Source organism: Pinus tabuliformis, chromosome 3_2, assembly GCF_031772625.1.
Source record: "Pinus tabuliformis cultivar Carrire ecotype Pingquan chromosome 3_2, CPIR1, whole genome shotgun sequence".
Taxonomy (NCBI): domain Eukaryota; kingdom Viridiplantae; phylum Streptophyta; class Pinopsida; order Pinales; family Pinaceae; genus Pinus; species Pinus tabuliformis.
The window spans coordinates 191,904,294-192,048,472 of NC_142302.1; the positions used below are offsets into that span (position 1 = coordinate 191,904,294).

The following is a 144,179-nucleotide window of genomic DNA, read 5'->3' on the forward strand; positions in this document are numbered from 1 at the left end:
ATTGCAAAAACGAACCAAATGAAATGAATCCGGAAGAAGATCTAAAGAGTTATGGCGATCGTAGAATCGAACCGAATGCGATGAATCCTGAAGAAGATCTAAACAGTTATGGCGATTACATAAACGAACCCAATGTGATGAATCCGGAAGAAGATGTAAACAGTTATGGTGATCGCAGAAACGAACCCAATGCGATGAATTCAGAAGAAGATCTAAACAATTATGGCGATCGCAGAAATGAACCGAATGCGATGAATCCAGAAGAAGATCTAAACAGTTATGGTGATCACAGAAACGAACCTAATGCGATGAATCCGGAAGAAGATCTAAACAGTTATGGCGATCGTAGAAACAAACCCAATGCGATGAATCCGAAAGAAGATCTAAATAGTTATGGCGATCGCAGAAACAAAAGCAATGCTATGAATCCGGAAGAAGACCTACACAGTTATTCCGATCACAGAAACGAACCGAATGCCATGAATCCAGAAGAAGATCTAGACAGTTATGGTGATCGCAGAAACAAACCCAATGCGATAAATCCGGAGGAAGATCTAAACAGTTATGGCGATCGCAGAAACGAACTGAATGGATGAATCCGGAAGAAGATCTAAACAGTTATGGTGATCGCAGAAACGAACCCAATGTGATGAATTCGGAAGAAGATCTAAACAGTTATGGCGATCGCAGAAACGAACCCAATGTGATGAATCCGGAAGAAGATCTAAACAATTATGGCGATCGCAGAAATGAACCCAATGCGATGAATCTGGAAGAAGATCTAAACATTTATGGCAATCGCAGAAATGAACCAATGCGATGAATCCAGAAGAATATCTAAATAGTTATGGCGATCGCAGAAATGAACCGAATGCGATGAATCCAGAAGAAGATCTAAACAGTTATGGCGATTGTAGAAACGAACCGAATGCGATGAATCCGGAAGAATATCTAAACGGTTATGGCGATCGCAGAAATGAACCCAATGCGATGAATCCAGAAGAAGATCTAAATAGTTATGGCGATCGCAGAAACGAACCGAATGCAATGAGTCCGGAAGAAGATCTAAACAGTTATGGCGATCGTAGAAACGAATCGAATGCTATGAATCCGGAAGAAGTTCTAAACAGTTATGGCGATTGCAGAAACGAACCCAATGTGATGAATCTGGATGAAGATCTAAATAGTTTTGGTGATTGTAGAAATGAACCCAATGCGATAAATCTGGAAGAAGATCTAAACAGTTATGGCGATCGCAGAAACGAACCCAATGCGATGAATCTGGAAGGTCTAAACAGTTATGGTGATCGGAGAAATGAACTGAAGAAGATCTAAATAGTTATGGCGATCGCAGAAACGAACCCAATGCGATGAATCTGGAAGAAGATCTAAACAGTTATGGCGATCGCAGAAACGAACCCAATGCGATGAATCCGGAAGAAGATCTAAACAATTATGGCGGTCGCAAAAACGAACCCAATGCGATGAATCCGGAAGAAGATCTAAATAGTTATGGCGATCGCAGAAACGAATCGAACGCGATGAATCCAGAAGAAGGTTTGAACAGTTATGGTGATCATAGAAACAAACTGAACGCGATGAATCCGGAAGAAGGTCTGAACAGTTATGGCGATCGCAGAAACGAACCGAACGCGATGTATCTGGAAGAAGGTCTAAACAGTTATTGTGATCGCAGAAACGAACCAAACGCAAAGAATCCGGAAAAAAGTCTAAAAAGTTATGGTGATCGCAGAAAAGAACCGAACGCGATGAATCCGGGAGGTGGTCTAAACAGTTATGGCGATCGCAGAAACGCACCGAATGCGATGAATCCGGATGGTGGTCTAAACAGTTATGGCGATCGCAATAACGAATCGAACGCGATGAATCCGGAAGAAGGTCTGAATAGTTATGGCGATCACAGAAACGAACCGAATGTGATGAATCCGGAAGAAGATCTAATCAGTTATGGCGATCGCAGAAACGAACCAAATGCGATGAATCCGCAAGAATATCTAAACAGTTATGGCGATTGCAGTAACAAACCCAATGTGATGAATCCAGAAGAAGATCTAAACTGTTATGGCGATCGTAGAAACGAACCCAATGCGAATAATCCGGAAGAAGATCTAAACAGTTATGGCGATCGCAGAAACGAACCGAATGCGATGAATCCGGAAGAAGATCTAAACAGTTATGGAAATCGCAGAAACGAACCGAATGCGATGAATCCGGAAGAAGATCTAAACAGTTATGGTGATCGCAGAAATGAACCCAATGCGATGAATCTGGAAGAAGATCTAAATAGTTATGGCGATAGCAGAAACGAAGCCAATGTGATGAATCCGGAAGCAGATCTAAACAGTTATGGTGATCGCATAAATGAACCCAATGCGATGAATCCAGAGGATATCCACCATCAACAAGAAACAATAACTAGCAAACATGGTGTTGTGGAGGTAAATCCCCTCTGCGGACAGAGGCGATCCCTACTAGCCCAGACAGGGTCTAGCAACAATCAAACAATGCTATCACGCAAGTTCCTAATTGCAAATTAAAGGTGGATGATGAGAACTTACTTGGATTCCAACGCTATTATCCGTAGAAGAGACATCGCTCTCGTTCCTTTGCCTCGGCCGGTCATGATCCCCACGATCTCCATGATTGGACACCTGCACATGCAAAGAACAACACAAATACAAGCATAAAATCCAATAGATGCAATTATATATCAGTCAGAAAAGATATAACTCAACATCAATCATTACAAAGGAAAATGAGAGTGGAACCATAATGATATTCATCTATTATTGATAAACAAAAAAGAAGAATACAACCATAGTTCTGACATCAAATCCTCCTTTGGCTGGGTGATCAGCTACACAAGTCTTGCAAATCTTGTTGGGATGAGGAATAAGCCTCTCTCTCTTTGAGTGACAAGAATCTCCTTACTTAGATTTGGCCTTATGGGTGCAAAGAAGGCTCTTGCAGCTTCAAACTCTCTATCACTATACTAGAACTGGAACTATTGTAACTAGCTTGCTCAAGGCATAGAGGCAAGCTTTTATAGATAGAGAAGAAAGAGATAGGATCAACCACATTATTCATGGGATTGGCTTTATCACTTGGAAACTTCCATGAAAGGTGGAAAACCACTTTCCCTTCTATGGAGATTCGAAGCCAAACCATCCTAGCTCAACATAGATTCAGTTGGTGAATGGGTTGAAGAGAACCTTCGGGAGCTTGTTGGTTAAAAAATTTACTCAATTCCATTGGCGCGAGTGCGACTCTGAGACAGAGTGCCAATGGCGCGCCCCTTTTAGAGGATTTCCCTCATTGGCGCGGGCAGTGAACTGTGGACCCGCGCTAATGCAAAAAGAGCTGTTTTCATGGGTATTTTGTAGGAGATGTCTTCAGGGCAAATGAAGCTCATACTTAGAGGAATATGATGCAAGTGGTTTCAGGTCATGTCACTTCTCACAGGTCCCGGAATGAGTCCTCCAGTGTGCGGGTGAGGGGTAACAGGGACGGTGACAAATTTTTGTGTAACAGATGCCCCCTAAAGCATGAGGCCTAAGAGAGAGAGGGGTGAAATGCTTTACAAGAACATGCGTGACTGAAAACACGGCCGTCGGAGAATATGCGTAAAGAAGTACAACTGATATCTGAAGTACATGATAAATGTGGTATGGGCGCAGCCATCCATAGCAGAGTACATAATGCTCTAGATCCAAGGCATGGACGCAGCCATCTAGAGAGGATCGATAAATAGACTCAGGCATGGTCGCAGCCATCCAGTGAATGAGTCATGTAGTGATCATAATAATCCACAAATCGCAGCCTGGATTCTAACAAACAAAATCCAGGGTCTTGCGCTGCATCTCGACCCGAACAGAGTACAAGTCCAAGCATGTGAATACATGAGTTGAAGTCGAACATGCATGAACATCGTCTGATTACCAGTCAATGATGAAAATTGTTAACAGACGCGAGAGGTACCACCAATAATGACAATGGCCCTCAAGGTACTATAGGTACAATCTACGGCGTGCGAATGAGTGAGCTGGCATCGAACACCCGTAGAATCATTCGATCGGAGGCCAATGATGAAAACCTCTCGTCGAACACGAAGAACCTGCCATTGAGGCATGCAGGCTCCAAGGCACTAGAAGGGAGTCTCTAGATTAGCTTCCTGGATAATGAGCTGAAGTCGACAGGAAGTGACCTTGATCAAAGGTGGGCCATAGTGTTTCCCACATCATTGACACGAGACAGAGGAAAGATGTTGTGGTGAATCAGAATTATGTGAGGTATCAGAGGGAGGTTGTAATTCTGCAGAGGTCAACTTCTCTTGAACATATCGACGGCACGATAGTGGACTTGGCAGTATTTGACATCAAATGAGTAGAGGTCATGCTGACAAGGCAATGAGCAGATGAGAGGTCAAATAGGATAACCCAAACCCATGGAGGCAAGTGAAAATCGAGATGAGATGTCCCCACCCAGACATGAATGCAAACAAGTGCCATGTTCAAGAGCGACATACTGCCGACACGAAAATAATTATGGGTCCATTTTCCCCCACCATTTCTGGCGAGTACCCCAGTTATTTTTAACAAGCTTGACGGGGATAGCATATGCTTGTGAGGCATCATTCCGACGGGATTCGATGTCATCAGGTTTTAACGAGCCTGACAAAGGAAGAACTCGTCGTCTTTTCATGTTTAGAGAGTTTGAAAAGACAACAGAAAAGAAAACTCCAGGGGGGTCCTTTTTCGTAAAGTTGTGTCTCTCGAGCCCGAAAAAGTATAAAACAACGCTCGAAAGAACCGCCCGATCATTACGATCGAGGAGTACTTTTCATGAGTAGTGATTGTGATCTGAAAAAAGTAAAAAAGTGATTGAAACCACGCCGCTTCGTAACCGTTAACGAACCGGAAACGACAAGGGTCCGACGATCTTTTCGTTTTTACACGGTCGGAAAAGGGTTCAAAGACGACCGCCTCTTATTTCCATTTAACGATTCAAGAGGGAACTCGGCAATCTTTTCATCTTTAAACGGTCGGAAAAGAGCTGAAAGAAGACCTCCATTTTTATTCTCTTTAACGAGTCAAAAAGGGAAAAATACGCGGCAATCTTTTCATCTTTTACGAGTCAGAAAAGAGCTTAAAGGAGACCCGTCCTAGAGGAACGAGTGGTATAAAGGGTAGCAACTGGTTCCGGCAATGGTGGAACTGCTCAAAACATGTAATGGTCAAGAGGCTGGCTAATAAAACCACTCATCGCTGCGGTTCCTCAGGAGAGGAAAAACAACCAAGTGAGAGCATATGATCGGCCAAAGAGATGACGGCGATGGAATGAAAAAAACCAAGGCTCATCTAGCAGAATTTAGCAGATAAAGATAGCAATCACGAGATGTAAATCAGGTATGGGTTCATTTTTACACAAGCTTGAACCATGGAGAACTTTGCTTGGATTCGGTTTCATGTTTACACAAGCTTGAAACAAAAAACTATGCTTGTTATAAGCTCGCATGCCCCCAGCATAATGACGCAAATCGAGGTACATGCCCCCCAAGCTTCATTGCATTCAACGAGGTGGATGGAATGAAGGTTCACTTTCGAGATCTGGGAAAGACTCGACTTGGATTTTACGAGATCTTAATCAAAGACTCGATTTGGAAAAGGAGGAGTTGTTTCATTTTTTAATGAGGTTGACATAGGAAAAGAACTATCCTCATAACCCTTATTTCATTTTTTAACAAGGTCGACATAAGATCAAAACTATCCTCATCCACCTTGTTTCGTTTTTTAATGAGGTCGCCACAAGATCAAAACTATCCTCGGGACACATTGTTTCGTTTTTTAACGAGGTCGCTACAAGATCAAAACTATCCTCGAACCAAACCTAGTTTCATTTTTTAAGGAGCTTGACACCGGAAAGGAACTATGCTCCAACCAAACCGAGTTTCATTTTTTAAGGAGCTTGACACCGGAAAGGAAATATGCTCCGACCAAACCTAGTTTCATTTTTTAAGGAGCTTGACACCGGAAAGGAACTATGCTCCACCCGAACTTCATCATAATGAATAGAAAGTCGAGGCTTCCAAGATTGCCACTCCCAGTGGAAGGGAAACATCTTGGAAGTCAGGGCCCAATGCCCCCAGGACACTATGCACGATGGCGGCATCACTGGATTCAGGCATGGGATAGGTGGCCACGTAGTTGATCTATGGTGGGGTAGATGCAACTGGTGGATGAAAACTAGGAGGGGACGACAACGGTGCAGGAGGCATCGGGGGACTAACGAATGACACTTGATCGATAGTCACAATTCTTCCATCGTGCAGAAAGCAAACCACACGAAAAAGTGAAGAAACGAGGGCCCCCATGGCGCAAACATAGTCGCGACCAAGGAGAATACTAAAGTCTAAAACACCTTGGGTAACCAAGACGTCTATATAGACGGTTTTGCCTCCCAAAGTAATAGGGAACTTCGGGAGAACTCCTAGAGATGGACAGGCTCCTCCGTCGAAGGCCAACAGATTCTGAGTGACTGGCCCAAGCTGCGGGGAACCTAAAGCTTGCCAAATAGTGTACGACATAAGACTGATAGATGCCCCTTCATCCAAAACAGTGCCAGGTACTGCCTTAGCACATGCATGTACTGTGATCAGGAAAGGCATATGGGATGGAAGGCGACCGGCGAGCAGGCGATTCCAATCAAAGGAAGCGACCAGACTACTTGGTGGGGGAATCGTATGATTGCCCCCATGTGCTAAAGGAACCGAAGGAGAACCTTCGGGAGCAGCTGGGTTAGGAGAGTCATTTCGGGACTCAGGAGAATCTGAATAGACGAGAAGAACATGGGCGTGATGCTCGTCCGAAACAGAGTGATCGACGGGTGGTGAACTCGAGTCGACACTCTTTTCGACCAATGGTTGATCTGGAACAGGCTAGGCATAGCCAGGTTCGGGAAGAGGAGGTTGGACAAGAGAAGAATATGAATCAATCTCTTTGTCAGCAGGGGAACGATCTGTGGCTATAGAGAGACATTGATAACCAACGGGAAGTTGGGGTGAAGGAGCTGTAAGACTTTCCAAGACAACGGAGGCTTTATCCATGAGTGGACAAAGGTGAAGGGGATGATTTCCTTCACAAAGTCTACAGGGGATTCGAATCTTCCCTTTTCCCTTACCATTCCCAACTAATAAGGTAGCATCGTCGTGAGCTTCAAAGGACGAGGAGGGGTGGGCCGGATCGCAAGACCATACTTCTAGTACCCTGGGAATGCCAGGACAATCGTGAAGAAGATGGTCCTCCTTGCATAATCAACAAGGAAACTTGAACTTCCGCGGAGGAGTGGAAGGGGGCCCGACTTCAGGTGTACTCGAGGGGGTAGATGCACTTGTAACCTCTCCTTTAGGATCCTTCATCTTCTTCGTCGTCTTCTTCTTCTTCTTCTTAGCCACCTGGTTACTCGAATCTAGACTTTCACTAGGTGAAGTAGAAGATGAGGACGTAGAAGTGGGCGTAGAAGGGGAGAGATCCACCTTAGAATCAACATGATGTTGTTCAGGTGGAGGGACGGATTGACTAGACGGTGATATGGTAGGGACCAAAGAGGTTGAGAACAACCAAACCGGCAACCCAACAGTTAACCCTGAGAGGGACAACGTTTCCATATAAGGAGCACCAACATTTCCAAAAGGAGCGAAATGACCAGGGTTCCCGTCAGAGGGGATCCTTGGGTTGATGAACCCCGGAAAAGTTGCCATCGAGAACGAAAAGAAGCCTACTCAAGCTAACGCAAACAAGATCTAACCAGATAAATGTGAACGCGGCCGAATAAATTTTAAGACAAAGGAACTGAACTTGACCTTTTCATGTTTTAAGAGTTGAGAAAAGGACAAAAAGGTGACTCTAGTCGCCTTCGAATGTTTTGTGAGCCCGAAGTGACAAGTGCTCAAGTGAGCCTTTTCTTTTAAGGAGTCTGAAAAGGATCAAAAGTGACTACTCTGGAGAACTAGGCAAAAAGGTTTACCAAACAAATCTGTAAAACTGCATATACACCTTGGCAGTCATATGAAAACCAAGGACTTTCCGTACGGCAGTCAATCTTCCCGAATGCTGTGTTCGGTGCATTACGACTTGTAAGGCGGCAGACACGGCGTCCTGTGGATAAAGGATGATAACCTAGTGGGGTCTCCCCATATACTCGACGGTACGTGGGAGCTCAAGTCCGTGCTAGACCACTTGTTGTGTCACGGAAGGAGGAATCAACCAACCTTAAGTGAAACAAAAGTGACTAGGTTTAACGACGCCAGAGCACGTCTCTAGCCTAGACCTATAGATGTTTGCGTTAAGTTCCAATGCGTTTTTAAGTTCATTCAATTCATTTTATGGTTTATCTTTGATTAGGTTTCGATTTCCAGGTCCTACCATATGTAATGTCTCACAATTCCCTAAATGCAAGCTATATGCCAAAAAGTATCATTTCGTTCGATGAACACTAACTACGAGAGAGTTGAGAGCTTTCACACAAACAAAAATGACCATAAAACAATCAGCAATAACTCTAATGCAGCTAATGGCAATAAACGAAACTTTTCTTTAAAGTTACTAATCGCTAATAACAACGAAAAGCTTTATTTTCCATTAACTAATGCAAAGCAAAAGAGATTGTTTGTTTCTTTTTTGATGGCAAAATGCACTAAACAAATTTTGAGAAACAATAACAAAGAGTGAAAGAGACAAATTTCACTCAATGAGAACGCAATCAAGTCCCCAAAACACTAAGGTAGTCCTTCAAACCAAAAAGAAAACACAAAGACCTGAATGGGCAATGTAATCTAAACCCAAAGCGAAGCCAAGCAAAATCCAAGTGAAAAGAAGAGAATCACTCGAATAACGCAATAAAAAGTTTAACAATCACTAAACAAGTGCAAGAGAGTAACCAAAAAGTTGACTGGACCAACAGAAGACCAAAACTCCTAAGGAAGGCTTGATGCACAAAGCCACTAGATGCCCTAGGGCTAAAATGTGAAATCGGTGGAAAATGGCAAACACCCAAAGTATGCAAATGTAATCTATGCACACTTTTCATTCATATCCTGAAAATGAGAATTCTAATCATGCAAGTGTGATCTATGCAAGATAATTCTCAAACACACGATGATTCTAATGTAATCTAAGAACCAATCAAGTGCAAATCAAGAAAAACGGGTGTGAGTTCCAAAGATCATAAACTAAAAACACTCAAAGGCGATTAACACTCATACACAATTTAGCCCCCCCCAGCGAATGAGGGGGAAATTTTTTTGCAAAAACAAAAGCAAAAAGATGCAAAATTGTGAAAAGACTGAGACAAGCCTCCAAGTAATGATCAAAGGAAATCAAATTGATAATTTTCCAAAAAAAACTCAAAACCAGTCAAACAAGATTCTGACACACTCAAGTGATTGAAAAAGGTGTAGCTAGACACAAAACCCAAGCTTGGAAGGCTGCAAAAAAGCAAACTAGAAAAGTTCACAGGCTTGGCGCGATTGTCAGGCGGAAAACTAGCGCCAATTGAGGATTGGCACGGGCTGTACACTGGCAAGTGGCGCCAATTGGTGCGACTGTCATGCAAAAAAGAGCGCCAATCAAGTTTGCTAGCTTAAAAATAAAAACAAGCAGTCCAAGGCTTGGTCGACAGTATCCAGACAGACCAGGTAGCAAGAGACAACAGAGCATCCAACCCAGAAAGCTATCTAAGCAATCAAAACAAGAGAAACCAAAGAGAAAAGACAAACTCCAAGTTGTTTAGTTCGTAAACCAAACCGGAGATTGACTGAAGTGGCGTTGATCTACTTCGCTAATGCAAAGCAATAGCGTTTCGAAGGCTATCTGGCCGTACTTCAGGCTCCTTCTAAAGTTTACAAATCGAACAACAAGCCAACTCCCCAGCGGAGTCGCCAAATTGTTGTGGAGGTAAATCCCCTCTACGGACAGAGGCGATCCCTACTATCCTAGACTGGGTCTAGCAACAATCAAACAATGCTATCACGCAAGTTCCTAATTGCAAATTAAATGTGGATGATGAGAACCTACTTGGATTCCAATGCTATTATCCATAGAAGAGACATCGCTCTCGTTCCTTTGCCTCGGCCGGTCACGATCCCCACGATCTCCGTGATTGGACACCTGCACATGCAAAGAACAACACAAATACAAGCATAAAATCCAATAGATGCAATTATATATCAGTCAGAAAAGATATAACTCAACATCAATCATTACAAAGGACAATGAAAGTGGAACCATAATGATAGTCATCTATTATTGATAAACAACAAAGAAGAATACAACCATAGTTCTGACGTCAAATCCTCCTTTGGTTGGGTGATCAGCTACACAAGTCTTGCAAAGCTTGTTGGGATGAGGAACAAGCCTCTCTCTCTTTGAGTGACAAGAATCTCCTTACTTAGATTTGTCCTTATGGGTGCAAAGAAGGCTCTTGCAGCTTCAAACTCTCTATCACTATGCTAGAATTGGAACTATTGTAACTAGCTTGCTCAAGGCATAGAGGCAAGCTTTTATAGATAGAGAAGAAAGAGACAGGATCAACCACATTATTCATGGGATTGGCTTTATCACTTGGAAACTTCCATGAAAGGTGGCAAACCACTTTCCCTTCTATGGAGATTCGAAGCCAAACCATCCTAGCTCAACATATATTCAGTTGGTGAATGGGTTGAAGAGAACCTTCGAGAGCTTGTTGGTTAAAAACTTTACTCAATTTGGTTGGCGCGAGTGCGACTCTGAGACAGAGCGCCAATGGCGGCCCCTTTTAAAGGATTTCCCTCATTGGCGCGGGCAGTGAACTGTGGACCCACGCTAATGCAAAAAGAGTCGTTTTCATGGGTATTTTGCAGGAGATGTCTTCAGGGCAAATGAAGCTCATACTTAGAGGAATATGATGCAAGTGGTTTCAGGTCATGTCACTTCTCACAGGTCCCGGAATGAGTCCTCCAGTGTGCGGGTGAGGGGTAACAGGGACGGTGAAAAACGGTGACAAATTGCTGTGTAACACATGGTATAGGAAGGCATCTTACTAAGCCACTTGTAGCCACTTCAAAGGGTGCCCAACGATCAATCCAGAAGAAGATCTAAACAATAGGGTATCCACCATCAACAACAAACAATAACTAGCAAACATGGCATAGGAAGGCATCTTACTAAGCCACTTGTAGCCACTTCAAAGGGTGCCCAACAAACTAGCATGAATATCACAAAGCCGACTATTAATTTCTCACTTATCTCTTCACCACATATCCTAGTTCCTTGTCACCCAAATATATCAAACCCTAGTAGATCATGCCTTCTCTAGATTTTGGTTGTCAAAAATCCTAGCTCCTTCAACCCTCACATTAATACAAATATAATGACTCTAATATAGTCTCATTAACGAAACACAATTATTTGTTGACTCCTATATTCAATTTACAATGATGGGCACAAGATGCTAAATTAGCATATATGAGCAACACCATAAACTACTCTAGTCTCTATGTGAATATATGGTAAAAATTAGATCCTCAACTACAGAAATTGTGGATAGCAATGTACTTCATTTCTACAAACAATAAAGTTAGAAGTACAGGCCAATTAGCCTATGACAAGTTGGTACATGTCGTTCATGCTTGTCATAGGATAGGACACTTCAAATGTTTCCAAACACTAGCTAGGGCATCCACCATCAACAAGAAACCATAACTAGTGAAGATGGCCTAGCAAGGCATCACACTAAGATACTTGTAGCCACTTCAAAGAGTGAACAACAAACTCGCATGAATACCTACAAGTCCACCCTTGATTCCCCACATGCATAGCCCGACGAACCTTAGGTGCAGAAAAGGGTGTACATTGCCTATGTGCAGGTTGATGGGGGATGTGAACTAGGAGGTTGGAGGATTCAAGGGTTTGATATAAGGACTTGGAGCATACTTGGCAAGGTCAAAGAGCAGCAACAACTCTTCGAGCCGCAGGATTTTGAGAACGTCTCTTTCCGGTTGAGTAAGATGCCCTGGAGGTAGTGGCATAGGTTGAGGGATCGCAAGTGCAGAGAAGGGTGTGCATTCTTGGGTGCAGGTTGATTGGGGGTGTGAGCCTATAGGTTGGAGGTTCCTACGATTTGGCACCTTAGTATGTTAATGGTACCAGATGTGTACACAGATTTGGCTGAGTTATTACCCAATGGTGTCGAATCCCCAACTTGGGGATGACCCATTGTTGAAAGAAAAAGAACAATGTGGACACCTGGAATGCTTCCAAACCCTAGCTAGGGTATCCACCATCAACAACAAACCATAACTAGAAAACGTGGTCTAGCGAGGCATCACACTAAGCCACTTGTAGCCACGTCAAAGGGTGCACACCAAACTAGCATGAATACCACCAAGTCCATCATTAATTTCTCACTTATATCATCCAAGTCCTCTAGGAGATTTTCTAAGTTTACATTATAAAAGCTCTTCCAGCATAGTGATCCAAGGATCCACGTGAATAATCTAAGGGCTAATTGGGGGCTAAGATGCATTCTAGGTTTCTAGGGCAAGTCATGCAAGCTAGTTTGTGTCCAATGTGAAATAAGGAACCTCAATTAGTACAAGAAGTTATCTTTTCGTGAAGCAGAGCCACAAAGGGGAGGCCCATACGTCTAAATATAGTTACAAAACTTCGTTACAAGTAGATTTGATTAGAGGAGTAAAATAATCGAAATGTTTGCCAAATTTTCTGAATTTTCTTTAATTTCTTGAATCATGTGCCTAATCTAGAAGATAAGGTATCGAATTCAAGCGTTCACTTTCCAACTTGTACACATGTAAAGAGATAAGTCCTCCAGTGATGCTCTCTACGTTAATGGGCTTGAAGTGTTAGACAATTCACATGATGAGGATTCTTGTTGTCCAAGCTAAACATATAGTGCACGAATGCTCTTACTCAACGCATATGCTCCAATGCAATATAATATTTACTTGGTCAAATATCCTTTAGGCCAAAATTCCGTATTTGATTCCCCACGAGAATGTTAAAGGAAAATGTTGTGGATGTGTTGGCGATTTCTTATTTTTGTTGCCAAGGAATTCTTAAGGTGGATGTTGTTGAGTTGGCTGCTTTGCCTAACATATGATCCTAATGGAGATATGCTAATTGTTGCCACCTTATTACCTTTTGGAGAAATATTGGCAAAGCTTGACGTAGGGATGCAACGACCCTTGGATGTCATTCATTAGACACCCTTAGTTTAAGGCTATGGACCACATTATTGTTAGTGGGCACCCACTAACACTAATGTGGCCCATAGCCTTAAACTAAGGGTGTCTAATGAATGACATCCAAGGGCCATTGCAATATACAAGAGAAAGAGTCAGGCTCTCACTCTCCAAGGTGTACACATGTCAAGAGATCAATCCTCAAGTGTTGGACTCTCCAAGCATGGGTTCCAAATGTCAAGCACTTCTCATAGAAAGGATCCTTGTTGTCTGATTCAAGCATCCAATCGTCCAATCATCTTACTCAACAAATTCTACTCACTATTATATTAAATTAGCATTTGTACCCAACATTAGAAACTTCTTAATTTCCATGGGAATATACTCTAAAAGTCAGATCTACATGTATAAAATGTGTGGACATCAGGGTACTTTTGTTATACAACAAATGAAGTTACAAGTACATACCAACTAGCTTATCAAAAGTTGGCACAACATGTCCATTAAGCTTGAAAAATACTAGGACACTTGGAATGCTTCTAAATCCTAGATAGGGTATCCACCATGAACAACAAACAATAACTAGCAAACATGGTATAGGAAGGCATCTCACTAAGCCACTTGTAGCCACTTCAAAGGGTGCCCAACAAACTAGCATGAATACCACCAAGCCGACCATTAATTTCTCACTTATCTCTTCGCCACATATCCTAGTTCCTTGTCACCCAAATATATCAAACCCTAGTAGATCATGTCTTCTCTATATTTTGGTTGTCACAAACCCTAGCTCCTTCAACCCTCACATCAATACAATTATAATGACTCTAATATAGTCTCATTAACGAAACACAATTATTTGTTGACTCCTATATTCAATTTACAATGATGGGCACAAGATGCTAAATTAGCATATATGAGCAACACCATAAACTACTCTAATCTCTATGTGAATATATGGTAAAAATTAGATCCTCAACTACAGAAATTGTGGATAGAAATGTACTTCATTTCTACAAACAATAAAGTTAGAAGTACAGGCCAATTAGCCTATGACAAGTTGGTACATGTCGTTCATGCTTGTCATAGGATAGGACACTTCAAATGTTTCCAAACACTAGCTAGGGCATTCACCATCAACAAGAAACCATAACTAGTGAAGATGGCCTAGCAAGGCATCACACTAAGATACTTGTAGCCACTTCAAAGAGTGAACAACAAACTCGCATGAATACCTACAAGTCCACCCTTGATTCCCCACATGCATAGCCCGATGAACCTTAGGTGCAAAAAAGGGTGTACATTGCCTATGTGCAGGTTGATGGGTGATGTGAATTAGGAGATTGGAGGATTCAAGGGGATGATATAAGCTCTTGGAGCATACTTGGCAAGGTCAAAGAGCAGCAACAACTCTTCGAGCCGCAGGATTCTGAGAACGTCTCTTTCCGGTTGAGTAAGATGCCCTAGAGGTAGTGGCATAGGTTGAGGGATCGCAAGTGCAGAGAAGGGTGTGCATTCTTGGGTGCAGGTTGATTGGGGGCGTGAGCCTATAGGTTGGAGGTTCCTACGGTTTGGAACTTTAGTATATTAATGGTACCAAATGTGTACGCGGATTTGGCTGAGTTATTACCCAATGGTGTCGAAGCCCCAACTCGGGGATGACCCACTGTTGAAGGAAAAAGAACAATGTGGACACTTGGAATGCTTCCAAACCCTCGCTAGGGTATCCACCATCTACAACAAACCATAACTAGAAAACATGGTCTAGCAAGGCATCACACTAAGCCACTTGTAGCCACGTCAAAGGGTGCACACCAAACTAGCATGAATACCACCAAGTCCATCATTAATTTCTCACTTATATCATCCAAGTCCTCTAGGAGATTTTCTAAGTTTACATTATAAAATCTCTTCCAACATAGTGATCCAAGGATCCACGTGAATAATCCAGGGCCTAATTGGGGACTAAGATGCATTCTAGGTGTTTAGGGCAAGTCATGCAAGCTAGTTTGTGTCCAATGTGAAATAAGGAACCTCAATTAGTACAAGAAGTTATCTTTTAGTGAAGCAGAGCTACAAAGGGGAGGCCCGTATGTCTAAATACAGTTACAAAACTTCGTTACAAGTAGATTTGATTAGAGGAGTAAAACAATCGAAATGTTTGCCAAATTTTCTGAATTTTCTTTAATTTCTTGAATCATGTGCCTAATCTACAAGATAAGGTATCGAATTCAAGCGTTCACTTTCCAACTTGTACACATGTAAAGAGATAAATCCTCCAGTGATGCTCTCTACATTAATGGGCTTGAAGTGTTAGACAATTCACATGATGAGGATTCTTGTTGTCCAAGCTGAACATATAGTGCACGGATGCTCTTACTCAATGCATATGCTCCAATGCGATATAATATTTACTTGGTAAAATATCCTTTAGGGCAAAATTCCATATTTTATTCTCCATGAGAATGTTAAAGGGGAATGTGGTGGATGTGTTGGCGATTTCTTATTTTTGTTGCCAAACAATTCTTAAGGTGGATGTTGTTGAGTTGGCTGCTTTGCCTAACATATGATCCTAATGGAGATATGCTAATTGTTTCCACCTTATTACCTTTTGGAGAAATATTGGCAAAGCTTGACATAGGGATTTAACAATCCTTGGATGTCATTCATTAGAGATCCTTTGTTTAAAGCTATGGACCACATTATTGTTAGCCAGTGCCCACTAACACTAATGTGGCCCATAGCCTTAAACTAAGGGTGTCTAATGAATGACATCCAAGGGCCATTGCAATATACAAGAGAAAGAGTCATGCACTCTCTCCAAGGTGTACACATGTCAAGAGATCAATCCTTAATTGTTGGACTCTCCAAGCATGGGTTCCAAATGTCAAGCACTTCTCATAGAAAGGATCCTTGTTGTCTGATTCAAGCATCCAATTGTCCAATCATCTTACTCAACAAATTCTACTCACTATTATATTAAATTAGCATTTGTACCCAACATTAGAAACTTCTTAATTTCCATGGGAATATACTCTAAAAGTCAGATCTACATGTATAAAATGTGTGGACATCAGGGTACTTTCGTTATACAACAAATGAAGTTACAAGTACATACCAACTAGCTTATCAAAAGTTGGCACAACATGTCCATTAAGCTTGAAAAATACTAGGACACTTGGAATGCTTATAAATCCTAGATAGGGTATCCACCATGAACAACAAACAATAACTATGAAACATGGTATAGGAAAGCATATCACTAAGCCACTTGTAGCCACTTCAAAGGGTGCCCAACAAACTAGCATGAATACCACCAAGCCCACCATTAATTTCTCACGTTTCTCTTCGCCACATATCCTAGTTCCTTGTCACCCAATTATATCAAAGCCTAGTAAATCATGTCTTCTCTAGATTTTGGTTGTCACAAACCCTAGCTCCTTCAACCCTCACATCAATACAATTATAATGACTCTAATATAGTCTCATTAACGAAACACAATTATTTGTTGACTCCTATATTCAATTTACAATGATGGGCACAAGATGCTAAATTAGCATATATGAGCAACACCATAAACTACTCTAATCTCTATGTGAATATATGGTAAAAATTAGATCCTCAACTACAGAAATTGTGGATAGAAACAATAAAGTTAGAAGTACATGCCAATTAGCCTATGACAAGTTGGTACATGTCGTTCATGCTTGTCATAGGATAGGACACTTCAAATGTTTCCAAACACTAGCTAGGGCATCCACCATCAACAAGAAACCATAACTAGTGAAGATGGCCTAGCAAGGCATCACACTAAGATACTTGTAGCCACTTCAAAGAGTGAACAACAAACTCGCATGAATACCTACAAGTCCACCCTTGATTCCCCACATGCATAGCCCGACGAACCTTAGGTGCAGAAAAGGGTGTACATTGCCTATGTGTAGGTTGATGGGGGATGTGAACCAGGAGGTTGGAGGATTCAAGGGTTTGATATAAGGACTTGGAGCATACTTGGCAAGGTCAAAGAGCAGCAACAACTCTTCGAGCCGTAGGATTCTGAGAACGTCTCTTTCCAGTTGAGTAAGATGCCCTGGAGGTAGTGGCATAGGTTGAGGGATCACAAGTGCAGAGAAGGGTGTGCATTCTTGGGTGCAGGTTGATTAGGGGTGTGAGCCTATAGGTTGGAGGTTCCTACGGTTTGGCACCTTAGTATGTTAATGGTACCAGATGTGTATGTGGATTTGGTTGAGTTATTACCCAATGGTGTCGAAGCCCCAACTCGGGGATGACCCATTGTTGAAAGAAAAAGAACAATGTGGACACCTGGAATGCTTCCAAACCCTAGCTAGGGTATCCACCATCAACAGAAAACCATAACTAGAAAACGTGGTCTAGCGAGGCATCACACTAAGCCACTTGTAGCCACGTCAAAGGGTGCACACCAAACTAGCATGAATACCACCAAGTCCATCATTAATTTCTCACTTATATCATCCAAGTCCTCTAGGAGATTTTCTAAGTTTACATTATAAAAGCTCTTCCAACATAGTGATCCAAGGATCCATGTGGATAATCCAAGGCCTAATTAGGGACTAAGATGCATTCTAGGTGTTTAGGGCAAGTCATGCAAGCTAGTTTGTGTCCAATATGAAATAAGGAACCTAAATTAGTACAAGAAGTTATCTTTTAGTAAAGCAGAGCTACAAAGGGGAGGCCCGTATGTCTAAATACAGTTAGAAAACTTCGTTACAAGTAGATTTGATTAGAGGAGTAAAACAATTGAAATGTTTGCCAAATTTTCTGAATTTTCTTTAATTTCTTGAATCATGTGCCTAATCTACAAGATAAGGTATCGAATTCAAGCTTTCAATTTCCAACTTGTACACATGTAAAGAGATAAATCCTCCAATGATGCTCTCTACATTAATGGGCTTGAAATGTTAGACAATTCACATGATGAGGATTCTTGTTGTCCAAGCTGAACATATAGTGCACAGATACTCTTACTCAACGCATATGCTCCAATGTGATATAATATTTACTTGGTCAAATATCCTTTAGGTCAAAATTCCATATTTGATTCCCCATGAGAATGTTAAAGGGGAATGTTGTGGATGAGTTGGCGATTTCTTATTTTTGTTGCCAAGGAATTCTTAAGGTGGATGCTGTTGAGTTGGCTTCTCTACCTAACATATGATCCTAATGGAGATATGCTAATTGTTGCCACCTTATTACCTTTTGTAGAAATATTAGCAAAGCTTGACGTAGGAATGTAACGACCCTTGGATGTCATTCATTAGACACCATTATTTTAAGGCTATGGACCACATTCTTGTTAGTGGGCACCCACTAACACTAATTTGGCCCATAACCTTAAACTAAGGGTGTCTAATGAATGGCATCCAAGGGCCATTGCAATATACAAGAGAAAGAGTCAGGCTCTCACTCTCCAAGGTGTACACATGTCAAGAGATCAATCCTCAAGTGTTGGACTCTCCAAGCATGGGTTCCAAATGTCTAGCACTTCTCATAGAAAGGATCCTTGTTGTTTGATTCAAGCATCCAATCGTCCAATCATCTTACTCAACAAATTCTACTCACTATTATATTAAATTAGCATTTGTACCCAACATTAGAAACTTCTTAATTTCCATGGGAATATACTCTAAAAGTCAGATCTACATGTATAAAATGTGTGGACATTAGGGTACTTCGTTATACAATGAATGAGATTACAAATACATGCCAACTAGCTTATCAAAAGTTGGCACAGCATGTCCATTAAGCTTGAAAAATACTAGGACACTTGGAATGCTTCTAAATCCTAGATAGGGTATCCACCATCAACAACAAACAATAACTAGCAAACATGGTAGAGGAAGGCATCTCACTAAGCCACTTGTAGCCACTTCAAAGGGTGCCCAACAAACTAGCATGAATACCACCAAGCCCACCATTAATTTCTCACTTATCTCTTCGCCACATATCCTAGTTCCTTGTCACCCAAATATATCAAACCCTAGTAGATCATGTCTTCTCTAGATTTTGGTTGTCACAAACCCTAGCTCCTTCAACCCTCACATCAATACAATTATAACGACTCTAATATAGTCTCATTAACGAAACACAATTATTTGTTGACTCCTATATTCAATTTATAATGATGGGCACAAGATGCTAAATTAGCATATATGAGCAACACCATAAACTACTCTAATCTCTATGTGAATATATGGTAAAAATTAGATCCTCAACTACAGAAATTGTGGATAGCAATGTACTTCATTTCTACAAACAATAAAGTTAGAAGTACAGGCCAATTAGCCTATGACAAGTTGGTACATGTCGTTCATGCTTGTCATAGGATAGGACACTTCAAATGTTTCCAAACACTAGCTAGGGCATCCACCATCAACAAGAAACCATAACTAGTGAAGATGGCCTAGCAAGGCATCACACTAAGATACTTGTAGCCACTTCAAAGAGTGAACAACAAACTCGCATGAATACCTACAAGTCCACCCTTGATTCCCCACATACATAGCCTGACGAACCTTAGATGCAGAAAAGGGTGTACATTGCCTATGTGCAGGTTGATGGGGGATGTGAACCAGGAGGTTGGAGGATTCAAGGGTTTGATATAAGGACTTGGAGAATACTTGGCAAGCTCAAAGAGCAGCAACAACTCTTCGAGCCGCAGGATTCTGAGAACGTCTCTTTCCAGTTGAGTAAGATGCCCTGGAGGTAGTGGCATAGGTTGAGGGATCGCAAGTGCAGAGAAGGGTGTGCATTCTTGGGTGCAGGTTGATTGGGGGTGTGAGCCTATAGGTTGGAGGTTCCTACGGTTTGGCACCTTAGTATGTTAATGGTACCAGATGTGTACGTGGATTTGGCTAAGCTATTACCCAATGGTGTCGAAGCCCCAACTCGAAGATGACGAATTGTTGAAAGAATAAGAACAATGTGGACACTTGGAATGCTTCCAAACCCTAGCTAGGATATCCACCATCAACAACAAACCATAACTAGAAAATTTGGTCTAGCGAGGCATCACACTAAGCCACTTGTAGCCACTTCAAAGGGTGCACACCAAACTAGCATGAATACCAGCAAGTCCACCATTAATTTCTCACTTATATCATCCAGGTCCTCTAGGAGATTTTCTAAGTTTACATTATAAAAGCTCTTCCAGCATAGTGATCCAAGGACCCACGTGAATAATCCAGGGCCTAATTGGGGACTAACATGCATTCTAGGTGTTTCGGGGAAGTCATGCAAGCTAGTTTGTGTCCAAGGAGAAATGTTGGCTAAACTTGATGTAGGGATGCAATGACCCTTGGATGTCATTCATTAGACACCGTTAGTTTAAGGCTATGGACCACATTATTGTTAGTGGGTACCCTCTAACACTAATGTGGCACATAGCCTTAAACTAAGGGTGTCTAATGAATGACATCCAGGTTGATTTGGGGTAGCATCGGATGTGCTCTAGCCACAAAATTTGGTGGAGAGGTTGGGGCACATGAGATCTCCAATACCCAGAAAGGGTTTGGACAAATTCTAAACAGATCAGGAGATATTAAAATAATTAATATTTTTAATGGAGTCCCTAAGTCTAAACTTAGGGAAAATAAAATATTAATGTGTATTAATATGAATTTGTGTTAGAGTGGTCCAAAAGACATGGATCAAGCCAGATCTAATCTTAGCCATTAATTAAGGACTTAATCTCGGCCGTTGAATCGTCAAGAGGAAAGGTATAAGAGGAGTCCTGAGGGTCACTTGGAGGGGTACGCCAGATGATCAGTCATTCTATTCCTTAGAGCGGGGTTTGCTAAGAGAGATAGAATCAGTGATCGGGAGAGCAGCTGAGGGGCATTGAGTACAAAGAGACAGAGAAGTAGAGATAGTGTCGGGATAGTAGCAGAGCAGCCAGAGAGAGAGATGCAGGAGCAGCCAGTGCTCACGCAGGGCCACGCAGAGGCAGCTAAGTGCTGCGCAGAGCACCAGAGGGGCCAGCGTAGCTGACGCAGAGGCTCAGAGAGCTGACGCAGGGCCAACGCTGGGCTAGGAGAGGCTGACACAGTCCAGATTGGGCAAATGCTGGGGTTTCAGGGGCAGATTGGTGCTGAGTAGCTGCCGGAAGGATTATCTGGGGTTTCAGCCAGTAGATTTGTCTGAAACAGAGAGGTATTACTGCTAAGGAAATTCTCTGTTGGGTAGGCCAGTTTCGGCTCCCAGATTGTACTCTGATATTGCTTAATAAGAAAACCCTCAGATAGCTGCACTGGTTTTCCCACATTGGGTTTTTCCGGGGACATTGGTCCAAAAATAATGGTGTCATATGGTGTATTTGTTTCTGTTTCTTTTAGTTGCTGATCTGTAATATGTTGAGCATGCACTAGTGTTTATTTTCAGTATTTACATTGTAAATCACTTGTTAAGTAAAATAACAAGTAGGTAGGAATAAATCAGATAAAGTGCATGGAGGGTTTCTAACTTAAGTAAAGTTAGAAACTTCAACATGGTATCAGAGTGTGATTGCAAATCATAGGAGAACTAAGAGACATCAGCCGAGCGGAGCAATAGCAGCAGAAAACAACTGTCCCGAGGTGACAGAAGTTGTTTCTAGCAGCGCAGAAGCCAGAAAGTGTGACGCAGAGCCAGCCAGAGCCACGCAGAAGAAGTCGGGAACTGCGCAGAGCCTCAGAAAGGCAAGTGTTGTTGACGCAGAGGGCCAGAGGGCTGACGCAGGGCATCCCAGGGCTGACGCAGACCCATCCGGGGTGACGCAGAGAAGGGCTGACGCAGTTCACAGAGAGGCAGTTGTTGGGGTCTAGAAGGCTGCAGGAACATTGCAGAGTGGAGCTGGTGAGGTACTGTAGTCAGAACAATACTTGACAGAGCAAGGCTAGAGGAGTTGTTACCAAGGGTTTCTAGCCGAGGAACCTGGATCAGCAGTGTAGTTGCACAAGACGATCAGAGTAGGGGGTATCTCGACAAGTGGCAGGAGAATTTCCAGGAGGGAAATCATGACTCAGAGGGAGTCCAGAAGAGAACTTCTAGACAGGAATTAGAGACTCAAAGGAGTCGAACAGAGAACTTCCAGGAAGTAAGTAGAGGAGTGCCATGGCACTGCACGGGGTAAGAGACCAGGATAGACTGGACAGAGCATCGAACTTCGCAGTCTGGAAGGCCAGAATCTTATCAGTGCTTGACAGGAATCGTGTCAAGAACTCCGCCTTGAAGATTATAGCTATCCCAGCCTACCCAAATGAGAACGACAAGTACGAGGAGGCAATGGCGAGGGCCAAGTGCATTATCCTTGACGGGGTCAAGGATCATGTGGTACCACATATAGCCGAGAAGGAAACGACAGTTGAGATGTGGGAGGCTCTCAAGAACCTGTACCAGCATACTTCTGTACAGAGAAGAATGTTGCTCAAGAACCAGACGAGGTCGTATCAAATGAAGAAGGGTCAATCGATTGACACCTTCCTCGGAGGACTGAATGAGATCCGAGACCAGTTGACTGCTATAGGAGCGACTCCGGATCAGGAGCTTGTGGTGAGGACAGCCCTGAATGCTGTCTCAGAAGAGTGGGAAGTGTTTGTCCAGAGCATCTTGGGCAGAGGGACTCTCCTACCTTGGGACGAGATGTGGGCAACTCTTCGCTAGGAAGAGATCAGACGACAGTCGAAGACAGGTAGCAGCAACAAAGGGATCAAGGTCAAGGAGGAGGAGGAGGATGTGGCCCTAACATTTGAGGGAAAGCAGGAGAAGCGGAAGAAGAAAGATCTCTCCAAGATCAAGTGCTTCCACTATGGGGAGATGGGTCATTATGCGACCCAGTGCCCAATGAAGAAGAGTAAGGGAGAGTCTTCTGAAACTAAGGTAGTGTCAGCATGGGCAGAGAAGGAAGTTTTGACAGACGATGACTGTGCCATGAGTGCACACACACTACTTGAGAAGAAGTGGGGAGACATCGAGCTATAGTCAGGTGGAATACAGGCAATGAGGGGTAGAATCCTCGAGGTACCCAACCTCTTCGATTAGACCTTGCTACGTGAGCCCCAACGAGGAGTAGCAGGACTGTATGAGTGGGTAGACACAGATGCGGATGGAGCAGCAGAGAGAGCTATAGTGCAGGAGTCCCAAGACAGTGCAGAGCTAGCAGGCTGCAGTAGTGCGAGAGGCACAGGAGTGTTGCACCAGTGCAGGAAGGCACAACGAGGTGTGCAACGGTGCGAGATGCAGGGAGTTGTTGCAACAACGCAGAAGTCAGAGAGAGGGAGCACTTGTCAGCGACAGAGGGAGCTTCAACATTAGTGGGTGTTTCTAGCCCAACAGGGAGGTCAGTTGGAGGATCAGTTACTTACTTCTCAGTAATTGAGTTGCAGTGCAACAATGGGCAACACGATGCAACATTATGAGAGGAGGTGCAACGCATATGCAGTGCTGGGAGGAAGGACCAGCAGCAGCACGAATGCAGAGGGAGCTGTCGTACAGATGCAGCAGTGCAGAGGATGTTGGGCAGGAAGGCTTAGCATCAACACAGGTACCGATGCCATATGATCAGAGTAATACTCAGTGAGGAGTATTGCTAGAGCACAGTCCTCGCTAAGAGGAAGTGTTGATTTGGGGTAGCATCGGATGTGATCTAGAAACAAAATTTGTTGCAGAGGTTGGGCCACATGAGATCTCCAATACTCAGAAAGGGTTTGGACAGATTCTAAACAGATCAGGAGATATTAGAATAATTAATATTTTTAATGGAGTCCCTAAGTCTAAACTTAGGGAAAATAAAATATTAATGTGTATTAATATGAATCTTTGTTAGAGTGGTCTAATATTAGCCATTGATTAGGGACTTAATCTCGGTCGTTGAATCGTCAACAAGAAAGGTATAAGAGGAGGCTTGAGGGTCACTTGGAGGGGTACACCAGATGATCAGTCATTCTATTCTCTAGAGCGGGGTTTGCTAAGAGAGATAGAATCAGTGATCGGGAGAGCAACTGAGGGGCAGTGAGTACAGAGAGACAGAGAAGCAGAGATAGTGCCAGGACAACAGCAGAGAAGCCAGAGAGAGATGCGGGAGCAACCAGTGCTCACGTAGGGCCACGCAGAGGCAGCTAAGTGCTGCGCAGAGCACCAGAAGGGCCAGCGTAGCTGACACAGAGGCTCAGAGAGCTGACGCAGGGCCTCCTGGGCCTGGCGCAGGCCAAGATAGGCTGATGCAGGGCCAACGCTGGGCTAGGAGAGGATGACACAGTCCAGATTGGGCAGATGCTGGGGTTTCAGGGGTAGATTGGTGCTGAGTAGCTGCCGGAAGGATTATCCGGGGTTTCAGCCAGTAGATTTGTCTGAAACAGAGAGGTATTACTGCTAAGGAAATTCTCTGTTGGGTAGGCTAGTTTCGGCACCCAGATTGTACTCTGATATTGCTTAATAAGAAAACCCTTAGATAGCTGCACCGGTTTTCCCGCATTGGGTTTTTCCAGGGACATTGGTCCAAAAATAATGGTGTCATATGGTGTATTTGTTTCTGTTTCTTTTAGTTGCTGATCTATAATATGTTGAGGATGCACTAGTGTTTATTTTCAGTATTTACATTGTAAATAACTTGTTAAGTAAAATAACAAGTAGGTAGGAATAAATCAGATAAAGTGCATGGAGGGTTTCTAACTTAAGTAAAGTTAGAAACTTCAACAATCCAAGGGCCATTGCAATATACAAGATAAAGAGTCAGGCGCTCACTCTCCAAGGTGTACACATGTCAAGAGATCAATCCTCAAGTGTTGCACTCTCCAAGCATGGGTTCGAAATGTCAAGCACTTCTCATAGCAAGGATCCTTGTTGTCTAATTCAAGCATCCTTATTACCTTTTGGAGAAATGTTGGCAAAGCTTGACGTAGGGATGCAATGACCCTTGGATGTCATTCATTAGACACCCTTAGTTTAAGGCTATGGGCCACATTAGTGTTAGTGGGCGCCCACTAACACTAATGTGGCCCATAGCCTTAAAATAAGGGTGTCTAATTATTGACATCCAAGGGCGATTGCAATATACAAGATAGAGAGTCAGGCGCTCACTCTCCAAGGTGTACACATGTCAAGAGATCAATCCTCAAGTGTTGCACTCTCCAAGCATGGGTTCCAAATGTCAAGCACTTCTCATAGCAAGGATCCTTGTTTGTCTAATTCAAGCATCCAATCGTCCAATCATCTTACTCAACAAATTCTACTCACTATTATGTTAAATTAGCATTCATACGCAACATTAGAAACTACTTAATTTCCATGGGAATATACTCTAAAAGTCAGATCTACAAGTATAAAATGTGTGTACATAAGGGTACAATTATTTGATGACTGCTCTATTCAATTTACAATGATGGGCACAAGATGCTAAATTAGCATATATGAGCAACACCATAGTTGTAACCTGCTAGTGCTACTGGCCTCATCTATGCATGTCTGAGTAGGGGTGCCCCATCGCTCCAACGTGCACTCCAACTGAACGATTAGGGAACCCCGTTGTTCCCCAACGCAAGTCTGTTTGGCCGCTGACTTAGCACAAACCGCTCTCATGCCCTCCAACTCCTCGTTCTGCTGAAGAATGGCCTCTCGCCCTGTCGTGGCCTTCTTTCTCAACGTTAGAAGGCTAGCTCGGAACTGATGAAACTGTGGAGGGCGGCTAACCTCTATAAACTTGGTCACCGCTCTGGACCCCTCCGTCTCTTCTGGTACCTCCTCAATGACAAGTATGCCTCCAGGCACCTCATCAACCTGCTGCTGTGGGTGACCATCGCCTAGAAACTGGGTCATAGCACTGGGTACCTGATCAACTGTTGGCATCTCATCAATAGATGGCCCTTCGAGTGTATGCTCACTCCCTCAACCAAGGTGTCTGCTAGAGCTATCAAAGAGGCCTCCAACAATGGTGACTCTTGCGCCACACCGGGTATATCGATGTGCCCCTCACCATCTTGCATGTCCTCCTGATCAACCTCCTCCTCAAGCTCCTGACATCTAAATCTCGGTCTCCACCAATAGAAACGCCCCCTGCTCTCACCCTCTAACTGTCCTCGTCCTGCCCACTCCCTTTGAGGGGGTCTAGCGTCCTTTCGGTCAAATCTCTCCACGAGCCTCTGTGTGAACTTTGTGTAGGATGTGATACGTGCATGACCCAAAGGGATCAACCCTCGGTACCACCACTCAATCATTAAATCATCCAATAATCTTACTAAAGAAATTCTACTCACTAGTATATTAAATTAGCATTTGTACCCAACATTAGAAGCTACTTAATTTCCATGGAAATATACTCTAAAAGTCAAATCTACAAGTATAAACTATGTGGACATCAACGTACTTTGTTATACAACAAATGAATTTACAAGTACATACCATCGAGCTTACCAAAAGTTGGCACATGTCCATTAAGCTTGACAAATACTAGGACACTTGGAATGCCTCCAAACCCTAGCTATGGTATCCAAGTGTAAAGAAGGGTGTGCATTCTTGGGTGCAGGTTGATTGGGGGCGTGAGCCTATAGGTTGGACTTTCCTACGGTTCAGCACCTTAGTCTATTAATGGTACCAGATGTGTACATGGATTTGGCTGAGCTATTACCCAACGGTGTCGAAGCCCAGCTCGAGGATGACCCATTATTGAAAGATAATGAACAACAATGTGGACACAAGGCATCACACTAAGTGTTATAGACATTTTTGTGCCTTACAGCTATAAGCATGAAATGTCCATAATCCAAGGGATCCAAAGTCCCTAAACATGTTGTTCTTACCCCTAGAGGAACAAGGCTAACAAACCACAGCAATTCACAGAAGTTCTCCACCAGAAACTGCTCAAAAACAAGTCAAGTTAGGATCAATTCAGAGGCTCCACTAGCTGTCTGCGCTGAAATGCAGAGATTGCACTGGCTGGGTGCACTGCAACGCAGGTAGAAGCACTACCAGGGTGCGCTGAGCGGGAAGTGACAAATGGCAAGTTCATTCAACGAGGTGGAAAGACCCTGGAAGCTTCCAGAATCTTCTCCAATGACACTTGCCTCAAGGAATTCGACTAGTGATGAGTAAGAGACTCTTAGTCTCCAAGTGGAAGCAAGAACTGACAAAGGGAGAGGACACTAGTCATATCTCAAGCTGACTCATCCTCTCTCCAAACATCTATATATGGATCTCTCCTCCATGAAATCTGGAGGCTGGAATTTTGTTGTTGCAAAGAATTGTTGTTGGTTTGAGACTGGAATCACTGGGTGCTTAATGCTTTGAAGGAAGGTGAAGATAGGAATTTCATTTGCTAGGAAGGAGATGCTGGATTGGAGCCCTCTGGGTTGTATCTCTTCCTGAAACTTTTTATTCATCAATAAAGCTATCTTGGTTTCTCCTATATACTGATGTATCTTTGATGTATGATTGCATTAGTATGTTTAGTTTATTTCTAATCCTGAACTAGTTATGAATATGAATCTATGTCTTTGTGTAGTGTTCTCTTATTGTGATCTTGCAGAAACCTGTTGAAGCTGGGCGAGCAAGAAGCCAAGCAGCTGGGAACTCTCAAAGAGAAGAGAAACCGGATCGAGGGACAAACGGAAGACACCGGTTAGTCCATCCATCTCTCTTCATTCTTAATTCATAAAGGAAGAATATTAGAATAACTGTTTCTGTTTGTTGCTAAGGCACTGTCACACCTTAGGTGGATAGGATCGTCCTGCATAGGCATTTTTCCCCACAACAAATTGGCGACTCCGCTGGGGAGATCTGCTTAGTCATTTTATTTGTGTCTCTATCATTGTTTGTTTCATAGACTCAACAACAACAATCAAACTGCATCTGCCATTCTCAGATGCAAAGTAGACAGCTGCTGCTTTGATCCAATCACTGGATTAGTCTATGATCTGAACAATGGACTCACAAATGATTTGATGATCCTTTGTGATAGATCTTAGCCCTCCCTCAAAGCATCCCTTTGATTGTACCTTGCTTGTTGCTTTGATTTGGCCTGAAACTGTAGATTAAATAGCAAACTGTGACCCATAACCCAGTGAGAAACTCTCGTTTCTCCTTCAGCGCAGACTCTGTGAAGAGGTTCTGCATTTCAACGCAGGTCCTGTGAAGGCTACCTGCACTGAATGTCAAAACCTCTGTGTTAGGGGTGCGTTGATCCAGTTAGGCCTTGTGCAGCTGGGGTTCTCTGCTCTATTTTGCCTTGTTTTGATCTCTGATTTTTGCAGCCTGTAACCAGCATAGGTACCTGTCTGATAACTCCTTTTCTCTGCTTAAATTCCGCCTCCTTTTGTACAAAAAGACTGTGAGTTTTTTTATGTGTTTGTGGCATCATTTACAGTTTTCCTTTGCAAGAGTGAAATAGTCATCCTGTAGCCCTTGATTCAGATCTGTTGATTGTGATCTTAGGAGAGAGTTCATTGGCTGTTTACAGTTGGTTATACATTCATTTTTGCTTTTGGTTTGAGTTTGTCTCTTTTAAGTGTCGAAACAAGTGTTCATTTCGAAAATCGTTAAGTGTTGTAATCTCTTCTACCCTTTCTGATTTCGAAAAAGTAAACTTGTTTGTATTTTTCATTTAAAAGCAAATTCAAAGTTGTACAAAAAGCTTTCTTTTTAGGCATCAATATTAAGAGAGCAGAAAACAAACACCTGCATTGTGCATTTGCATCTTGATAGTTTGCATGTTTGATTTAGGAAAAGTGCATTAGAGTGTGCTGATTGCTCTTTGAGAAAAGATGGTGTCTTTCTTTTCCCTTTGTAGCTAGGATTTTCATGGTTGAAAAGATATAAAAAGCTTGCTTATCATTTTTAGACTGCATTTAGGAATTGTATCATACATCTCGTGGTGAACCTCAAAAGGAAAACTTCTAAAAATATCAACCTAAAATAAATTGAATGAACTTAACAACGCTTTGTAACTTAACGCACAACATAGAGGTCTAGGCTAGAGACGTGTTCCGGTGTCGTAAAGCCTGGTGACTGTCGATCCCGCTGATGGTGGGTGATTCCTCCTGACAGACGATAGCGCCAGTACGGATTGTGCTCCCACGTACCGTCGAGTATATATTGGGAGACCCCTATAGGCATAAAACCTTTATCCTTAGGAAGCCGTGTCGGCCGCCCTACTGATCGCAATGCAGTGAACACAGCATTCAGGAAGATCGACCGCCCGTACCTTAAAAAGTATTCTGCGGTTTTGCGAAAAGTTTGGCACACCCTCTACCTAGAAATCCAGAGCAGTTCCTTTTGGCCTTTTTCAGACTCTATAACGGAAAAAGTCCATCCGAGCATTTGTCACTTCGGGCTCGTTAAAACATCGAAGGAGACTAGAGTCATCTTTAGCTTTTTCTCGACTCTTTAAAATTGAAAAAGCAAGTTGTGTCTAAAGCGTCGTTAAAATTTATTTTAAACGGAACAATCACCCCTTCTTCCTGCATTGATCTTTAGGTTGAGAAAATGGAGCACACCAACCAAGGAATTCCCCTTGGTGGAAATTCTAGTCTCTTCTCCTCTTGGGGAGATGTTGGTGCGCCCCATATGGCCACATTGTCACTTCCAGGACTGACAATTGGCTTGCCGGTCTGGCTCTTCTCAACCAATGTTGTTCAGAACACCACTATTCCTAAACAGTCGAATCAACAGCTAGACCAGACCAGAGTTACCCACTAGCCTTCTACTTCATCTAATTCTTCCTCTCCTCCTTCCTCTTCGCTTGACGGAACTGGTAAAACAAAAAACCAAGTTCCTAAGGAGAAGAAGGAAAAGAAGAAGAAAGAGAAGAAGAAGAAGGAGCCAAAAGCGACTGGGGGCAAACAAGTGTCGTCTGACAAAAATCCACACACAGCACTGACTAGGCCTAAATCGCCATGTGTCATATGCAAGGGAGACCACTTCCACAGAAATTGTCCCTGCATCCCTCAGATACTAAGGGACTGGTCTCCCCGTTTGCAAAATTCGGTGGCGTCAACCTCTGATAGCCATGTTGACAGCACACCGTCAACTAGTGAAAGTGAAGCCACAGGACAGAGAGGGAAAGCTAGATTTCCCTGCAAACTGTGTGAAGGCGACCACGCCATCCACCGTTGTCCCTTCTTAGACGAGGCTAAAAGAGTTTTGGAAGATCGCCCGATTTTACGAGTGCAACTTCCTCCTGGATATCAAAAACTCCTGCCGAGTCCTTCACCAGTTGAGAACCCGGCTGGTCCACTCAGGTGGTCAGCCGAAGCACCTATCATTGAGGATGAACTGTCTGAATCCATACCTAACAAAAGTCAAAAGGTTGAGGCGGCAGTTGACCCGGTTTTGCCTTCAGAGGCTCTATCTTCGAATGATACCGTCACAGAGGAGAATAAAGACGACACCGTCCAAATTCTCTTCATCAACACAGACTCCGACGAACAAGGGGGCAATTTGCCCATTCCTTTATCGCAGGAAGGAACTTCGTCAGAGTCATACCCGGCTGTATATTCGGTCCCACCACCAAGCAACCTAGTTGTCTCGTTCGACTGGAACCAACTAGGCAGACCCCGTTTGCCAGCAAGCATACCATTCAGGATTATCGTTCAAATATACAGAATGGTAATGGCTGGCACCATCATTGATGAGGGGGAATCTGTGAGTATCCTTTCCTCTATTGCTTGGAAAGCACTTGGTTCGCCAGCGCTTTTGCCTGAAATGAGAAATCTAACAGGCTTTGATAAAGGAACCAGTTGACCTTTAGGGATCCTCCCCAATGTACCTATCACATTAAAAGGGAAGACCGTTCAAATGAACGTGATGGTCGTTCAAGGACCCTTGGATTATAACCTACTCCTTGGACGAGACTATATATATTGCATGGGAGCCATCGTCTCCTCACTCTTTAGAGTAATTTGTTTTCCGCACGAAGGAAGAGTGGTCAAGCTCGTAGACCAGCTTTCATTTCCCGGATCACGCATCGCAAATAGTCATATACCATCCCTAAATGGTCTCTTCACGCAAGAAATGTCTCAACCCACGGTCCGTCTTCCTGATGAGCACGAGTAATCCAGGAGGATATGACTGGAACCCAGGGGGCATGCGTCCTGGTCTGCTTCGGCAGGAAAACTTTGGGTATAGGGTAGGTTTCCGCGGGAGAATATGACTAGTCTGTACCCCGTCCGTCTAGGAAGAGGGGTTATTCTAGAATAAGATTCTCTTTTCAAAGCTACGTGTTTGGCACTAAGGTCATTCACCTTTTTCTATCTCGGTAGACACCGCCGAAGAAGTGTTTTGTTTGAAAGATTAAGGAAACAATCTTTGGGTAGCCTGAAAGAGGTAGGCCTTTCCTGCTTAAACAAATGTTTTGGCGGACAAAGTAAGGGTAACCTTGAAATCATATTTTATACCTGGGGGCATGCAAACCTTTTGGAGTGCAAGCAAGGGGCGGCTATTTATTTTTTAAATTTTTAGGTCCTCCCTTTAAACCTGTAGGTATAACCCTTTAAACTCGTAGGATTAGTCGTTTCCAAGCTTGCATAACGAAAGGATCCGGAGCAAAGCTTTGTAAGATCTAAGCTCCATAAAAAATAGCATCTTCAGTGAGACATTCTTATCATATGACTGGATTAATCGAGTAGTTTTAGCACACAGTTCATGCTCGTTAAAAAATAAACGCAAGATTCGAGCAGTTTTAGCACACAGTTCATGCTCGTTAAAAAATAAACGCAAGATCCGAGCAGTTTTAGCGCATAGTTCATGCTCGTTAAAAAATAAACATAAGACTGAGCAAATGTTTCCACCCGCATTTAAGCTCGTTAAAAAATGAACTATCCCGGTAAATAACCACAATGAATGTAATATCATCAGCCATTAAAGCCTTGGTCGTGTTTGCACCGTCACCTCCACTTTTCCATTGGCCGATCGTTCACCTCCATATGATTGTTTACCCATTTTGAGGAATAGCTGCGAAGAGTGATTTCACTAGCCATCCTTGTGACACTGCCGTGATTGGAAAATTCCAACCCGTACCTGGAATCAGCTGCTAACCCGTTTTATCACTCATTCCTCAAAAGACGAGTCTTCTTTAAGCTCTTTTCATCTGACTCGTAAAATATGAAAAGATTGCCGAGTTTTGGCCTTCTAACTCGTTAAAGCGACCAGAAGTGCTATCCCTCCTCTAGATTTTAATCTTTTTGGACCTGAGGGATTATTGCACAAAAAGATCGAGCGCTTGTTTTGTTCGGCTCGTTAAAACTATCGAAAACTCATCCCTTCTGTATTGTTTTATACTTTTTCGGACTTAAGGGATTAGATGACGAAAAAGGACTTTCGGAGTTGACTTTACATACCATTTCAGACTCTCTAAAAATGAAAAGGACCGAGTTATCTTTGTCGTTAGACTCGTTAAAAGCATTAAATAGCGACAAACTTGTCTTTAGACAAGAACGAGTTTCACTATCGCTAGGCTCGTTAAAACATAGCGATGGGCTTGCCCGAAGGGCAAGTTATAGAACAAGCATATGTTATCCTCCTCAAGCTTGACAAAAATAAAGAGGTACTGGTCAGCAATGACTGGGGAAAAATTGGGAGAAACTCAAGAAAACTTTGATGGTAGCAAGCGCTCTTGAACATGACACTTTTCCTCCGTACCACAGTCGGGTTGGGTTGTTTCATTCACCGGTCACATCACCATGGTCTCGCCATACCATCCATATTTGGGTTAATGCTACCGATCCATCGCATAAGTGTCATCATATGTTCAAGAGAAGTCGTTCAGAGAAGTCAACCGTGTCCCATCCACTGCCATACATTATCCTTCATCCTTTCATGACTGCCACCCTGAATCATATGTCATCAGATCGTTTTCACCTCCATCAAAATCATTTGCTCCGTTCCGTGTCACTGATGTGGGATTCATCAAGGCCCTCCTTTGACGGATCGCTTCTTGTCGACATCATCTCATTATCCAAGAAGTTGATCTAGGAACAACCCCTTCAGTACTTTGAAGCTTGCATGCCTCAATGGCAAGTTTCTCACTTCCGGCAACAGGTATACATCAATGACCTTCGACCGAAAGATTTTGCATGGTGTTCGACGCCAAGTCCTTTATTCACACCACGTGAATTGTACTGCAGTACCTTGAGGGTCATTATCATTATTGGTGATTCCTCTCGCACTTGTTAACGGTTTACCTCATTGACCGGTAATCAAGCGATGTCTTTCCATGTTCGACTTCAGAGCATTTCTCACATGGATCGACTTGTACTTAGAGTGAAGATCGAACGAGTTTGAAGACCCCGGATCTAGTTTCATCCATCCGGGCTGCGATATATATTCAGGAAAGATAAAGACATTGACATGTACATCATTGCAGCAGATAATCATCCTACACAAAGGATGATAATTTCATCAAAATTATCAGTCTACCATCAGACGATTGTCTGTTCTATGTACAGAAAAATGAATTTATAAAGCTGAGCATGGGAATGCCCGCCTCAGCTAGATCATGAAAGCAGTATGAAAAATAATGTATTGTATTGTATTGTATTACAGGTCTCCTCCCAGCAATGAATGAACTTCGGATCCTCCTGATAAATCATTTCACCCGATAAACAGCCTCATACTTTAGGGGGCAACTGTTATAGACATCTTTGTGCCTTACAGCTATAAGCATGAAATGTCCATAATCCAAGGGATCCAAAGTCCCTAAACATGTTGTTCTTACCCCTAGAGGAACAAGGCTAACAAACCACAGCAATTCACAGAAGTTCTCCACCAGAAACTGCTCAAAAACAAGTCAATTTAGGATCAATTCAGAGGCTCCACTAGCTGTCTACGCTGAAATGCAGAGATTGCACTGGCTGGGTGCACTGCAATGTAGGTAGAAGCACTACCAGGGTGCGCTGAGCGGGAAGTGACAAATGGCAAGTTCATTCAACGAGGTGGAAAGACCCTGGAAGCTTCCAGAATCTTCTCCAATGACACTTGCCTCAAGGAATTCGACTAGTGATGAGTAAGAGACTCTTAGTCTCTAAGTGGAAGCAAGAACTGACAGAGGGAGAGGACACTAGTCAGATCTCAAGCTAACTCATCCTCTCTCCAAACATCTATATATGGATCTCTCCTCCATGAGATCTGGAGGCTGGAATTTTGTTGTTGCAAAGAATTGCTGTTGGTTTGAGACTAGAATCATTGGGTGCTTAATGCTTTGAAGGAAGGTGAAAATAGGAATTTCATTTGCTGGGAAGGAGATGCTGGATTGGAGCCCTCTGGGTTGTATCTCTTCCTGAACCTTGTTATTCATCAATAAAGCTATCTTGGTTTCTCCTATATACTGATGTATCTTTGATGTATGATTGCATTAGTATATTTAGTTTATTTCTAATCCTGAACTAGTTATGAATATGAATCTATGTCTTTGTGTAGTGTTCTCTTCTTGTGATCTTGCAGAAACATGTTGAAGCTGGGCGAGCGAGAAAGCAAGCAGCTGGGAACTCTCAAAGAGAAGAGAAACCGGATCTAGGGACAAACGGAAGACACCGGTTAGTCCATCCATCTCTCTTCATTCTTAATTCATAAAGGAAGAATACTAGAATAGTTGTTTCTATTTGTTGCTAAGGCACTGTCACACCTTAGGTGGATAGGATCGTCCTGCATAGGCATTTTTCCCCACAACACTAAGCCACTTGTAGCCACTTCAAAGGGTGCACACCAAACTAGCATGAATACAGCCAAGTCCATCCTTAATTTCTCACTTATATCATCCAAGTGCTCTAGGAGATTCTGTAAGGTTGCATTATACAAGCTCTTCAAGCATAGTGATCCAAGTACCCATGTGAATAATCCAAGGCCTAAGTGGGGACTAACATGCATATTAGGTGTTTAGGGAAAGTCATGCAAGCTAGTTCGTGTCCAATGTGAACTAAGAAACCTGAATTAGGACAAGAAGTTATCTTTTAATGAAGCAGAGCTGCATAGGGGAGGCCCGTATGTCTAAATACAGTTACAAAACTTCGTTACAAGTATATTTGATTAGAGGAGTAAAACAATCGAAATGTTTGCCAATTTTTCTAAATTTTCGTTAATTTCTTGAATCATGTGCCTAATCTACAAGATAAGGTATCCAATTCAAGCATTCACTTTCCAAGTTGTGCACATGGAAAGAGATGAATCCTCCAGTGATGCTCTCTACATTAATGGGCTTGAAGTGTTAGATAATTCACATGATGAGGATTCGAGTTGTCCAAGTTGAACATATATTGTGCGAGTTCTCTTACTCAATGCATATGCTCCAATGGGATATAATATTTACTTGGTCAAATATTCTTTAGGCCAAAATTCCATATTTGATTCCCCACGATAATTTTAAAGGGGAATGTTATGGATGTGTTGGCGATTTCTTAATTTTGTTGCCAAGGAATTCATAAGGTGGATGTTGTTGAGTTGGCTGCTCTGTCTAACATATGATCCTAATGGAGATGTGCTATTTGTTGCCACCTTGTTATGTTTTGGAGAAATGTTGGCTAAGCTTGACGTAGGGATGGAGTGAACCTTGGATGTCATTCATTAGACACCCTTAGTTTAAGGCTATGGACCACATTATTGTTAGTGGGTGCCCACTAACACTAATGTGGCCCATAGCCTTAAAATAAGGGTGTCTAATAAATGACATCCTAGGGCCATTGCAATATACAAGATAAAGCGTCAAGCGTGCACTCTCCAAGGTGTGCACATGTCAAGAGATCAATCCTCAAGTGTTGCACTCTCCAAGCATGGGTTCTAAATGTGAATAACTTCTCATACCAAGGATCCTTGTTGTCTAATTCAAGCATCCAATCGTCCAAGACTCCAATCATATTACTCAAAAAATTCTATTCACTATCAATTAAATTAGCATTTGTACCCAACATTAGAAACTAATTAATTTCCATGGGAATATACTCTAAAAGTCAAATCTACAAGTATAAAATGTGTGGACATCAAGGTACATCGTTATACAACAAATTAAGTTACACTACATACCAAATAGCTTATCAAAAGTTGGCACATGTCCATTAAGCTTGACAAATACTAGGACACTTGGAATTCTTCCAAACCCTAGCTAGGTTATCCAACATGAACAACAAACTATAATTAGAGAATATGGTCTAGCAAGGCATCACACTAAGCCACTTGTAGCAACTTCGAAGGGTGCACAACAAACTAGCATGAATACCACCAACCCACCATTAATTTCTCACTTATATCATCCAATTCCTCTAGGAGACTCTCTAAGCTTACATGATACAAGCTCTCCAATTATATTGATCCAAGTCTTCGATGGGGTCTCTTCGCCACATATCCTAGTTCCTTGTCACCCAAAGATATCAAACCCTATTAGATGATGTCTTATGTAGATTTTGGTTGTCACAAACCCCAAACCCTTCAACCTTCACATAAATACAATTATAATGACTCTAATATAGGTTCATTAATGAAACAATATTATTTGATGACTACTATATTCAATTTACAATGATGGCCACAAGATGCTAAATTACCATATATGAGCAACACCATAAACTACTCTAATGTCTATGTGAATATATGGTAAAAATTAGATCTTCAACTACAGAAATTGTGGATAGCAATGTACTTCATTTATACAAACAGTGAAGTTAGAAGTACATACCAATTAGCCTATGACAAGTTGGTACATGTTGTTCATGCTTGTCATAGGATAGGACACTTCAAATGTTTCCAAACACTAGCTAGGGCATCCACCATCAACAACAAACCACAACTAGTGAAGATGGCCTAGCAAGGCATCACACTAAGATAGTTGTAGCCACTTCAAAGGGTGAATCCTCCAGTGATGCTCTCTACATTAATATGCTTGAAGTGTCAGAAAATTCACATGATGAGGATTGTTGTTGTCCAAGTTGAACATATAGTGCACGAATGCTCTTACTCAAGGCATATGCTCTAATGGGATATAATATTTACTTGGTTAAATATCATTTAGGAAAAAATTCCATATTTCATTCCGCACGATGATTTTAAAGGGGAATGTTATGGATGTGTTAGTGATTTCTTATTTTTGTCTCCAAGGAATTATTAAGGTGGATGTTGTTAATATGGCTACTCTGTCTAACATATGATCCTAATGGTGATATTCTTATTGTTGCCACCTTATTACCTTTTGGAGAAATGTTGGCTAAGATTGACGTAGGAATGCAATGACCTTTGGATGTCACTCATTAGACACCCTTAGTTTAAGGCTATGGACCAAATTATTTCTAGTGGGCGCCCACTAAGACTAATGTGGCCCATAGCCTTAAACTAAGGGTGTCTAATGAATGCCATCCAAGGGCCATTGCAATATACAAGATAAAGCATCAAGCACTCACTCTCCAAAGTGTGCACATGTCAAGAGAATAATCTTCAAGTGTTGCATTGTCCAAGCATGGGTTCGGAATGTGAAGCACTTCTCATAGCAAGAATCCTTCTTGTCTAATTCAAGCATCCAATCGTCCAATCAACTTATTCAACAAATTCTACTCGCTATTATATTAAATTATCATTTGTACCCAACATTAAAACTACTTAATTTCCATGGGAATATACTCAATGTCATATCTACAAGTATAAAATGTGTGGACATCAGGGTACTTCGTTATACAACAAATGAAGTTACAAGTACATACCAACTAGCTTATCAAAATTTGGCACATGCCCATTAAGCTTGACAAATAATAGGACACTTGGGATGCTTCCAAACCCTAGCTAGGGTATCCACATGAACAACAAACTATAACTAGCAAATATGGTCTAGCAAGGCATCACACTAAGCCACTTGTAGCTACTTCAAAGGGTGCACAACTAACTAGCATGAATACCACCAAACCCACCATTAATTTCTCACTTATATCTTCCAATTCCTCTAGGTGACTTTCTAAGCTTACATGATACAAGCTCTCCAAGCATATTGATCCAAATCTTCTATGGGGTCTCTTCGCCACATATCCTAGTTCCTTGTCACCCAAAGATATCAAACCCTAGTAGATCATGTCGTCTCTAGATTTTGGTTGTCACAAACCCTAGCTCCTTCAACCCTCACATGAATACAATTATAACGACTCTAATATAGGTTCATTAACGAAACAAAATTATTTGATGACTACTATATTCAATTTACAATAATGGGGGCAAGATGCTAAATTAGCATATATGAGCAACACCATAAACTACTCTAATCGCTATGTGAGTATATGGTAAAAATTAGATCTTCAACCACAGAAATTGTGGATAGCAATGTACTTCATTTATACAAAAAATAAAGATAGAAGTACATACCAATTAGCCTATGGCAAGTTCGTACATGTCGTTCATGCTTGTCACAGGATAGGACACTTCAAATGTTTCCAAACTCTAGCTAGGGCATCCACCATCAACAACAAACCATAACTAGTGAAAATGGCCTAGTAAGGCATCACACTAAGATACTTGTAGCCACTTCAAATAGTGAACAACAAACTAGCATGAATACCTACAAGTCCACCCTTGATTCCCCACATACATAGCCCAACGAACCCTAGGTACAGAAAAGGGCGTACGTTGCCTTTGTGCAGGTTGATGGGGGATGTGAACTAGGAGGCTAGAGAATTCAAGGGTTTGATATAAGGACATGGAGCATACTTGGAAACCTCGAAGAGCAGCAACAACTCTTGGAACCACACGAGTCTTAGAACATCTCTTGTCGGGTGAGTAAGATGCCCTAGAGGTAGTGGCATAGGTTGAGGGATCGCAAGTGCAGAGAAGGGTGTGCATTCTTGGGTGCAGGTTGATTGGGGGCGTGGGCCTATAGGTTGGAGGCTCCTACGGTTTGGCACCTTAGTCTGTTAATGGTACCAGATGTGTAGGTGGCAATTTTGCTTGGGAGCGGGAGCAGGAGCGGGGAGCGGGAGTGAAAACGGGAGCAGGAGCGACCATTTTCAGAAGCTCTCGGTTTGGGAGCAAATCCGAGAGTGATTTTTTAAAAATATATATATTTTTTATATTTTTTAATTTTTGATACATATATGTCAACAAAAACATGTAGAATGATGAATTAGACATAAAAAACATAGAAAAACATAGATTGATCATTGAACCATATCACATCAATCATCTAGAAATTATAATCATCATCAACCATGTCCACAAGTTAGTAAAATACATATTACAACTGCAACATATTGAGTCTCATGAATCATGATTCATCAAATTCAATCTTAAAGTTTCAACTTCAAGCTTTCAAAATTGAAAATTCAATAACATTTATCATCATTGATCACCAAAGTTGTACTTGTAAGCTAAGTTTAACCATTACAAGAAGAAATATCTAAGATTCTAAGATATTTCTAAATCCTAACTTCTAACTGTTAACATGATATGAAATGTTATAAATTTATAAAATGAAACATGCATAATGAAATGAAATGAAACAACTTTAGTATTTCACAAAGCATCATATTCATAATTCACATCATTACCAATGAGTTATAATTGCCAAGGCCCAACTTCAAACTTCAAATTTTCATTGTCACAGTGATATATTGTTTACAAAAAATATCATTATGATATGAAAGAGTCAAGAGTCAAGAGTCAAGGACTCAAAACTCAATAGTTATGAAAACTAAAGTCTAATAGAAACTAAAAAAGACAAGTAAACTGTAAATCAGAATCTACATGTGGCCCTTGCCATGAGAGTCTCCAGGAGTATAAGCAGGTCGTGGTGGTCTTCTAGGAGTCTCCCGCACAGACCGACAACCAGAACTAGAACCTCCACGTGAGGGTGTAGATGGAGGTGGCGACAACAAAGGAACAAGACTCAAACCTCGAGCACTGCTACTGGATGGTGGAGGTGGAGGTGGAGGTGGCATGGCTGCTGCAGCTGCTTCATCTTCATCCCTTACAAGTTCCTCTTTCAGCTCTTCAATATGTACAATGCCATCCTCCTAATTGTCATCCTCTAGGTGATTGTCCCAAATTTTATATGTGGGATCCTCATAAGCCCGATCAAAGTAATGACTCAACAACCTCAAGTTGTAGTGCACATAAACCAAGCTTTCTGCTCAGTTTTCACTGAGTCTATTTCTTTTCACATTATGTATGTAGCTGTAGGTGCTCCAACACCTCTCTGTAGAAGAAGTATTTACAACCTGTGAAAGAACTTTTTTTTCCAATTTTGGCAAAATTCCATGCCCGCCATATGTTTCCCACCATGTGAGAGTATCAAATCTATCTCTGTCGTCCATTGCATGGAAGTTACCATACAAACCAGTGCCACTGAAGTATCTGCCTATTTCAAAGCGCACAGCGGCACATTCCTCCCTGTCAGGTACCAACTTTTCTAATGCTTCCAATTATCCTTTAGTTACCTCTGGATCTAAATGGGGTTTGGTCCTAACCCTACCCCCTGCTGCAGGTTGGCCCAACCAAGATGTAGAGTAGTATTTTGGCGTAAGGATATATGCCAAGCAATGTAGTGGAAGATTAAGCCTATTCCACCGTTCACACACACAATCATGAATCAGTTTGTACAAGTTGGGATCTCTATTATGAACAATGTCTTTTATTTCCCCTAACATGGTATCCATTTGCTCATACACCTCGCCAATCACTGGTTTGTCTGTATCTGCAAACCAAATCATGTGATAAATTGGCTTGGTGAAATCCAATACCTGCCTCACACTTGTCCAAAACTGCCCATCAAGCGCGGCCTCCTCCACCATTTCAAAACCTGCCATGTCAGCTACATTTGTAGCCCTTTCCTTTAATACCTGCCAATGTGGACTTGATACCATGCTAGCTAATGCCTCTCTTACCTTCAAAAGGCGCCTGAAGGTGAGGTAATAGCTACGAAATCTGGTCTTCGCAATCTTCAACAACTCCAATCTCGAGTGACTGCGGAAAAGGCCATGGGTACTGCTATGATTTTTAATAAATTTTATCATTTGTTTGCCTTTCTTGTACAAATCACCAATCCATTGGTATTGTTCATTTTTGTTTTTGACAATATCATGCAACAAAAGGTTCAATGTGTGAACCAAACATCCAGACCAAAATATGTTGGGGTATTTATCCTCAATAATTGCTCCCGCTGCCTTACAATTAGGAGCATTATCAGTGATGACTTGGATGACATTGTATGGGCCAATACGCTCAATTGTTTCAAGTAATGCTTCTGCAATGTTGATGGCGGTCTTGAACTTGTCTGAGTAATCATGTGCAGCTAGAAAGATGGGACCACTAACAGACACAACAAGAACACTTATCAATGGCTTACCTTTTACATTTGTCCATCCATCAGATACAATGGACACCCCATGGTCAGTCCAAGAACTTGTCATTCTATTCAAAGAATGTGATATTTTTGCTTTTTCATGATCAAGGCCAACGGTTCTTTCCTTGTCATACCTAGGGCTCTTGTATCCTTTAGGGGCATCATTTATGGCAGAAACCATTTCGTGCCAATAAGGTGAGCGAAGAACATTGAATGGTATCCCACATGCATAGAGAAACCTGTAAACCTTTGAATCCACATCATTCCTACACCCCTCATCAAGGAAATATGATATGGTTCTACGCCTTAAAGATGATGACCCTGTGCCTCCATATCTGTTGCCTTGGGAGGATGCTGAAGGAGTTCTTTGTGATTGTGAGCTTGGTTCAAAGAAACCCCTTGATTTTTTTGATCTCTATTGGGCTTCCTCCTCTTCCCTTATGTATTTGGCTCTATCCGCTGCTGACACCGATGTACAAGTTTTGATTCCTATTTGTTTGTCTCCATCCCATGGCCTTTTCCCGCAGAGGTGTCTTCTAGCACGGGTGTATGAACCTGTGTAATCAGTGTTGCAATGGGGACAATGAAATTTAGTGGTTCCACCCCCTCTCCCTGTTTCAGCCCTCTTGACATATTTCCACAATGGAGTTTGGTCTTGTTTAGTTTTTTGAGGGTCATGTTCACCCTCCTCCAGCTCCTCCTCACCGGGGTTTTCACCAATTTGACTTTCTCCAGCTTCTTCATCCCCCTCTTCAGTTTGGCCCCTCCGTGTCCTACTCTCCAGCACCATAATAACCATAAAAGGGACCAGGAAGAGGAAAATGCCCAGAAATATAGCCAAGTCCATGGTGTTTGATGTTTGTAGGGTTTTGAATCAAGAATATGCAAATTAATTTAATTTATTGGGATTAATTAATTTAATTTATTAATTTAATTTAAATTCATGATTTTTAAACTCAATAAACTAAATTAAACTAACTAAATTACTACCTAACTAACTAAACGAACTAAATTACTAAGCTACTTACCTTTGCAGGCTTGCTCCTCGCTCCTCGGCACTTGCTCCTCGCTCCTCAGCACTTGCTCCTCGCTCCTTTGCTCTTGCTCTTGCTCCAAACTCTTGCTCAATGAAGTAACAATGAAAATTTTTTAGGCCCATTGGCCTTTTAAAACCAATTTATTTTTTTTAAATGCGATTTTTTTGGCGTCCGCGGAATTTTTTTCCGCCGGATCGCTCCCGATGCCCGTCGAAACACTCCCGAAGCAATTTTTAATGCCTGGGAGCGATCGGGGGAGCGATCGGGGAGCGATCGCTCCCGGGCGTTAAAAATCGCTCCGGGAACGACGGAGCGATTGCTCCCTGAAACGCTCCCGAACAGGGCATGGAGCGCAAATTTTTTTTAGGGAGCGCGCTCCCGAAAATCGCTCCCGTCCGGGAGCGATTTTGGGAGCGCAATTCGGGAGCGGGTTCGAGGGGGGGGGGGCGCTCCCCCGCAACTATGGTAGGTGGATTTCGCTGAGCCATTACCCAATGTTGTCGAAGCCCCAGCTTGGGCATGAACCATTGTTGAAAGAAAAAGAATAATATTGACACTTGGAATGCTTCCAATCCCTAGCTAGGGTATCCACCATAAACAAGAAACCATAACTAGAAAACGTGGTCTAGGAAGGCATCACACTAAGCCACTTATAGCCACTTCAAAGGGTGCACACCAAACTAGCATGAATACTGCCAAGTCCACCATTAATTTCTCACTTATATCATCGAAATCTTCTAGGAGATTCTTTACCCTTACATTATACAAGCTATTCAAGCATAGTCATCAAAGGACCCGAGTGAATAATCTAGGGCCTAAGTGGGGACTAACATGCGTGCTAGGTGTTTAGGGGAAGTCATGCAAGCTAGTTCACGTCCAATGTGAACTAAGAAACTTGAATTAGTACAAGAAGTTATCTTATAATGAAACAATGCTGCACGGGGAGGCTCGTATGTCTAAATATAGTTACAAAACTTCGCTACAAGTAGATTTGATTAGAGGAGAAAAGAAGTCGAAATGTTTGCCAATTTTCTGAATTTTCGTTAATTTCTTGAATCATGTGCCTAATCTACAAGATAAGGTACCTAATTCAAGCGTTGACTTTCCAAGTTGTGCACATGTAAAGAGATAAATCCTCCAGTGATGCTCTCTACATTAATGGGCTTGAAGTGTTAGACAATTCACATGATGAGGATTGTTGTTGTCCAAGTGGAACATATAGTGCATGAATGCTCTTACTCAAGGCATATGCTCTAATGGGATATAATATTTACTTGGTCAAATATCCTTTAGGCCAGAATTCCATATTTCATTCCACACGATGATTTAAAGGGGAATGCTATGGATATGTTAGCGATTTCTTATTTTTGTTGCTAAGGAATTCTTAAGGTGGATGTTGTTAATTTGGTTGCTCTGTCTAACATATGATCCTAATGGAGATATGCTTATTGTTGCCACTTGATTACCTTTTGGAGAAATGTTGGCTAAGCTTGACGTAGGAATGCAATGACCCTTGGATGTCACTCATTGACACCCTTAGTTTAAGGCTATGGACCACATTACTACTAGTGGGCGCCCACTAACACTAATGTGGCCCATAGCCTTAAACTAAGGCTGTTTAATGAATGCCATCCAAGGGCCATTGTAATATACAAGATAAAGCATCAAGCACTCACTCTCCAAAGTGTGCACATGTCAAGAGAACAATCCTCAAGTGTTGCACTCTCTAAGCATGGGTTCGAAATGTGAAGCACCTCTCATAGCAAGAATCCTTGTTGTCTAATTCAAGCATCCAATCGTCCAATCATCTTATTCAACAAATTCTACTCGCTATTATATTAAATTATCATTTGTAGCCAACATTAAAACTACTTAATTTCCATGGGAATATACTCAATGTCAGATCTACAAGTATAAAATGTATGGACATCAGGGTACTTCGTTATACAACAAATGAAGTTACAAGTACATACCAACTAGCTTATCAAAAGTTGGCACATGTCCATTAAGCTTGACAAATAATAGGACACTTGGGATGCTTCCAAACCCTAGCTACAGTATCCACATGAACAACAAACTATAACTAGCAAATATGGTCTAGCAAGGCATCACACTAAGTCACTTGTAGCCATTTCAAAGGGTGCACAACTAACTAGCTCAATACCACCAAGCCCAACATTAATTTCTCACTTATATTATCCAATTCCTCTAGGCGACTTTCTAAGCTTACATGATACAAGCTCTCCAAGCATATTGATCGAAATATTCGATGGGGTCTCTTCACCACATCCTAGTTCCTTGTCACCCAAAGATATCAAACCCTAGCAGATCATGTCATCTCTAGATTTTGGTTGTCACAAACCCTAGCTCCTTCAACCCTCACATGAATACAATTATAACGACTCTAATATAGGCTCATTAAAGAAACACAATTATTTGATGACTACTATATTCAATTTACAATAATGGGGGCAAGATGCTAAATTAGCATATATGAGCAACACCATAAACCACTCTAATCGCTATGTGAGTATATGGTAAAAATTAGATCTTCAACTACACAAAGTGTGGATAGCAATGTACTTCATTTATATAAGCAAAAAAGTTAGAAGTACATACCAATTAGCCTATGACAAGTTCGTACATGTTGTTCATGCTTGTCACAAGATAGGACACTTCAAATGTTTCCAAACACTAGCTAGGGCATCCACCATCAACAACAAACAATAACTAGTGAAAATGGCCTAGTAAGGAATCACACTAAGATACTTGTAACCACTTCAAACAATGAACAACAAACTAGCATGAATACCTACAAGTCCACCCTTGATTTCCCACATACATAGCCCAATGAACCTTAGGTGTAGAAAAGGGTGTACACTGCCTATGTGCAGGTTGACGAGGGATGTGAAGCAGGAGGTTGGAGGATTCAAGGGTTTGAAAAAAGGACTTGGAGCATACTTGGCAAGTTCGAAGAGCGGCAAGAACTCTTGAAGCCACCGGAGTCTGAGAACGTCTCTTTCCAGTCGAGTAAGATGCCCTAGAGGCAGTGGCATAGGTTGAGGGATCTTAAGTGTAGAAAAGGGTGTGCATTCTTGGGTGCAGGTTTGTAATATTCCTAATTAGCCATGGCTAATTGGAATATTCAATTTTGTTCAATTTTTGCCTTCTATAGTTACTTGTAAATAAAAAGTGAGGAAATGGGACATAACTCACTTTTAGAATAAAAAGTCACTTCCTAGTAGCACAACATTGTGACTTAAAGGGGAGCCAAGGGGGCCAAACGGGGACGCAGAAATGGAGCCCACGCAGACACATGGAGGAACTGTGCAGGAGGGAAGTCACACATGGCAAGAGAGGAATCATGCTGGAGGAGGTGAGCCTTGGGATTGAGAGAGGCAAAGTCTATAAAAGAGAGAGGAGCCCCCTCATTTTCATCATTCTTGTTATGAGCATTTGTGATAGTCATTTCGACTTAGAGCATGCTGGTTGTTTAGCTAGTCTGTAACACTGTTTAGTGCATTGAGTTTCTCCATTCGGAGATCTCACCCTTAGCCCCGGGGGACTTCGAGTGCCTGATCAGGCAAGGTATTTCCATTAGCATTCCAGCAGTAGTTTCTTCAGCATTTTAGTAGCAATTTCATCAGTGTTTTGGAGGAAACGCAGCACTAGGAGGAGGACGTTATTCTTTCTGGCAGGAGTCTGGGTTGGAGGTTTGCAGGAGGATTTGTGCTGAGAGGTAGAGCAGGGGATCAACTCTTGCATATTGGAGAGTTTTGGCAGGAGTTTCAGGCAGTTCTTGGAGGGTTTCATTCAGTGGCAGCGTAGAGCATTGAGGGACTCCACAGAACCCCAAGGGGGTGATTTTCGGGGGTCGGCCATTTCAGAAAATATTTCTGTGCTTTCCTGGGTTTATTGAGTAGAGTTTGATTCCAGAGTTTCAGCCTTTTTTGAGGAGGGGAGCACCCCCAAATCCTCATTTGATTTCTAGCAGCAGCAGCAGCACGGCAGTTCTCCAGCAGCTTGGACGCAGTTCAGAGAGGGGCCATGCCTTGGTATTCTGAGTGTATTTCTTCACTTGCCTGGTTCAAGTCGAGGTGCCATCTTCCTGATCACCTCCTGTACTCATTCTATTATTCAGTGTAATAAAATGGTTCAGCATTCTCTCTGCATTTCTTGAGTATTTGCTTATGGTTGTATTGTTATATGTTGCATCATTATTATTTGTATCTCTTGAGCATTCTCGGCTATTATACTACTTGTGTGTTCTCATGTACGCTTAGACAGAGTCTGGAAAGGGCCAGGTAGCCTCCGGATCTCATCCTCTTTTCAGAGGCGACATATCTGGTAAATTCCCTCCCATTCCATCTCTAGTTGGAGTTTTCTTGTGTTTGAGGAATATTCCTGGTAAGTGACATTACAAGGTTGATTGGGGCCGTGATCCTATAGGTTGGAGGTTCCTACGATTTGGCACCTTAGTCTATTAATGGTACCAGATGGGTACATGGATTTGGCCGAGCTATTACCCAATGGTGTCGAAGCCCCAGCTCTAGCATGACCCATTATTGAAAGAAAAAGAACAATGTGGACACTTGGAATTCTTCCAAATGCTAGCTAGGGTATCCACCATCAACAACAAACCATAACTATAAAATGTGGTCTAGCGAGGCATCACACTAACTAACTTGTAGCCACTTGAAAGGGTGCAGACCAAACTAACACGAAATACCACCAAGTCCACCATTAATTTCTCACTTATATCATCCAAGTCCTCTAGTAGATTCTCTAAACTTACAATATACAAGCTCTTCAAGCATAGTGATCCAAGGACCCACGTGAATAATCCAGGGCCTAAGTGGGGAATAACATGCATGCTAAGTGTTTAGGGGAAGTCAGGCAAGCTAGTTCGTGCCCAATGTGAACCAAGAAATTGGAATTTATACAAAAAGTTATCTTTTAATGAGGCAGAGCTCCCCATTGGAGGCTCGTATTTCTAAATATAGTTAGAAAAATTCGTTACAAGTAGAATTGATAAGAGGAGTAAAACAATTGAAATGTTTGCCAAATTTTCTGAATTTTCGTTAATTTCTTGAATCATGTGCCTAATTTACAAGATAAGGTATCCAATTGAAGTGTTCACTTTCCAAGTTGTACACATGTAAAGAGATAAACCCTCCAGTGATGCTCTCTACAATAATGGGCTTGAAGTGTTAGACAATTCACACGATGAGGATTCTCGTTATCCATGCTGAACATATAGTGCACGAATGCTCTTAGTCCATGCATATGCTCCAATGAGATATAATATTTACTTGGTCAAATATCCTTTAGGCCAAATTTCCATATTTGACTCCCATGATAATTTTAGAAGGGAATGTTATGGATGTGTTGGCCATTTCTTATTTTTGTTGCCAAGGAATTCTTAAGGTGGATGTTGTTGTGTTGGCTGCTTTGCCTAATATATGATGCTAATGGAGATATGCCAATTGTTGCCACCTTGTTACTTTCTGTAGAAATCTTTGCTAAGCTTGACATAGGGATGCAATGACCCTTGGATGTCATTCATTAGACACCTTTAGTTTAAGGCTATGGACCACATTGTTGCTAGTGGGTGCCCACTAACACTAATGTGGCCCATAGCCTTAAACTAAGAGTGTCTAATGAATGACATCCAAAGGCCATTGCAATATACAAGACAAAGCGCCAATCACTCACTCTCCAAGGTGCGCACATGTCAAGAGATCAATCCTCAAGTGTTGCACTCTCCAAGCATGGTTTCCAAATGTCAAGCACTTCTCATAGCAAGGATCCTTTTTGTCTAACTGAAGCATCCAATCGTCCAATCATCTTACTCAAAAAATTCCACTCACTATTATATTAAATTATCATTTATATCCAACATAAGAAACTACTTAATTTCCATGGGAATATACTCTAAAATTCATATCTACAAGTATAAAATGTGTGGACATCAGGGTACATTGTTATACAAAAAATGAATTTACAAGTACATATGAACTATCTTATCAAATTTTGGCTTATGTCCATTAAGCTTAACAAATACTAGGACACTTGGAATGCTTCCGAACCCTTAATAGGGTATCCAACATGAACAAAAAACTATAACTAGCAAATATGGTCTAGCAAGGCATCACACTAAGCCACTTGTAGCCACTTCAAGTTGTGCACAACAAACTAGCATGAATATCGTAAAGCCCACCATTAATTTCTCACTTATATTATCCAATTCCTCTAGGAGACTCTCTAAGCTTACATGATACAAGATCTCCAAGCATATTGATCCAAATCTTCGATGGGGTCTCTTCGCCACATATCCTAGTTCCTTGTCACCCAAATATATCAAACCCTAGTAGATCATGTCGTCTCTAGATTTTGGTTGTCACAAACCCTAGCTCCTTAAACCCTCACATGAATACAATTATAACGACTCTAATATAGGTTCATTAACGAAACACAATTATTTGATGACTACTATATTCAATTTACAATAATGGGGGCAAGATGCTAAATTAGCATATATGAGCAACACCATAAACTACTCTAATCGCTATGTGAGTATATGGTAAAATTAGATCTTCAACTACAGAAATTGTGGATAGCAATGTACTTCATTTATACAAACAATAAAGATAGAAGTACATACCAATTAGCCTATGCAAGTTGGTACATGTCATTCATGCTTGTCACAGGATAGGACACTTCAAATGTTTCCAAACTCTAGCTAGGGCGTCCACCATCAACAACAAACCATAACTAGTGAAAATGGCCTAGTAAGGCATCACACTAAGATACTTGTAGCCACTTGAAAGAGTGAACAACAAACTAGCATGAATACCTACAAGTCCACCCTTGATTTCCCACATACATAGCACGACAAACCTTAGGTGCAGAAAAGGTTGTACAATGCCTTTGTGTAGGTTGATGGGGGATGTGAACCAGGAGGTTAGAGGATTCAACGGTTTGAAATAAGCACTTGGAGAATACTTGGAAAGCTAGAAGAGGAGCAAAAACTCTTGGAGCCACACGAGTCTGAGAATATCTCTTTCCGATTGAGTAAGATGCCTTGGAGGTAGTGGTATAGGTTGATGGATCGCAAGTGTAGAGAAGGGTGTGCATTCTTGGGTGCAGGTTGATTGGGGGTGTGAGCCTATAGGTTGGATTTCCTACAGTTTGGCACCTTATTCTGTTAATGGTACAAGTTGTGTAAGTGGATTTGGTTGAGCTATTACCCAATGGTGTCGAAGCCCTAGCTCAGGGATGACCTATTGTTGAAAGAAAAACAACAATGTGAACACTTGGAATTCTTCCAAACCCTAGCTAGGGTATCCACCATCAACAACAAACCATAACTAGAAAACGTGGTCTAGCGAGGCATCACACTAAGCCACTTGTAGCCACTTTAAAGGGTGCACACCGAACTAGCATGAATACCACCAAATCCACCCTTAATTTCTCACTTATATCATCCAAGTGCTCTAGGAGATTATCTAAGCTTACATTATACAAGCTCTTCAAGCATAGTGATCCAAGTACCCACGTGAATAATCCAAGGCCTAGTGGGGACTAACATGCATGTTAGGTGCTTCGGGGAAGTCATGCAAGCTAGTTTGTGTCCAATGTGAACTAAGAAACCTGAATTAGGACAAGAAGTTATCTTTTAATGAAGCAGAGCTGCAGAGGGGACGCACGAATGTCTAAATACCGTTACAAGTAGATTTGATTAGAGGAGTAAAATAATTGAAATGTTTGCCATTTTTTTTTTTTTCATTAATTTCTTGAATCATGTGCCTAATCTACAAGATAAGGTATCCAATTAAAGCGTTCACTTTCCAGGTTGTGCACATGTAAATAGATAAATCCTCTAGTGATGCTCTCTACATTAATGGGCTTGTAGTGTTAGACAATTCACATGATGAGGATTCGTGTTGTCCAAGCTGAACATATAGTGTGTGAATGCTCTTACTCAATGCATATGCTCCGATGGGATATTATACTTACTTGGTCAAATATCCTTTCGGCCAAAATTCCATATTTGATTCCCCACGATAATTTTAAAGGGGAATGTTATGGATGTGTTGGCGATTTCCTATTTTTGTTGCCAAGGAATTCTTAAGGAGGATGTTGTTGAGTCGGTTGCTCTGTCTAACATATGATCCTAATGGAGATATGCTAATTGTTGCCAACTTGCTACGTTTTGGAGAAGTGTTGGCTTAAGCTTGACGTAGGGATGCAATGACCCTTGGATGTCATTCATTAGACTTAGTTTCAGGCTTTTGACCACATTATTGTTAGTGGGCGCCCACTAACACTAATGTGGCCCATAGCCTTAAACTAAGGGTGTCTAATGAATGATATCCAAGGGTGATTGCAATATAGAAGATAAAGCATCAAGTGCTCACTCTCCATGGTGTTCACATGTCAAGAGATCAATACTCAAGTGTTGCATTCTCCAAACATGGGTTCGAAATGTGAAGCACTTCTCATAGCAAGGATCCTTGTTGTCTAATTCAAGCATCCAATCGTCCAATCATCATACTCAACATTAGAAATTACTTAATTTCCGTGGAAATATACTCTAAAAGTCAGATCTACAAGTATAAAATGTGTGGACATTAGTGTACTTCATTATACAACAAATCAAGTTACAAGTACATACTAACTATCTTCTCAAAATTTGGCACATGTCCATTAAGGCTTACAAATACTAAGACACTTGGAATGTTTCCAAACCATAGCTAGGGTATCCAATATGAACAACAAAATATAACTAGCAAATATGGTCTAGAAAGGCATCACACTAAGCCACTTGTAGCCACTTCAAAGGGTGCACAACTAACTAGCATGAATACCACCAAGCCCACCATTAATTTCTCTCTTATATCATCCAATTCCTCTAGGTGACTCTCTAAGCTTACATGATACAAGCTCTCCAAGCATACTGATCCAAATCTTCGATGGTGTCCCTTCGCCACATATCCTAGTTCCTTGTCACGCAAAGATATCAAACCCTAGTAGATCATGTCTTCTCTAGATTTTGGTTGTCACAAATCGTAGCTCCTTCAACCCTCATATAAATACAATTATAACGGCTCTAATATAGGTTCATTAACAAAACACAATTATTTGATGACTACTATATTCAATCTACAATGATGGGCACAAGATGCTAAATTAGCATATATGAGCAATATCATGCTTGTCATAGGATAGGACACTTCAAATGTTTCCAAACACTAGCTAGGGCATCCACCATCAACAACAAACCATAACTCGTGAAGATGGCCTAGCAAGGCATCACACTAAGATACTTGTAGCCACTTCAAAGAGTGAACAACAAACTAGCATGAATACCTACAAGTCCACCCTTGATTGCTCATGTAAATAGCCTGACGAACCTTAGGTGTAGAAAAAAGTGTACAATTCCTATGTACGGGTTGATGGGGGATGTGAACCAAGAGGTTGGCGGATTCAATGGTTTGATATAAGGACTTGGAGCATACTTGGAAAGCTCGAAGAGCAACAAGAACTCTTGGAGCCACAAGAGTCTGAGAACATCTCTTTTCGGTTGAGTAAGATGCCCTGGAGGTAGTGGCATAGGTTGAGGGCTCACAAGTGCAGAGAAGGGTGTGCATTATTGGGTGCAGGTTGATTGGGGGCGTGAGCCTATAGGTTAGAGGTTCCTACAGTTTGGCACCTTAGTCTGTTAATGGTACCTGATGTGTAAGTGGATTTGGCTGAGCTATTACCCAATGGTGTTGAAGCCCTAGCTCAGGGATGGCCCATTGTTGAAATAAAAAGAATAATGTGGACACTGGGAATGCTTCCAAATCCTAGCTCGAGTATCCACTATCAACAAAAAGTTCTAACTAGAAATCGTGGTTTAGAAAGGCATCACACTAAGCGACTTGTAGCCACTTCAAAGGATGCACACCAAAATAGTATGAATACCACCAAGTCCACCCTTAATTTCTCACTTATATCATCCAAGTCCTCTAGGAGATTCCCTAAGCTTACATTGTACAATCTTTTCAATAATAGTGATCCAAGGACCCACGTGAATAATCCAGGATCTAAGTGGGGACTAACATGTGTTCTAGGTGTTTAGGGGAAGTCATGCTAGCTAGTTCGTGTCCAATATGAACTAATAAACCTGAATTAGTACAAGACGTTATATTTTAATGAAGCAGAGCGGCACAGGGGAGGCCCGTATGTCTAATTACAGTTGCAAAACTTCGTTACAAGTAGATTTGATTAGGGGAGTAAAACAATCGAAATGTTTGCCAATTTTTCTGAATTTTCGTTAGTTTCTTGAATCATGTGCCTAATCTACAAGATAAGGTATCTAATTCAAGCTTTCACTTTCCGAGTTGTGCACATGTAAAGAGATAAATCCTCCAGTGATACTCTCTACATTAATGGGCTCGAAGTGTTAGACAATTCACATGATGAGGATTCTTGTTGACCAAGCTAAACATATAGTGCACGAATGCTATTAATCAATGCATATGTTGCAATGAGATATAATATTTACTTGGTCAAATATCCTTTAGGCCAAAATTCCATATTTGATTCCCCACGATAATTTTAAATGGGAATGTTATGGATGTGTTGGCGATTTCTTATTTTTGGTTTCAAGGAATTCTTAAGGTGGTTGTTGTTGAGTTGGCTGCTCATTCATTAGACACCTTTAGTTTAAGCGTATGGACCACATTATTGTTAATGGGCGCCCACTAACACTAATGTGGCCCATAGCATTAAACTAAGGGTGTCTAATGAATGACATCCAAGGGCCACTACGATATACAATATAAAGCGTCAAGCGCTCACTCTCCAAGGTGTGCACATGTCAAGAGATCAATCCTCACATGTTGCACTCTCCAAGCATGGTTTCCAAATGTGAAGCACTACACATAGCAAGGATCCTTGTTGTCTAATTCAAGCATCCAATTGTCCAAGACTCCAATCATCTTACTCAAAAAATTCTACTCACTATTATATTAAATTATCATTTGTACCCAACATTAGAAACTAATTAATTTCCATGGGAATATACTCTATAAATCAGATATACAATTATAAAATGTTTGGACATTAGGGTGGTTTGTTATACAAAAAATGAAGTTACAAGTACATACCAACTAGCTTATCAAAAGTTGGCACATGTCCATTAAGTTTGACAAATACGAGGACACTTGGAATGCTTCCAAACACTGACTAGGGTATCCAACATGAACAACAAAATATAATGAGCAAATATGGTCTAGCAAGCCATCACACTAAGCCACTTGTAGCCAATTCAAAGGCTGCACAAAAAACTAGGATGAATACCACCAAGCCCACCATTAATTTCTCACTTATATCATCCAATTCCTCTAGGAGACTCTCTAAGCTTACATGACACAAGCTCTCCAAGCATACTGATCCAAGTCTTCGATGGGGTCTCTTTGCCACATATCCTAGTCCATCACCCAAAGATATCAAACCCTAGTAGATCATGTCTTCTCTAGATTTTGGCTGTCACAAACCCTAGCTCCTTCAACCCTCACATCTATACAATTATAACAACTCTAATTTATGTCTATTAACAAAACACAATTATTTGATGACTACGATATTAAATTTACAATGTTGGGCACAAGATGCTAAATTAGCATATATGAGCAACACCATAAACTACTCTAATCTCTATGTGAGTATATGTTAAAAATTAGATCTTCAACTAGAGAAATTGTGGATATAAATGTACTTCATTTATACAAACAATAAAGTTAGAAGTACATACCAATTAGCCTATGACAAGTTGGTACATGTCGTTCATGCTTGTCATAGGATAGGAAACTTCAAATGTTTCCAAACACTATCTAGGGCATCCTCCATCAACAAAAAACAATAACTAGTGAAGATGGCCTAGCAAGGCATCACATTAAGATAGTTGTAGCCACTTGAAAGAGTGAACAAAAAACTAGCATGGATACCTACAAGTCCACCCTTGATTCCCCACATAGATAGCCCGACAAACCTTAGGTGTAGAAATGGGTGTACACTGCCTATGTGCTAGTTGGTGGGGGATGTGAACCAAGAGGTTGGAGGATTCAAGGGTTTGATATAAGGACTTTGAGTATACTTTGCAAGATTGAAGAGCAGCAAGAACTCTTCGAGCCACAGGAGTCTAAGAACGACTCTTTCCAGTTGAGTAAGAAGCCCTGGAGGTAATGGCATAGGTTGAGGGATCGCAAGTGCAGAGAAGGGTGTGCATTCTTAGGTGCAGGTTTATTGGCGGCGTGAACCTATAGGTTCGACTTTCCTATGGTTCGGCACCTTAGTCTTTTAATGGTACCAGATGTGTACGTGGATTTGGCTGAGCTATTACCCAATGGTATCGAAGCCCTGGCTCAGGGGTGACCCATTATTGAAAGAAAAAAAACAAAGTGGACACTTGGAATGCTTCCAAACCTTAGCTAGGGTATCCACCATCAACAACAAACCATAACTAGAAAACGTGGTCTAGCGAGGCATCACACTAAGCCACTTGTAGCAACTCCAAAGGGTGCACACCAAACTAGCATGAATACCACCAAGTCCACCATTAATTTCTCACTTATATCATCCAAGTTCTCTAAGATATTCTCTAAGCTTACATTATACAAGCTCTTCAAGCATAATGATCCAAGGACCCACATGAATAATCCCGGGCCTAAGAGTGGACTAACATGCGTGCCAGGTGTTTAGGGGAAGTCATTCAAGCTAGTTCGTGTCCAATGTGAACTAAGAAACCTGAATTAGTACAAGAAATTATCTTTTAATGAAGTAGAGCTGCACAGGGGAGCCCGTATGTCTAAATACAATTTCAAACTTCGTTACAAGTAGATTTGATTAGAGGAGTAAAAGAATTGAAATGTTTTCCAAATTTTCTTTATTTTCATTAATTTCCTGAATCATGTGCCTAATATACAAGATAAGGTATCCAATTCAAATGTTCAGTTTCCAAGTCGTACTCATCTAAAGAGATAAATCCTCCAGTGATGCTCTCTAAATTAATGGGTTTGAAGTGTTAGACAATTCACATGATGAGGATTCTTGTTGTCCAAGATGAACATATAGTGCACAAATGCTCTTGGTCAACGCATGTGCACCAATGGGATATAATATTTACTTGGTCAAATATCTTTTAGGCCCAAATTCCCTATTTGACTCCCCACGATAACTTTAAATGGGAATGTTATGGATTTGCTGGCGATTTCTTATTTTTGTTTCCAAGGAATTCTTAACGTGGATGTTGTTGAGTTGGCTGCTCTGCCTAACATATGATCCTAATGGAGATATGCTAATTGTTGCCACCTTATTACCGTTTGGAGAAATGTTGGCTAAGCTTGACTTAGGGATGCAATGACCCTTGGATGTCATTCATTAAACACACTTATTTTAAGGCTATGTACCACATTATTGTTAGTGGGCGCCCACTAACACTAATGTGGCCCATAGCATGAATGTCTAATGAATGAAATCCAAGGGCCATAAGAATATACAAGATAAATTGTCAAGAACTCACTCTCCAAGGTGTGCATATATCAAGATATCAATCCTCAAGTGTTGCACTATCCAAGCATGGGTTCCAAATGTGAAGCACTTCTCATAGAAAGCATCTTGTTTTCTAATTCAAGCATCCAACTGTCTAAGACTCCAATCATCTTACTCAACAAATTCTACTCACTATTATATTAAATTAGCATTTGTACCCAACATTAGAAACTACTTAATTTCCATGGGAATATACTCTAAAAGTCAGATCTACAAGTATAAAATTTTTGGACATCAAGGTACTTCATTATACAACCAATGAAGTTACAAGTACATACCAACTAGCTTATCAAAAGTTGGCACATGTCCGTTAAGCTTGACAGATACTAGGACACTTGGAATGCTTCCAAACCCTAGCTAGAGTATCCAACATGAACAAAAAACTATAACTAGCAAATATGGTCTAGAAAGGCATCACACTAAGCCACTTGTAGCCACTTCAAAGGGTGCAAGACAAACTAGCATGAATACCACCAAGCCCACAATTAATTTCTTACTTATATCATCCAATTCCACTAGTAGACTCTCGAAGATTACATCACACAAGCTCTCCAAGCATACTGATCCTAGTCTTTGATGGGGTCTCTTTGCCACATATGATAGTTCCTTGTCACCCAAAGATATCAAACCCTAGTAAATCATGTCTTCTCTAGATTTTGGTTGTCACAAACACTAGCTCCTTCAACACTTACAACAATACAATTATGACGACTCTAACATAGGTTCATTAGAAAAACACAATTATCTTATCACTAGTATATTCAATTTACAACGATGGACACAAGATGCTAAATTAGCTTATATGAGCAACACCATAAACTACTCTAATCTCTATGTGAATATATGGTAAAAATTAGATCTTTAATTAGAGCAATTGTGGATTGCAATGTACTTCATTTATACAAACAATAAAGCTATAAGTACATACCAATTAGCCTATGACAAGTTGGTACATGTCGTTCATGCTTGTCATAGGATAGGACACTTCAAATGTTTCCAGACACTAGCTAGGGCATCCACCATCAACAACAAACCATATCTAGTGAAGACGGCCTAGCAAGGCATCACACTAAGATAGTTGTAGCCACTTCAAAGAGTGAACAACAAACTAGAATGAATACCTACAACTCCACCGTTGATTCCCCACATACATAGCCCGATGAACCTTAGGTCTAGAAAAGGGTGTACACTATCTATGTGCAGGTTGATGGGGGATGCGAACCAGGAGGTTGGAGGATTCAAAGGTTTAATATAAGGAATTGGAGCATACTTGGAAAGCTCGAAGAGCAGCAAGAACTCTTGGAGCCAGAGGAGTCTGAGAATGTCTCTTTCCAGTCGAGTAAGATGCCTTAGAGGTACAGGCATAGGTTGACGGATTGCAAGTGCAGAGAATAGTGTGAATTCTTGGGTGCAGGTTAATTCTGGGCGTGAGCCGATAGATTGGACTTTCCTACGGTTCAACACCTTAGTATGTTAATGGTACCTGATGTGTACGTGGATTTGGCTGAGCTATTACCCAATGGTATCGAAGCCCTGGCTCAGGGGTGACCCATTATTGAAAGAAAAAAAACAAAGTGGACACTTGGAATGCTTCCAAACCTTAGCTAGGGTATCCACCATCAACAACAAACCATACCTAGAAAACGTGGTCTAGCGAGGCATCACACTAAGCCACTTGTAGCAACTCCAAAGGGTGCACACCAAACTAGCATGAATACCACCAAGTCCACCATTAATTTCTCACTTATATCATCCAAGTTCTCTAAGATATTCTCTAAGCTTACATTATACAAGCTCTTCAAGCATAATGATCCAAGGACCCACATGAATAATCCCGGGCCTAAGAGTGGACTAACATGCGTGCCAGGTGTTTAGGGGAAGTCATTCAAGATAGTTCGTGTCCAATGTGAACTAAGAAACCTAAATTAGTAGAAGAAGTTATCGTTTAATGAAGTGGAGCTGCACAGGGGAGGTTCGTATGTCTAAATACAATTACAAAACTTCATTACAAGTAGATTTGAATAGAGGAGTAAAACAATCGAAATGTTTGCCAATTTTTCTGAATTTTCTTTAATTTCTTGAATCATGTGCCTAATCTACAAGATAAGTTATCCAATTCAAGCGTTCACTTTGCAAGTTGTGCACATTTAAAGAGATAAATCCTCCAGTGATGCTCTCTACATTAATGGGCTTGAAGTGTTAGACAATTCACATGATGAGGATTCTTGTTGTCCAAGTTGAACATATAGTGCATGAATACTCTTGCTCAATGCATATGCTCCATTGGGATATAATATTTACTTGGTCAAATATCCTTTAGGCCAAAATTCCATATTTGATTCCCCACGATAAGTTTAAAGGGGAATGTTATGGATGTGTTGGCAATTTCTTGTTTTTGTTGCCAAGGAATTCTTAAGGTGGATATTGTTGAGTTGGTTGCTCTGCCTAACATATGATCCTAATAGAGATATGCAAATTGTTGCCACCTTATTACCTTTTGGAGAAATGTTGGCTAAGCATAACATACGGATGCAATGACCCTTGGATTTCATTCATTAGACACCCTTAGTTTAAGGCTATGGACCACATTATTGTTAGTGGGTGCTCACTAACACTAATGTGGCCCATATCCTTAAACTAAGGGTGTCGAATGAATGACATCCAAAGGTCATTGCAATATACAAGATAAAGCGTCAATCGCTCACATTCAAAGGTGCGCACATGTGAAGAGATCAATCCTCAAGTGTTGCACTCTCCAAGCATGGGTTCCAAATGTGAAGCTCTTCTCATAGCAATGATCCTTGGTGTCTAATTGAAGCATTCAATCATCCAATCATCTTACTAAACAAATGCTACTCACTAGTATATTAAATTAGCATTTGTACCCAACATTAGAAACTACTTAAGTTCCATGGGAATATACTCTAAAATTCAAATCTACAAGTATAAACTGTGTGGACATCAGCGTACTTTGTTATACAACAAATGAAGTTACAAGTACATACCATCTAGCTTATCAAAAAATGGCACATGTCTATTAAGATTGACAAATACTAGGACACTTGGAATGCCTCCAAACCCTAGCTAGGGTATCGAATTGCAGAGAAGGGTGTGCATTCTTGGGTGTAGGTTGATTGGGGGCATGAGCCTATAGGTTGAACTTTCCTACAGTTCGGCACCTTAGTCTGTTAATGGTACCAGATGTGTTCGTGGATTTGGCTAAGCTATTACCCAATGGTGTCGAAGCCCCAGCCCTGGGATGACCTATCGTTGAAAGATAATGAACAATGTGGACATTCGCAATGCTTCCAAACCCTAGCTAGGGTATCCACCATCAACAACAAACCATAAGTCGAAAACATGGTCTAGCGAGTGATCACACTAAGCCACTTGTAGCCACTTCAAAGGGTGCACACCAAACTAGCATGAATACCATTGAGTCCACCCTTAATTTCTCACTTATATCATCCAAGTGCTCTAGGAGATTCTCTAAGCTTACATTATACAAGCTCTTCAAGCATAGTGATCCAAGCAACCATGTGAATAATCCAAGGCCTAAATGGGGACTAAAGCGTCAAGCTCTCCCTCTCCAAGGTGTGCACATGTCAAGAGATCAATCCTCAAGTGTTGCACTCTCCAAGCATGGGTTCCAAATGTCAAGCACTTCTCATAGCAAGGATCCTTGTTGTCTAATTCAAGCATCCAATCATCCAATCATCAAACTCAACAAATTCTACTCACTATTATATTAAATTAGCATTTGTACCCAACATTAGAAATTACTTAATTTCCATGGAAATATACTCTAAAAGTCAGATCTACAAGTATAAAATGTGTGGACATTAGGATACTTCGTTTTACAACAAATGAAGTTACAAGTACATACCAACTAGCTTATCAAAATTTGGCACATGTCCATTAAGGCTTACAAATACTAAGACACTTGGAATGTCTCCAAACCCTAGCTAGGTTATCCAACATGAACACCAAACTATAACTAGCAAATATGGTCTAGAAAGGCATCACACTAAGCCACTTGTAGCCACTTCAAAGGGTGCACAACTAAATAGCATGAATAACACAAAGTCCACCATTAATTTCTCACTTATATCATCCAATTCCTCTAGGTGACTCTCTAAGCTTACAAGATACAAGCTCTCATATCCTAGTTCCTTCGCCACATATCCTAGTTCCTTGTCACGCAAAGATATCAAACCCTAGTAGGTCATGTCTTCTCTAGATTTTGGTTGTCACAAACCATAGCTCCTTCTACCCTCACATAAATACAATTATAACGGCTCTAATATAGGTTCATTAACGAAACACAATTATTTTCCGACTACTATATTCAATCTACAATGGTGGGCACAAGATGTTAAATTAGCATATATGAGCGACATCATAAACTACTCAAATCTCTATGTGAATATTTTGGTAAAAATTAGATCTTCAACTATAGAAATTGTTGATAGAAATGTACTTCATTTATACAAACAATAAAGTTAGAAGTACATACCAATTCGCCTATGACAAGTTGGTACATGTCATTCATGCTTGTCATAGGATAGGACACTTCAAATGTTTCCAAACACTAGCTAGGGCATCCACCATCAACAAGAAACCATAACTCGTGAAGATGGCCCAGCAAGGCATCACACTAAGATAGTTGTAGCCACTTCAAAGAGTGAACAAAAAACTAGCATGAATACCTACAAGTCCACCCTTGATTCCTCACGTACATAGCCCGACGAACCTAAGGTGTAGAAAAGGGTGTACACTGCCTATGTACACTTTAACGGGGGATATGAAACAGGAGGTTGGTAGATTCAAGGGTTTGATATAAGGACTCGGAGCATACTTGGAAAGCTCAAAGAGCAGCAAGAACTCTTGGAGCCACAAGAGTCTGAGAAGATCTCTTTTCGGTTGATTAAGACGCCCTCGAGGTAATGGCATAGGTTGAGGGATCGCAAGTGCAGAGTAGGGTGTGCATTCCTGGGTGAAGGTTGATCGGGGGCGTGAGCCTATAGGTTGGAGGTTCCTACGGTTTGGCACCTTAGTCTTTTAATGGTACCTGATGTGTACTTGGATTTGGATGAGCTATTACCCAATGGTGTCGAATCCCTAGCTTGGGGATGACCCATTGTTGAAATAAAAAGAATAATGTGGACACTTGGAATGCTTCCAAATCCTAGCTAGGGTATCCACCATCAACAACAAGTTCTAACTAGAAATCGTGGTGTAGAGAGGCATCACACTAAGCCACTTGTAGCCACTTCAAAGGGTGCACACCAAACTAGCATGAATACCACCAAGTCCACCCTTAATTTCTCACTTATATCATCCAAGTCCACTAGGAGATTCTCTAAGCTTACATTGTACAATCTCTTCAAGCATAGTTACCAAGGACCCACGTGAATAATCGAGGGCCTAAGTGGGGACTAACATGCGTGCTAGGTGTTTAGGGGAAGTCATGACAGCTAGTTCGTGTCCAATGTGAACTAAGAAACCTGAATTAGTACAAGACATTATCTTTTAATGAAGCAGAGCGGCACAGGGGAGGCCCGTATGTCTAATTACAGTTGCAAAACTTCGTTACATGTAGATTTGATTAGGGGAGTAAAACAATCGAAATGTTTTCCAATGTTTCCTAATTTTCATTAGTTTCTTGAATCATGTGCCTAATCTACGAGATAAGGTATCCAATTCAAGTGTTGATTGGGTAATAGGTACACTGCCTATGTGCAGGTTGATGGGGGATGTGAACCAGGAGGTTGGAGGATTCAAGGGTTTAATATCAGGAATTGGAGCATACTTGGAAAGCTCGAAGAGCAACAAGAACTCTTGGAGCCACATGAGTCTGAGAATGTCTCTTTCTGGTTGAGTAACATGCCCTGGAGGTACAGGCATAGGTTGACAGATCGCAAGTGCAGAGAAGGGTGTGAATTCTTGGGTGCAAGTTGATTAGGGGCATGAGCCTATAGGTTGGACTTTCCTACGGTTTGGCACCTTAGTCTGTTAATGGTACCTAATGTGTACGTGGATTTGGGTGAGCTATTACCCAATGGTGTCGAAGCCCTAGCTAGCGGATGACCTGTTGTTGAAAGAAAAATAACAATGTGGACACTTGGAATGCTTCCAAACCCAAGCTAGGGTATCGACCATCATTAAAAAACATAACTAGAAAATGTGGTCTAGTGAGGCATCACACTAAGCCACTTGTAGCCACTTCAAAGGGTGCACACTAAACTAGAATGAATACCACCAAGTACATCCTTAATTTCTCACTTACATCATCCGAGTGCTCTAGGAGATTCTCTAAGCCTAAATTATACAATTTCTTCAAGCATAGTGATCCAAGTACCCACGTGAGTAATCCAAAGCCTAAGTGGAGACTAACATGCATGTTAGGTGTTTAGGGGAAGTCATGCAAGCTAGTTCGTGTCCAATGTGAACTAAGAAACTTGAATTAGTAGAAGAAGTTATCTTTTAATGAAGAAGAGCTGCACAGGGGAGGTCCATATGTCTAAATATTGTTACAAAACTTCGTTGCAAGTAGATTTGATTAGAGTAGTAAAACAATCGAAATGTTTGCCAATTTTTCTGAATTTTCGTTAATTTCTTGAATCATGTGCCTGATATACAAGATAAGGTATCCGACTCAAGCATTCACTTTCCAAGTTGTCCACATTTATAGAGATAAATCCTCCAGTGATGCTCTCTACATTAATGGGCTTGAAGTGTTAAACAATTCACATGATGAAGATTCTTGTTGTCCAAGCCAAACATATATGTGCACGAATGCTCTTGCTCAACGCATATGCTCCAATGGTATATAAATTACTTGGTCAAATATCCTTTAGGCCAAAATTCCATATTTTATTCCACACGATAAGTTTAAAGGGGAATGTTATGAATGTGTTGGCAATTTCTTATTTTTGTTGCCAAGGAATTCTTAAGGTGGATGTTGTTGAGTTGGCTACTCTGCCTAACATATGATCCTAAAAGAGATATGCTAATTGTTGCTACCTTATTACCTTTTAGAGAAATGTTGTCTAGGCATAACATAGGGATGCAATGACCGTTGGATGTCATTCATTAGACACCCTTAGTTTAAGTCTATGGACCATGTCATTGTTAGTGGGCGCCCAGTAACACTAATGTGGCCCATAGACTTAAACTAACGGTGTCTAATGAATGACATCCAAGGGTCATTGCAATATACAAGATAAAGTGTCAAGCGCTCACTTTCCAAGGTGTGCACTGTCAAGATATCAATCCTCAAGTGTTGCACTCTCCAAGCATGGGTTACAAATGTGAAGCACTTCTCATAGCAATGATCCTTGGTTTCTAATTGAAGCATTCAATCATCCAATCATCTTACTAAACAAATTCTACTCACTAGTATATTAAATTAGCATTTGTACCCAACATTAGAAACTACTTAATTTGCATGGGAATATACTCTAAATGTCAAATCTACAAGTATAAACTGTGTGGACATCAGCGTACTTTGTTATACAACAAATGAAGTTATAAGTACATACCATCTAGCTTATCAAAAGTTGTGTAATATTCCTAACCCGGAATATTCCTCAAGCCCCAACAAAATCTCAACCAGAAAAACGCACAAGTGGTATAGTAGCCGAGAAAATCACAGAGATATAATAATAGTGCAGCAACAATAATGTACATATGAAATATAAACAGATACACAAGAAATGCAGTGAGAAATGCTAAGCCATTTTATTATACTGAGTAAAAGAATGAGTACAGAGGTTATCAGAAGGACGGCACCTTGACTTGCACAAGGAAAATGAAGAAATATACTCAGAATAACAAGGAATGGCCTCACGATGATCTGTGTCCCAACTGCTGGAAAACTACCGTGCTGTTGCTGTTGCTGGAAATCGAATGAGGATTTGGGGCTGATCCCCTCCTCAGAAAAGGCTGAAACTCTGGAATCGGACTCTACTCAAGAAACCCAGAAAAACCCAGAAAGATTTTCTAAAATGGTCGACCGCCTAAAATCACCCCCTTGGGGTTCTGCACAGTCCCTCAATGCTCTACGCTGCCACTGAATGAAACCCTCCAGAAAACTACCTGAAACTCCTGTAAAAACTCTCCAATATGTAAGAGTTGATCCCCTACTCTACCTCTCAGCACAAATCCTCCTGCAAACCCTCAACCCAGGCTCTTGCCAGAAAGAACTGCGTCCTCCTCTCAGTGCTGCGCAGTCCTCCAAAACGCTGATGAAACTTCTAATTAAACTACTGCTGGAATGCCAATGGAAATACCTTGCCCGAGCAGGCACTCAAAGTCCCTCAGGGGTAAGGGTGAACTCTCCGAACGGAGACACTCAATGCACTAAATAGTGATGTAGACTAGCTAAACAGCCAGCGTGCTCTAAGTCGAAATGACTATCACAAATGCTCATAAACGGAATGATCAAAATGAGGGGGCTCCTCTTTCTTTTATAGCCTTTGCCTCTCTCAATCCCAAGGCTCACCTTCCTTGCGTGATTCCTCTCTTGCCACGTGTTCCTTCCCTCCTGCGCAATTCCTCCATGTGTCTGTGTGGGCTCCATTTCTGCGTCCCCCTTTGGCCCCCTTAGCTCCCCTTTAAGTCACAATGTTGTGCTACTAGGAAGTGACCTTTTTATTCTAAAAGTGAGTTATGTCCCCCTTCCTCACTTTTTATTTATAAATAACTATAGAAGGCAAAAATTTGAACAAAATCGAATATTCCAATTAGCCATGGCTAATTAGGAATATTACAAGTTGGCACATGTCCATTAAGCTTGACAAACACTAGGACACTTGGAATGCCTCCAAACCCTAGCTAGGGTATACAAGTGCAGAGAAGGGTGTGCATTCTTGGGTTCAGGTTGATTGGGGGCATGAGCCTATAAGTTGGACTTTCCTACGGTTCGGCACCTTACTCCGTTAATGGTACCAAATATGTACGTGGATTTGGCTGAGCTATTACCCAATGGTGTCGAGGCTCCAGCTCGGGGATGACCCATTGATAAAAGATAATGAACAATGTGGACACTCCCAATGCTTCCAAACCATATCTAGGGTATCCACCATCAACAACAAACCATAAGTCGAAAACGTGGTCTAGAGAGGCATCACATTAAGCCACTTGTAGCCACTTCAAAGGGTGCACACCAAACTAGCATGAATACCACCGAGTCCACCCTTAATTTATCACTTATATCATCCAAGTGCTCTTGGAGATTCTATAAGCTTACATTATACAAGCTCTTCAAGCATAGTGATCCAAGTACCCATGTGAATAATCCAAGGCCTAAGTGGGGACTAACGTGCATGTTAGGTGTTTAGCGGAAGTCATGCACGGTAATTCGTGTCCAATGTGAACTAAGAAACCTGAATTAGGACAAGAAGTTATCTTTTAATGAAGCAAAGTTGCACAGGGGAGGCCCGTATGTCTAAATACAGTTACAAAACTTCGTTACAAGTAGATTTGATTAGAGGAGTAAAACAATCGAAATGTTTGAGAATTTTTCTAAATTTTCGTTAATTTCTTGAATCATGTGCCTAATCTACAAGATAAGGTATCCAACTCAAGCGTTCACTTTCCAAGTTGTGCACATGTAAAGAGATAAATCCTCTAGTGATGCTCTCTACATTAATGGGCTTGAAGTGTTAGACAATTCACATGATGAGGATTCGTGATATCCAAGTTGAACATATAGTGTGCGAGTGCTCTTACTCAATGCATATGCTCCAATGGGATATAATATTTACTTGGTCAAATATCCTTTAGGCCAAAATTTCATATTTGATTCCTCATGATAATTTTAAAAGCGAATGTTAGGGATGTGTTGGCGATTTCTTATATTTGTTTCCAAGGAATTCTTAAGGTGGATGTTGTTGAGTTGGTTGTTCTGTCTAACATATGATCCTAATGGAGATGTGCTAATTATTGCCACCTTGTTACGTTTTGGAGAAATGTTGGCTAAGCTTGATGTATGGATGCAGTGAACCTTGGATGTCATTCATTAGATACACTTAGTTTAAGGCTATGGGCCACATTATTGTTAGTGGGCGCCCACTAACACTAATGTGGCCCATAGCCTTAAACTAAGGGTGTCTAATGAATGACATCCAAGGACCATTGCAATATACAAGATAAAGCGTCAAGCGCTCACTCTCCAAGGTGTGCACATGTCAAGAGATCAATCCTCAAGTGTTGCACTCTCCAAGCATGGGTTCCAAATGTGAAGCACTTCTCATAGCAAGGATCCTTGTTGTTTAATTCAAGCATCCAATCGTCCAATCATCTTATTCAACAAATTCTACTAGCTATTATATTAAATTATCATTTGTACCCAACATTAAAACTACTTAATTTCCATGGGAATATACTCAATGTCAGATCTACAAGTATAAAATGTGTGGACATCAGGTACTTTGTTATTCAACAAATGAAATTAAAAGTGCATACCAACTAGCTTATCAAAAGTTCGCACATGTCCATTAAGCTTGACAAATAATAGGACACTTGGGATGCTTCCAAACCCTAGCAAGGGTATCCACATGAACAACAAACTATAACTAGCAAATATGGTCTAGCAAGGCATCACACTAAGCCACTTGTAGCCACTTCAAAGGGTGCACAACTAACTAGCATGAATACCACCAAGCCCACCATCAATTTCTCACTTATATCATCCAATTTCTCTAGGCGACTTTCTAAGCTTACATGATACAAGCTCTCCAAGCATATTGATCCAATCTTCGATGTGGTCTCTTCGCCACATCTCCTAGTTCCTTGTCACCCAAAGATATCAAACCCTAGTAGATCATGTCGTCTCTAGATTTTGGTTGTCAAAAACCCTAGCTCCTTCAACCCTCACATGAATACAATTATAACGACTCTAATATAGGTTCATTAATGAAACATAATGATTTGATGACTACTATATTCAATTTACAATAATGGGGGCAAGATGCTAAATTAGCATATATGAACAACGCCATAAAGCTCTCTAATCGCTATGTGAGTATATGGTAAAAATTTGATCTTCAACTACAGAAATTATGGATAGCAATGTACTTCATTTATACAAACAATAAAGTTATAAGTACATACCAATTAGCCTATGACAAGTTCGTACATGTCGTTCATGCTTGTCACAAGATAGGACACTTCAAATGTTTGCAAACACTAGCTAGGGCATCCACCATCAACAACAAACCATAACTAGTGAAAATGGCCTAGTAAGGCATCACACTAAGATACTTATAGCCACTTCAAATAGTGAACAACAAACTAGCATGAATACCTACAAGTCCACCCTTGATTTCCCACATACATAGCCCGACGAACCTTAGGAGTAGAAAAGGGTGTACACTGCCTATGTGAAGGTCGACAAGGGATGTGAAGTAGGAGGTTGGAGGATTCAAGGGTTTGAAAAAAGGACTTGGAGCAAATTTGGCAAGTTCGAAGAGCAGCAAGAACTCTTGAAGCCACCGGAGTCTGAGAACGTCTCTTTCCAGTTGAGTAAGATGCCTAGAGGGGCATAGGTTGAGGGATCACAAGTGCAGAGAAGGGTGTGCATTCTTGGGTGGAGGTTTGTAATATTCCAAATTTTCCATGGCTAATTGGAATATTCGATTTTGTTCAATTTTTGCCTTCTATAGTTACTTGTAAATAAAAAGTGAGGAAGGGGGACATAACTCACTTATAGAATAAAAAGTCACTTCCTAGTAGCACAACGTTGTGACTTAAAGGGGAGCCAATGGGGCCAAACGGGGACGCAAAAATGGAGCCCACGTAGACACACATGGAGGAATTACGCAGGAGGGAAGACACACGTGGAAAGAGGGGAATCACGCAGGCGGAGGTCAGCCTTGGGATTGAGAGAGGCAAAGGCTATAAAAGAGAGAGGAGCCCCCTCATTTTGATCATTCCTGTTATGAGCATTTGTGATAGTCATTTCGACTTAGAGCATGCTGGCTGTTTAGCTAGTCTGCAGCACTGTTTAGTGCATTGAGTGTCTCCATTCAGAGATCTCACTCTTAGCCCCGAGGGACTTTGAGTGCCTGCTTGGGAAAGGTATTTCCATTGGCATTCCAGCAGTAGTTTCTTCAACATTTCAGCAGCAGTTTCATCAGCATTTTGGAGGACTGTGCAGCACTGGGAGGAAGACACAGTTCTTTCTGGCAGGAGTCTGGGTTGGAGGTTTGCAAGAGGATTTGTGCTGAGAGGTAGAGCAAGGGATCAATTCTTGCATATTGGAGAGTTTTGGGAGGAGTTTCAGGCATTTCTTGGAGGGTTTCATTCAGTGGCAGCGTAGAGCATTGAGGGACTGCGCAGAACCCCAAGGGGGTGATTTTCGGGGGTCGGCCATTTCAGAAAATCTTTTTGGGCTTTTCTGGGTTTCTTGAGTAGAGTCTGATTCCAGAGTTTCAGCCTTTTCTGAGGAGGGGAGCACCCCCAAATTCTCATTTGATTTCTAGTAGCAGTAGCAGCACGACAGTTCTCCAGCAGCTTGAACGTAGTTCAGAGAGGGGCCATTCCTTGCTATTCTAAGTGTATTTCTTCACTTGCCTGGTGCAAGTCGAGGTGCCATATTCCTGATCACCTCCTATACTCATTTTATTACTCAGTATAATAAAATGGCTCAGCATTCTCTTTGCATTTCTTGAGTATTTGCTTATGGTTGTATTGTTATATGTTGCATCATTATTATTTGTATCTCTTGAGCATTCTTGGCTATTATACCACTTGTGTGTTCTCGTGTACTCTTAGACAAAGTATGGAAAGGGCCAGGTAGCCTCCAGATCTCGTCCTATTTTCAGAGGCAACATATCTGGTAAATGCCCTCCCAGTCCATCTCTGATTGGAGTTTGCTTGTGTTTGAGGAATATTCCTGGTAAGCAATATTACAAGGTTGATTGGGGGCGTGATCCTATAGGTTGGAGGTTCCTACGATTTGGAACCTTAGTTTGTTAATGGTACCAGATGGGTACGTGGATTTGGCTGAGCTATTACCCAATGGTGTCGAAGCCCCAGCTCTAGCATGACCCATTCTTGAAAGAAAAAGAACAATGTGGACACTTGGAATTATTCCAAACACTAGCTAGGGTATCCACCTTCAACAACAAACCATAACTATAAAATGTGGTCTAGCGAGGCATCACACTAACTAAATTGTAGCCACTTCAAAGGGAGCAAACCAAACTAACAAGAAATACCACCAAGTCCACCATTAATTTGTCAGTTATATCATCCAAGTCCTCTAGGAGATTCTCTAAGCTTACATTATACAAGCTCTTCAAGCATAGTGATCCAAGGACCCACGTGAATAATCCAGGGCCTAAGTGGGGACTAACATGGCCAAGTCCACCATTAATTTCTCAGTTATATCATCCAAGTCCTCTAGGAGATTCTCTAAGCTTACATTATACAAGCTCTTCAAGCATAGTGATCCAAGGACCCACATGAATAATCCAGGGCCTAAGTGGGGACTAACATGCATGCTAGGTGTTTAGGCGAAGTCAGGGAAGCTAGCTCGTGTCCTATGTGAACCAAGAAATTGGAATTTATACAAAAAGCTATCTTTTAATGAGACAGAGCTCCCCATCGGAGGCTCGTATGTCTAAATACAGCTAGAAAACTTCGTTACAAGTAGAATTGACAAGAGGAGTAAAACAATTGAAATGTTTGCCAAATTTTCTAAATTTTCGTTAATTTCTTTAATCATGTGCCTAATTTACAAGATAAGGTATCCAATTGAAGCGTTCACTTTCCAAGTTGTACACATGTAAAGAGATAAACCCTCCAGTGATGCTCTCTACAATAATGGGCTTGAAGTGTTAGACAATTCACACGATGAGGATTCTTGTTATCCAAGCTGAACATATAGTGCACGAATGCTCTTACTCCATGCATACGCTCCAATGAGATATAATATTTACTTGGTCAAATATCCTTTAGGCCAAAATTCCATATTTGACTCCCACGATAATTTTAAAGGGGAATGTTATGGATGTGTTGGCCATTTCTTATTTTTGTTGCCAAGGAATTCTTAAGGTGGATGTTGTTGTGTTGGCTGCTTTTCCTAACATATGATGCTAATGGAGATATGCTAATTGTTGCCACCTTGTTACTTTTTGTAGAAATCTTCGCTAAGCTTGACATAGGGATGCAATGACCCTTGGATGTCATTCATTAGACACCTTTAGTTTAAGGATATGGACCACATTATTGCTAGTGGGTGCCCACTAACACTAATATGGCCCATAGCCTTAAACTAAGCGTGTCTAATGAATGACATCCAAGGGCCATTGCAATATACAAGACAAAGCGTCAAGCACTCACTCTCCAAGGTGCACACATGTCAATAAATCAATCCTCAAGTGTTGCACTCTCCAAGCATGGTTTCCAAATGTCAAGCACTTCTCATAGCAAGGATCCTTGTTGTCTAACTAAAGCATCCAATCGTCCAATCATCTTACTCAACAAATTCTACTCACTATTATATTAAATTAGCATTTATACCCAACATTAGAAACTACTTAATTTCCATGGGAATATTCAATATACTCTAAAATTCATATCTACAAGTATAAAATGTGTGGACATCAGGGTACATTGTTATACAGAAAATGAAGTTACAAGTACATACCAACTATCTTATCAAAAGTTGGCTTATTTCCATTAAGCTTAACAAATACTAGGACACTTGGAATGCTTCCGAACCCTTAATAGGGTATCCAACATGAACAACAAAATATAACTAGCAAATATGGTCTAACAAGGCATCACGCTAAGCCACTTGTAGCCACTTCAAGTTGTGCACAACAAACTAGCATGAATACCACAAAGCCCACCATTAATTTCTCACTTATATCATCCAATTCCTCTAGGAGAATCTCTAAGCTTACATGATACAAGCTCTCCAAGCATACTGATCCAAGCCTTCGATGGGGTCTCTTCGCCACATATATTATTTCCTTGTCACCCAAAGATATCAAACACTAGTAGATCATGTCTTCTCTAGATTTTGGTTGTCACAAATCCTAGCTCCTTCAACCCTCACATCAATACAATTATAACGACTCTAATATAGGTTCATTAACGAAACACAATTATTTGATGACTAGTATATTCAATTTACAATGATGGGCACAAGATGCTAAATTAGCATATATGAGCACCACCATAAACAACTCTAATCGCTATATGCGTATATGGTAAATTAGATCTTCAACTAGAGAAATTGTGGATAGCAATGTACTTCATTTATATAAACAATAAAGTTAGAAGTACATACCAATTAGCCTATGACACGTTGGTACATGTCATCATGTTTGTCATAGGATAGGACACTTCAAATGTTTCCAAATAGTAGCTAGGGCATCGACCATCAACAAAAAACCATAACTAGTGAAGATGGCCTAGCATGGCATCACACTAAGATACTTGTAGCCACTTCAAAGAGTGAACAACAAACTAGCATGAATACCTACAAGTCTACCCTTGATTGCCCACATACATAGCACAACAAACCTTAGGTGCAGAAAAGGTTGTACATTTCCTTTGTGCAGGTTGATGGGGGATGTGAACCAGAAGGTTAGAGGATTCAACGGTTTGATATAAGGACTTGGAGAATACTTGGAAAGCTTGAAGAGGAGCAAGAACTCTTGGAGCCACAGGAGTCTGAGAATGTCTCTCTCCAGTAGAGTAAGATGCCCTGGAGGTAGTGGCATAGGGTGATGGATCGCAAGTGCAGAGAAGGGTGTGAATTCTTGGGTGCAGGTTGATTGGGGGCGTGAGCCTATAGGTTGGATTTCCTACGGTTCGGCACCTTATTCTGTTAATGGTACCAGATGTGTAAGTGGATTTGGCTGAGCTATTACCCAATGGTGTGGAAGCCCTAGCTCAGGGATGACCTATTGTTGAAAGAAAAAGAACAATGTGAACACTTGGAATGCTTCCATACCCTAGCCAGGGTATCCACCATCAACAACAAACCATAACTATAAAATTTGGTCTAACGAGGCATCACACTAAGCCACTTGTAGCCACTTCAAAGGTTGCACACCAAACTAGCATGAATACCACCAAATCCACCTTTAATTTCTCACCTATATCATCCATGTGCTCTGGGAGATTCTCTAAGCTTACGTTATACAAGCTCTTCAAGCATAGTGATCCAAGTACCCACGTGAATAATCCAAGGCCTAGTGGGGACTAACATGCATGTTAGGGGAGGCCCGTATGTCTAAATACCGTTACAAGTAGATTTGATTAGAGGAGTAAAGCAATTGAAATGTTTGCCATTTTTTTGAATTTTCATTAATTTCTTGAATCATGTGCCTAATCTACAAGATAACGTATCCAATTAAGCGTTCACTTTCCAGGTTGTGCACATGTAAAGAGATAAATCCTCTAGTGATGCTCTCTACATTAATGGGCTTGAAGTGTTAGACAATTCACCTGATGAGGATTCGTGTTGTCCAAGCTGAACATATAGTGTGCGAATGCTCTTACTCAATGCATATGCTTTGATGGGATATTATACTTACTTGGTCAAATATCCTTTCGGCCAAAATTCCTTATTTGATTCCCCACAATAATTTGAAGGGGAATGTTATGGATGTGTTGGCGATTTCTTATTTTTGTTGCCAAGGAATTATTAAGGTGGATGTTGTTGAGTTGGTTGCTCTATCTAACATATGATCCTAATGGAGATATGCTAATTGTTGCCAACTTGTTACGTTTTGGAGAAGTGTTGGCGTAAGCTTGACATAGGGATGCAGTGACCCTTGTATGTCATTCATTAAACTCCCTTAGTTTCAGGCTATGAACCACATTATTGTTAGTGGGCGCCCACTAACACTAATGTGGCCCATAGCCATAAACTAAGGGTGTCTAATGAATGATATCCAAGGGCGATTGCAATATAGAAAATAAAGCGTCAAGCACTCACTCTCCAAGGTGTGCACATGTCAAGAGATCAATCCTCAAGTGTTGCACTCTCCAAGCATGTGTTCCAAATGTGAAACACTTCTCATAGCAAGGATCCTTGTTGTCTAATTCAAGCATCCAATCATCCAATCATCATACTCAACAAATTATACTCACTATTATATTAAATTAGCATTTGTACCCAACATTAGAAATTACTTAATTTCCATGGAAATATACTCTAAAAGTCAGATCTACAAGTATAAAATATGTGGACATTAGTGTACTTCGTTATATAACAAATGAAGTTACAAACTTACAAGTACATACCAACTAGCTTCTCAAAATTTGGCACATGTCCATTAAGCCTTAAAAATACTAGGACACTTGGAATGTTTCCAAACCCTAGTTAGGGTATCCAATATGAACAACAAACTATAACTAGCAAATATGGTCTAGAAAGGCATCACACTAAGCCACTTGTAGCCACTTCAAAGGGTGCACAACTAACTAGCATGAATACCACCAAGCCCACCATTAATTTCTCTCTTATATCATCCAATTCCTCTAGGTGACTCTCTAATCTTACATGATACAAGCTCTCCAAGCATACTAATCCAAGTCTTCGATGGTGTCCCTTCACCACGTATCCTAGTTCCTTGTCATGCAAAGATATCAAACCCTAGTAGATCATGTCTTCTCTAGATTTTAGTTGTCACAAACCGTAGCTCTTTCAACCCTCACATAAATACAATTATAATGGCTCTAATATAGGTTGATTAATGAAACACAATTATTTGATGACTACTATATTCAATCTACAATGATGGGCACAAGATGCTAAATTAGCATATATGAGCAACATCATAAACTACTTGAATCTCTATGTGAATATCTGTTAAAAATTAGATCTTCAACTACAGAAATTGTGGATAGCAATGTACTTCATTTATACAAACAATAAAGTTATAAGTACATACCAATTCGCCTATGAAACGTTGGTACATGTCGTTCATGCTTGTCATAGGATAGGACACTTCAAATGTTTCCAAACACTAGCTAGGGCATCCACCATCAACAACAAACCATAACTCGTGAAAATGGCCTAGCAAGGCATCACACTAAGATACTTGTAGCCACTTCAAAGAGTGAACAACAAACTAGCATATCCCGACGAACCTTAGGTGTAGAAAAGGGTGTACACTGCCTATGTACAAGTTGATGGGGGATGTGAACCAGGAGGTTGGCGGATTCAATGGTTTGATATAAGGACTTGGAGCATACTTGGAAAGCTCAAAGAGCAGCAAGAACTCTTGGAGCCACAAGAGTCTGAGAACATCTCTTTCCGGTTGAGTAAGATTCCCTGGAGGTAGTGGCATAGGTTGAGGCCTCGCAAGTGAAGAGAAGGTTGTGCATTATTGGGTGGAGGTTGATTGGGGGCGTGAGCCTATAGGTTGGAGGTTCCTACGGTTTGGCACCTTAGTCTGTTAATGGTACCAGATGTGTACGTGGATTTGGCTGAGCTATTACTCAATGGTGTTGAAGCCCTAGCTCGGGGATGACCCATTGTTGAAATAAAAAGAATAATGTGGACACTTGGATTGCTTCCAAATCCTAGCTAGGGTATCCACCATCAACAAAAAGTTCTAACTAGAAATCGTGGTGTAGAGAGGCATCACACTAAGCCACTTGTAGCCACTTCAAAGGGTGCACACTAAAATAGTATGAATACCACCAAGTCCACCCTTAATTTCTCACTTATATCATCCAAGTCCTCTAGGAGATTCCATAATTTTACATTGTACAATCTCTTCAAGAATAGTGATCCAAGGACCCACATGAATAATCCACGGCCTAAGTGGGGACCAACATGTGTGCTAGGTGTTTAGGGGAAGTCATGCCAGCTAGTTCGTGTCCAATATGAACTAAGAAACCTGAATTAGTACAAGACGTTATCTTTTAATGAAGCAGAGCGGCACAGGGGAGGCCCGTATGTCTAATTACAGTTGCAAAACTTCGTTACAAGTAGATTTTATTACAGGAGTAAAAAAATTGAAATGTTTGCCAATTTTTCTGAATTTTCGTTAGTTTCTTGAATCATGTGCCTAATCTACAAGATAAGGTATCCAATTCAAGTGTTCACTTTCCAAGTTATGCACATGTAAAGAGATAAATCCTCCAGTGATACTCTCTACATTAATGGGCTTGAAGTGTTAGACAATTCACATGATGAGGATTCCTGTTTTCCAAGCTAAACATATAGTGCACGAATGTTGTTAATCAACGCATATGCTGCAATGGGATATAATATTTACTTGGTCAAATATCCTTTAGGCCAAAATTCCATATTTGGTTCCCCACGATAATTTTAAAGGGGAATGTTATGGATGTGTTGGCAATTTCTTGTTTTTGTTGCCAAGGAATTCTTAAGGTGGATGTTGTTGAGTTGGTTGCTCTGCCTAACATATGATCCTAATAGAGATATGCAAATTGTTGCCACCTTATTACCTTTTGGAGAAATGTTGGCTAAGCATAACATAGGGATGCAATGACCCTTGGATGTCATTCATTAGAAACCCTAGGACTTGGAGCATCCTTGGAAAGCTCAAAGAGTAGCAAGAACTCTTGGAGCCACAAGAGTCTGAGAACGTCTGAGAACATGGCATAGGTTGAGGGATCGCAAGTGTAGAGAAGGGTGTGCATTCTTCGGTGCGGGTTGATTGGGGGCGTGAGCCTATAGGTTGGAGATTCCTACGGTTTGGCACCTTAGTTTGTTAATGGTACCTAATGTGTACGTGGATTTGGCTGAGCTATTACCCAATGGTGTCGAAGCCCTAGCTCGGGGATGACCCATTATTGAAATAAAAAGAATAATGTGGACACTTGGAATGCTTCCAAATCCTAGCTAGGGTATCCACCATCAACAAGTAGTTCTAACTAGAAATCGTGGTGTAGAGAGGCATCACACTAAGCCACTTGTAGCCACTTCAAAGGGTGCACACCAAACTAGCATGAATACCACCAAGTCCACCCTTAGTTTCTCACTTATATCATCCAAGTCCTCTAAGAGATTCTCTAAGCTTACATTGTACAATCTCTTCAAGCATAGTGATCCAAAGACGCATGTGAATAATCCAGGGCCTAAGTGGGGAGTAACATGCGTGCTAGGTGTTTAGCGGAAGTCATGCCAGCTAGTTCGTGTCCAATGTGAACTAGGAAACCTGAATTAGTACAAGACGTTATCTTTTAATGAAGCAGAGCAGCACAGGGGAGGCCCGTATGTCTAATTACAGTTGCAAAACTTCGTTACATGTAGATTTGATTAGGGGAGTAAAACAATCGAAATGTTTGCCAATGTTTCGTAGTTTTCGTTAGTTTCATGAATCATGTGCCTAATCTACGAGATAAGGTATCCAATTCAAGCTTTCACTTTCCAAGTTGTGCACATGTAAAGAGATAAATCCTCCAGTGATGCTCTCTACATTAATGCGCTTCAAATGTTGGCTAATCTTGACGTAGGGATTCAATGACCCTTGGATGTCATTCATTAGACACCCTTAGTTTAAGGCTATGGACCACATTATTGTTATTGGGCACCCACTAACACTAATGTGGTCCATATCCTTAAACTAAGGGTGTCTAATAAATGACATCCAAGGGTCATTGCAATATACAAGATAAAGCGTTAAGCGCTCACTTTCCAAGGTGTGCACATGTCAAGAGATCAATCCTCACGTGTTGCACTCTCCAAGCATGGGTTCCAAATGTGAAGCACTTTTCATAGCAAGGATCCTTGTTGTCTAATTGAAGCATTCAATCATCCAATCATCTTACTAAACAAATTCTACTCACTAGTATATTAAATTATCATTTGTACCCAACATTATAAACTACTTAATTTCCATGGGAATATACTCTAAAAGTCAAATCTACAAGTATAAAATGTGTGGACATCAGCGTACTTTATTATACAACAAATGAAGTTACAATTACATACCATCTAGCTTATCAAAAGTTGGCACATGTCCATTAATCTTGACAGATACTAGGACACTTGGAATGCCTCCAAACCCTAGCTAGGGTATCAAAGTGCGGAGAAGGTTGTACATTCTTGGGTGTAGGTTGATTGGGGGCGTGAGTCTATAGATTGAAATTTCCTACAATTCGGCACCTTAGTCTGTTAATGGTACCTGATGTGTTCGTGGATTTGGCTGCGCTATTACCCACTGGTGTCGAAGTCCCAGCTCGAGGATGACTCCTTAATGTGCTTGAAATGTTGGCTAAGCTTGACGTAGGGATGCAGTGACCGTTGGATGTCATTCATTAGACACCCTTTGTTTAAGGCTATGGACCACATTATTGTTATTGGGCGCCAACTAACACTAATGTGGCCCATAGCCTTAAAATAATGGTATCTAATGAATGACATCCAAGGGCCATTGCAATATACAAGATAAAGCGTCAAGCACTCACTCTCCAAGGTGTGCACATGTCAAGAGATCAATCTTCAAGTGTTGCACTCTTCAAGCATGGGTTCCAAATGTGAAGCACATCTCATAGCAAAGATCCTTGTTGTCTAATTCAAACATCCAATCGTCCAAGACTCCAATCATCTTACTCAACAAATGTTATTCACTATTATATTAAATTAGCATTTGTACCCAATATTAGAAACTACTTAATTTCTATGGGAATGTACTCTAAAAGTCAGATCTACAAGTATAAAATGTGTGGACATCAAGGTACTTTGTTATACAACAAATTAAGTTACAAGTACATACCAACTAGGCTATCAAAAGTTGGCACATGTCCATTAAGCTTGACAAACACTAGGACACTTGGAATGCTTCCAAACACTAGCTAGGGTATCCAACATGAACAACAAACTATAACTAGCAAATATGGTCTAGCAAGGCATCACACTAAGCCACTTGTAGCCACTTCAAAGGGTGCACACCAAACTAGCATGAATACCACCAAGTCCACCATTAATTTCTCACGTATATAATCCAAGTCCTCTAGGAGATTCTCTAAGCTTATATTATACAAGCTATTCAAGCATAGTGATCAAAGGACCTGTGTGAATAATCCAGGGCCTAAGTGGGGACTAACATGTGTGCTAGGTGTTTAGGGGAAGTCATGCAAGCTATTTCACGTCCAATGTGAACTAAGAAACTTGAATTAATACAAGAAGTTATCTTTTAATGAAGCAAAGCTGCATAGGGGAGGCCCGTATGTCTAAATACAGTTACAAAACTTCACTGCAGGTAGATTTGATTAGTGGAGTAAAGCAATCGAAATGTTTTCCAATTTTCTGAATTTTTGTTAATTTCTTGAATCATGTGCCTAAGCTACAAGATAAGGTACCCAATTCAAGCGTTCACTTTCCAAGTTGTGCACATGTAAAGAGATAAATCCTCTAGTGATGCTCTCTACATTAATGGGCTTGAAGTGTTAGACAATTCACATGTTGAGGATTCTTGTTGTCCATGTTGAACATATAGTGCATGAATGCTCTTACTCAATGCATATGCTCCAATGGGATGTAATATTTACTTGGTCAAATATCCTTTAGGCCAAAATTCCATATTTGATTCCGCACGATAATTTTAAAGGTGAATGTTATGGATGTTGTAACGATTTCTTATTTTTGTTGCCAAGGAATTCTTAAGGTGGATGTTGTTGAGTTGGTTGCTCTGTCTAACATATGATCCTAATGGAGATATGCTTATTGTTGCCACCTTATTACCTTTTGGAGAAATGTTGGCTAAGCTTGACATAGGAATGAAATGACCCTTGGATGTCACTCATTAGACACCCTTAGTTCAAGACTAAGGACCACATTATTGCTATTGGACGCCCACTAACACTAATGTGGCCCATAGCCTTAAACTAAGGGTGTCTAATGAATGAAATCCAAGGGCCATTGCAATATACAAGATAAAGCATCAAGCGCTCACTCTCCAAAGTGTGCACATGTCAAGAGAACAATCCTCAAGTGTTGCACTCTCCAAGCATGGGTTCGAAATGTGAAGCACTTCTCAAAGAAAGAACCATTGTTGTTTAATTTAAGCATCCAATCGTCCAATCATCTTATTCAACAAATTCTACTCACTATTATATTAAATTATCATTTGAACCCAACATTAGAACTACTTAATTTCCATGGGAATATACTCAATGTCAGATCTACAAGTATAAAGTGTGTGGACATCAAGGTACTTTGTTATACAACAAATGAAGTTACAAGTACATACCAACTAGCTTATCAAAAGTCGGCACATGTACATTAAGCTTGAGAAATACTAGGACACTTGGGATGCTTCCAAACCCTAGCTAGGGTATCCAACATGAACGACAAACTATAACTAGCAAATATGGTCTAGCAGGGCATCACGCTAAGCCACTTGTAACCACTTCAAAGGGTGCACAACGAACTAGCATGAATACCACCAAGCCCACCATTAATTTCTCACCTATATCATCCAATTCCTCTAGGCGACTTTCTAAGCTTACATTATACAAGCTCTCCAAGCATATTGATCCAAATCTTCGATGGGGTCTCTTTGCCACATATCCTAGTTCCTTGTCACCCAAATATATCAAACCCTAGTAGATCATGTCGTCTTTAGATTTTGGTTGTCACAAACCCTAGCTCCTTCAACCCTCACATCAACACAATTATAACGACTCTAATATAGGTTCATTAACGAAACACAATTATTTGATGACTACTATATTCAATTTACAATAATGGGCGCAAGATGCTAAATTAGCATATATGAGCAACACCATAAACTACTCTAATCTCTATGTGATTACATGGTAAAAATTAGATCTTCAACTATAGAAATTGTGGATAGCAATGTACTTCATTCATACAAACAATAAAGTTAGAAGTACATACCAATTAGCCTATGATAAGTTGGTACATGTCGTTCATGCTTGTCATAGGATAGGACACTTCAAATGTTTCCAAACACTATCTAGGGTATCCACCATCAACAAAAAACCATAACTAGTGAAGATGGCCTAGCAAGGCATCACATTAAGATAATTGTAGCCACTTCAAAGAGTGAAAATCAAACTAGCATGGATCCTACAAGTCCACCCTTGATGCCTCACACAAATAACTCGACGAACCTTAGGTGTAGAAAAGGGTGTACACTGCCTATGTGTAGGTTGACTGGGGATGTGAACTAGGAGGTTGGAGGATTCAAGGGTTGTTAAAATTGGCAACCAGGGAAAAACTTCATGTGGGCCATCTTATTCATGGCTGATAATATTTTTATAAGATTCCTCTCGTCGAGAGGTGTAGGATTGATATAAAGATCATCCGATTCCGATAAGTATTCATGGAGATATGAATTTATTTTGATTATGGAATTATTATCAAGTCGACCTACAACTCATGTAGGCTCAGAAATCCAACAGTCGCATCTATTCACCCAGAAACGTTGTGTATAAATATAAGAGGACAGTCGCATCTATTCACCCACAAACGTTGTGTAAAATATAAGAGGATTTTTCCTCATTTGGACTCACTCATCTCATCACATCTCTCTCTCTCTCTACTACACAGAAATGAGTCTCTTCTCTACTGCGCTGAAATGGGTCTCTCTCTCACACATGTGAAGCTAAAAGCTGTTGAATTTTAAGCTGCAACTGCAGAAGTAAAGATTGACTTGCGTGGCCTAGAAGATCTCCTCTTTGGATCTGCGCTGTAGGTTCATCTGAACCTCCTCTGAAAGCCGCAACTTTTGGTGGTGGAATAAAGTCAATCCGATGAACGGTTTGCAAGATATCGACTGCCCTAGTTTGAAGCCAGAAACTGCTGAAACTGAAGCTGCAACTGCAGAAGTAAAGATTGACTTGCGTGGCCAAGAAGATCTCCTCATTTGAACTGCGTTGTAGGTTCATCTGAACCTCCTCTGGAAGCCGAAACTTTTGGTGGTTGAATGAAGACAATCCGACGGTCGGTTTGTGAGATATGGTCTGCCCTAGTTTGATAATGAAGCTGTTAATGTTGATGCTGCTGATCTAGGGTTTTCTACTGCTGATATGAATCAGATTTATTGTACTATTTCTCTCTGCTGAATTATTGAAGATAAAAGAAGATTTGATCAAAGGGTTTCCCCACACATTGTGGGGTTTGTCCCTGGCTAGCCGCCACATCTTGTGTCTCTTGTCTTGGCTTGTTTTCTGTCGATCATTTAATGTTCTATCTACACTTTACTTTATGTACGTGTGATTGCTAATCTTTGGAATATAATAAGGAAAAGTGGTGAACTGTTATAAGCATAGAACATACCATAACTTAACTTGGTATCAGAGCTGAGGTGAAGATAAAGCCCGAGCAAGAGCAAGAGAAATCATCGAAGAGAATATTGGCAAGGCTATCTTAAAAGAACTATGGGGTCCTCAAAACTCTTTCCTGCTGAAGAAAAGCTCCGTGAGAAAGCTAACTATCACGGATGGAAGATGTCTATCGATCTAACCCTTGAGAATAAAGGATTGTTGGATCATGTGAGAGGCAATATTGTTGAGCCTCCATCAAATGCATCCGCTGTTGCCTGGAACAAATGAAAAAATGGAGAAGTCAAAACAATAGAAGATCATCCAGGACTCTATCGACAAGCACTTGCTGGCCTACATCTCTGAACTGGACACCTCCAAGGAAATCTACGATAGACTGGTGAGTTTATTTAAAATTAATGATGAAAATCAAGTTTTATTTCTTAGAAATAAGCTGAGGGAAATCAAGAAGGGTAAAGATGAAAGTATGCAAGCATACTTCTTAAGAATCACCAAGATCAAGAACGATCTCCTATCTATTGGGGAAACTATTACTGACAGAGAAATGGCACTCACAACTCTTGGAGGATTGCCATTTGAATGGTATGTGTTTAGGACTACTCTTTTGAACTATAATGTAATTCCTAGTTTCGAGGAATTAATGGCTAGATGCATTCAAGAAGAAACAAGGGAAGAAGTGCAAGAAATGCCCATGCCTAAAGGTCCTCCTGCTGCCTTTTCTTCTCATGCAAAGAAAAGAAATAATTCTGGGACTAAATCAAAAGGCAAGGCTGGACCTAAGGCTAGAAGAAAACGACGATGTTACATTTGCGATAAAGCAAGTCACTATGTATGAGATCATGAGCATCATGATGAATAAGATATGGCTCTCAGCAAGGTGGACAATCTGCTAACTTTGAGTAGCTCTCAAGAAGCCGACACCAGGGAACTGAAAGAAAAGGATGATGAATCAATGCCTGATGTAGAAGAACCCATGGATCTGATTGATCCTCATCCACATGAGCCTTCCTCTTCTAGGAAGAGGCCTTCATGGCTTACGGGGATACTTGATGATGCTGAAGGACATGCTGCACCCTGAGGAACCTTCCGTCAAAGTAAAAAGCTTAACAAGTATCAGGGATACCTGAACATCATGAGCATGATCATACAAAATGAACCTTCATCATTCTCAGATGTCATCAAGCATTAAGTATGGAAGGATGCTATGACCATAGAATATGAGTCTATTATGGAGAATGATGTCTGGGAAGTAGTTCCCAGACCCTGGACAAGACAATTGTTACTTCAAAATGGCTTTACAAGATAAAGCATGCAGCAAATGGAAGTATGGAAAAGTATAAGGTTCATTTTGTTGCTCGTGGTTTATCCCAGAAGGGAGGTATAGACTATGATATTTGCACCTGTTGCCAGATATACGACCATCTGCTTGATCATAGCCCTTGCGGCTTCACAAGGATGGAACCTACATCAGATGGATGTTAAGACCACATTCTTGCATGGTTCTATCAAAGAAGAGGTCTATGTGGAGCAACCTGAAGGATTTGAGATTTATGATTGAAAATCTCATGTATGCAGGTTGAAGAAGGCTCTCTATGGGCTGAAGCAAGCACCCCGAGCATGGTATGAGAGGATCGATAGCTACTTGATGAAGTTGGGATTCACTAGGAGTGAAGCTGATCCTAACCTTTACTTTAAGGTTGAAGATGACAAGCCTCTCATACTGGTGTTGTATGTGGATGACCTCTTTCTAACAGGTGCAAACCCTCTCATTCACAAATGTAAGAGGGAGATGGCTTCTAAATTTGAAATGAAGGACCAAGGACTTGAAGTGTGGAAAAAGCCAAGGGAAATTTTCCTATCTCAAGGAAAATATGTGGTAAATATATTGGAAAGTTTCGGTATGATGGACTACAAGCCTGTGACTACCTCAAGGATCTTAACTTTTAGAATTTATATGGTAGTGATGTTGGACCAGACTTGGGAAATGCCTCTGAGTTTCAAAAACTCATTCGCATTGATGTTCTTGGTGAACCTCCGTCCGAACATATGTTTTGCAGTTAGCATTGTGAGCTCATATTTGGTTGAGCCTAACTGGATTGATGCCAGGAATCTTCTGAGATGTCTTCAGGACACAATCTCTCATGGATTAAGATACACTGCCGGAGATGTGAGACTACTTGGATATACTGATGTTGATTGGGCAGGCAGTGTGGTGGACCGTAAGAGCACTTCCGGGTGCTGTTTCACCTTGGGATCTGCTTTGATATCCTGGATGAGCATGAAGCAGAAGTCGGTGGCTTTGAGCACCGCCAAAGCAGGATATATTGTTGCTAGCATAACCTCGTGTGAGGCAGTCTGGTTGCGAAAGCTCTTCAGTGAGTTGTTTGGATTTACATTAGATACCACTGTGATTCTTTGTAACAACCAGAGGTGGGATTCGATTATTGAGGAATCCCGTATTCGTCAATTGCTCCAGCAGATAGACATCATCTGGGATATGGTAAGTCGATGAGCAAGGAAGCTCCATCACATTAAGATGATGTATAGGTTGATACACCTTGTCAAAGCCCCGAGGAAAGATCTAATCTGTGATTTTCCCAAACGACTTGGAGTTAGCAAGAAACCCTTGTACAAGGGTCCTGCATGTTGCATACATTGAGCTCTAGGAGCTCTGAGGGCTTGTGGTTCCTACTGGAGCAACATATGACCACAAGGTGACTCACCCTCCCCTGGTGGTGCACACTGGAACAAGATGATTCGCTCTCTTGTGGGACAAGATGATTCGCTCTCTTGTGGAACAGGATGATTCGCTCTCCTGTGTAGCAGGATGATTAGTTCTCCTGTGAGGCCTGGATTGATGTGTTCTCCACGGCGATTGTAGCAGGATTGATGTGCTCTCCTGTGAGGATAGGATTGATTAGTTCTCTTGTCGAGGCATCCTACCCATGCAGTCTGGGACTCATGGGAAGTACCTCTCATCTGATCAATGAGCAGGGAAATGAAGTTAGGGACCATAGTAGTACTGTTGGGCCTCACAATGGTCCCTATTTTCACTCCATTATTCACCAATATCTTCACATTTTACCTTCATGTCACCTCCATTCCACCTCCACATCATTCCATTTACTTCATTATTGGGTTATAACTATGCTTTTCCAAAGTTTATTAATTCTTAACATTTTTAAGTGAATTTATGGCTGAACTTTAGAAAATAAGATGCTTATACTTATACCTAACAATTAGAATGAGTTTGTTGACATGTGTAGGCACAAAGGAAGCTTCCAGGGCATCTTTATGTGGCCTTGAATGATCAAATTCGAATTTGATAAGATAAGCCTCATGGAAAAGATCATGGAGAAAATCATGGACCTCATGGAGGATAGGGTTATGTGTCTAGATGGTTAAGAAATGTATGGAACTAAAGAGAGATTAGTGGATCATCATTATGAGTTTGTTATCTCATCTCATTGTATAAATAGGAGTACCTCCTCCATTCCAAGGGGAGGACTCTTGGAGCATTGTATCCAACTTATGATGGAATAGAATAAAGCTTCATTTTGCATATATTTCCATTATGTAGTTTTTAGATATAAGTTTTCTTAATGTAGTATATGGAATAATTTGTCTTGTTCTTAAGATAATTGAGCTCACTCTAAAAGGATGAGAGAAACATGTTATTTCATATTAGATCTTATTTCATTTAATTGCTTAGATGTTTGAGGATTTGTTTGTGATTGATAAATGAGTTTTAAATTAGAATCTTATCAACATATGAGAAGATATCCAAGGGTCTAAGTTAGGCTCTCTCTCTCTATTTGATTTGCATGATAATTGAAATTCATTCTTTTGCTTTTATGTTTCAAGTATCATATGAGGAGATAACCAAGAGTCTAAGTTAGGCTCTCTCTCCATTGATTTATATGGTAATTGAAATTCATTCTTTTGTGATTTTATGTTTCAAGTCATTTCATTTCTTATGCTTATGAATGAATCTTAGTTTAGTTTGGATTAGTACATGAGAGGACAATCAAGAGACTAAGTTATTCTTTCTCTCTCTTTGAATCTGAACAACAATTAAAGTTCATTCTCTTGTCTTCATTTTAAGTTTCTAGTTTTATGTAATCAATGATTTCTTTATGATACTGTAGGGAAGGACAACCAGGACCTCCTTACTTAGGAGCCTCTTCCCTTGCATATTATATTGAATCATCAATCATTTAGTTAGACATAGAGTTAGTTTCCTACTCCTGCATATATTTTGCTGGCATCATCACAAGCTTACGAGTTTCCTTGGTCGATAATTTAATGCAGCAATTTAAGCCCAATAAATTGCCCAACATTTTGGCACCGTTGTCGGGGATGGTGCTAAGGGATTAGGCATTAGAAATTTAATTTAGTACTAGTATTTTTCTTTAGACAAAATAACTTGTGAGACCTGGTGACAGCAGGATCTTCACAAAGAAGTTTAAGTTTGAGTTTTTTTTTATGGTTTAGTGTTTAGCTAGTTTTAAATTTTGTCTTTTCAAAAACACCCCCCTGCATGAATAAAAACAAATCAATCGATAAGTATGCTCTCTTCCTGCGCTTCGTGCGATCAGGAAGATCAGAAAGTCTATTGATTTTGTTCAAATAAAAATACTCTTGTTGGAGAGCTAATTTGCAAAAAGACAATAAAGAATTTTGTGAAAAAAAAACATCTTTAGATTTTTTTAGATGAAATTTAGTTTTTTTAATTTTAGATTTAAAAAATAAAAATAAAAAAAATTAGTTTTTTTAGTTTTAGATTTTAAAAAATAAAAATTTAGTTTTTAATTTTAGATTAAAAAAAAAAAAAATTAATAATATATGTATCATATATACATATTATTATTAAAAATAAAAATAATAAAATAACCATTTCTTTTGTTTTTTTAGATATTTAAAAAAACTTCATTATAGTTATTGTTTAATTGATAGAAAACTGGAGACCTCCTGAGAACCCCCCTCTGAAAGGTAACATAGCAATTTCATAACAGATATGCATGATTTTGGATGAGAACCTTCGACCAGAGGTAGAAGAACAGAAATGGCATTTCCTTCCCTGGCAATTGTTCTAACAATTTGTCCATCTGGTGCAGAAACCATTCCAAGAAGAGCATTTAAAACATGGCTGCGTATGGGAAAGGGAATAGAAGGGTTTTGCTGCAGTGCAAGCAAGTTTTGAATAATTGGTTCTAGTTCTAGACGGGCACCATTGCCATCCACAAGAAATTGGATGCCATCATCACTCATTACTCTCTCTAAAATTATAGTTGATGCCTCTCTTATAGTAGAAGGGAACTTTGAAGAAAATAGATGTTCCATAATGAGAGGAACTACTCCTGTATTGGCCATGCATTTCTTGTTCATGTTATTTATCGACAGATTCTCTAGAGCTCCCAAAGCTGACGCTTTTGATTCAAGATTACCTGAGATCATTTCGACAAGGAGAGGAATTGCTCCTTCATCTCCCAAGAGCTTTATATTTTGATCAGTAAATTTCATACTTGCAAGTGATTTTGCCATTTTCATCTTTGATTCCGCTGAGCCTCTATAAAGACGACCAATTAGTGGTTCATACCAGTTTGCAGCAGCCATCTGCACTATATTATCATCATTGTCACAAAGTTGCTGCAGGATTGCCCGTGCTTTTTCTGCTGATCCTTCGACAGTGCCATTTAGCAGAGTTACGAGGAGCAGTATGGAACTTTTCTCTTGACTAAGCTGCCTGTATATAGATACATTATGTTCCGGCCCATTGTGCAATAGCTCAAAGAGCAATTCAACAGCTGCGTTTGAAATTTTTGCATCACGTGCAAGGCAGCGTACCACTTGCTCTCATCCTCCAGCTTCCACAAGTTTATCCTTATTCTGAGCATGACCAGTGACGAGAGCTTTCAGTGGAGAAGCAATTGCGTCCTTGCGGCTGGCTCACAGGTTGTCACTTTCAAAGGTCCCAAAAGACAGGTCAAAGTGTGCTAAGCTTTTCAAGAAGTGTTTGGAATTTTTGAATGAACAAGAGCATTTGGTGGTTCGTGCATGTGCTCACGAACAGGTAGCAAGACTGATCTTGAAGTGCTATGATGAATTGGGCTCGATAATTGATACTTTGCTTTTGGAGTCTGAACCCTCTATTATTGATGTTGAAAAAATATCCTCTCTGGAGCTTTCATCAGCAACATCCAACTCAGTGATTCAGGAACATTCGTCTATGAACAATACAGAAAATGAAATGTTGGTTTTTGATAGAGTTATTGAAAAACCTCATGATACATCTTTAGAAGCTTCAGTATCAAACATATCTTTAGAAGGGAAAGATTTGCCTGCGGCAGAGAGCATAGATGTAGGGCCTCTAGCAAGGAGCCTCAGACCTATGAATGAAGATACTCTAGCCATGTGTCAAAATGAAGAAACTTCTCCAAAACTGGTTGAGGCTATCACTGATCCTATATCTGCAAAATTAGCTGCCGTTCATCATGTTTCACAAGCCATCAAGTCTCTTAGATGTAAGCGCCAACTTCAAGATACTGAATTGAAGATGGAAGATGGCAATAAAACAATGGGAAAATCTTGTCATGCTCATCAAATGCGAGCCCATGGTTTGCATGTCAGAGGTTAGTGCCGCCGTGTTGCCTCTGGGCATGGCGCCCCAGGTGCTCCCCGAGCTCGATGATCTCACCGTGGGCGGGGTCATCAATGGCTACGGCATCGAGGGCAGCAGCCACCTATTTGGCCTCTTCTCCGATACCTGCGTTGCCTATGAGCTCGTCTTGGCTGATGGGTCTCTGGTCAGGGTCACTGCTGACAATGAGTACTCTGACCTCTTCCATGCAGTGCCCTAGTCGCATGGCTCCATTGGCTTGCTTGTCGGAGCCGAGTTCCGACTCACTCCCGTCAAGGAATACATGAAGGTCACTTACAGTCCTGTCACCGGTACCCTGGACGACATCGCCAGTCACTACCTGAAATCTTTCCGCCTCCCTCAAAATGATTACGAAGAAAAGGTGCCTGATTTTGTTGAAACTATGATCTTCAACGACACAAACGTTGTGATCACAACAGGCAGGTATACTTCAAGAGAAGAGGCAACGCGCAAAGGGAATGTGACTAATGAGATTGGATGGTGGTATAAGGCTTGGTTCCACACTCATGTTGCCACTGCGTTGAAGAGAGGCAAGTTTGTTGAGTATGTGCCTGCTCGGGAGTATCACCATCGGCACACCAGATCCTTGTATTGGGAAGGCGCTCTCATTGTCCCCATGGGGAATCATCCCCTGTTCCGCTTCTTCCTCGGATGGTTGATGCCGCCCAAGGATCTACAAACCAGTTGCAACATACTCCATATCCAACAGCACTACTTTAACATCAATCCCACGGTCGTAATATCCTGAATATCAATTATATCTGCCATACAAGGGGATTAGCACTGATACTCAATCCATCCAAAATCTTCCACAGCGCTGCCATCCTTTTTGTTCTGCATTTATTTTGGTTTGTTTTATATTTTTAGGTTTATTTTGTTTTTATTTAATTTGTTATGATTCTGCTTTAATGTTTGTTATATTATTAATATGTTAATATATTAATTATATTAATATATTGATATAATAATTTTAATTATAATTTGTTGTAAATATTTGTTAGTTATATTATTAATTAATGATTGTTATAAAAAGTGTATTAATATATTAATATATTAATTGTATTAATTATATTAATATATTAATATCTTTTATTGCATTATAAAAAATATTAATGTTGTTATTCTAATTAATATATTTGATATATTAAATGTATTAATATATTAATTTATTATTATATTTGTATTTTGTTGTGTGATTTGTTTTTTATTTTGTATATATTTTGATTGATTAGATTTGATATATTTAGTTAATATTTGATTTGCATTAATATATATATATGATTGTAATAATATATTAATTATATTAATATGATTGTATTAATTATATTAATATATTAATTTAATATATTAATATGATTGTATTAATTATATTAATATATTATGATCATATATTATCTTTTGTTATCAAGTTTAAAAAATAATAATAATAATAATAATAATAATAATAAAACAAAATAATAAAAAATATTGTTGTTTAGAAGGATTGGCATGTGCGGGGTACTGGCATAAAACAAAATTTTGGGAGCATGAAAATTGAGAGAATCAGGGGAATTACAAGAACAGGATGAAAAACTTTGGAGGCATGAAAATTGAGAAAATCATGAGAACAAGATAAAAAAAAAATTAATAAAAAAAAAACAAAAACAAACAAACACACTTTTCACAAAATTCACGCAGGCTTGAAAATAAAGAATGGAACATTTGGAAGCATAATTTAAAAGAACATTTGGTGGATTATTTAAATGCTGACTAACTTGTTTAGAGTTGGAAAATTGATATTGTTGTATGCTTTTATAACGCACTAATCTGCAGGACACAACAAATCTATGATGCCAAACTTTTCGCCATGCACAGAAGTCAGCGGGCACAAACAGGGAGTATTACTCTTCATGGTCATTTTCACAAATGGATTGATATTAATATCATGATTAAGTCAATTTTAACACTTTGTTTGTCCTTAATTTGTTTTATTTGGTATGAAATTTTTGCGTAAGAATCATGAAGAAACTGGCCATTTCTTCTAGAGCACACTTATGTTTTCTTTGTACCAAGTTTTTTTTACAGGTTACAGGACAATCAAGTATTCATTAAGGAGATTACATTGAGCGCACAATTGGTCTTCAAACGACGAATTTCATGAAAAATTCTAAAAACAAATCCACGTCCACAACCATTACTTTGCACTCCCTTTTTGCAAAAAAAAAAAATTCCACCAATTGTCCATGTCCATAAAGCATCCCATTTCCATATCCATTTTTCACAGCAAGAGTTCTTATTCATACACCATGCATTTCCTTATTGTCATTTTCCATGTCATTACCATTCCCCTTCATTTCCACAATAAAACCCTGCTTGAGTCAAAGTCCTAGAGTCTAAGTATCATTGAAAAAAAGCACCTAGAGGCTTGCATGCCTTAATGGCAAGTACTCTTGCCAATGAACAATGGGAGTACATTAATATCCCTTGTTCGTTGGATCTTGTAGGTGACTCGACCACGACAAATTTATTCGTACCTACAAAGATGTGTTAGGCATCCTGACTCCCATTGGAATCAATGGTGGGAGCTCTTGTGTTGGCTAGGGGCATTCATTAACGGCCACTAAGTCAACAACTTCTTGCTATGTTCGACATCGACACATTTAATCACATAGTAATATTTGTGCCATCGAGCGTTGAAGACTTGAAGACCCATATTTTGTAGCAGATGAAGCCAATTTCTTTTCATTGTTTTTCAATTTGTCATCACTTGAGGACAAGTCAATCAATAAGGCTGGGAGGGACATGTAACTTATATATATTTTGTATACCTTCCAAGCCTTATAGATTTTCAGCCATATTTAGCAGACTCATCGGATTCATCATCTAGCAGCAGAGGATCCAGCAACAGATACGACTTTCAGCCATGTTCAGCAAACTCCTCAGATTCATCATCTAGTAGCAGAGGATCTAACAGCCGATACAACAATACATATCCATCTTTCATCCACAACTTGAAGAAGCAGATTCAGAACAGAATTGTGGCAGTTGCACATGCATGATTCATGCATGATTTTTCCAACCAAGTAAAGAAGACCATGAACAAAAGTTTTTGCAGCCACGTGTGCACAACTCTCATCCATTTTTGGAAGGGTAAGTTAAGGTATGCTATTTTCTAACTTTTAACCATTAAATTCCTTGAAAAGTTAGAATAATAATTTTTTGAAAAACTTCACTTCCTTTTTCCTTACTTTCCCCATTTCACATAATTGCCCAAATCATCTGTTTAAGGGGAAGGATACATCCACATTCATATATCACATTCATATAACATCCACATTCATATATCACATTCTTAACCCCACTTACCTTCAAGCTATATTCACTATTACATGAGCATACAAATGGCTTTGTCAAAAGTATTTAAAAGTTAATTGGATGCCAACAGAATCATGGTTGTTACACAAGAACCAACCATGGTGCATTCCAACAAAATGCCAACGGAATCATGGTTGTTACACAAGAACCAACCATGATGCATTCCAACAAAAATACTCTGCAATAAAAATCACATTATCAATATGCAAAGATCATACATTGAATGCAACAAACAAAATATGGTTGAAACACAAGAACCAACCAAGTTGTAATTCATCAAAATAACGCTTTGCAAAAGTTATGTAAATGATATCATGCAGAGTTTAAACCAAAGCTCAAGTACCAAAAAGTAATGTAATATATTGCATGAGGACATGCAATACCTTCAGTTTGGGGTAGATGTTGGGCCTCACAATGGTCCCTATTTTCACTCCATTATTCACCAATATCTTCACATTTTACCTTCATGTCACCTCCATTCCACCTCCACATCATTCCATTTACTTCATTATTGGGTTATAACTATGCTTTTCCAAAGTTTATTAATTCTTAACATTTTTAAGTGAATTTATGGCTAAACTTTAGAAAATAAGATGCTTATACTTATACCTAACAATTAGAATGAGTTTGTTGACATGTGTAGGCACAAAGGAAGCTTCCAGGGCATCTTAATGTGGCCTTGAATGATCAAATTCGAATTTGATAAGATAAGCCTCATGGAAAATATCATGGAGAAAATCATGGACCTCATGGAGGAAATCATGGAGGATAGGGTTATGTGTCTAGATGGTTGAGAAATGTATGGAACTAAAGAGAGATTAGTGGATCATCATTATGAGTTTGTTATCTCATCTCATTGTATAAATAGGAGTACCTCCTCCATTCCAAGGGGAGGACTCTTGGAGCATTGTATCCAACTTATGATGGAATAGAATAAAGCTTCATTTTGCATATATTTCCATTATGTAGTTTTTAGATATAAGTTTTCTTAATGTAGTATATGGAATAATTTGTCTTGTTCTTAAGAGAATTGAGCTCACTCTAAAAGGATGAGAGAAACATGTTATTTCATGTTAGATCTTATTTCATTTAATTGCTTAGATGTTTGAGGATTTGTTTGTGATTGATAAATGAGTTTTAAATTAGAATCTTATCAACATGAGAAGATATCCAAGGGTCTAAGTTAGGCTCTCTCTCTCTATTTGATTTGCATGATAATTGAAATTCATTCTTTTGCTTTTATGTTTCAAGTATCATATGAGGAGATAACCAAGAGTCTAAGTTAGGCTCTCTCTCCATTGATTTATATGGTAATTGAAATTCATTCTTTTGTGCTTTTATGTTTCAAGTCATTTCATTTCTTATGCTTATGAATGAATCTTAGTTTAGTTTGGATTAGTACATGAGAGGACAATTAAGATACTAAGTTAGTCTTTCTCTCTCTTTGAATCTGAACAACAATTAAAGTTCATTCTCTTGTCTTCATTTTAAGTTTCTAGTTTTATGTAATCAATGATTTCTTTATGATACTGTAGGGAAGGACAACCAGGACCTCCTTAGTTAGGAGCCTCTTCCCTTGCATATTATATTGAATCATCAATCATTTAGTTAGACATAGAGTTAGTTTCCTACTCCTGCATATATTTTGCTGGCATCATCACAAGCTTACGAGTTTCTCTGGTCGATAATTTAATGCAGCAATTTAAGCCCAATAAATTGCCCAACAAGTACCAATGGACGCATCGTTGTATCTACCGTACTCCCTACATTAGGATGACCTCCATTGATCTAGGATCAATGATACTGGTCTGGGACCAGTGGTAGGAGCTGTACCATACTATGACGCTGACTTCGGGTCGGTTGAGACTGGTCTGGGACTAGTGGTACATACTCCGAGACTAACTTCGTGTCAGTGCAGTACTAGTCTGGGACCAGTGAGAGTGGTACATACTATGACGCTGACTTCGGGTCAGTTGAGACTGGTCTGGGACCAGTGGTACACTCTCTGAGACTGCGATACTGGTCTGGGACCAGTGGTAGGAGTTGTACCATACTATGATGCTGACTTCGGGTCAGTTGAGACTGGTCTGGGACCAGTGGTACATACTCCGAGGCTGACTTCGTGTCAGTGTAGTACTGGTCTGGGACCAGTGAGAGTGGTACATACTATGACGCTGACTTCGGGTCGGTTGAGACTAGTCTAGGACTAGTGGTACACTCTCTGAGACTGCGATACTGGTCTGGGACCAGTGGTAGGAGTGGTACTTACTATGAAGCTGACTTCGGGTCAGCTGAGACTAGTCTGGGACCAGTGGTATGCACTCTGAGACTGACTTTGAGTCAGTGGAGGATGATACTGGTCTAGGACCAGTGGAGTTGTACTCACTATGACGCTGACTTCGGGTTGGTTGAGACTGGTCTGGGACCAGTGGTACATACTCTGAGACTGACTTTGAGTCAGTATGATACATCCTCGATCATTTCTTCTTCTTCATAATTCGGACAAAAGAAGAGCAGAATAGAACAATGCAAGAGCAGATCAGAACAGAGCAAAACAGTATAGATCAGTGCAGGGTAGAACAAGACAAAGCAGAATAGGCAGAATAGAGCAGAACAGGGCAAGGGTCAGGCTATACAGGGCAGTGCATTTATTGTATTGCTGATATGAATCAGATTTATTGTACTATTTCTCTCTGCTGAATTATTGAAGATAAAAGAAGATTTGATCAAAGGGTTTCCCCACACATTGTGGGGTTTGTCCCTGACTAGCCGCCACATCTTGTGTCTCTTGTCTTGGCTTGTTTTTTGTCGATCATTTAATGTTCTATCTGCACTTTACTTTATGTACGTGTGATTTCTAATCTTTGGAATATAATAAGGAAAAGAAGTAAACTGTTATAAGCATAGAACATACCATAACTTAACAAGGGTCTGATATAAGGACTTGGAGTATACTTGGCAAGCTCGAAGAGCATCAAGAACTCTTGGAGCCACAGGATTCTGAGAACGACTCTTTCCAGTTGATTAAGATGCCTTAGAGGTAGTTGCATAGATTCAGGGATCGCAAGTGCAGAGAAGGGTGTGCATTCTTGGGTGCAGGTTGATTGGCGGCGTGAGCCTATAGGTTGGACTTTCCTACGGTTCGACACCTTAGTCTGTTAATGGTACCAGATGTGTACATGGATTTGGCAGAGCTATTACCCAATGGTATCGAAGCCCTGGCTCGGGGGTGACCCATTGTTGAAAGAAAAAGAACAAAGTGGACACATGGAATGCTTCCAAACCCTAGCTAGGGTATCCACCATCAACAACAAACCATAACTAGAAAACGTGGTCTAGCGAGGCATCACACTAAGCCACTTGTAGCAACTCCAAAGGGTGCACACCAAACTAGCATGAATTCCACCAAGTCCACCATTAATTTCTCACTTATATCATCTAAGTCATCTAAGAGATTCTCTAAGCTTACATTTTACAAGCTCTTCAAGCATAATGATCCAAGGACCCACATGAATAATCTCGGGCCTAAGTGTGGACTAACATGCATGACAGGTGTTTAGGGGAAGTCATTCAAGCTAGTTCGTGTCCATTGTGATCTAAGAAACCTACATTAGTACAAGAAATTATCTTTTAATGAAGCAGAGCTGCACAGGGGAGGCCCGTATGTCTAAATACAGTTACAAAACTCCGTTACAAGTAGATTCGATTCTATGCTTATAACAGTTTACTTCTTTTTCTTATGGTATGTTCTATTCTTATAACAGTTTACTTCTTTTTCTTATTATATTCCACCGATTAGCAATCACATGTACGTAAAGTAAAGTGCAGATAGAACATTAAACGATCGACAGAAAACAAGCCAAGACAAGAGGCACAAGATGTGGCGGCTAGCCAGGGACAAACCCCACAATCTGTGGGGAAACCCTTTGATCAAATCTTCTTTTATCTTCAATAATTCAGTAGAGAGAAATAGTACAATAAATCTGATTCATATAAGTAGTAGCAAACCCTAGATCAGTAGCATCAACATTAGCGGCTTCATTATCAAACTAGGGCAGACCATATCTCACAAACCGTTTGTCGGATTGACTTCATTCCACCACCAAAAGTTGCGGATTTCAAAGGAGGTTCAGATGAACCTACAGCACAGTTCTAAAGAGGATATCTTCTAGGCCACGCAAGTCAATCTTTACTTTTGCAGTTGCAGCTTCAGTTTCAGCAATTTCCGGCTTCAAACTAGGGCAGTCGATATCTTGCAAACTGTTCTTCGGATTGACTTCATTCCACCACCAAAAGTTACGGATTTCAAAGGAGGTTTAGATGAACCTACAACGCAGTTCCAAAGAGGATATCTTCTAGGCCACGCAAGTCAATCTTTACTTCTGCAGTTGCAACTTCAGTTTCAGCAGTTTCCGGCTTCAAACTAGGGCAGTCGATATCTTGCAAACCGTTCTTCGGATTGACTTCATTCCACCACCAAAAGTTGCGGCTTTCAAAGGAGGTTCATATGAACCTCCTGCGTAGTTCCAAAGAGGAGATATTCTAGGCCACGCAAGTAAATCTTTACTTCTGCAGTTGCAGCTTCAGTTTCAGCAGTTTCCGGCTTCAAACTAGGGCAGTCGATATCTTCCAAACCGTTCGTCGGATTGACTTCATTCCACCACCAAACGTTGCGGCTTTCAAAGGAGGTTCATATGAACCTACAACGCAGTTCCAAAGAGGAGATATTCTAGGCCACGCAAGTCAATCTTTACTTCTGCAGTTGCAGCTTCAAATTCAACAGCTTCCGGCTTCACATGTGAGAGAGAGAGAGACCCATTTCAGTGCAATAGAGAAGAGACTCATATCTGCGTAGTAGAGAGAGAGAGATGTGATGAGATGAGTGAGTCCAAATGAGGAAAATTCCTCTTATATTTATACAAAACGTTGGTGGGTGAATAGATGCGACTGTTGGGCTTCTGAGCCTACATGAGTTGTAGGTCGGCTTGATAATAATTCCATAATCAAAATAAATTCATATCTCCATGAATACTTATCGGAATCGGATGATATTTATATCAATCCTACACCTCTCGACGAGAGGAATCTAATAAAAATATTATCAGCCATGAATAAGATGACCCACATGAAGTTTTTCCCTGGTTGCCAATTTTAACACTCCCTCTCAACCATGGAGAACTTCATATGCAATCTGTCTATCGGTCGTTACTATTCATCCATCAAATGCACTGCCTTATACAGCCTGACCCTTGCCCTGCTCTGCTCTGCCTATTCTGCTTTGTTTTGTTCTGCCCTGCACTAATCTGTACTGTTTTGTTCTGCTCTACTCTGCTCTTGCATTGTTTTGTTCTACTCTGCTTTTGTCCGAATTATGAAGAAGAAGAAATGATCGAGGATGTATCATACTGACTCAAAGTCAGTCTCAGAGTATGTACCACTGGTCCTAGACCAGTCTCAACCAACCCAAAGTCAGCGTCATAGTGAGTACAACTCCAATGGTCCCAGACCAATATCATCCTCCACTGACTCAAAGTCAGTCTCAGAGTATGTACCACTGATCCCAAACCAGTCTGAACCGACCCGAAGTCAGCGTCATAGTATGGTACAACTCCTACCACTGGTCCCAGACTAGTATCATTGATCCCAGATCAATGGAGGTCATCCTAGCGTAGGGAGTACGGTAGTTAAAACGATGCGTCCATCGGTACTACTATGGTCCCTAACTTCATTTCCTTGCTCATTGATCAGATGAGAGGTACTTCCCATGAGTCCCAGACTGCATGGGTAGGATGCCTCGACAGGAGAACTAATCAATCCTGTCCTCACAAGAGAACACATCAATCCTGCTACAATTTCCATGGAGAACACATCAATCCAGGCCACCATGGATAACACATCAATCCAGGCCTCACAGGAGAACATATCAATCCTACTACAATCGCCATGGAGAACACATCAATCCAGGCCTCACAGGAGAACTAATCATCCTACTACACAGGAGAGCAAATCATCCTGTTCCACAAGAGAGCGAATCATCTTGTCCCACAAGAGAGCGAATCATCTTGTTCTAGTGTGCACCACCAGGGGAGGGTGAGTCACCCTGTGGTCGTATGTTGCTCCAGTAATAACTGCAAGCCCTCAGAGCTCCCAGAGCTCAATGTATGCAACATGCAGGACCCTTGTACAAGGGTTTCTTACCGACTCCAAGTCATTTGGGAAAATCACAGATTAGATCTTTCCTCGGGGCTTTGACAAGGTGTATCAACCTGTACATCATCTTAATGCGATGGAGCCTCCTTTCTCATCAACTTACCATATCCAAGATGATGTCTATCTGCTGGAGCAATCGACGAATACGGGATTCCTCAATAATCGAATCCCACCTCTGGTTGTTATAGAGAATCACAGTGGTATCCAATGTAAATCCAAACAGCTTACTGAAGAGCTTTCGCAACCAGACTACCTCACACGAGGTTATGCTAGCAACAATATATCCTGCTTCAGCGGTGCTCAAAGCCACCGACTTCTGCTTCCTGCTTATCTAGGATATCGAAGCAGATCCCAAGGTGAAACAGCACCCGGAAGTGCTCTTATGGTCCACCACACTGCCTGCCCAATCAACATCAGTATATCCAAGTAGTCTCACATCTCCGGCAGTGTATCTTAATCCATGAGAGATTGTGTCCTGAAGACATCTTAGAAGATTCCTGGCATCAATCCAGTGAGGCTCAACCAAATATGAGCTCACAATGTTAACTGCAAAACATATGTTCGGACGGAGGTTCACCAAGAACATCAATGCGAATGAGTTTTTGAAACTCAGAGGCATTTCCCAATTCTGATCCTCGAGGTAGTCACAGGCTTGCAGTCCATCATACCGAATCTTTCCAATATATTTACCACATATTTTCCTTGAGATAGGAAAATTTCCCTTGGCTTCTGCCACACTTCAAGTCCTTGGTCCTTCATTTCAAATTAAGCAGCCATCTCCCTCTTACATTTGTGAATGAGAGGGTTTTCACCTGTTAAAAAGAGGTCATCCACATACAATACCGGTATGAGAGGCTTGTCATCTTCAACCTTAAAGTAAAGGTTAGGATCGGCTTCACTCCTAGTGAATCCCAGCTTCATCAAGTAGCTATCGATCCTCTCATACCATGCTCAGGGTGCTTGGTTCAGCCCATAGAGAGCTTTCTTCAACCTGCATACATGAGATTTTCGATCATAAATCTCAAATCCTTCGGGTTGCTCCACGTAGACCTCTTCTTTGATTGAGCCATGCAAGAACGCAGTCTTGACATCCATCTGATGTAGGTTCCATCCTTGTGAAGCAGCAAGGGCTATGATCGAGTGGATGGTCATATATCTGGCAACAGGTGCAAATATCTCATCATAGTCTATACCTTCCTCTTGGGAGAAACCTCGAGAAACAAAAAGAGCCTTATACTTTTCCGTGCTTCCATCTGCTGCATGCTTTATCTTGTAAAGCCATTTGGAAGTAACAACAGTCTTGTCCTGGGGTCTGGGAACTACTTCCCAAACATCATTCTTTATGATAGACTCATATTATTCGGTAATAGCATCCTTTCATACTTGATGCTTGACGGCATCTGAGAATGACGAAGGCTCATTTTGTATGATCGTGCTCATGATGGTCAGGTATCCTTGATACCTATTAAGTTTCTTACTTTGATGGAAGGTTCCTCAGGGTGCAGCATGTCCTTCAGCATCATCAAGTAACCCCTTAAGCCATGAAGGCCTCTTCCTAGAAGAGGAAGGCTCATATGGAGGAGGATCAATCCGATCGAAGGGTTCTTCTACATCAGGCATTGATTCATCATCCTTTTCTTTCGGTTCCCTGGTGTCGGCTTCTTGAGAGCTCCTCAAAGTCGAAAGATTGATCACCTTGCTAAGAGCCATATCTTCGTCAAAGGTGACATCATGACTAATTATGACTTCCCTTTGACCGGCTACATAGATTCTATAGCCTTTAGTATTTTCACCATAGCCCACGAAAATTCCCTTCTTTCCAGATGCTCCCAATTTGTTTCTTTTCTCTTTCGGCACATGAAAGTATCAGGGCTTCCAAAAATTTTAAAATGAGAAACATCAGGTTTCTTACCGGTGAATTTTTCTTCAGGAGTCTTGGAACCCAATGCTTGACGAGGGCATCAATTTTGTACATATACGGCAGCGTTTGCAGCTTCAGCCCATAGAAACTTTGGAAGTCTTTGATCATGTAGCATGGCCCGGACAGCTTCCATCATCATGTGGTTCTTCCTTCCCACCACACCATTCTGCTCAGGAGTATGTGGTGTAGTAGTCTCCCTCTTAATGCTAGCCTCAGATGTGCCTAAGTGAACCAACTGTAATATATCAGAGGTCTTGCTTTGGCTTGAGGGGAATGGTCCCCTTTTGAGCTTTCCTTCAGCACATCTCGGACATGCACCTTCTTTCTCTACTTGGAATTCGGGCATCCCTGTTACCATTTGTCTTACATCGAGTATAGCTTTATAATGAAGGTGGGCAAACCTCCGATGCCAAAGTTCGAACTGAAGAGTTGTGTCACAAGACATGACACCTAGCGGACTTCCATCGACCTAATATAATGAATCAACACTAAACCCAAGAGTAAAGGCATATTTAACATTATTTTCCATATACATACCTTGCCATTGCTGAAGGTTACCTTGTAGCCTTTGTCTTCCATTGCCAAGATGGACACTACGTTCCTTTTGAGGTCAGGTGCATTTAATACATCCTAGAATTTCTAGCCTTCTTGAATGCGTGTTCTCTTCCTTGATTCCCAGCTCTCCTCTTACCTTTGCTATTGAATTTGTCATTCCTTTGATTGTCATTAGAGGGATTTCGAGTTGCACCACTGCATACTATACCATCCTTCTCTAATCATGATTATCATCATGCTACCCATGTCCATGATTTTATCCATCATAATGCTACTCAAACTAGTGTGCATCATCATCATGCTATCCTATATGTCCATGATCTCATGTTGCCCTTTATGTCCATGATCTCATCCATAGTTTTCCCATTGTGAGTGCCATTTCTCTGTCAGTAATAGTTTCCCCAATAGATAGGAGATCGTTCTTGATCTCGGTGATTCTTAAAAAGTATGCTTGCATACTTTCATCTTTACCCTTCTTGATTTCCCTTAACTTATTTCTAAGAAACAAAACTTGATTTGCATCATTAACTTTCAATAAACTCACCAGTCTGTTGTAGATTTCCTTGGAGGTGTCTAGATCAGATATGTAGGCCACCAAGCGCTTGTCGATAGAGTCCCGGATGATCTTCTTTGTTTTGACTTCTCCATTTTTCCATTTGTTCCAGGCAGCAGCAGATGCATTTGATGAAGGCTCAACAATATTGCCTCTTACATGGTCCAGCACTCCTTGATCTTCAAGGCTTAGATCGATAGACATCTTTCATCCGTGATAGTCAGCTTTCTCACAGAGCTTGTCTTCGGCAGGAAAGAGTGTTGAGGACCCCATAGTTCTTTTAGGATAGCCTTGCCAATCTTCTCTTCAATGATTGCTCTTGCTCTTGCTCGGCCTTTGTCTTCACCTCAGCTCTGATACCATGTTAAGTTATGGTATCTTCTATGCTTATAACAATTTACTTCTTTTTCTTATTATATTCCACCGATTAGCAATCACATGTATGTAAAGTAAAGTGCAGATAGAACATTAAACGATCGACAGAAAACAAGCCAAGACAAGAGGCACAAGATGTGGCGGCTAGCCAGGGACAAACCCCACAATGTGTGGGGAAACCCTTTGATCAAATCTTCTTTTATCTTTAATAATTCAGTAGAGAGAAATAGTACAATAAATCTGATTCATATCAGCAGTAGCAAACCCTAGATCAGTAGCATCAGCATTAGCGGCTTCATTATCAAACTAGGGCAGACCATATCTCACAAACCGTTCGTCGGATTGACTTCATTCCACCACCAAAAGTTGCAGCTTTCAAAGGAGGTTCAAATGAACCTACATCATAGTTCCAAAGAGGAGATCTTCTAGGCCACGCAAGTCAATCTTTACTTCTGCAGTTGCAGCTTCAGTTTCAGCAGTTTCCGGCTTCAAACTAGGGCAGTCGATATCTTGCAAACCGTTCGTCGGATTGACTTCATTCCACCACCAAAAGTTGCGGCCTTCAAAGGAGGTTCAGATTAACCTACAGTGCAGTTCCAAAGAGGAGATCTTCTAGGCCACGCAAGTCAATCTTTACTTCTGCAGTTGCAGCTTCAAATTCAACAGCTTCTGGCTTCACATGTGTGAGAGAGAGAGACCCATTTCAGTGCAGTAGAGAAGAGACTCATATCTGCGCAGTAGAGAGAGAGAGATGTGATGAGATGAGTGATTCCAAATGAGGAAAATTCCTCTTATATTTATACACAACATTGGTGGGTGAATAGATGCGACTGTTGGGCTTCTGAGCCTACATGAGTTGTAGGTCGGCTTGATAATAATTCCATAATCAAAATAAATTCATATCTCCATGAATACTTATCGGAATTGGATGATCTTTATATCAATCCTACACCTCTCGATGAGAGGAATCTAATAAAAATATTATCAACCATGAATAAGATGACCCACATGAAGTTTTTCCATGGTTGCCAATTTTAACAATAGCCCGACGAACCTTAGGTGCAGAAAAGGGTGTACACTGCCTATGTGCACGTTGATGGGGGATGTGCACTAGGAGGTTGGAGGATTCAAGGGTTTAATATAAGGAATTGGAGCATACTTGGAAAGCTCGAAGAGCAACAAGAACTCTTGGAGCCACAGGAGTCTGAGAATGTCTCTTTATGGTTGAGTAACATGACTTGCAGGTACAAGCACAGGTTGACGGATCACAAGTGCAAAGAAGGGTGTGAATTCTTGGGTGCAGGTTGATTTGGGACGTGAGCCTATAGGTTGGACTTTCCTACGATTTGGCACCTTAGTCTGTTAATGGTACCTGATGTGTACGTGGATTTGGCTAAGCTATTACCCAATGGTGTCGAAGCCCCAGCTAGGGGATGACCCATTGTTGAAAGAAAAAGAACAATGTCGACACTTGGAATGCTTCCAAACCCTAGCTAGGGTATCGAAGATCAACAAAAAAAAATAACTAGAAAATTTGGTGTAGCGAGGCATCAAACTAAGCCACTTGTAGCCACTTCAAAGGGTGCACACCAAACTAGCATGAATACCACCAAGTACATCCTTAATTTCTCACTTACATCATTTGTGTGCTTTAGGAGATTCTCTAATCCTACATTATACAATCTCTTCAAGCATCGTGATCCAAGTACCCACGTGAGTAATCCAAAGCCTCAGTGGAGACTAACATGCATGTTAGGTGTTTAGGGGAAGTCATGCAAGCTAGTTCGTGTCCAATGTGAACTAAGAAACCTGAATTAGTAGAAGAAGTTATCTTTTAATGAAGAAGAGTCGCACAGGGGAGGTCCGTATGTCTAAATACAGTTACAAAACTTCGTTACAAGTATATTTGATTAGAGGAGTAAAACAATCTAAATGTTTGCCAATTTTTTTGAATTTTCGTTAATTTCTTGAATCATGTGCCTAATCTACAAGATAAGGTATCCAATTCAAACGTTCACTTTCCAAGTTGTCCACATTTAAAGAGATAAATCCTCCGGTGATGCTCTCTACATTAATGGGCTTGAAGTGTTAGACAATTCACATGATGAAGATTTTTGTTGTCCAAGCTGAACATATGGTGCACGAATGCTATTGCTCAACGCATATGCTCCAATGGGATATAATATTTTCTTGGTCAAATATCCTTTAGGCCAAAATTCCATATTTGATTCCCTACGATAAGTTTAAAGGGGAATGTTATGGATGTGTTGGCAATTTCTTATTTTTGTTGCCAAGGAATTCTTAAGGTGGATGTTGTTGAGTTGGATGCTCTTCCTAACATATGATCCTAATAGAGATATGCTAATTTTTGCTACCTTATTACCTTTTAGAGAAATGTTGGCTAAGCATAACATAGGGATGCAATGACCCTTGGATGTCATTCATTAGACACCCTTAGTTGAAGGCTATGGACCACATCATTGTTAGTGGGCGCCACTAACACTAATGTGGCCCATAGCCTTAAACTAAGGGTGTCTAATGAATGACATCCAAGGGTCATTGCAATATATAAGATAAAGCGTCAAGTGCTCACTTTCCAAGGTGTGCACATGTGAAGAGATTAATCCTCAAGTGTTGCACTCTCCAAGCCTGCGTTCCAATTGTGAAGCACTTCTCATAGCAATGATTCTTGGTGTCTAATTAAAACATTCAATCATCCAATCATCTTACTAAACAAATTCTACTCACTAGTATATTAAATTAGCATTTTTACCCAACATTAGAAACTACTTAATTTCCATGGGAATATACTCTAAATGTCAAATCTACAAGTGTAAACAGTGTGGACATCAACGTACTTTGTTATACAACAAATGAAGTTACAAGTACATACCATCTAGATTATCAAAAGTTGGCACATGTCCATTAAGCTTGACAAATACTAGGACACTTGGAATGCCTCCAAACCCTAGCTAGGGTATCCAAGTGCAGAGAGGGGTGTGCATTCTTGGGTGCAGGTTAATTGGGGAGTGAGCCTATAAGTTGGACTTTCCTATAGTTCAACACCTTACTCTATTAATGGTACCAAATGTGTACGTGGATTTGGCTGAGTTATTACCCAATGGTGTCCAAGCCCCAGCTCGGGGATGACCCATTGTTGAAAGATAATGAACAATGTGGACACTCGCAATGCTTCCAAACCCTAGCTAGGGTATCCACCATCAACAACAAACCATAAGTCGAAAACGTGGTCTAGCCAGTCATCACACTAAGCCACTTGTAGCCACTTCAAAGGGTGAACACCTAACTACCATGAATACCACCGAGTCCACCCTTAATTTATCACTTATATCATCCAAGTGCTCTAGGAGATTCTCTAAGCTTACATTATACAAGTTCTTCAAGCATAGTGATCCAAGTACCCATTAGAATAATCCAAGGCCTAAGTAGGGACTAACATGCATGTTAGGTGTTTAGCGGAAGTCATGCAAGCTAGTTCGTGTCCAATGTGAACTAAGAAACCTAAATTAGGACAAGAAGTTATCTTTTAACCTTCAACCTTTACATCAATACAATTATAACGACTCTAATATAGGTTCATTAATGAAACACAATTATTTGATGATTACTTTATTCAATTTACAATGATGGGTAAAAGATGCTAAATCAGCATATATGAGCAACACCATAAACTACTCTAATCTCTATGTGAATATATGGTAAGAATTAGATCTTCAACTACAGAAATTGTGGATAGGAATGTACTTTCTTTATACAAACAGTGAAGTTAGAAGTACATACCAATTAGCCTATGACAAGTTGGTTCATGTCCTTCATGCTTTTCATAAGATAGGGCACTTCAAATGTTTCTAAACACTAACTAGGGCATCCACCATCAACAAGAAACCACAACTAGTGAAGATGGCCTAGCAAGGCATCACACCAAGATAGTTGTAGCCACTTCAAAGGGTGAACAACAAAGTAGCATGAATACCTACAGGTCTACCCTTGATACCCCACATACATAGCCCGACGAGCCTTAGGTGTAGAAAAGGGTGTACACTGCCTTTGTGCAGGTTGATGGGGGTTGTGAACCAGGAGGTTAGAGGATTCAAGGGTTTGATATAAGGACTTGGAGCATACTTGGAAAGCTCGAAGAGTAGCAAGAACTCTTGGAGCCACACGAGTCTTAAAACATCTCTTTCTGGTTGAGTAAGAAGCCCTGGAGGTAGTGGCATAGGTTGAGGGATCGCAAGTGCAGAGAAGGGTGTGCATTCTTTGATCCAGGTTGATTGGGGGCGTGAGCCTATAGGTTGGAGGTTCCTACGATTTGGCACCTTAGTCTGTTAATGGTCCCAGATGTGTACATGGATTTGGCTAAGCTATTACCCAATGGTGTCGAAGACCCAGCTCGGGCATGACCCATTGTTGAAAGAAAAAGAACAATATGGACACTTGGAAAGCTTCCAAACCCTAGCTAGGGTATCCACCATAAACAAGAAACCATAACTAGAAAATGTTGTCTAGCAAGGCATCACACTAAGCCAGTTGTAGCCACTTCAAAGTGTGCACATCAAACTAGCATGAATACCTCCAAGTCCACCATTAATTTCTCACTTATATCATCCAAGTCCTCTAGGAGATTCTCTAAGCTTATATTATACAAGCTATTCAAGCATAGTGATCAAAGGACCCGCGTGAATAATCCAGGGCCTAAGTGGGGAGTAACATGCCTGCTAGGTGTTTAGGGGAAGTCATACAAGCTACTTCGCCTCCAATGTGAACTAAGATACTTGAATTAGTACAAGAAGTTATCTTTTAATGAAGTAGAGTTGCACAGGGGATGCCCGTATGTCTAAATACAATTAAAAAACTTCACTACAAGTAGATTTGATTAGAGGAGTAAAACAATCGAAATGTTTGCCAATTTTCTGAATTTTCATTAATTTCTTGAATCATGTGCCTAATCTACAAGATAGGGTACCCAATTCAAGCGTTCACTTTCCAAGTTGTGCACATGTAAAGAGATAAATCCTCCAGTCATGCTCTCTACATTAATGGGCTTGAAGTGTTAGAAAATTCACATGATGAGGATTCTTGTTGTCCAAATTGAACATATAGAGCACGAATACTCTTACTCAAGGCATATTCTCCAATGGGATATAATATTTACTTGGTCAAATATCCTTTATGCCAAAATTCCATATTTGATTCCCCATGATAATTTTGAAGGGGAATGTTATGGATGTGTTAGCGATTTCTTATTTTTGTTGCCAAGGAATTCTTAAGGTGGATGTTGTTGAGTTGGCTGCTCTGTCTAACATATGATCCTTGTGGAGATATGCTTATTGTTGCCACCTTATTACCTTTTGGAGAAATGTTGGCTAAGCTTGATGTAGGAATGCAATGACCCTTGGATATCACTCATTAGACACCCTTAGTTTAAGGCTATGGACCACATTATTTCTAGTGGGCGCCCACTAACACTAATGTGGCCCATAGCCTAAACCAAGGGTGTCTAATGAATGACATCCAAGGGCTGTTGAAATATACATGATAAAGCATCAAGCGCTCACTCTCCAAAGTGTGCACATGTCAAGAGAACAATCCTCAAGTGTTGCACTCTCCAAGCATGGGTTCCAAATGTCAAGCACTTCTCATAGAAAGGATCCTTGTTGTCTGATTCAAACATCCAATCGTCCAATCATCTATATCAACAAATTCTACTCACTGTTATATTAAATTAGCATTTGTACCCAACATTAGAAACTACTTAATTTGCATGGGAATATACTCTAAATGTCAAATCCACAAGTATAAACTGTGTGGACATCAGCGTACTTTGTTATACAAAAAATGAAGTTATAAGTACATACCATCTAGCTTATCAAAAGTTGTGTAATATTCCTAACCCGGAATATCCCTCAAGCCCCAACAAAATCTCAACCAGAAAAACGCACAAGTTGTATAGTAGCCGAGAAAATCACAGAGATATAATAGTAGTGCAGCAACAATAATGTACATATGAAATATAAATAGATACACAAGAAATGCAATGAGAAATGCTAAGCCATTTTATTATACTGAGTAAACGAATGAGTACAGAGGTGATCAGAAGGACAGCACCTTGACTTGCACAAGGCAAATGAAGAAATATACTCATAATAACAAGGAATGGCCTCATAATGATCTGCATCCCAATTGTTGGAAAAATGTCGTGCTGTTGCTATTGCTAGAAATCGAATGAGGATTTGGGGCTGATCCCCTCCTTAGAAAAGGCTGAAACTCTGGAATCGAACTCTACTCAAGAAACCCAGAAAAACCCAGAAGGATTTTCTGAAATGGACGACCGCCGAAAATCACTCCCTTGGGGTTCTGCGTAGTCCCTCAATGCTCTACGCTGCCACTGAATGAAACCCTCCAGAAAAATACCTGAAACTCCTGCCAAAACTCTCCAATATGCAAGAGTTGATCCCCTGCTCTACCTCTCAGCACAAATCCTCCTGCAAACCCTCAACCCAGGCTCTTGCCAGAAAGAACTGCGTCCTCCTCTCAGTGCTGCGTAGTCCTCTAAAACGCTGATGAAACTGCTGCTGAAATGCTGATGAAACTACTGCTGGAATGCCAATGGAAATACCTTGCCCGAGCAGGCACTCGGAGTCCCTCGGGGGTAAGGGTGAGATCTCCGAACGGAGACACTCAATGCACTAAACAGTGTTGTAGACTAGCTAAACAACCAGTTTGCTCTAAGTCGAAATGACTATCACAAATGCTCTTAATCGGAATGATAAAAATGAGGGGGCTATTGAAAAGAGAAATCAACTCAGACAAATATATAAATCACACATAAAAACCAGACCCAAAATGGCGGAAAAAGGTTGAAGCCTCATGCTTCCTCTCACTTTCATTCATTTTTCATAAAAATAATTGAATATAGTGTTACAAATAAATAGATGAGAGATAGTGTTCTCAAGATAGTGCGTGCTATCTTAGACACTTTTGGTTGAGATAATTTCTCCTTTGGTTGAGATAATTTCTCACCAAACACACACCAATATAGGAGTTACCTAAACTAACTCCTATCTTAGAGGAACAACCCAAGAGGTAGGCACAAATTCCTAACTTGGAATATTTAATTAATTTATTTATTTTTGGATTTATTATTGTTTTATGAGAGAGGCTAACATTCCCCCCTTCAATGATAAATCCAAAATAAGAACGAGGAACCATCTTCCAAGTTCTCATGTTGATCCTCAAAAACATTACCTGAAAAAACCGCCAAAACTGGATGCTGGAAAAAACTCAAATCTGAAGAGAACATGAATCAACTGCATGCTTGATTCATCTCTGAAGGACGCTTGACAACTCCATCATGTGCCAAGCCGCAAAAGGATCCAACTGTCCTTTGCTTGAAAACAGCATCCGGTGTCCACTGACACAATTTGATGAACGCCCACTGGCGTGTTTGCTGATGATGATTGCCCACTGGCTGAAGATGTCAAAAAACAACTCAATGTTGTTTTTGCTATGATCAAAGCTGCTCACTATTGCTTTGGTTGTCGATCGCCCACTGGCGAATTTGCTGATGCTCACTGCTGATGAAAAAAGCCCACTGGCTGATGAAGATGCCCACTGGCTACTTTGTTGATGTTGTCGAGACTTTCAGTCTGACAACCACTTGTCAATTTCATTGACATTTTCCCCCCTTTGTCAGCTGAAAGGAAAGACAATCTTCTCCAAAATATATTTGAACTCCCCCCCTTTAGGTGTAGGAGAGTTTCACTGTTGTACTCCCTCATTCAACTGCATGAGAGTACCATCATCTGTTCACTGCTGGCTGCACTATGTGTGATTGTAGTCGGTTGTAGAACTAAGACAATCGTTTGACTGTGGATGACCATTCCCAAGGATCAATCCATTCATAATGTATCTTCAATCTGGCTGATTTTTGTTGGTTGCGACATTTTTCTGAGGAATGATTGGGCTTGCCACAATGGCAACATGGATGGAGATCAAAACACTGATCTTCCATATGACCAGTTCTTTGACAATGAGAACACTTTGGTTGAACTTCAACTTCAGGTTGTGTGCAATTTTGTTTGTCTACAATTTTCTCAGAACCTTCTGAGGTGAGTTGTGCAAGAAATCCTGCACTCACAAACTTAATTGGCTTGGAATAATCTGGGATTTGTAAGTTGGTGTCATCAGTGACATATCCTAGGCCTCGTCGATTCTTGTTATTTTGAATCTCTTCCCAGGGCTTGATGATGGGTTTGGAAGAAATTTGATCATGAACAACTTCGACACTTGAAGTTGTTTGGATGAGTGATTTGGAATCAACATCTTTATCTTCATCTGTATGGTTGAATGACCTAGAAGAAGCACTCTTTTGTTGTAGCTCATCTCTTTGTAGTTGCGACTCTAGTTGAAGAAACTCAATGGTTTCATGTGTTTTTCGTAGATGCCGTGAAAGATCAACAAGAGTTTCTTTGCTGATGTGCACCATGTCTTCATCACTGGAGATGATCAAACTGTGAAGAATGTGTAACAACTGACTATGTTCCGCCATCTGAACTTGCTCACTTGAAATCAGGCTCTCTTGTCATAGATGTCATGCTTTGAACTGTTTCACTTGACTTTGTTACTTGAATGACAGGCTCGCTTGCTATGGGACTTGAATGGCACGCTCGCTTGATTTGTTGCTTATTGCACTTGCTGGGAACACTTGCTAGAGTTGTATAACTTTCTTACTTAGACTCTGGAATTCACGCTCGCTTGATGACGATCGCGTTTGTGTGAACGCTCACTTGCCTTACTTGATGACTTTACGCTCACTTGAAGGAATAGCCACGCTCGCTTGATGTCGATCTCAACTTGCTTGATTGGTGTTAGAGTTGAACTTGTTTGGTTGCTTTGATGGTTGTTTCAATGATCTTCACTCTGGCTCACTTGAAGGTTTGAACTTTGTACTATTTTGATGCAAATTGCATGAATGAATACTCACGCTCGCTTGCAGGAGATGTGAACTTGTTGTTTGTTTCATTTGGAGTTAAAACTCATGGACTCACTTGATTGTGCTTTAAAGGAAGGATGTCAAACACTGTCGAAAATGCACCCAAAAAAGCTTACAATGATTTCAATGATTCAAGACTTGGGTGTCGGTTTCAACCGAGAATGCACCCTTACAATTCAATGTGATTTGAGTTTGATTACAAGTTCAACAATGTTGATGTAGACTGTGCGCTGAAACGTTGAAGTTTACATATTCATTAACTTGATTGTAGTGATGTATACTTTGCTTTGAAATGTTGGAGTCTGCAAATTCATGAACTTAATTGTATTGAGTGAATTTGATTGTTGAGGTAGAATGCCGATGTTGAAAACTTTGATTATTTGTTGTAGTGACACAAATGCATGTGTTGAGCTTAATTATCCTTCCTTGCAGCTATTTGTTACATGTGTTGTGCTTGCTTGTATTGAACTTTATGTGTGTGGTAAATGCGATCATTTATGTGTCAAAACTAGACACAAATCATAAGCAACAACATGAAGCCATAAAACACATGCACCATCAAACACACATAGTGTACCTTAGATCCCCTTATTCAATTTCGGGCGGATCTAGGACACAATCACCACAAATAATATGTCTTTATTGAGTATTAAGGTCATCAATATTTCATCTTTTACAACATTGCCACTGAAGCGCTTTATCAAACAATGAGAATCTGACGCTTGCAAATTTTGGAAGCAAATGCGTTCACAGAAATGCCTGCATTGATTTAATCTCTCTCAAAGTAAAAGATTACTTTGGATTACAATAATGATTCTCACTTAAACCAATAATCCTTATCGCTCCAGAAAACTAACTTATCTCTCCAAAATATTACAAAATATACTCCTTAAAAAAAAAACTAATGAATTTTTTTTTTTTAGAGTCACTTTATCAAAAGTGAATTACGGTTGTATTCGTTTAAACTTTACATTTATCCATGTAATTTTTCCTTGAAATCATTTTCAAAAAAAAATGATTGGCACGTCTCAATATTTATATTATAAAGCCATAGCTTTATGAAAATGGTTTTTTGGAGAAGTAAATTAATTCAACTTGCCTGGAAAACGTTGGTTCTTAGACAATTTTCTGGCAAACGCTGGCAGCTTCTTCTGGCAAACGTTGATCCTCGGAGCTGGAACTCGCTTTAGAAGCATCTTCTCTTAACTTGAGGTCTGTTTCTTTTTCTTCTAAACCATCAAAAAGCATATGAATCTCATCAATGCTATTTGAGCCCTTTTCATCTGGCAAAGGAACTGCTCCTGTTGCATGGATTGGTGATGGCTCACCAGAGAAATCAGTATTTCTCAAACCATGCTCTCCAACTGCAATCAAGTCTTCAAGCATACGCTCAATAGCATCAACTCCATAAACTTCCACAGTACTTAGAGTGCAAAAAAATTCAGAACCATAGTGGCTAAGGAATTGCAATTTCAAATACCGTGCCCATTTAGGTTCTTGAAGAGCGAACCTCTGGACATGCTTAACATTTCCAGCAGTAAAATTCCCAAGAAGAACCCAATCATCAGTAGGGTAAACTAAACTACTAAAAAGCTCAAAATCCTTCAGTTTAGATGAATAATGTTCGAAATTTGCAATTGCTACTGTATCAACCAATGTTTCCTCAGAAAGCTCTATAACAACGAATTTTTCTTCTGCACTGCAGGGATTCCGAAGATACTTATCTTGGTCTTTGTCAAGGATATTTTGAACACCTTTTACTTCTTTATTGTGGGCTAGAATTTTGGCTCCCTTGGAAGCAGCAGCATAATTGTATTCACTTCCTCCAGGTTCACGCCTATGCGTGATGATTCCAAATTGATTACTGGTAGGCCGATCCTTTTCATTGCTAGCTTTCTTCTTAAACTCATTTAAACCTACGGGAGTAACACGAGATGATCTATGAGTTTGTGGATGTATTTCTTTATTTTCGGTCACACTAATTTGAGAAATAGCAGTGTCATCATAGGCTCGGGCAGGCTCCTCTACAGTGGCTATACAACGGCTCTTCCGCGCGGTTGGCTTCTGTTGGCTTTGCTGGCTTCTTTGTGCTTGTACGATACCGAAATATAAGCATTTTCCAACATTAAGCTGGGCTGGAGGGAGCAGATCATGCTTGACTGGTCCCGGGGAAGGAGATTCGCATTTCTGAAATTTGACTTTAAGATCTTCAAGATCCGTTGTGTATTCAGTTTCTACACCGTGGTGGATGAGAATGCCGAGAATCCAGCAGGGAAAGGCATCAGATATTCCTCGCCGGAGCCTCGCTTATCATCTTTGCACATCGCTTTGCAATCATATTTCATTAAGAGACCATGATGAACTTGGCAGATCCGTAGTGCTAGACTGCAAGTTCCAAAATTAAAAATAGTGTGAACGACTCAGAGATCCCAATGGATTCTCACGATTGGGATAAAGCGAGTGGATCTTCAAATCAACGTATCCGATCTGAAATGAATCTCATCCACGGTCTTCCATAACGCTGAACACTGATTTTCTTAAACCGCCGAGGGTTTTATGGTCCTGAGCTCCAATTCGGCAAGGATGTGGCGAAGAGTCGCCCGAAACATATGTTCCTCTTCGACAGTCAATACGATTCCATCATATCACAATGATCAGATTCTCTGCAGATCGACCTCTTTAGGCACTTCGCCGATGGGAGGCAGCGGTTCTTAAGTTCAGTCTATCCTTTCCACACAAGGTATGTCTAGTGGAATGAGCAAAGGATAAAATCTTCAAAAATTTTGCCACAGTTAATCAGCAACCACACTCAATCGCTCGCACGGTCATATTATTCTCCTATTTCCCTCACAGGCTCATATAGCTCTGATACCACATATTGAAAAGAGAAATCAACTCAGACAAATATATAAATCACACATAAAAACCAGACCCAAAATATTGGCGGAAAAAGGCTTAAGCCTCATGCTTCCTCTCACTTTCATTCATTTTTCATAAAAATAATTGAATATAGTGTTACAAATAAATAGATGAGAGATAGTGTTCTCAAGATAGTGCGTGCTATCTTAGACACTTAGTGTTATTATTGTTTTATGAGAGAGTCTAACAGGGGATCCTATTTCTTTTATAGCCTTTGCCTCTCTCAATCCCAAGGCTCACCTTGTCCTACGTGATTCCTCTCTTGCCACGTGTTCCTTCCCTCCTACGCAGTTCCTCCATGTGTCTATGTGGGCTCCATTTCTGCGTCCCCCTTTGGCCCCCTTGGCTCCCCTGTAATTCACAACGTTGTGCTACTAGGAAGTGACCTTTTTATTCTAAAATTGAGTTATGTACCCCTTCCTCACTTTTTATTTATAAATAACTATAGAAGGCAAAAATTTAAACAAAATCGAATATTCCAATTAGCCATGGCTAATAAGGAATATTACAAGTTGGCACATGTCCATTAAGCTTGACAAATACTAGGACACTTGGAATGCCTCCAAACCCTAGCTAGGGTATACAAGTGCAGAGAAGGGTGTGCATTCTTGGGTGCAGGTTGATTGGGGGTGTTAGAGTCGGTCTAGTAGCCCTCCATCAGCGATCAAAGCTCTTTGCATTTGCATAAGTAGGTGTCTCATCAGTGTCATCTTATTGCATTCCATTAGGCATGCCATAACCCTGATGGAGGAGCTGGTGTCTTTATTCCCCTCTTGGCACTGCTGGATCAAGTTGTTTCAGTGAATAAACTATATCAAAGTTGTTTGTCTTGTCTTGAGGTCAAAATTTCTAGGTCTAGGGTTTAGGTCAAATTTATCTTCAAGGTCATGTCTTTGAAGGTCAATAAGTGCCCAGCAAGCCAGAGGGATGATTTTCAAAGTGTTTCGTCGAAAGATTCTATATTGTGCAGCTAATTTTCACCTTGGATTTAAGAACCCTGTTTTTAAAGCCAAGGTCATTTCTCAAAATTTTGTAAAAATTGTAAAACTTCAAAAATTCTTTAAAAGGCAACACGCAACCCTGGCTCCCTTGCCAAGACCCCTCAGAAGCTATCCCTGCAAAAATTATCAAGGAAAAACATCAAATCAATCAATTTCAGGACAAAAGGAAACCAAAAAGACAACAACATTCAAAGTTTAAAAAGTGTCATGGAAAAACATTAGAAAGTGGGCTGTGACATGAAATTTATTCAAAGCGAGGCTATAAAGGCTCTAATCTCCCTCCATCAAGCCTCATTGTGCATTCAAGTGATATAGCAATTGTTTCCAAGAGAGTTTGAGCGAATTGTGTGAGTTCGGAAGGCGCGCAACCCGTTGAGGGCGCCCGACCCGTTGGGTAGTGCTCGCGACCCATCAGGGTTTCCTCCACAGAAAATTACCAGCAAGCTGCCAAGCGACCACAAATTGTTCAAGCTTGTCCGGTAGGCCTTCAATCATATAAATTATGGTTTGCTAAAGCTTGAGAAGATCATGATAATATTTTAAAAGCCTTCATTTGCAAGTAAAGACTCCATGTGCTTTTGCTTGAAAATATCAAAGTTGCTAGGGTTTGTTTTGTTGTTTTAAGGTATTCCTTTTCATTCCTATTGTTCCTACATTTCCCACCTCCCATTTATTACTCCCTTATCACTGTTATTTAATTTCCCGACCAAAAATATTAAGAAATCAAAAATCAAACCCTAAACCCTACCTCTCATAACATCCTTGCAAATGAAATTGTATGATGATGTATATGTCATAATTCTTCCCCTAAACTCCCTGTTTCATATATTTTTCCCAGTTTCCCTTCCAAGTCTCCCTTCCCTAACATTTCCCTTGTGCTACTTGTCCCCTTGAAACAGCATTTCAAAATAGTTAAAACAGCAGATTTCAAAGCAGAAGCAGCAGTACATTTCAGCCACTTTTCCCCTGAAACCATGTCAGAAACCGAAACCAACTATGAGCAAAGTGATGACCGTGAGTTAACACCAGAAGTTGAGCCTGCTCCGGAACATGAAAAACCACTATTGGGCCCGAATGCACGTATGCAAGGCAAAAATGAAGGTGCTCCAAAGGCGGTTGGCCAAAGCACAAAAACGAAGAAAAAGGCCCGATCCCCTCCACATATTTGTCGAGGCTTCCCTGAAGGAGCATGGCACTAAATAGCTCAGCCCCAGCACAAATCCCAAGAAATTTTGAGCAATTTGGGTGATTTTTGGTTTTTAAGGCAAAAAACAGGTTTTTCCGCTTGACGGGTCTCACCCCCCGCGCGACCCTTTCACTTGGCAACTCTATTTTAAAAAAACTCAGCATTTCTGGATTTGGCATGAAAAGTTACACATGATCACCCATTGCCAAGAGATTTTATGAAGTTTTGGGCCTCCTGAAAGTCAAAAAACAAGCAAAAAATGACTTTCTGCCACATTTTTGACACACAGAAAGCAGTCTTGGGAGATTGTGATTTTGGAGGGGCAAATGACAACCAAATTCAGAAATTCTAGTTGGGTTGGAAAGTAGACTCACGGACCTTTCCAAAAAGCCTACTCGTGCCTCATTTGGACACTTGGAAGTGCCCCAAAAGTGCCCTCAAAGGCGCGCGACCCGTTAGGAAAAGGCACGCGACCCATCAGGCAAATTTCTCAAAATTTCAGTGTACAGCTCAGCAAAACGCAGTTTTGACTGTGTTTGATTTTTTGGAATGTATTGTCATCCTCCTTGATGTAAATAATGTAATTTTATGACACTTTTACACTTATGTATCTCTTCTAGAAGATTCATTCATGAAATAGGTGAAAATTAAATGAATGAATTGGTTTCCTAGCTTATAGAGGCAAGTTGTTTTGACTGCCTAGATTTTAGTGCTCAGTTTAGAATTGGTTGAAACAACTCCTAGAAGGATGAGCTCGACCCCTAGAGGCAAGGAAAGGTGTTAGCTTGCCTATTTTATGTATTTTCTTAGTCATTTTCAGGGGTTGGAAGGTTGGACTCTGGAGGGAGAAGCTCTTATTGTATTACTCACTGTATCTCTGCAATTTTTGGCAAAGGAAGACCAGGGTTTTGCAGTCCTTTTTGGGATTATTGTGGTCACATGTATTGATGGTGTGTTTCTCTTTGTACTTGTAAGTGTGTTATTTGAATCATTTCCTTACTTTTCTTTCTGCAAATTAGGCAAATGAAGTGTTAAAGTAGAATTCATGACTGTCATGCTCTGCTTTTAAGTTTGCTTAATATCAATGTTTTCAATTGTTTAAGGGGAATTCAAGTTTGTTGCTTGCTCTCCTTAACTCCTCACCAGTCATTCTCATCCATCCACCACTATCAAAGGCATCAATACTGTTTCCTACCTCACCCCAAAGAACCCCCTGCAGAAACTGTGTCCAATCCCCGCACCCAAAATTGCCATTCCCCAATTTTCCACCAAAAACCTAAAAATCCAAAATTAAACCTCTTGATCAGTTTACTAGCCTAAAATCAGTGTTTCCCTATTGGTCATCTCGCCCATTGAAGATCTTCACTGAGATAGACCAGAGAGAGCCCTCTCCTGCCCCGTAGGGCTAGCTACGAGGCTAAGTGGTTTGATGTTACCTTGGAGTTTACCTTTCTCAGCTTGAGGTGAAATTTCAAGCACTAACATATTGGCGACCATACTCGAGAGAATAAACTAATCGTTTGCTCATTGACGTGTTATTTCATAAGTCTTAGACGGAGTCTGAAGATACGCCAGGTAGCCTTCGAAAACGCTCTTGTTTTACATCAGCGTTAGTAGATAAACGCTTCTTCAGTCGATCTCTGTGAGCTTGTGAACGTAGCGCTTCATTGGCACTTTACCCCAGTTCATTTGTAAACTCTGAACTTTTGGATGATTAGTTGAGAGTTTTCACAGGCTAAAATCATTCACTGGCGACTCCTTCACTAAAAACTCCAGAGATCAATGCTTCATGGTGACTTCACTGCAGAGAGGTCAGTAGCTTTGAGATTTTCAAGATGGACCGAATCACAAGAAGATATGCTCCCTTGAGCCGAGATCACATCCCTGGTTTTCCAAATAAAATTCCGAAGGTAGATTGGTCAAGGAATTTGCCTACATTTAATGATGATGGTAAGAAGGATGTTGCTTTACATCTAGTTAGATTTCATATGCATATTCGCAAGTTGAAGGTGGATTTTCCTAAAGATTTCTTGATAAAGATATTCCTGGCCTCCCTGGAAGGTGAAGCCCAATCCTGGTATGAAAGTTTGCCGCCTGCTTGTATTTACTGTTTAAAGGATTTTCATGCTATGTTCATTGAACGATATAAGGACTCTTATCCATCATTAAATTTGGTTCATGACTGTTGCAAGCATGCTTATAGTTTTATTGAAAGCCTTGAGAAATATTATGAAGATGATAATTTTATGGACGTTGAGATTATGGAGGCTCTGTATGAGAATCCATTTCAGCAGCACACAAAAATCTTAGAGGATACTTGTCAAGATCAGCAGGCTGAAGATTTCCATATGGTTGAAAATGAGGAAAGAGAAAATGTTGTTTCAGATCTGTCCATAGAAGAAGACAGCATGCAGGTAACGCAGGAAAGTAATGTTCCAATCTCAGAAAGTGATGATGATAAATCATATCGGGAGATAAATTGTGATGAGGCAAAACACGTTGTTCTGGATATCATAAAAGAAAGTTGTATTGTCGCGGCTGCCTCAAATGAAGAAAATGGAGTAGCAAACCTAAATGCTCTCATCTCACCAACACTAGATCTTCATGAGGAGGTAGTTCATTGCCTCTGTGAAAAACAAGACAAGATATTCGTTCAAGTAAGTGAAAAGGTTTCTCTGGATGAATCTATGATAGCTGATAGAAATGTTAGTGTTGGGTTTCACGTAACATCTGAAATTTCTTTTCTCATGATTGATGAATGTAATGAGAATCTAGCTGTCATATCATATGAATATGGCCTACCATATTGTCAGACTACAGAAGAACAAAACATTCAGGATTTCTATTCAGATTCCTCTTCATATGTTTCATGTGTTGAAATGCTTTTCCAAGAAGAGATCTGCCCATCCATTTGTTCAGAGTTTTTTGAAGCCCATGAGCATACTTTCACCGAAGCACATGAGGAAGGCAGATCAGAAATTGAAACAAAAGACACCTTGTTCTTTCAACAGGAGGTGGCAATGTCAAGTCTTCATGTTTTCCAGGACCCAATGGCAGATTTGTTACAGTCAGCAGTGAAAGTGATTATTGTTGTGTTCAGTGATGAAGGAGATCATGGTCAGCTATGTTTTTGGATGTCCAGTTACCAGTATCTATTGTTCATCATGAGATCTGATTGGGAGAATCAGTCAAGAAGGCATCTGCTTGATTGGTTACATTGGCATTATGATATAGTTTGATGTATATTGTCTTGTAAGAAACACAGGTGGTTGTCATCATGATTTCAAATCTTGATGGACTGTTGCCCTTCAAAAAGATTTGTAAGTTCTTGTTTTAGTTAAGTCAGTCATGAGTCATTTGTGTTTGGTCTGTTGAGTGAGTTTTTCAAGTTATTTCAGTTTGCCATCGAGTCAGTTTGTGTCACGGTTAGTTTAAATTTCAGTCAATTGTCAAAGTCAATAAGTTGTCCAAATTTGGGTCACATGTGTAAATATTGACTCCATTGCCCAATAATGATAAGGCACTGATCTGCTCTCCCAGAGGTCTAAGGTTCTTGGTACCTCCAAGGAGCTACCATCCCCATTGGAGCCAAATGTTAGAGTCGGTCTAGTAGCCCTCCATCAGCGATCAAAGCTCTTTGCATTTGCATAAGTAGGTGTCTCATCAGTGTCATCTTATTACATTCCATTAGGCATGCCATAACCCTGATGGAGGAGCTGGTGTCTTTATTCCCCTCTTGGCACTGTTGGATCAAGCTGTTTCAGTCAATAAACTATATCAAAGTTGTTTGTCTTGTCTTGAGGTCAAAATTTCTAGGTCTAGGGTTTAGGTCAAATTTATCTTCAAGGTCATGTCTCTGAAGGTCAATAAGTGCCCAGCAAGCCAGAGGGATGATTTTCAAAGTGTTTCGTCGAAAGATTCTATCTTGTGCAGCTAATTTTCACCTTGGATTTAAGAACCCTGTTTTTAAAGCCAAGGTCATTTCTCAAAATTTTGTAAAAATTGTAAAACTTCAAGAATTCTTTGAAAGGCAACACGCAACCCTGGCTCCCTTGCCAAGACCCCTCAGAAGCTATCCCTGCAAAAATTATCAAGGAAATACATCAAATCAATCAATTTCAGGACAAAAGAAAACCAAAAAGACAACAGCATTCAAAGTTTAAAAAGTGTCATGGAAAAACATTAGAAAGTGGGTTGTGACATGAAATTTATTCAAATCCAGGCTATAAAGGCTCTAATCTCCCTCCATCAAGCCTCATTGTGCATTCAAGTGATATAGCAATTGTTTCCAAGAGAGTTTGAGCGAATTGTGTGAGTTGGGAAGGCGCGCGACCCGTTGGGCAGTGCTCGTGGCCCATCAGAGTTTCCTCCACAGAAAATTACCAACAAGCTGCCAAGCGACCACAAATTGTTCAAGCTTTTCCAGTAGGCCTTCAATCATATAAATTATGGTTTGCTAAAGCTTGAGAAGATCATGATAATATTTTAAAAGCCTTCATTTGCAAGTAAAGACTCCATGTGCTTTTGCTTGAAAATATCAAAGTTGCTAGGGTTTGTTTTGCTGTTTTAAGGTATTCCTTTTCATTCCTATTGTTCCTACATTTTCCCACCTCCCATTTATTACTCCCTTATCACTGTTATTTAATTTCCCTACCAAAAATATTAAGAAATCAAAAATCAAACCCTAAACCCTACCTCTCATAACATCCTTGCAAATGAAATTGTATGATGATGTATATGTCATAATTCTTCCCCTAAACTCCCTGTTTCATATATTTTTCCCAGTTTCCCTTCCAAGTCTCCCTTCCCTAACATTTCCCTTGTGCTACTTGTCCCCTTGAAACAGCATTTTAAAACAGTTAAAACAGCAGATTTCAAAGCAGAAGCAGCAGTACATTTCAGCCACTTTTCCCCTGAAACCATGTCAGAAACCGAAACCGACTATGAGCAAAGTGATGACCGTGAGTTAACACCAGAAGTTGAGCCTGCTCTGAAACATGAAAAACCACTATTGGGCCCGAATGCACGTATGCAAGGCAAAAATGAAGGTGCTCCAAAGGCGGTTGGCCAAAGCACAAAAATGAAGAAAAAGGCCCGATCCCCTCCACATCTTGGTTGAGGCTTCCTTGAAGGAGCATGGCACTAAATAGCTCAGCCCCAGCACAAATCCCAAGAAATTTTGAGCATTTTGGGTGATTTTTGGTTTTTAAGGCAAAAAACAGATTTTTCTGCTTGACGGGTCTCACCCCCCGCGCAACCCTTTCACTTGGCAACTCTATTTTCAAAAAACTCAGCATTTCTGGATTTGGCATGAAAATTTACACATGCTCACCCATTTCCAAGATATTTTATGAAGTTTTGGGCCTCCTGAAAGTCAAAAAACAAGCAAAAAATGACTTTCTGCTACATTTTTGACACACAGAAAGCAGTCTTGGGAGATTGCACTGTTGGAGGGGTAAATGACAACCAAATTCAGAAATTCTAGTTGGGTTGGAAAGTAGACTCACAGACCTTTCCAACAAGCCTACTCTTGCCTCATTTGGACACTTGGAAGTGCCCCAAAAGTGCCCTCAAAGGTGCGCGACCCGTCAGGAAAAGGCGCACGACCCATCAGGCAAATTTCTCAAAATTTCAGTGTACAGCTCAGCAAAACGCAGTTTTGACTGTGTTTGATTTTTTGGAATGGATTGTCATCCTCCTTGATGTAAATAATGTAATTTTATGACACTTTTACACTTATGTATCTCTTCTAGAAGATTCATTCATGAAATAGGTGAAAATTAAATGAATGAATTGGTTTCCTAGCTTATAGAGGCAAGTTGTTTTGACTGCCTAGATTTTAGTGCTCAGTTTAGAATTGGTTGAAACATCTCCTAGAAGGATGAGCTCGACCCCTAGAGGCAAGGAAAGGTGTTATCTTGCCTATTTTATGTATTTTCTTAGTCATTTTCAGGGGTTGGAAGGTTGGACTCTGGAGGGAGAAGCTCTTATTGTATTACTCACTGTATCTCTGCAATTTTTGGAAAAGGAAGACCAGGGTTTTGCAGTCCTTTTTGGGATTCTTGTGGTCACATGTATTGATGGTGTGTTTCTCTTTGTACTTGTAAGTGTGTTATGTGAATCATTTCCTTACTTTTCTTTCTGCAAATTAGGCAAATGAAGTGTTAAAGTAGAATTCATGACTGTCATGCTCTGCTTTTAAGTTTTCTTAATATCAATGTTTTCAACTGTTTAAGGGGAATTCAAGGTTATTGCTCGCTCTCCTTAACTCCTCACCAGTCATTCGCATCCATCCACCACTATCAAAGGCATCAATATTGTTTCCTACCTCGCCCCAAAGAACCCCCTGCAGAAACTGTGTCCAATCCCCGCACCCAAAATTGCCATTCCCCAATTTTCCACCAAAAACCTAAAAATCCCAAATTAAACCTCTTGATCAGTTTACTAGCCTAAAATCAGTGTTTCCCTATTGGTCATCTCACCCATTGAAGATCTTCACTGATATAGACCAGAGAGAGCCCTCTCCTGCCCCGTAGGGCTAGCTACGAGGCTAAGTGGTTTGATGTTGCCTTGGAGTTTACCTTTCTCAGCCTGAGGTGAAATTTCAAGCGCTAACATATTGGCGACCATACTGGGGAGAACAAACTAATAGTTTGCTCATTGACATGTTATTTCATAAGTCTTAGACGGAGTCTGAAGATACGCCAGGTAGCCTTCGAAAACGCTCTTGTTTTACATCAGCGTTAGTAGATAAACGCTGCTTCAGTCGATCTCCGTGAGCTTGTGAACGTAGTGCTTCATTGGCACTTTACCCCAGTTCATTTGTAAACTCTGAACTTTTGGATGATTAGTTGAGAGTTTTCACAGGCTGAAATCATTCACTGGCGACTCCTTCACTGAAAACTCCAGAGATCAATGCTTCATGGTGACTTCACTGCAGAGAGATCAGTAGCTTTGAGATTTTCAAGATTGACCGAATCACAAGAAGATATGCTCCCTTGAGCCGAGATCACATCCCTGGTTTTCCAAATAAAATTCCGAAGGTAGATTGGTCAAGGAATTTGCCTACATTTAATGATGATGGTAAGAAGGATTTTGCTTTACATCTAGTTAGATTTCATATGCATATTCGCAAGTTGAAGGTGGATTTTCCTGAAGATTGCTTGATTAAGATATTCCTGGCCTCCCTGGAAGGTGAAGCCCAATCCTGGTATGAAAGTTTGCCGCCTGCTTGTATTTACTGTTTAAAGGATTTTCATGCTATGTTCATTGAATGATATAAGGACTCTTATCCATCATTAAATTTGGTTCATGACTGTTGCAAGAATATTTATAGTTTTATTGAAAGCCTTGAGAAATATTATGAAGATGATAATTTTATGGACGTTGAGATTATGGAGGCTCTGTATGAGAATCCATTTCAGCAGCACACAAAAATCTTAGAGGATACTTGTCAAGATCAGTAGGCTGAAGATTTCCATATGGTTGAAAATGAGGAAAGAGCAAATGTTGTTTCAGATCTGTCCATAGAAGAAGACAGCATGCAGGTAACGCAGGAAAGTAATGTTCCAATCTCAGAAAGTGATGATGATAAATCATATCGGGAGATAAATTGTGATGAGGCAAAACATGTTGTTCCGGATCTCATAAAAGAGAGTTGTATTGTCGTGGCTGCCTCAAATGAAGAAAATGGAGTAGCAAACCTAAATGCTCTCATCTCACCAACACTAGATCTTCATGAGGAGGTAGTTCATTGCCTCTGTGAAAAACAAGACAAGATCTTCATTCAAGTAAGTGAAAAGGTTTCTCTGGATGAATCTATGATAGCTGATAGAAATGTTAGTGTTGGGTTTCACGTAACATCTGAAATTTCTTTTCTCATGATTGATGAATGTAATGAGAATCTAGATTTCATATCATATGAATATGACCTACCATATTGTCAGACTACAGAAGAACAAAACATTCAGGATTTCCATTCAGATTCCTCTTCATATGTTTCATGTGCTGAAATGCTTTTCCAAGAAGAGATCTGCCCATCCATTTGTTCAGAGTTTTTTGAAGCCCATGAGCATACTTTCACCGAAGCACATGAGGAAGGCAGATCAGAAATTGAAACAAAAGACACCTTGTTCTTTCAGCAGGAGGTGGCAATGTCAAGTCTTCATGTTTTCCAGGATCCAATGGCAGATTTGTTACAGTCAGCAGTGAAAGTGATTATTGTTGTGTTCAGTGATGAAGGAGATCATGGTCAGCTATGTTTTTGGATGCCCAGTTACCAGTATCTATTGTTGATCATGAGATCTGATTGGGAGAATCAGTCAAGAAGGCATCTGCTTGATTGGTTACATTGGCATTATGATATAGTTTGATGTATATTGTCTTGTAAGAAACACAGGTGGTTGTCATCATGATTTCAAATCTTGATGGACTGTTGCCCTTCAAAAAGCTTTGTAAGTTCTTGTTTTAGTTAAGTCAGTCATGATTCATTTGTGTTTGGTCTGTTGAGTGAGTTTTTCAAGTTATTTCAGTTTGCCATCGAGTCAGTTTGTGTCACAGTTAGTTTAAATTTCAGTCAATTGTCAAAGTCAATAAGTTGTCTAAATTTGGGTCACATGTATAAATATTGACTCCATTGCCCAATAATGATAAGGCACTGGTCTGCTCTCCCAGAGGTCTAAGGTTCTTGGTACCTCCAAGGAGCTACCATCCCCATTGGAGCCAAATGTTAGAGTCAGTCTAGTAGCCCTCCATCACCAATCAAAGCTCTTTGCATTTGCATAAGTAGGTGTCTCATCAGTGTCATCTTATTACATTCCATTAGGCATGCCATAACCCTGATGGAGGAGCTGGTGTCTTTATTCCCCTCTTGGCACTGTTGGATCAAGCTGTTTCAGTCAATAAACTATATCAAAGTTGTTTGTCTTGTCTTGAGGTCAAAATTTCTAGGTCTAGGGTTTAGGTCAAATTTATCTTCAAGGTCATGTCTCTGAAGGTCAATAAGTGCCCATCAATCCAGAGGGATGATTTTCAAAGTGTTTCGTCGAAAGATTCTATCTTGTGCAGCTAATTTTCACCTTGGATTTAAGAACCCTGTTTTTAAAGCCAAGGTCATTTCTCAAAATTTTGTAAAAATTTTAAAACTTCAAAAATTCTTTGAAAGGCAACATGCAACCCTGGCTCCCTTGCCAAGACCCCTCAAAAGCTATCCCTGCAAAAATTATCAAGGAAAAACATCAAATCAATCAATTTCAGGACAAAAGGAAACCAAAAAGACAACAACATTCAAAGTTTAAAAAGTGTCATGGAAAAACATTAGAAAGTGGGTTGTGACATGAAATTTATTCAAAGCCAGGCTATAAAGGCTCTAATCTCCCTCCATCAAGCCTCATTGTGCATTCAAGTGATAGAGCAATTGTTTCCAAGAGAGTTTGAGCGAATTGTGTGAGTTGGGAAGGCACGCGACCCGTTGAGGGCGCGCGACCCGTTGGGCAGTGCTCGTGACCCATCAGGGTTTCCTCCACAGAAAATTACCAGCAAGCTGCCGAGTGACCACAAATTGTTCAAGCTTGTCCGGTAGGCCTTCAATCATATAAATTATGGTTTGCTAAAGCTTGAGAAGATCATGATAATATTTTAAAAGCCTTCATTTGCAAGTAAAGACTCCATGTGCTTTTGCTTGAAAATATCAAAGTTGCTAGGGTTTGTTTTGTTGTTTTAAGGTATTCCTTTTCATTCCTATTGTTCCTACATTTTTCCACCTCCCATTTATTACTCCCTTATCACTGTTATTTAATTTCCCTACCAAAAATATTAAGAAATCAAAAATCAAACCCTAAACCCTACCTCTCATAACATCCTTGCAAATGAAATTTTATGATGATGTATATGTCATAATTCTTCCCCTAAACTCCCTGTTTCATATATTTTTCCCAGTTTCCCTTCCAAGTCTCCCTTCCCTAACATTTCCCTTGTGCTACTTGTCCCCTTGAAACAACATTTCAAAACAGTTAAAACAACAGATTTCAAAGCAGAAGCAGCAGTACATTTTAGCCACTTTGCCCCTGAAACCATGTCAGAAACCGAAACCGACTATGAGCAAAGTGATGACTGTGAGTTAACACTAGAAGTTGAGCCTGCTCCGGAACATGAAAAACCACTATTGGGCCCGAATGCACGTATGCAAGGCAAAAATGAAGGTGCTCCAAAGGCGGTTGGCCAAAGCACAAAAACGAAGAAAAAGGCCCGATCCCCTCCACATCTTGGCCGAGGCTTCCTTGAAGGAGCATGGAACTAAATAGCTCATCCCCAGCACAAATCCCAAGAAATTTTGAGCATTTTGGGTGATTTTTGGTTTTTAAGGCAAAAAACAGGTTTTTCCGCTTGACGGGTCTCACCCCTCGCGCGACCCTTTCACTTGGAAACTCTATTTTCAAAAAACTCAACATTTCTGGATTTGGCATGAAAAGTTACAGATGCTCACCCATTTCCAAGAGATTTTATGAAGTTTTGTGCCTCCTAAAAGTCAAAAAACAAGCAAAAAATGACTTTCTGCTACATTTTTGACACACAGAAAGCAGTCTTGGGAGATTCCAATTTTGGAGGGGCAAATGACAACCAAATTCAGAAATTCCAGTTGGGTTGGAAAGTAGACTCACAGACCTTTACAACAAGCCTACTATTTCCTCATTTGGATACCTGGAAGTGCCCCATAAGTGCCCTCAAAGGTGTGTGACCCATCAGGAAAGGCGCGCGACCCATCAGGCAAATTTCTCAAAATTTCAGTGTACAGCTCAGCAAAACGCAGTTTTGACTGTGTTTGATTTTTTGGAATGGATTGTCATTCTCCTTGATGTAAATAATGTAATTTTATGACACTTTTACACTTATGTATCTCTTCTAGAAGATTCATTCATGAAATAGGTGAAAATTAAATGAATGAATTGGTTTCCTAGCTTATAGAGGCAAGTTGTTTTGACTGCCTAGATTTTAGTGCTCAGTTTAGAATTGGTTGAAACGGCTCCTAGAAGGATGAGCTCGACCCCTAGAGGCAAGGAAAGGTGTTAGCTTGCCTATTTTATGTATTTTCTTAGTCATTTTCAGGGGTTGGAAGGTTGGACTCTGGAGGGAGAATCTCTTATTGTATTACTCATTGTATCTCTGCAATTTTTGGCAAAGGCAGACCAGGGTTTTGCAGTCCTTTTTGGGATTCTTGTGGTCACATGTATTGATGGTGTGTTTCTCTTTGTACTTGTAAGTGTGTTATGTGAATAATTTCCTTACTTTTCTTTCTGCAAATTAGGCAAATGAAGTGTTAAAGTAGAATTCATGACTGTCATGCTCTGCTTTTAAGTTTGCTTAATATTAATGTTTTCAACTGTTTAAGGGGAATTCAAGGTTATTGCTTGCTCTCCTTAACTCCTCACCAGTCATTCTCATCCATCCACCACTATCAAAGGCATCAATACTGTTTCCTACCTCGCCCCAAAGAACCCCCTGCAGAAACTGTGTCCAATCCCCGCACCCAAAATTGCCATTCCCTAATTTTCCACCAAAAACCTAAAAATCCCAAATTATACCTCTTGATCAGTTTACTAGCCTAAAATCAGTGTTTCCCTATTGGTCATCTCGCCCATTGAAGATATTCACTGAGATAGACCGGAGAGAGCCCTCTCTTGCCCCATAGGGCTAGCTACGAGGCTAAGTGGTTTGATGTTGCCTTGGAGTTTACCTTTCTCAGCCTGAGGTGAAATTTCAAGCGCTAACAGGGGGCATGAGCCTATAAGTTGGACTTTCCTACGGTTTGGCACCTTACTCTGTTAATGGTACCAAATATGTACGTGGATTTGGCTGAGATATTACCCAATGGTGTCAGGCCCCAGCTCGGGGATGACCCATTGTAGAAAGATAATGAACAATGTGGACACTCACAATGCTTCCAAACCCTAGCTAGGGTATCCACCATCAACAACAAATCATAAGTAAAAAACGTGGTCTAGTGAGGAATCACACTAAGCCACTTGTAGCCACTTCAAAGGGTGCACACCAAACTAGCATGAATACCACCTAGTCCACCCTTAATTTATCACTTGTATCATCCAAGTGCTCTAGGAGATTCTCTAAGCTTACATTATACAAGCTCTTCAACCATAGTGATCCAAGTACCCATGTGAATAATCCAAGGCCTAACTGGGGACTAACGTGCATGTTAGGTGTTTAGCGCAAGTCATGCATGCTAATTCGTGTCCAATGTGAACTAAGAAACCTGAATTAGGACAAGAAGTTATCTTACAATGAAGAAAAGTTGCACAGGGGAGGCCCATATGTCTAAATACAGTTACAAAACTTCATTACAAGTAGATTTGATTAGAGGAGTAAAACAATCGAAATGTTTGCGAATTTTTCTGAATTTTCGTTAATTTCTTGAATCATGTGCCTAATCTACAAGATAAGGTATCCAATTCAAGCGTTCACTTTCCAAGTTGTGCACATGTAAAGAGATAAATCCTCCAGTGGTGCTCTCTACATTAATGGGCTTGAAGTGTTAGACAATTCACATGATGAGGATTCGTGATGTCCAAGTTCAACATATAGTGTGCGAGTGCTCTTACTCAACGCATATGCTCCAATGGGATATAATATTTACTTGGTCAAATATACTTTAGGCCAAAATTTCATATTTGATTCCCCATGATAATTTTAAAAACGAATGTTATGGATGTGTTGGCGATTTCTTATATTTGTTGCCAAGGAATTCTTAAGGTGGATGTTGTTGAGTTGGTTGTTCTGTCTAACATATGATCCTAATGGAGATGTGCTAATTATTGCCACCTTGTTACGTTTTGGAGAAATGTTGGCTAAGCTTGATGTAGGGATGCAGTGAACCTTGGATGTCATTCATTAGATACCCTTAGTTTAAGGCTATGGACCACATTATTGTTAGTGGGCGCCCACTAACACTAATGTGGCCCATAGCCTTAAACTAAGGGTGTCTAATGAATGACATCAAAGGACCATTGCAATATACAAGATAAAGCATCAAGCACTCATTCTCCAAGGTGTGCACATGTCAAGAGATCAATCCTCAAGTTTTGCACTCTCCAAGCATGGGTTCCAAATGTGAAACACTTCTCATAGCAAGGATCCTTGTTGTCTAATTCAAGTACCCAATTGTCCAATCATCTTATTCAACAAATTCTACTCGCTATTATATTAAATTATCATTTGTACCCAACATTAAAACTATTTAATTTCCATGGGAATATACTCAATGTCAGATTTACAAGTATAAAACGTGTGGACATCAGGTACTTCGTTATTCAACAAATGAAATTACAAGTACATACCAACTAGCTTATCAAAAGTTCGCACATGTCCATTAAGCTTGACAAATAATAGGACACTTGGGATGCTTCCAAACCCTAGCTAGGGTATCCACATGAACAACAAACTATAACTAGCAAATATGGTCTAGCAAGGCATCACACTAAGCCACTTGTAGCCACTTCAAAGGGTTCACAACTAACTAGCATGAATACCACCAAGCCCACCATCAATTTCTCACTTATATCGTCGAATTCCTCTAGGCGACTTTCTAAGCTTACATGATACAAGCTCTCCAAGCATATTGATCCAAATCTTCGATGGGGTCTCTTTGCCACATATCCTAGTTCCTTGTCACCCAAAGATATCAAACCCTAGTAGATCATGTCGTCTCTAGATTTTGGTTGTCACAAACCCTAGCTCCTTCAACCCTCACATGAATACAATTATAACGACTCTAATATAGGTTCATTAATGAAACATAATGATTTGATGACTACTATATTCAATTTACAATAATGGGGACAAGATGCTAAATTAGCATATATGAACAACGCCATAAACCGCTCTAATCTCTATGTGAGGATATGGTAAAAATTAGATCTTCAACTACAGAAATTGTGGATAGCAATGTACTTCATTTATACAAACAATAAAGCTAGAAGTACATATCAATTATCCTATGACAAGTTCGTACATGTTGTTCATGCTTGTCACAAGATAGGACACTTCAAATGTTTGCAAACACTAGCTAGGGCATCCACCATCAACAACAAACCATAACTAGCGAAAATGGCCTAGTAAGGCATCACACTAAGATACTTATAGCCACTTCAAATAGTGAACAACAAACTAGCATGAATACCTACAAGTCCACCCTTGATTTCCCACATACATAGCCCGACGAACCTTAGGAGTAGAAAAGGGTGTACACTGCCTATGTGCAGGTTGACGAGGGATGTGAAGCAGGAGGTTGGAGGATTCAAGGGTTTGTAAAAAGGACTTGGAGCATACTTGGCAAGTTCGAAGAGCAGCAAGAACTCTTGAAGCCACCGGAGTCTGAGAACGTCTCTTTCCAGTTAAGTAAGATGCCTAGAGGGAGTGGCATAGGTTGAGGGATCGCAAGTGCAGAGAAGGGTGTGCATTCTTGGGTGGAGGTTTGTAATATTCCTAATTAGCCATGGCTAATTGGAATATTCGATTTTGTTCAATTTTTGCCTTCTATAGTTACTTGTAAATAAAAAGTGAGGAAGGGGGACATAACTCACTTATAGAATAAAAAGTTACTTCCTAGTAGCACAATGTTGTGACTTAAAGGGGAGCCAAGGGGGCCAAACGGGGATGCAGAAATGGAGCCCACGTAGACACATGGAGGAACTGCGCAAGAGGGAAGACACACATGGCAAGAGGGGAAACACGTAGGAGGAGGTCAGCCTTGGGATTGAGAGAGGCAAAGGCTATAAAAGAGAGAGGAGCCCCCTCATTTTGATCATTCCTGTTATGAGCATTTGTGATAGTCATTTCGACTTAGAGCATGCTGGTTGTTTAGCTAGTCTCAGGCACTGTTTAGTGCATTGAGTGTCTCCATTTAGAGATCTCACCCTTAACCATGGGGGACTTCGAGTGCCTGCTCGGGAAAATTATTTCCATTGGCATTCCAGCAGTAGTTTCTTCAACATTTCAGCAGCATTTTCATCAGCGTTTGGAGGACTGCGCAACACTGGGAGGAAGACGCAGTTCTTTCTGGCAGGAGTCTGGGTTGGAGGTTTGCAGGAGGATTTGTGCTGAGAGGTAGAGCAAGGGATCAATTCTTGCATATTGGAGAGTTTTTGCAGGAGTTTCAGCCAATTCTTGGAGGGTTTCATTCAGTGGCAGCGTAGAGCATTGAGGGACTGCGCAGAACCCCAAGGGGGTGCTTTTCGGGGGTTAGCCATTTCAAAAAAGCTTTTTGGGCTTTTCTGGGTTTCTTGAGTAGAGTCTGATTCCAGAGTTTTAGCCTTTTCTGAGGAGGGGAGCACCCGCAAATCCTCATTTGATTTCTAGTAGCGTCAGCAGCACGACAGTTCTCCAGCAGCTTGGACGTAGTTCAGAGAGGGGCCATTCCTTGCTATTCTAAGCGTATTTCTTCACTTTCCTGGTGCAAGTCAAGGTGCCATATTCCTTATCACCTCCTGTACTCATTTTATTACTCAGTATAATAAAATGGCTCAGCATTCTCTTTGCATTTCTTGAGTATTTTCTTATGGTTGTATTGTTGTATGTTGCATCATTATTATTTGTATCTCTTGAGCATTCTCGGCTATTATACCACTTGTTTGTTCTCGTGTACTTTTAGGCAAAGTCTGGAAAGGGCCAAGTAGCCTCCAGATCTCGTCCTATTTTCAAAGGCGACATATCTGGTAAATGCCCTCCCAGTCCATATCTGGTTGGAGTTTGTTTGTGTTTGAGGAATATTCCTGGTAAGCGATATTACAATGTTGATTTGGGGTGTGATCCTATAGGTTGGAGGTTCCTACGATTTGGCACCTTAGTTTGTTAATGGTACCAGATGGGTACGTGGATTTGGTCGAGCTATTACCTAATGGTGTTGAAGCCCCAGCTCTAGCATGACCCATTCTTGAAAGAAAAAGAACAATGTGGACACTTGGAATTCTTCCAAACACTATCTAGGGTATCCACCATCAACAACAAACCATATCTATAAAATGTGGTCTAGCGAGGCATCACACTAACTGACTTGTAGCCACTTCAAAGGGTGTAGACCAAACTAACAAGAAATACCACCAAGTCCACCATTTAATTTCTCAGTTATATCATCTGAGTCCTCTAGGAGATTCCCTAAGCTTACATTATACAAGCTCTTCAAGCATAGTGATCCAAGGACCCACGTGAATAATCCAGGGCCTAAGTGAGGACTAACATGCATGCTAGGTGTTTAGGCGAAGTTAGGGAAGCTAGTTCGTGTCCAATGTGAACCAAGAAATTGGAATTTATACAAAAAGCTATCTTTTAATGAGGCAGAGCTCCCCATCGGAGGCTTGTATGTCTAAATACAGCTAGAAAACTTCGTTACAAGTATAATTGATAAGAGGAGTAAAACAATTGAAATGTTTGCCAAATTTTCTGAATTTTCGTTAATTTCTTGAATCATGTGCCTAATTTACAAGATAAGGTATCCAATTGAAGCGTTCACTTTCCAAGTTGTACACATGTAAAGAGATAAACACTCCAGTGATGCTCTCTACAATAATGGGCTTGAAGTGTTAGACAATTCACACGATGAGGATTCTCGTTATCCAAGCTGAACATATAGTGCACGAATGATCTTACTCCATGCATATGCTCCAATGAGATATAATATTTACTTGGTCAAATATCCTTTAGGCCAAACTTCCATATTTGACTCCCACGATAATTTTAAAGGGGAATGTTATGGATGTGTTGGCCATTTCTTATTTTTGTTGCCAAGGAATTCTTAAGGTGGATGTTATTGTGTTGGCTGCTTTGCCTAACATATGATGCTAATGGAGATATGCTAATTGTTGCCACCTTGTTACTTTTTGTAGAAATCTTCGCTAAGCTTGACATAGGGATGCAATGACCCTTGGATGTCATTCATTAGACACCTTTAGTTTAAGGATATGGACCACATTATTGCTAGTGGGTGCCCACTAACACTAATGTGGCCCATAGCCTTAAACTAAGAGTGTCTAATGAATGACATCCAAGGGCCATTGCAATATACAAGACAAAGTGTCAAGCACTCACTCTCCAAGGTGCACAGATGTCAATAGATCAATCCTCAAGTTTTGCACTCTCCAAGCATGGTTTCCAAATGTCAAGCACTTCTCATAGCAAGGATCCTTGTTGTCTAACTGAAGCATCCAATCGTCCAATCATCTTACTCAACAAATTCTACTCACTATTATATTAAATTAGCATTTATACCCAACATTAGAAACTACTTAATTTCCATGGAAATATTCAATATAGTCTAAAATTCATATCTACAAGTATAAAATGTGTGGACATCAGGGTACATTGTTATACAAAAAATGAAGTTACAAGTACATACCAACTATCTTATCAAAAGTTGGCTTATGTCCATTAAGCTTATCAAATACTAGGACACTTGGAATGCTTCCGAACCCTTAATAGGGTATCCAACATGAACAACAAAATATAACTAGCAAATATGGTCTAGCAAGGCATCACGCTAAGCCACTTGTAGCCACTTCATGTTGTGCACAACAAACTAGCATGAATACCACAAAACCCACCATTAATTTCTCACTTATATCATCCAATTCCTCTAGGAGACTCTCTAAGCTTACATGATACAAGCTCTCCAAGCATACTGATCCAAGCCTTCGATGGGGTCTCTTCGCCACATATATTAGTTCCTTGTCACCCAAAGATATCAAACACTAGTAGATCATGTCTTCTCTAGATTTTGGTTTTCACAAATCCTAGCTCCTTCAACCCTCACATCAATACAATTATAACGACTCTAATATAGGTTCATTAACGAAACACAATTATTTGATGACTAGTATATTCAATTTACAATGATGGGCACAAGATGCTAAATTAGCATATATGAGCAACACCATAAACAACTCTAATCGCTATATGCGTATATGGTAAAAATTAGATCTTCAACTAGAGAAATTGTGGATAGAAATGTACTTCATTTATATAAACAATAAAGTAAGAAGTACATACCAATTAGCCTATGACACATTGGTACATGTCATCATGCTTTTCATAGGATAGGACACTTCAAATGTTTCCAAATAGTAGCTAGGGCATCCACCATCAACAAAAAACAATAACTAGTGAAGATGGCCTAGCATGGCATCACACTAAGATACTTGTAGCCACTTCAAAGAGTGAACAACAAACTAGCATGAATACCTACAAGTCCACCCTTGATTGCCCACATACATAGCACGACAAACCTTAGGTGCAGAAAAAGTTGTACACTGCCTTTGTGCAGGTTGATGGGGGATGTGAACCAGGATGTTAGAGGATTCAACGGTTTGATATAAGGACTTGGAGAATACTTGGAAAGCTTGAAGAAGAGAAAGAACTCTTGGAGCCACAGGAGTTTGAGAATGTCTCTCTCCAGTAGATTAAGATGCCCTGGAGGTAGTGGCATAGGTTGATGGATCGCAAGTGCAAAGAAGGGTGTGAATTCTTGGGTGCAGGTTGATTGGGGGCGTGAGCCTATAAGTTGGATTTCCTACGGTTCGACACCTTAGTCTGTTAATGGTACCAGATGTGTAAGTGGATTTGGCTGAGCTATTACCCAATGGTGTGGAAGCCCTAGCTCAGGGATGACCTATTGTTGAAAGAAAAAGAACAATGTGAACACTTGGAATGCTTCCAGACCCTAGCTAGGGTATCCACCATCAACAATAAACCATAACTAGAAAACATGGTCTAGCGAGGCATCACACTAAGCCACTTGTAGCCACTTCAAAGGGTGCACACCAAACTAGCATGAATACCACCAAATCCACCTCTAATTTCTCACTTATATCATCCATGTGCTCTGGGAGATTCTCTAAGCTTACATTATACAAGCTCTTCAAGCATAGTGGTCCAAGTACCCACGTGAATAATCCAAGACCTAGTGGGGACTAACATGCATGTTAGGTGCTTCGGGGAAGTCATGCAAGCTAGTTCGTGTCCAGTGTGAACTAAGAAACCTGAATTAGGACAAGAAGTTATCTTTTAATGAAGCAGAGCTGCATAGGGGAGGCCCGTATGTCTAAATACCGTTACAAGTAGATTTGATTAGAGGAGTAAAACAATTGAAATGTTTGCCATTTTTTTGAATTTTCGTTAATTTCTTGAATCATGTGCCTAATCTACAAGATAAGGTATCCAATTAAGTGTTCACTTTCCAGGTTGTGCACATGTAAAGAGATAAATCCTCTAGTGATGCTCTCTACATTAATGGGCTTGAAGTGTTAGACAATTCACCTGATGAGGATTCGTGTTTTCCAAGCTGAACATATAGTGTGTGAATGCTCTTACTCAATGCATATGCTCCGATGGGATATTATACTTACTTGGTCAAATATCCTTTTGGCCAAAATTCCTTATTTGATTCCCCACAATAATTTGGAGGGGAATGTTATGGATGTGTTGGCGATTTCTTATTTTTGTTGCCAAGGAATTCTTAAGGTGGATGTTGTTGAGTTGGTTTCTCTGTCTAACATATGATCCTAATGGAGATATGCTAATTTTTGCCAACTTGTTACATTTTGGAGAAGTGTTGGCTTAAGCTTGACGTAGGGATGCAGTGACCCTTGGATGTCATTCATTATACTCCCTTAGTTTCAGGCTATGGACCACATTATTGTTAGTGGGCGCCCACTAACACTAATGTGGCCCATAGCCTTAAACTAAGGGTGTATAATGAATGATATCCAAGGGCGATTGCAATATAGAAAATAAAGCGTCAAGTGCTCACTCTCCAAGGTGTGCACATGTCAAGAGATCAATCCTCAAGTGTTGCACTCTCCAAGCATGTGTTCCAAATGTGAATCACTTCTCATAACAAGGATCCTTGTTGTCTAATTCAAACATCCAATCGTCCAATCATCATACTCAACAAATTCTACTCACTATTATATTAAATTAGCATTTGTACCCAACATTAGAAATTACTTAATTTCCATGGAACTATACTCTAAAAGTCAGATCTACAAGTATAAAATATGTGGACATTAGTGTACTTCGTTATATAACAAATGAAGTTACAAGTACATACCAAATAGCTTCTCAAAATTTGGCACATGTCCATTAAGCCTTACAAATACTAGGACACTTGGAATGTTTCCAAACCCTAGTTAGGGTATCCAATATGAACAATAAACTATAACTAGCAAATATGCTCTAGAAAGGCATCACACTAAGCCACTTGTAGCCACTTCAAAGGGTGCACAACTAACTAGCATGAATACCACCAATCCCACCATTAATTTCTCTCTTATATCATCCAATTCCTCTAGGTGACTCTCTAAGCTTACATGATACAAGCTCTCCAAGCATACTGATCCAAATCCTCGATGGTGTCTCTTCGCCACATATCCTTGTTCCTTGTCATGCAAAGATATCAAACCCTAGTAGATCATGTCTTCTCTAGATTTTGGTTGTCACAAACCGTAGCTCTTTCAACCCTCACATAAATACAATTATAACGGCTCTAATATAGGTTGTTTAACGAAACACAATTATTTGATGACTACTATATTCAATCTACAATGATGGGCACAAGATGCTAAATTAGCATATATGAGAAACATCATAAACTACTCGAATCTCTATGTGAATATCTGTTAAAAATTAGATCTTCAACTACAGAAATTGTGGATAGCAATGTACTTCATTTATACAAACAATAAAGTTAGAAGTACATACCAATTCGCCTATGAAAAGTTGGTACATGTCATTCATGATTGTCATAGGATAGGACACTTCAAATGTTTCCAAACACTAGCTAGGGAATCCACCATCAACAACAAACCATAACTCATGAAGATGGCCTAGCAAGGCATCACACTAAGATACTTGTAGCCACTTCAAAGAGTGAACAACAAACTAGCATAGCCCGACGAACCTTAGGTGTAGAAAAGGGTGTACACTGCCTATGTACAAGTTTACGGGGGATGTGAACCAAGAGGTTGGCGGATTCAATGGTTTGATATAAGGACTTGGAGCATAATTGGAAAGCTCGAAGAGCAGCAAGAACTCTTGGAGCCACAAGAGTCTGATAACATTTCTTTCTGGTTGAGTAAGATGCCCTGGAGGTAGTGGCATAGGTTGAGGCCTCGCAAGTGCAGAGAAGGTTGTGCATTATTGGGTGGAGGTTGATTGGGGGTGTGAGCCTATAGGTTGGAGGTTCCTACAGTTTGGCACCTTAGTCTGTTAATGGTACCAGATGTGTACATGGATTTGGCTGAGCTATTACCCAATGGTGTTGAAGCCCTAGCTCGGGGTTGACCCATTGTTGAAATAAAAAGAATAATGTGGACACTTGGAATGCTTCCAAATCCTAGCTAGGTTATCCACCATCAACAAAAAGTTCTAACTAGAAATCGTGGTGTAGAGAGGCATCACACTAAGCCACTTGTAGCCACTTCAAAGGGTGCACACCAAAATAGTATGAATACCACCAAGTCCACCCTTAATTTCTCACTTATATCATCCAAGTCCTCTAGGAGATTCCCTAAGCTTACATTGTACAATCTCTTCAAGAATAGTGATCCAAGGACCCATGTGAATAATCCACGGCCTAAGTGGGGACTAACATGTGTGCTAGGTGTTTAGGGGATGTCATGCCAGCTAGCTCGTGTCCAATATGAACTAAGAAACCTGAATTAGTACAAGACGTTATCTTTTAATGAAGTAGATCGGCATAGGGGAGGCCCGTATGTCTAATTACAGTTGCAAAACTTCGTTACAAGTAGATTTTATTATAGGAGTAAAACAATTGAAATGCTTGTCAATTTTTCTGAATTTTCGTTTGTTTCTTGAATCATGTGCCTAATCTACGAGATAAGGTATCCAATTCAAGTGTTCACTTTCCAAGTTGTGCACATGTAAAGAGATAAATCCTCCAGTGATACTCTCTACATTAATGGGCTTGAAGTGTTAGACAATTCACATGATGAGGATTCTTGTTTTCCAAGCTAAACATATAGTGCACGAATGTTGTTAATCAACGCATATGCTGCAATGGGATATAATATTTACTTGGTCAAATATCCTTTTGGCCAAAATTCCATATTTGATTCCCCACGATAATTTTAAAGGGGAATGTTATAGATGTGTTGGCAATTTCTTGTTTTTGTTGCCAAGGAATTCTTAAGGTGGATGTTGTTGAGTTGGCTGCTCTGCCTAACATATGATCCTAATAGAGATATGCAAATTGTTGTCACCTTATTACCTTTTGGAGAAATGTTGGCTAAGCATAACATAGGGATGCAATGACCCTTGGATGTCATTCATTAGACACCCTTAGTTTAAGGATATGGGCCACATTAGTGTTAGTGGGCACCCATTAACACTAATGTGGCCCATATCCTTAAACTGAGGGTGTCTAATGAATGACATCCAAGGGTCATTGCAATATACAAGATAAAGTGTCAAGCGCTCACTTTCCAAGGTGTGCACATTTGAAGAGATCAATCCGCAAGTGTTGCACTCTCCAAGCATGGGTTCCAAATGTGAAGCTCTTCTCATAGCAATGATCCTTGGTGTCTAATTGAAGCTTTCAATCATCCAATCATCTTACTAAACAAATTCTACTCACTAGTATATTAAATTAGGATTTGTACCCAACATTAGAAACTACTTAATTTCCATGGGAATATACTCTAAAAGTCAAATCTACAAGTATAAACTGTGTGTACATCAGCGTACTTTGTTATACAACAAATGAAGTTACAAGTGCATACCATCTAGCTTATCAAAAGTTGGCACATGTCCATTAAGCTTGACAAATACTAGGACACTTGGAATGCCTCCAAACCCTAGCTAGGGTATCGAGTTGCAGAGAAGGGTGTGCATTCTTGGGTGTAGGTTGATTGGGGGCGTGAGCCTATAGGTTGAACTTTCCTACAGTTTGTCACCTTAGTCTGCTAATGGTACCAGATGTGTTTGTGGATTTGGCTAAGCTATTACCCAATGGTGTCAAATCCCCATCTCGGGGATGACCCATCGTTGAAAGATAATGAACAATGTAGACTCTCGCAATGCTTCCAAACCCTAGCTAGGGTATCCACCATCAACAACAAACCATAAGTCGAAAACGTGGTCTAGCGAGTCATCACACTAAGCCACTTGTAGCCACTTCAAAGGGTGCACACCAAACTAGCATGAATACCATCGAGTCCACCCTTAATTTCTCACTTATATCATCCAAGTGCTCTAGGAGATTCTCTAAGCTTACATTATACAAGCTCTTCAAGCATATTCATCCAATCAACCATGTGAATAATCCAAGGCCTAAATGGGGACTAAAGCGTCAAGCTCTCACTCTCCAAGGTGTGCACATGTCAAGAGATCAATCCTCAAGTGTTGCACTCTCCAAGCATGGGTTCCAAATGTGAAGCACTTCTCATACCAAGGATCCTAGTTGTCTAATTAAAGCATCCAATCATCCAATCATCATACTAAACAAATTATACTCACAATTATATTAAATTAGCTTTTGTACCCAACATTAGAAATTACTTAATTTCCATGGAAATATACTCTAAAAGTCAGATCTACAAGTATAAAATGTGTGGACATTAGGATACTTCGTTTTACAACAAATGAAGTTACAAGTACATACCAACTAGCTTATCAAAAGTTAGCACATGTTCATTAAGGCTTACAAATACTAAGACACTTGGAATGTTTCCAAACCCTAGCTAGGTTATCCAACATGAACAACAAACTATAACTAGCAAATATGGTCTAGAAAGGCATCACACTAAGCCACTTGTAGCCACTTCAAAGGGTGCACAACTAACTAGCATGAATACCACAAAGCCCACCACTAATTTCTCACTTATATCATCCAATTCCTCTAGGTGACTCTCTAAGCTTACACGATACAAGCTCTCATATCCTAGTTCCTTCGCCACATATCCTAGTTCCTTGTCACGCAAAGATATCAAACCCTAGTGGGTCATGTCTTCTCTAGATTTTGGTTGTCACAAACCGTAGCTCCTTCTACCCTCACATAAATATAATTATGATGGCTCTAATATAGGTTCATTAATGAAACACAATTATTTGCTGACTACTATATTCAATCTACAATGGTGGGCACAAGATGTTAAATTAGCATATATGAGCGACATCATAAACTACTTGAATCTCTATTTGAATATTTTGTAAAAATTAGATCTTCAAATACAGAAATTGTTGATAGCAATGTACTTCATTTATACAAACAATAAAGTTAGAAGTACATACCAATTCGCCTATGACAAGTTGGTACATGTCGTTCATGCTTGTCATAGGATAGGACACTTCAAATGTTTCCAAGCACTAGCTAGGGCATCCACCATCAACAAGAAACCATAACTCGTGAAGATGGCCTAGCAAGGCATCACACTAAGACACTTGTAGCCACTTCAGAGAGTGAACAACAAAATAGCATGAATACCTACAAGTCCACCCTTGATTCCTCACGTACATAGCTGGACGAACCTTAAGTGTAGAAAAGGGTGTACACTGCCTATGTACAGGTTGACGGGGGGTGTGAAACAGGATGTTGGTGGATTCAAGGGTTTGATATAAGGACTTGGAGCATCCTTGGAAAGCACAAAGAGGAGCAAGAACTCTTGGATCCACAAGAGTCTGAGAATGTCTCTTTCCAGTTGAGTAAGATGCCCTGGAGGTAGTGGCATAGGTTGAGGGATCGCAAGTGCAGAGAAGGGTGTGCATTCTTGGGTGCAGGTTGAATGGGGGCGTGAGCCTATAGGTTGGAGATTCCTACGGTTTGGCACCTTAGTTTGTTAATGGTACCTAATGTGTACGTGGATTTGGCTGAGCTATTACCCAATGGTGTCGAAGCCCTAGCTCGGGGATGACCCATTGTTGAAATAAAAAGAATAATGTGGACACTTGGAATACTTCCAAATCCTAGCTAGGGTATCCACCATCAACAAGTAGTTCTAACTAGAAATCGTGGTGTAGAGAGGCATCACACTAAGCCACTTGTAGCCACTTCAAAGGGTGCACACCAAACTAGCATGAATACCACCAAGTCCACCCTTAGTTTCTCACTTATATCATCCAAGTCCTCTAAGAGATTCTCTAAGCTTACATTGTACAATCTCTTCAAGCATAGTGATCCAAAGATGCATGTGAATAATCCAGGGCCTAAGTGGGGAGTAACATGTGTGCTAGGTGTTTAGCAGAAGTCATGCCTGTTGGCATTATGGCTAAAGTGTTGTCCTTGATGGCAACTCATACAGGTGATGGATCACTGTACAATAGGTCAGTAGCAGAGATTGATGATTAGCTCACAAATAATGAAGAAAACAAGAGGTACGCAGGTACATGGTACAAAAGCTACAGACCCGCAGGCATGTCATAGATAAAGTGTGTACATACCTGCAGGTACACCATGTAAAAGGTGCGGACCCCAGTTCACTCACTTCAAGGCAAGGAAGCACGCTCACGTGGGGTTTCTTATGTTTGGCCCGTGGTATTTAGCCCGTCGTTCTTGATTCTATGGTTTTGGCCCATGGTATAGGATCTAATTTAGCCCCGGTTTGGATCCCTTGTATTGGTTATCTATGGTATTGATCCATGATTTTAGGAAGAGCCTACCTATATAAAGCAAAGGAGATCATTTGGCTAGATATATGTGTGAAATTAGAATATCTTAAGAGAAGCTAGATCTGAAATTCTTGTAATTGGTTTGTGAGAGAGAGTTGAATCAATATCAAGGAGAAACATGAGAATTACAGGTCGGATCTACTAATGGGTTGATATCTCCTCGGCGCATGTTCAGATCTGTGGATCTGACAGTCTGGGTTATTCTTGAAGTCTTGAAATTATCTATACCCGCAGGACCGCAAGTACAGTGAAGGAAAAGTGCGTCGGTACGCAGGCCCAGAAGCGCTGCAGGTGCGCAGGTTCGCAGGCCCAGAATTGCAGAAGGTGCGGAGGGGCGCAGGCGTCCCATTGGACACAGAGCGAAGGTGCGCAGGAAGTCTGTGAGACACAGTGCGCGGGTGCGCAGGAAAGCAGTTGGAAACAGTGCAGATGTACGCAGGTGTTCCATGGGTGAAGCTGCGGACTTTTCATGAAATCTATTTAGCTGCCCCTGTTTATTATTGTTGTGTTTTGGGTTTTGAAGTGATGTCTGGTTTCTGGTATTATGTTATGATAACATCAGTGATTGATTGAATGATTATGATTAGCTCCAGTATTGATAGATGAATGGATCAGGTTCATAATGACTTATCCTTATATGATCTGGTGGACTAGATCTGATTGATAACTCTCATTGTATATGTATTGATCTGGTGATTGGGTGATTCAGAGGGTTGTTTGATTATGAGCTTCAATGTTGTTGTTGGGTCCAGTATGAAAATTGGATGAAATGTGGCCTTTCAGATTATGTGTTGTGCCTCAGTGTATCCAGTCTGAAAATTGATGAAACGTGGTACCTGGAGGAGAGAAGATTGCAGGCCAGCACCTACGTACTAGTATCTAAGCTAGTACAAGAGCTAAAGGAAATCTTTGGAGCATTGTAGCAGGTAGCAGCCTGCGTACTAGTAAATGGATCGGCTAGTACAAGAGCAAAGGGGGTTGTAGCTCCCGTACTGGTATAAGACTGCACCAGTACAAAATATTGTAAAAGGATTTTCTTATTAAGTAGAAGATTGAGATGACTTGTAGCAGGTGGTTTTCTCCCGCATTGGGTTTCCACCTTATATCATGGTGTTCATGTGTGTGCCTTAAGTGTGATGATCTATTCTATGTTACTGCATCTGTTAATTGATAATATGGTTGATAATGTTCTAATGCACTCATTGAAGATCAATTAACTTAATCAGAAGAAGTTGTGAAAGTAGCATATACAAATCTGATTATGGAAATGAAAAAGTTTTATTAATGTGATAATACTGATTCACCCCCCCCCTCTCAGTATTATTTCCAACAATTGGTATCAGAGCAGGTCCTTTGGTAGAAGCTTGATCACTTGAAGGAGATCCATGGAACAATGGGAAAGAAGCTTAAGAAGAAAGCTCATAAGAAGAAGAAGACATCTCAAAGGAACTATGACAGTGGGAGAATCGATTGGGGATTAGGTATAAGAAGCTCATCATATTCAGAATCAGTTCAGAATGAAGATGACCATTCAAGTATGAATTTTCTATCCTCTGATGTTCCAGCTATCTTTCCTTTTGGAAAAGATGAAAGTGATAGTGAGACTACTGAATTTGCTCTTATGGGTGAGCAAGAAAGATATCAAATAGAGGCAGAATTTAACAGGCTGACAAACAAAATTAGTGAACAAGAAAAACTTCTGAACATAAAGAGTGGTGCCCTCAAAGAAGTTGTTACTAGACAAAAAGCTCATCGAGAGTTATGCAAGGAAAAGTATCAAAAGTTGCAGGTTGAAGCAACATCTCTAAGAAATGAAGTCATTGAAAAGAACACAACAATCAAGGAGCTCAGAGATCGATCCAGTTATTATGAAAGTCTTGAAGCCACAATCCTCTCACTAAAGGAAGATCTTGAAGAATCAAAGAAGCAGAATGAAGATCTACACCAAGCAATTGAAAAACAAGACAACGAAGTCATCAGCTTAAAATCCCAGCTGGAATGTGCCTTCAGAGTTCGTCAAATGCAGCAGGATCTGAATGAAGAACAAGAAAAGGAGATTCTCAAACTAAGGGAACAAGTGGAAGAAGGAAGGAAAGCTGAAGAAGATTTGAAAAAGAAATCTCTTGAAAAGGAAGAACAGCTTTAGGTTGAGGTAAATATCTTGAAAGGTAAATTAGAAGAAAAGGATAAGCTTTTACGATTTCAAGATAGTTCTAAAGTCTTGGATGATATTCTTAGTAGTCAAAGGTCTCCTGCTATAAAGACTGGTCTTGGTTTCCATGAATCTGTTGAAGGTGAATCTAGTTCACAAGGTGAGGCAAGGAACTCTAAAGAGAAATCTAAAGTGATCAACGAAGAAATGAAAGATCAATCTCATCATCAACCAAGGAAAGGGATTCCTCAACGAAAATCCTTTACTCCTCCTATGAATAATGTTGAATGTTATGTATGTCATAATCTTGGACATGTTGCAGCTAGATGTAGAAGAAGAAGGGTTCAAGACCATTATGCAGAAAGATCATCACATTCAAGGTACTTTAATGGATATTGCTTTGCTTGCAATATGTATGGTCACAAAGCTGTTGATTGCTACAAAAGGAATATGAAACATGTAAGATGTTATGCATGTAACAAGTTTGGACATATAGCAAAGGAATGCAAGAACAAAGCACAGACATCACACCAAAAGGAGAAAACATCATCACGCTTGAAGAAAAAGGAAGTTCAGTCAGAAAGTGGCGGCACAGCACAACATACAGACATACCAGAATCAGAGGGAGCTGAAAGTACAAAACTTCAGTGTCCTGAATCTCATATGCAAACTCCATAAAGGGAAGTCGCGTATATACGCGAGTTGGATACTGCACAATCGCGTATATGATTGTTTGAAGAAAGGCAATAGGGAAAGTGAAGTTGGAAGTGAATCTATGAAGTGTGATTTCTCGAGCACAAGATCAGATCTGGGAATCTGTCTGTCAGTGGCACAGAGGAGGAATGTTAATTGGGTTCTAATCATAGGTACGCAGACCATTCACTTTGAAAGTGCAGGCGTACGCAGCAGAACGGAAGTTCCGGTGTGGAGGAACGCAGGTGATACACAGAGAATGTGCGAGGGTACGCAGCAAAGAAAAAGTGCCAGTGCGGAGGTACGCAGCACGATAGAGGTTCAGGTGCGGAAGAACAGTAAAGGTACGCAGCGTGGTAGAGGCTCAAGTGCGGAGGCACAATGAAAGTACGTGGCGCTACAGAAGCCGCAGGTGCATAGATACGCGGCGCGATTGATGGCACAGGTGCGTGGGTACGCG

General features: G+C 40.4%; 1 pseudogene; it reads left to right on the forward strand.

The window, feature by feature from the left end:
- The first annotated feature begins 88,009 nt into the window (after nucleotides 1-88,009).
- On the forward strand, nucleotides 88,010-88,855 carry LOC149180417 (delta(24)-sterol reductase pseudogene; annotated as a pseudogene).
- Nucleotides 88,856-144,179: the final 55,324 nt, after the last annotated feature.